Source organism: Chiloscyllium punctatum, chromosome 21 (genome assembly GCF_047496795.1).
Source record: "Chiloscyllium punctatum isolate Juve2018m chromosome 21, sChiPun1.3, whole genome shotgun sequence".
Lineage (NCBI taxonomy): Eukaryota > Metazoa > Chordata > Chondrichthyes > Orectolobiformes > Hemiscylliidae > Chiloscyllium > Chiloscyllium punctatum.
Window position 1 is genome coordinate 1,386,854 of NC_092759.1, and position 144,179 is coordinate 1,531,032.

At 48.9% G+C, this 144,179-nt stretch overlaps 1 protein-coding gene across 1 annotated transcript; it reads right to left on the minus strand.

Moving 5' to 3' along the window:
- Positions 1–570: 570 nt before the first annotated feature.
- On the minus strand, positions 571–83,982 carry LOC140492421 (arrestin red cell-like). Its single transcript, XM_072591314.1, has 12 exons — positions 83,779–83,982; positions 22,529–22,559; positions 16,469–16,529; positions 15,787–15,831; positions 12,268–12,464; positions 8,969–9,028; positions 7,923–7,990; positions 6,691–6,826; positions 4,496–4,580; positions 3,627–3,699; positions 2,051–2,188; positions 571–685 (listed from the first exon to the last, which is right to left on the minus strand). The coding sequence occupies exons 1-12, from the start codon at positions 83,841–83,843 to the stop codon at positions 571–573; spliced, it is 1,074 nt and encodes a 357-aa protein (XP_072447415.1). The 5' UTR covers positions 83,844–83,982.
- Between the last annotated feature and the right edge of the window lie 60,197 nt (positions 83,983–144,179).

Consider the following 144,179-nt stretch of genomic DNA (forward strand, 5'->3'; position numbering starts at 1 on the left):
GGGGGACAGGACGGGGGTGTGGGGGACAGGACGGGGGTGTGGGGGACAGGACGGGGGTGTGGGGGACAGGACGGGGGGTGTGGGGGGACAGGACGGGGGTGTGGGGGGCAGGACGGGGGTGTGGGGGGCAGGACGGGGGTGTGGGGGGCAGGACGGGGGTGTGGGGGGCAGGACGGGGGTGTGGGGGGAAGCGAGAGGGGGACTGGACGGGGAGGGGACGGTAAGGGGATGGAGTGGGGACTGGATGGGTGGGGGGGGTGGCGAGAGGGGACTGGAAGGTCTGGAAATAGACGGTGGGGGGGGGGATGTGGAGACATTATTTCCCTTTGTGAGAGAATCGAAGACTTGATGGCGTCATGTAGAGTAAGGGGTCACCCTTTGAAGACAGAGAGAAGGAAGAATTTCCTCTGTCTGAGGGGAGTGAATTTGTGGGACTCTTTCTGGCAAAGAGCTGGGCCCTTAAGTATATTCAAGACAGATGTTTTGTTATGAGGAAGGGAATCGAGGGGCAATAGAGTGGACTTGCGGATGATCACTGAGTGGCCGGGCAGTCTCGATGGGCTGAATGGCCTACCCCCATTGAAGTGGCTGAGAGACGTACCCTCCACGGGACACCACCAGCTTCACTTTCACTCGATACGACACGAGAATTCCGAGTACCTCCTTGTTAGCGCCTTCCTTTACTCTGCAAGACATAACCAGCCAGCATTTCCCAATGAGCCTCAGGACTACTAAACAACTCCAAACAAACAGCTGTACGGGGGTGGGGGGGCGGTGGGGGGGAAAGAGAGCGAAGCGGGGAGAGCGAGAGCACGAGCGAGAGACTGGGCAAGCGAGAACACCCACTATGAGAGAGTGAGTGAGCACCCACAGTGAGAGAGAGAGAGAGAGAGAGAGAGAGCGCACATGAGTGCAAGTGCGAGAAAGAGAGAAAGAGAATGAGAGAGAGGGCGCAAGAGAGTGAGGGTACGAGAGAGAGTGAGCCTGAGAGTGAAAGCGACAACGTAAGAGATTGTGAGACCACGAGAGTGAAACCGCGAGAGAGAGTGAGAATGCGAGAAAGAGTGTGCTTAAAAGAAAGAGAGTGAGAGCATGAGAGCACACGGGAGTGACAGTGCGTGTAAGAGAGCACAAGTTTAATGGCGTGAGAGCACGAGAGAATGGAAGAGACAGCAACAGTGAGTGAGTGAGAGCGAACACGTGAGTGAGAGCGAACACGTGAGTGAGTGAGTGAGTGAGTGAGTGAGTGAGTGAGTGAGAGAGAGAGAGAGAGAGAGTGTGTGTGTGTGTGTGTGTGTGTGTGTGTGTGTGTATATGTGTGAGAGAGTGAGAGAGTGAGAGAGTGAGAGAGAGTGAGAGAGAGTGAGTGAGAGTGAGTGAGAGAGTGAGAGAGTGTGTGTGAGTGTGTGAGTGTGTGTGTGTGTGTGAGAGTGAGAGAGTGTGAGAGTAAGAGAGTAAGAGAGTAAGAGAGTAAGAGAGTAAGAGAGTAAGAGAGTAAGAGAGTGAGTGTGAGAGTGTGAGAGTGTGAGAGTGAGAGAGTGTGAGAGTGTGAGAGTGTGAGAGTGTGAGAGTGTGAGAGTGTGAGAGTGTGAGAGTGAGAGAGTGAGAGAGTGAGAGAGTGAGAGAGTGAGAGAGTGAGAGAGTGAGAGAGTGAGAGAGTGAGAGAGTGAGAGAGTGTGTGAGTGTGAGAGTGAGAGAGTGAGAGAGTGAGAGAGTGAGAGAGTGAGAGAGTGAGAGAGTGAGAGAGTGTGTGAGTGTGTGAGTGTGTGAGTGTGTGAGTGTGTGAGTGTGTGAGTGTGTGAGTGTGTGAGTGTGTGTGAGTGTGTGTGAGTGTGTGTGAGTGTGTGTGAGTGTGTGTGAGTGTGTGAGTGTGTGAGTGTGTGAGTGTGTGAGTGTGTGAGAGAGAGTGAGAGTGTGAGTGAGAGAGAACACGCACACACAAAACACGGGAAGAGAGGGAGGGAGTGCGTGAAAGCAAGAGGGAGGGGACGGGACAGAGAGGCTACATCGAGCAGGGATAGCTGGGGGGCTGCTGGGAAGGATGACTTACATGGTACTGGAGGCCAGATTGGTGTCTTCGTGTTTGAGTTTCCCATCCAGGGCCAAGCCCCTCTTCTCCCGGTTATGGTCTAGGAGGGGGACCAATGTGTAGACCTTACAGAAGGTCGAACTGGCAGACACCTGGTCACTGGGGAGAGAACAGCAAGAAATGGGCAAACACACAAGGAAGCTCAGGGCAGACCGAGAGAGAGATATCCGCCGAATCAACACAGCAGCTTAGTGATGGACAGCACAGTGCCTCAGTTCATCAGGGACCCAGCTTCGATTCCACCCTCGGGAGACTAGCTGTGTGAAGTTTGTATCCTCTTCTTGTGTCTGTGTGGGTTTCCTCTGGGTGCTATAGTTTCCTCCCACAATCCAAAATCTCCCATAGTGCCCAGGGACGTGCAGGTTAGGGTGGATCAGCCGTGCTAAATTGTCCCATAGAGCCCAGGGATGTGCAGGTTAGGGTGGATTGGCCGTGCTAAATTGTCCCATAGAGCCCAGGGATGTGCAGGTTAGGGTGGATTGGCCGTGCTAAATTGTCCCATAGAGCCCAGGGATATGCAGGTTAGGGTGGATTGGCCGTGCTAAAGTGTCCCATAGTGCCCAGGGATGTGCAGGTTAGGGTGGATTAGCCGTGCTAAATTGGCCCATAGTGCCCAGGGATGTGCAGGTTAGGGTGGATTAGCCATGCTAAATTGTCCCATAGTGCCCAGGGATATGCAGGTTAGGGTGGATTGGCCATGCTAAATTGTCCCATAGTGCCCAGGGATGTGCAGGTTAGGGTAGATTGGCCGTGCTAAACTGGCCCATAGTGCCCAGGGATGTGCAGGTTAGGGTGGATTAGCCATGCTAAATTGTCCCATAGTGCCCAGGGATGTGCAGGTTAGAGTGGATTGGCGGTGGGAAATGCAGGGTTATGGGGATAGGGTGGGGGTGGTGTGTCTGGGTGAGCTGCTCTTCAGAGGCTTAGTGCCCATTTGATGGGCTGAATGGCCCGTTTCCACACCATGGAGATTCTACAGCGTGGTTCTAAGAGCTGAACCTAATGGGGGTCTTCAAATCCATCAATCGCTCATTTGAGAATCCGAACTGGATTATCCAATCAGAGCTCTTGGGCGTTAGCGAAAAAGAAAAGCCATCAACTTTTCATGAAACTAGTCTACTCGTTTGTAACAACTCCGAAAGAATAATGCTCCCTCGTCAGCGGAGAGAGACTCTCAAACCTACCTGGGACACCCTCGTGCCTTTAGCCTGGTGCTCACCTGGTCAGACCCCCACGTAACTCCACACCCCAGAGCCAATGCAGTTGACAGCCTTACATGGCCACTTAGCAGGCCACTGAAGGGGCAACTGGGCAAGGAGGTGACCAATGATGGCCACATGGTGGGGCAATGAGAAAAGGGAATGGTGCCCAACGTGACCCTCTCACACAACTCCTGCTCCAATCTAATGCGGCTGATTCACAGACTCTGTGTGCCCTCGGAACTGTGCTGGGTAGTTCCAGCAGGGTTCAGGTCTACTGACCCTGACTCTCAAACAGCAGCGAGATGGAAAATGGTGGGCAACAGAACAATACTCACTCAGCTTCGACCTGCGCTACGGGGCACTTATACTGGGCTGTGCTGAACAGACAGATGTCCGCGTACTGCCGTACTGTTGGGAGAAACAGGGACAGAGCCGCACGGTTAAAGAAGGTCAAGATGCAGAGAACAACCAGCAATACCAGAATAACAAAACGGTCACATTTCGGCAAGAGGCCTTTCGGCCCATCGGGTCTGCTCCGGCTCACTGAGCTCCTGAACCGTTCCCCCTCCAACCGCAACATCGGATTGCATCAGATCGGGGAAAGAAATCCACCCACTCTGCCCACTTGTCAGCAGTGAGGGAGAGAGAGAGACAGAGAGAGAGAGAGAGAGAGAGAGAGAGAGAGAGAGAGAGAGAGGGGAACACGAGGAAGGGAGGGATAGAGAGTGGGGAAGGAGAGAAAGAGAGTGGGGAAGGAGAGAAAGAGAGTGGGGAAGGAGAGAAAGAGAGTGGGGAAGGAGAGAAAGAGATGTGGGAGGGAGGGGAAAGAGAGAGAGATAGGGAGGGGGAAGAGAGAGAGATAGGGAGGGGGAAGAAAGATAGAGAGACACAGAGAGAGAGAGAGACAGAGAGAGAGACAGAGAGAGAGACAGAGAGAGAGACAGAGAGAGAGACAGAGAGAGAGAGACAGAGAGAGAGACAGAGAGAGAGACAGAGAGAGAGACAGAGAGAGAGACAGAGAGAGAGACAGAGAGAAGAGGGGGAGGGTGTTATTTAAGATGGTGACTCTGCACTCCAGCTTGATCCTGGATTAGTGAACGGACTTGGTGATGGGTAGCAGGGCCAGAATAGTCCCGAGGGCCTGAATGGTGTGGGGTACTCTCATGGGTGGGAGGTGTAGGTTGGCCAAAGCCACAAGGCTCACCTGAAATCTTGATCTTTTTCACGGTTTTTGTGGAGTTGTTGGTCACGTGAACGTTGACGCTGATGGGTTCCGCGTGGTAATAGAGCTGTAAGCACAAGGAACAGGAGTATCAGGGAAACGTTCACCTGCTCGCACTCCACGCAGATAGTCCCAGAGCCACGTTTCAGCTGCAAGTCACCCACCCTGACCCCACATGTTCCCACACAGTGGGACTGCCCTGAGCTGACTGCTGTGATGATGTTTTTGCTTTAAGAAGTTATTTTGTCCTGGTGTTTATGTTTTTTGGAGAGATGCTAGAAGGCGGAGGTGCTGATCTGGCTAGTGAAGACTACTTAAGTAAACAATTTTGTGAGGCCTTGAGGTTTTTTTGAGGTTGGAACAATAGAAGCAGCCTCAACAGGTGTGGCTAACTCTCTCATACATCAGGATTTCTGAATAGCAGCAGAAGCTATTGGGGTCTCCACAGAGTCGACAGCTCCAGTGAATGTCTCCTGGCTGCTACTTTCTCTGAATTTTCTATTGATGCTTTTGCCCTCCTGGATTGGAGAACTGCATGTGAGAAGCTGCGCCTCAATTCTCCTTTCTTTGCCAAGGGATGTGTTTATGAGATGTTACTGTATTGGAACAGTTAATTAGTAATTGGCACTCTATATCTACTATTTGGTTAAATTTTCCAAAAGTTACGTTATTCTAAATTCCTCTCGGTTTTGTTTGTATTTTAAATAAATTGTGCTTTGCTTAATGTTTAGGAGTTTGATCAGTCACATCCCATCTGGAACACACACTTCACATCTACCTTTAAAATAAGAAAACGTTCGGGTCTAGGCTACCTTCTTGAAGTATTTTGAAGAGATCTGGTCTGGTTCATGACAACTGTGGCCCCACTCTCAACAATCAAACATCTACCTAACTTGCTCTCCAATGTATTTAAGAAATTGTCCTCCACTGCTCTCTTTATGGAAAGAATTGCAAACACAAAAGACCCTCTGAGAGAAGCAATCCCTCCCCATCTCCATCATCAACGTGTCACCATACTATGGCTCTAAGAAGTGCATTTTGTCCTGTTTTTCATTTTGAAAAGAGGTGCCGAGTGGGGTCTATTTGAATCCAATAAGCCGCTTGAGGGGCCTTGGGTCTTTTTACCAAAAGGTTGGAACAATAGAAGCAGCCTGGTTGAGTGGGATCAATCTCCCCCAGAACCTGGATTTTCAGGTTTAGTTTCTCAGGAGCAGTTGCTGGGCCCTCGAAGCTGGGTTTGGAAGCTGTTCCTTCTCTCTCGGTTAACAGCTAAAAGCTGGGGATTCCCTGCCTGCTGCTGGAATTCTCCATGAGACAACCTATTTTGTTGAATTTGCCTTTGCCAAGGGTGTGTTTATGGGATTATACTATATGGGAACAGTTACTAAATAATCTATTATTCAGTTAAGTTTTCCAATAGAATTGTTATTCCAATTTCTTATTTCTTCTGTTGCATTTTAACTACAGCCGATGAATAAAATATGTTTTGCTTCAAACCTGGTAGTTTGACCAGTTGAATTGCATCTGGAACATAACACCTTACGCTTGCCTTTAAAGAAGAAAACGTTCAGGCCTGGGCTATCTTCTGGATACATTGAGGTCCATGGCAAACGAAACTCCCTTTAAGTTAAGTAGTACCCCCTTGTTTATCCCACAAGGGGGGAGCTGCCCTCTCAGCCCTAACCCTATGGAACTCCCCCACAACTGTGTTCCAACAACGTCACCTCTGATCTTTGGAAACGCCAATGAGGACACACGCTCAATTGTTGCTCCCAAGTTGAGCGATTCCTCTGAACTGCTGTCAGTGCACTGACATCCTTTCTCAAAGGGAACAATGGCAAAGCTGAAAAACAAGGGGTATCCTCCCCCCAGCCCCAACACCCCATCTCCTTAACCCCCCCGCCACCCCACCCCCCCAGTGATCAGTGACATCCAATAGTAATCAGCCCATCGCTGTTGACTGGACCCTCAGCCAGCTGGGCACTAACCTCGGGGATTCTAGCCTTTGTTGCTCCGCGCCCCACCCAATTCCCCTTCTCACTACCCCTCAACCCTCCTCTCACCTCTCCCTCGCTCTCTTTATTGCTCTACCCCCTTCCCTCACACTCACTCTCTCTCTTGGGCCCTCTACCATCCCCTCACCCTCACCCTTCCCCCTCTCCCACTGTTGTACTGACCTCTTTATCTAGCGAGGCTTCGAGGTGGAGGGATCTGTCTGACATCAAGAAATTCCTCGTGGTCTCCGCCATTGGTTGCGGCCCTGGTTTCTCTGGAGCATACTGTACTTTCCGGATGACCAGGCGGACGGAGTTCCTGAGGGGTGAGACAGCAGGAAATGGAGTGTCCGAGACGGAAGGGCTTCTAGTCAATCGGGGAGTCGAGGGAGCCAAGGGGGATTGGGGAGGGTGGGGGGGGGGGGGGGGGGAGGGGATGTGAAGTCGAGGGTGTGGGATATGCAGCGGGCGGGGGTGGAGTCACGGGCAGGGAGGAATCACAGGTGGGGGGGGGGGGGGTGAAGACGTGGGTGGGAGGAGTCGTGGGCTGGCAGAGTGGTGGGTGGGAGGAGTCCCAGACGGGGGGGGCAGAGTCGAGGGTGGTGACACCAGAAGAGTGCAGTGGAGGACGAATCAGGTCAGCCACGGTCCCATTGAAGGTTAGTGATGGCCAGAATGGCCTCCTTTTGCTCTGATGACGTTGGGAGACCCATACAAACCCCTCCCCTGCTCCAATACCCACGATCCGGTCGATTCAAATCATTTATCGTCCGGGTGGGCAGGCTGACAGTCGCACCCAGAAAATCTGCAGCTGGGTGCAAACAGGAGGGGGAGGGAACGTGTAGCCGTCTTATCGCTGGACTGTTAACCCAGAGACCCAGAAATGCTCTGGGGACTCAGGTTCCAATCCCGTCCCGGGACTTGAATTCACTGAAAAAAAACAAACTCAGGGATTAGGAGTCTAACGATGACCATGACTCCCTCGTCGTTTGTCGGGGGGGAATATCCCATCTGGTTCACCCATGTCCTTGAGGGAAGGATGATTTAGAGGGGTCGATGTTGGACTGGGGTGTACAAAGTTAAAATCCCACCAGGTTATAGTCCAACAGGTTTAATTGGAAGCACTTGCAGCCATGCTTACCCTACAGTCTGGCCTACATGTGATCCAGAACCACAGCAATGTGGTTGACACTTAACTGCCCTCTGGGGCAATTAGGCAAGGGCAATAAATGCTGGGCCCAGCCAGAGACACTGTAATCCCATGAATGAATAAAACAAGAGAGTTCAATTAATGCTCTCTCTCTCCCTGCCTCCCCCAAGGTTTACACTGAGGTGAGACCCACACCCCAGACATCCCAAAAGTGGGGGGTGCCGTGTGTCTTGTGATGTTGATGGACAGGTGGAGCACAGCTCACCTCTTGTGTATCTTCTCTTCCATCGCCTTAGCACAGAACGCACGGATTTCAAAGTCCACACCACAGGCCTGGGGGAGGGAGGGGAGAGAGTGAGGCGGAGAGAGAGAAAAAGAAAGAGAAGAGAGAGAGAGAGAGAGAGAGAGAGAGAGAGAGAGAGAGAGAGAGAGAAAGAAAGAAAGAAAGAAAAGAGAGAGAGAGAGAGAGAGAAAGAAAATGAGAGCGAGAAAGAAAATGAGAGAGAGAGAGAAAGAAAATGAGAGCGAGAAAGAAAATGAGAGAGAGAAAGAAAGAAAATGAGAGAGAGAAAGAAAATGAGAGAGAGAAAGAAAATGAGAGAGAGAAAGAAAATGAGAGAAAGAGAGAGAGAAAGAAAGAAAATGAGAGAAAGAAAAAAAATGAGAGAGAGAAAGAAAATGAGAGAGAGAGAGAAAGAGAGAGAGAGAGAAAGAGAGAGAGAAAGAGAAAGAAAGAGAGAAAGAAAGAGAGAAAGAAAGAAAGAGGGAAAGAAAGAAAGAAAGAGAAAGAGAAAGAAAGAAAGAGAGAAAGAAAGAGAGAAAAAAAGAAAGAGAAAGAGAGAAAGAGAGAAAGAAAGAGAGAAAGAGAGAGAGAAAGAAAGAAAGAAAGAAAGAAAGAAAGAAGGTGGTGGGGTGGCAAGAGAGATGATGGGGGGGCAAGAGAGGCGGGAGGGAGAGAGATGGGGTAGGAGGGATGGGGAGAGAGGGAGACAGAGAAAGAGGAGAGTCAGAAAGAGCAGGAGGGAGAGGGTGGGCATGAGAGAGAGAGCAGGTGGACAAAGAGAGGTCCATGGGGGAAGAGTGATGGTGGGAGAAAGGGGGAGGGAGAGACAAACAGAGAGAGTGGAGAGGGAGGGAAGAAAGAAGGGAAGAGAGGAGGGAGGTGGAGAGTGGGGAGCAAGGGTCGGGGGGGGGGGGGGGGGAAAGAGATGGAGAAGATGGAAAGATGAGAGAAACTTATCATTTCGGACTCAAAAACCAGAGCAAAACTCTCCATTCAAACAGTGAGAAAACTAAACTCTGCTGGCTTACCTTGCCTGTGTCCTCAGGGCCTGGCTGTAGGGTCACTGAACACGGCAGATTCTGGGGGAGCTGTGGAAACAGGAAAGGTTTTGACAGGGAGTTAGATATCATCCTTAGGGCTAAAAGGATCAAAGGGATGGGAGAGAAAGCAGCAAGAGGGGATTGGATTGGATGATCAGCCATGATCATATTGAATGAAGCAGCAGTCTGGAAAGGCCGAATGGCCTGCTGCTGTTTTTCTGAGTTATACAGTTAGACCCCAGCAGGGGTGCAATTAAATGAAACCACAATGTGGTGAATTCTGTACAGTCTTGGTCTCATTACTTAAGAAAGGGTGTAAATGAATTGGAAGCCTTGTAACTAAGGATTATCCGACTGCAATATCTGGAAGTGGCTGGATTGTCTACGGAGGAAAGATGGGAAGGGCTGGGCTTGTATCTAGTGCCGTTTAGGCAAGTTGGCATGGCGTCTCAGTGGTTAGCACTACTACCTCATGGTGCCAGGGTGGGTTAGCCATGGGAAATTATCCTGTAGTGTCCAGGGATGTGCAGGTTTTTAGATTAGATTAGATTCCCTACAGTGTGGAAACAGGCCTTTCAGCCCAACAAGTCCACACCGACCCGCCGAAGTGCAACCCACCCAAAAGTCATTCAGAGGGTCAGGTCATCGCAAGCTGGGCCCGCATTTATTGCCCATCCTTAAATGGCCCAGAGGGCAGTTCAGAGTCAACCACATTGCTGTGGTGCTGGGGTCACATCTCTGAAGGATGCAATTAAACCAGAGAGATACTTCCCCAACAGTGGCAAGATTTCTGTGCAAATCAAGATCCACCACCTGCCATTGCAGGTTTCGAAACCATATCCCCAGCACATTATTGGGGCCTTGGATTAACAATTGAGTGATAATTCCGCTATGCCTTCGACTCCACTGTATTAGGGTGGGTTAGCCATGGGAAATGGTCCCTTGGTGTCCAGGGATGTGCAGTTTAGGGTGGATTAGCATGGGGTGGGTGGGGTCATTGGATTAGTAAACTTGCAGTTGACACAAAGATTGGTCAGTTGGATTAACAGAGAGACTGAGGGTCTTGAGCAACATGACGAGATAAACTGGGATGCTCATTTGGTGGCTGGAACGTAACCATGAGGTCTTTGAGATAGGGTAAATAGGCAAAGTCTTTTCCCTGGGGTGTCCAGAACTAGAGGGCATAGGTTTAGGGTGAGAGGGGAAAGATATAAAAGGGACCTAAGGGGCAACTTTTTCACACAGAGGGTGGTACATGTATGGAATGAGCTGCCAGAGGTAGTGGGGGCTGGTACAATTACATTTAAGAGGCATTTGGATGGGTATATGAATAGGAAGGATTTGGAGGGATATGGGCTGGGTACTGGCAGGTGGGACTAGATGAGGTTGGGATATCTGGTTGGCATGGACGGGTTGGACCAAAGGGTCTGTTTCCATGCTGTACATCTCTATGACTGATGTGACAAAAATACCATGACATTCGGGAGCTCTGTGGACCAATGGGACCTTAGCGCGTCTGTCCACGCATTTGCGTAGGTTTGTTAGTCGGCCTTTATCAATTGAGGTGTAGATTACACAAGCAGGGAAGCCAAGTCGGGAGTTGTACAGGCCTTTGGTGAGACCACAGCTGGAGTAGCGTGCGCAGTTCTGGTCCCCATGTTATAGGAAGGAGGAGACTGCATGGGACGGAAGAACAGAGGTGAAAGGTCAGACAGGCTCGGGTGGAGGGGAGAAGACAGAGGGCCGGTGCGACTGAGGTGGACAAGACTATGAGGGGCTGGACAGAGTGGCTAAGGAGCAGCTGTCCCCCATTGACGATGGGTCAGTCATGAGGGTTCAAGGTGAGGGGGCAGGAGGTTTAGTGAGATGGGGGTGGGGGGGGGAAATGTTTTTACCCAGAGCGCAGCGATAGTTTGGAATGTGCTCTGTGGGAATGTGACAGAGGCAATTTATTGAACATCCTTCTAAATGTACTGGGATGAGGCACATCATAACGTTCAAGGCTCTGGGCCAAAGACTGGTAAACGGGATAAGGTTAAAGGTCGGCAGTTTCTGATGTGTTGGTTCATACTCAATGGGCTGAAGAGCCTCTTCTGCACTCCACAACAGATTCCTGGTCAGTTGGGGAATTCGGGGAGAGCAGAAGTGCAGGATCAGCCTTGACCTAATTGAATAACGGAACAGACTCGGGGGGCCAAATGGCCTGATCCTATTGCCTCACTGTCTCATGACTATTTAGGCAGAAAAAGCGTTTGCAAAAGAAACGGTGGGAGGATGGCATTACGTCTTCCCCGCTCATTCGAAAAGCTAGGATTCACACGATGGGCTGAATGGTCTCCTTTTCTAACGCAACGATTCTCAAGGTTTGCTTAAGGATTTGCAGCTCAGGGGCTGGTTGTCGTAGTTGTGAGTACGTAAGGATTCTGTAACAAGACTGAAGAGCAGGGATGTACAGCTGAGACTGTATCAGGCTGTGGTCACAGGCACAGACTACTTTCTAAAGATTTCAGAAATCTGAATCTCAAAGGGACTTGGGAGCCTTGGATCAGGATTCTCTTCAGGTTACCATGCAGGTTAAGTCGGCAGTCCAAGCAATGTTAGCGTTCATTTCAAGAGGGCTAGAATACAAAAGCAGAGACGTAACGCTGAGGTTCGGGTCAGACCACATTTGGAATATCGTGAGCAGTCTCGGGCCCCATATCTAAGGAAGGATGTGCAGGACTTGGAGGGGGGGTGTCCAGAGGGGGTTCACAAGAATGCTCCCCGGGATGAAGGGCTTGTCATGTAGGGAGCAGTTGAGGATTCTGGGTCTGTATTCGATGGGGTATAGAAGGATGATGGGGATATGATTGAAATGTACAGAATACCGAAAGGCCTGGATAGAGTGGACGTGGAGAAGGGGTTTCCACCGGCTGGAGATCCTCAGGCCCGAGGGCACAGCTGCAGGGTGAAGGGATGGATGTTCACACTTTCATGCACTCACACTGGCGGGCGTGCACACTCGGGCCACGCGTTCACACACTCACACTGGCGGGTGTGCACACTCGGGCCATGCGTTCACACGTACACACTGGCGGGTGTGCACACTCGGGCCACACATTCACACCGGCGGGTGTGCACACTCCGGCCACATGTTCACAAACTCACACTGGTGGGTGTGAACATTCAGGTCACACGCTCATACTGGCGGGTGTGCACAGTCGGGCCACATGTTCACACTGGTGGGTGTGCACACTCAGGCCACATGTTCACACTGGCGGGTGTGCACACTCAGAGGTGACACTCACCATGAAGAAGAAAGGAAAGGCATTTTCTCCGAGTTTCTTAATGAGTCTCTCCTGGAGTCTGGTCAGGGGTTTCTTTTCCTCTGGCAGTGGGGGGAAAGCCTGGAATGTCGCGATGAAGAGGTCCTTCCTGAAGGATAGGCCCAGCACATCGAGGTCTTCGCGTCCATAACGGAATGCACAGGTCAGAGTGACAAACACTGCGGCACACAGAGACACAGATCACAGCCAACTGCACCAGGAGCAGCTCAGACTCCCACAGGAAGACAGTTCAAATCCTACTCTGGACAGTTCGGCACAAAATTCGCCACCAACTCCTGTTCTGTTTTGTTCACGTGTAAGGAATTCCTCGTGAACACCCTTTGTGGGAACACCGTTGAGAAAAGAGGGAACACTTGAGAGGGAGTGTCAGAAAGGTTGCAGGGAGAGTGAGCAGGGATGTTGCACCGGGAATGAGCAGGAGGAGAAATGATCCGGACATGATTACTTGGGTCACACTGACCAGATTCCTGAGATGTCCCCGTTCGGGATCTATCATCATCCATGTCGTTGGAGCAGTAAGACTGCTCGCTGTTCATTCCCCGCCCCCCCGCCCAGGCAAAAGTCATCTCTCCAGTTCAGAAAGGATTGGGAGAAAGGGAATAGCCGTTAGAAGATCAGGAGCAGGCTGTTCAGCCCATTGCGAGCTGCTACCCCGTTCCATAAAATCATCAGATTGAGGCGTCAATCCCATTCTCCTGCATGTAACCCCCCCCCCCTCTGATGAGTCTAGACCCCCTCATCAATCAAACTCTAATCCAGCGCTGAAAGCATTCAATGCTCTGAGAATTTTAAAGACCCATGACACTCAGAGGGAAGAGATTTCTCCTCGTTTCTGCTGAAGTGCAACTCTCTGTCCACGAGTGCTGGTCAACACTAAAAACTCGTCATAAGTTCCCAGTTTTTGTTTAAATTCTCGCCAAAAGCAGTTGGTCTTAATGCATCAGTGAAGTCAAGCTCTGCTGGTTGTTTTTTTCTTGGGATCTGGGTGCCCACTACAAGATAAACCAGACCCCTGTTACACACTGTGATAATGCCGTGGTTTATAGAGGCGTGTTCTGTCCTGCTTGCTCTCAGTGAGGGATTGGGGGATCGATGGCGAGCAGCCTACGAGAAGATAAACAATTTGCGAAATGTTGGGTGCTTTTTTTTTTTAAAAACGGAGTTGGAACAATAGAAGCAGCCTGACTGGGTGGAGTCAGGCTCCCTCAGAACCAGGGACTTTTAGCTTAGGTTTCAGCCATTGTTATTTGGGCCTTCAGCAGGTTTGGAAGGCAGTGAATCTCTCCCAATGGGTACCCTCACTCTCTCTCTCAGAATTATCTTCTGATGTCCTTTCCTCCTGGGCCGGAGGACCACATGCGAGCCAGTCTATTTTACTGAATTTGCCCTCGCTGAGGGTGTGTTTATGGGATGTCATTGTATTGGAACAGTTACTGTTCAGTAGTAAAATAATCTATCATTCTGTTAAGTTTTCCAATCGTGTTAAGTTATTCCAATTTCTTCTTTCTTTTGTTTGTATTTTAACTATAGGGTTTAGACAAATCATGGTTTGCTGAACATCAAATAAATTGACCAATCACATCGCTTCTGGAACACAGCGCTTCACATTCACCTTTTAAAACAAAAAAAAGTTAGGGTCTAGTCTACCTTCTGAAAATATTTTGAGGTGGTCTGGTCTGCTCCGGTCTGGTCCGTAACAAGACCAATTTCTATGTGTTTCCTTAAAACGTATAAAGGATGACATAAAATAGAGTGTAGAAACCTCAAGGGATTACAGAACAGAGGCAGCATGGTGGCTCAGTGGTTAACACTGCTGCCTCACAGCGCCAGGGTCCCAGGTTCGATTCCCACCTCGGGCGACTGTCTGTCTGCACATTCTCCCAGTGACCGTGTGGGTTTCCTCCGGGTGCTCCGGGTTCCTCCCACAGTCCAAAGACGTGCAGGTTAGGGTGGATTGGCCATGCTAAATTGTCCCATAGTGTCCAGGGATGTGCAGGCTAGGTGCATTAGTCAGGGTAAATGTTAGTCAGGGTAAATGTCAGGAATGGGTCTGGGTGGGTTACTCTTGGGAGGGTTGGTGTGGACTTGTTGGACCAAATGACCTGTTTCCACACTGTAGGGATTCTATGAATCTAGAGGGACCTTGGATCTTTGAAAGTGGTAAGACAGTTAATTACATACAGTGTCCTTGGCTTTATTATTATTAATAGGGACATAGTGTACAAAAAGCAAGGAGGTGACATTGGACTTGCACAAGACACTTGTTAGATGTTGCCTGGAATAATGTATACAGTGCGGGGTGTCAATGCTTTGGAGAGAGTGCAGAAACCATTTACTAAAACCGTCTCAAGGATGGGAATCCTTATGATGATACATCGGAGAGTTTGAGATGGTTCTCCTTAGAGATGGAGACTTTCAAATTCATAGATCCACACGACACAGAAACAGACCCGTCAGCCCAACTTGTCCATGCTGACTAACCGAACTCGTCCGATTTGCCTTCATTTGGCCCGTATCCCTCTGAACCTTTCCTATCCAGGGTGACGCTGTTCCCATTCATTTGTAAAAGGATGGAGAACCAGAGGACACAGATTTGAAGAAATTCGCAGAAGTAGTACATGTTACTAAAGGAAAAATATCTTTTTCACTCAGCAAGTAGTTAGAGTCTGGACTGTACTGCCTGGAAATGTGGAGGAAGGAAGGTACAAATGAGGCATCCGAGATGATGAGGTGGACGGAAACAATGAGGAAGGTGTGACAATACTATCCCTGTAAGAGGTTTAATTTGTCCTTGTATTTTTTGAAAAACAATTGTGACAGAGGTGATGAGAAATCTGCTTCAAAGCCAATGAAGTAAACAGCTTGTGAAGCCTTGGGTTTTTTTTTAAACGGTGGGAACAATAGAAGCAACCTGGCTGGGTGGGGTCAAGCTCCCCCGAACCAGGATGTTTAGTTTTAGTTTGCAGTTGCTGGGGTCAGAAGCTGCAGTACAACTCTCCCTGCTACTCTCTCTCATACAGAGTTTTCTCTTGATATTTACTCCCTCCTGGATGAGAGAATTGGATGTGAGACAATCTATTTTACTGAATTTGCCTTTGTCAAGGGTGTGTTTATGAGATGTTACTGTATTGGGACAGTTGTTGTTTATGAGTTAAATAACCTAAGTTTTCCAATAGAGTTAAGTTATTCCAATTTTAACTACAGCGTATGAATAAAGTGTGTTTTGCTTCAAACCTGGTAGTTTGATCAATCCTTGCACAATGCCTTGCACTTGTCTTTAAAATAAGGAAAGGTTAGGGTCTGGGCTATCTCGTAGATGTATTTTGAGAGGGTTTGGTCTAGTCCATAGCCAAGGTCATTGGGGATAAAGCAAGAGACTGGCACTAGGTCATGCTGCTGGCTTGGAGAGCCAGTCCAGTCATGATGGGCTGAATGATCTTGCACCATGACCCACGTGAGATTCAGTAAACATGCACTTACCTCGTCTGTCTTTGAGATACTCAGGATCCACCAACACCACTCCATCTGCAAGGGGAGAGAAGAGAGAGTGGGGGAAGAGAAAAGAGAGCGAGAAGGGAGCGAGAAGGGAGCGAGAGAGAAAAGAGAAGAGAGAGAGGAGAGATAGAAAATAACAGACAAAAGTTAGAACAGGATAAAATACAAACACACCCGATTCACTTGCTTGCACACATGCACGTGCTTGACTGGCACAACAGGAATATCTATTCAGACATCACGGCTAAATTGGGAGAAAGTGAGGATGCTGGCGATCAGAGTCAAAACGTGTGGTGCTGGAAAAGCACAGCAGGTCAGGCAGCATCTGAGGAGTGGGAGGGTCAATGTTTCGAGCATAAGCCCTCCATCAGGAATGTAGCCACAAAAGCAGGGCACAATGAGAATTTGACAGCATATGACCCAAGAGGTAGCGGGTGCTCAGATACTCCAGAGGGACCGTAAGGCCAGAGGGATGGGTGAGAGATTTGAAATTTGCAGCTCCCTCAAGGGGCCAGAAGAGGTGCAAGGGGGCAGAATGGCCACCGCAAAGTATGACAGGTGGGCCCAGCGGCACTTTCTTCGTGGGTAGGTCACATACCTCACCCACCCTAGCCCACCTCTCTCCCTCCCACACACCATCCCAGAAAAGTAAAAGAGAGAGGCTTACCAACAGGATCCACATGGTCAAGGTGGTCAACAAAGTCCCGTTTCCCCAGGTAGACTGTTAACTAGAGGGGTTAACCAGATGGAGGAAGGGTTAGTTAAAGGTTTCCCAGGGCTCGGGCTTAAAGATCCAGCCCGGAACCAAATTTAACCGATTCTCACACAAATGAAAAGTGGGCATTCCCTGTCAAATATGTGGTCACAGGCCTTCACTGGACTTCCTCTGACTTGTAACGAGGGATGGTTTGGTCAGGGGGTAGTGTTTAACTTCCGATATAACAAATGGTGAGGCCGGGAGGGAGGGGGATATCTGTCGCAATGGGGCCCTGATTCAGGATTCACAAAAAATGCAGCTTCCAGACACTTAGGATAAGGAAGGGGAGATCGCAAACCACATCAATATCACACTCACTCCCTTGCGGTGGGGTGGGGGCGGTTGAGGATTGGAAGTGTGGGGTAGGGAGAGTGTGGAGGGAACAGAGAACGTATGGAGGCACAGAGTGTGGGGGGCGCAGATTCGGGGGACGGAGAGTGGGGGCGAGGCGGAGAGCAGGTGGGTAGGCGGAGAGCAGGGGGAGTTAGGCAGTGAGCGAGGGGGGGGTACGCAGACAGTGCGGAGGGGTAGGCAGAGAGTGGAGTGGAGGAGGCAGGGCGGGGTGGGGGGGGAAGAGGACGCAGAACAGGGGGGTTAGGTGGGGAGCGGGAGGGGGTCAGGTAGAGAACGGGGGGTTAGGCAGAGGACGGGGGGGCTATGCAGACAGCAGGGGGTAGGCAGAGTGGGGGGGGAAGGCAGAGTGGGGGGGGGGAAGGCAGAGTGGGGGGGGGGAAGGCAGAGTGGGGGGGGGGAAGGCAGAGTGGGGGGGGGGAGGCAGAGTGGGGGGGGGGGAGGCAGAGTGGGGGGGGGGGAGGCAGAGTGGGGGGGGGGGAGGCAGAGTGGGGGGGGGAGGCAGAGTGGGGGGGGGGAGAAGGCAGAGGTGGGAGGGGGGAGGCAGACTGGAGCAGCACAGTAGGAGTGAAATGAAAGTTTAAGGGTGTGTGTGTGAGGGTTTGAAGGTGTGTGTGAGGGGGAGTGAGGGTTTGAGGGAGTGAGCGAGAGTGAGTGAGGGAGCTAGCGAGGGTGAGTGCGGCTGTGATGGGGAGTGAGGGTTTGAGGGAGTGAGGGAGGCTGTGAGGGGGAGTGAGGTTTTAAGGGAGTGTGCGAGGGTGAGGGTTTGAGGGAATGACCTTTTGAGACTGTGTACACAAAGCAGACAGTTCTTTCTAAGAACCAGCACAGGTGTTGCTGGGCAGAGTGGCCTCAGACTGTACTGCGTTCCTGTGACTGTAGAAATCTCTAACTATCACGGGGAACAAAGTGAGGTAGCTGCTGTGTTCTTCAACCACAATTGGCTGGGCTTACACTTATGAAGAAACTGAAAATGTCACGGGGAGATTACCAGGAAAGGAAATATTCCAAGTGCTTTCCCCGTCACAGCCCAGTGCTGTGCTCAACACAAAGGCAGACCAAAAAAACCACTCTGTGTAAACCCTCACAAATTCAAAACGTCAAGACTGTTAGTGGCTGAACTGACGTGCACAGAAGCTACGCAGATAATTCTCAGTTGGGGGAGACTTTCATCTAGTTGGCAACACTTCCCTTGGACGCACATCAAAGAGAATGCCTACCTCTGCTTCGCCACTTCAGAGTTAGTGGGAGTCTCAGCTGTGAGGAAACAGTTCAAACAAAACAAAAAGTCTGCTGCTCACAGAGTTACAACCCCTGCGTCAACAATCCATCCAGTTGAACAGCTTCACAGTCTGGCGTAGTTGCTTACTAAAAGACAATCAGAAATAGGAACAGCCGCAGGCTGTTCAGCTCCTCAAGCATGCTCCCCCATTCAATAGGACCGTGGCTGATCTGACACTCCTCACATCCACATTCCTACCTTTCCCCGTAACCCTTGATCAAGAATCTACCTACCTCAACCTTCAATATACAGTTACAAACCATACGACACCAGGTTATAGTCCAACCTGGAAGCACTAGCTTTCGGAGTGCCGTTCCTTCTTCCGGTAGCTGTGGAGCAGCTACCTGACAAAGGAGCAGCGCTCCGAAAGCTAGTGCTTCCAGGTTGGACTATAACCTGGTGTTGCGTGGGTTTTAACGTAGTCCACCCCAGTCCAACACCAGCTCCTCAAAATCTTAAACAGACACAAGGACTCTGCCCCCACAGCTCTCTGTGGCAAGAAGCTCCAAATACTCAGAGCAGAAATTCCTCCTCATTGGAGTAATACAGAGGGGCTGAACAGACTGGGGCTGTTTTCCCTGGAGCGTCAGAGGCTGAGGGGTGACCTTATAGAGGTTTATAAAACCATGAAGGGCATGGATAGGATAAAACAGACAAGGTCTTTTCCCTGGGGTTGGGGAGTCCAGAACTAGAGGGCATAGGTTTAGGGTGAGAGGGGAAAGATATAAAAGAGACCTAAGGGGCAACATTTTCACACAGAGGGTGGTGCGGGTATGGAATGATCTGCCAGAGGATGTGGTGGAGGCTGGTACAATTGCAACAGTTAAGAGGTATTTGGATGGGTATATGAATAGGAAGGGTTTGGAGGGATATGGGCCAGGTGCTGGCAGGTGAGACTAGATTGAGTTGGGATATCTGGTCGGCATGGACGAGATGGACCGAAGGGTCTGTTTCTGTGCTGTACGACTCTAACTCAGTCTTGAATTGGCTCCCCTTGATTCTGACAGGGTGCCCTTGGGTCCTAGACTCCCCCACAGGGGAAACGTCCTCTCAGCATTGACTCTTAGGTATGCAAAATGTTTCAGCCTCTCATCCTTCTAAACTCCAGGGAGCACAGGTCCAAGCTGTTTCGCTTTTCCTCATAACATGGGGATCCCGGGAATCCTCCATCCCAGGGATCATCCGGGCGAATCTTCTCTGAACTGCCTCCAACGATCGAATATTTTTCCTATTCTGTGCCCAAGGCAGAAGCAAAAGAGACCAAACCCAAACAAACAGGGAGTGAAGGTTTCAATCGAGTGGAGACGGGGAAGGTGGAACAGTTGACTGCGAGCAAGAGGGCTTCCTGTATCACACAACCAGCAGGAAAACCCACAGGGGTGTGCAGAAGAAATCAGCTCACCCAGAGAGGGTGGGGAATATAGGACTCGCCACCACAGAGCAACACATAGCAGACAAAGGGGAGATATGACAGGAGCAGATGGAGGATTAGAGAAGAGGGTTATGATGATATGGGAAGGAGGAAGAAGGTTGGGAGGAGGGCCGAGAGGAAGGTAAATGCTCGAATGGACTAGACAGGCCAAATGGCCTTTTTCCAAGGCAGGTATTGTGTGTGGTCCTCATCACTTTTTTGACACAAAGGACAAGTCGGACCAGAAAAGTACTGGGGTTGGGGCTGTTCCCAGTCCAAAGATATGCAAGTTAGGGTGGATTGGCCGTGCTAAATTGTCCCATAGTGCCCAGGGATGTGCAGGTTAGGGTGGATTGGCCGTGCTAAATTGTCCCATAGTGCCGAGGGATGTGCAGGTTAGGGTGGATTGACCGTGCTAAATTGTCCCATAGTGCCCAGGGATGTGCAGGTTAGGGTGGATCGGCCGTGCTAAATTGCCCCACAGTGTCCAGGGATGTACAAGTTAGGGTGGATTGGCCGTGCTAAAAATTGACCCAGGTAAGGGTGCACTGGCAATGGGAAATGCAGGGTTGCAGAGATACGGTAAGGGGTTGGTTATGAGTGGGATGCTCTTTGGAGGGTCAGTGTGGACTCAATGGGCCAAATGGACTCCTCTCACACTGTCTAGATTCTATGATTCATTGAGGTGGGAGAGCTGGACTTCCTCTCCTTGAAGCTGGAGAATAAGGAAAGGGGTCACATGATGGAATACTCTACACTGTCCCCATCAAACACTCCCAGGACAGCATGGCGTTAGCTACAGAGTAAAGCTCCCGCTACACTGTCCCCCATCAAACACTACCAGGACAGGGACAGCACAAGATTGTTTTTAGATTAGATTAGATTCCCTACAATGTGGAAACAGGTCCTTCGGCCCAACAAGTCCACACCAACCCTCTGAAGAGTAACCCCTCTGACTAATGCACCTCACACTATGGGCAATTTAGCATGGTCAATTGACCTGACTTGCACATCCTTTAGACTGTGGGAGGAAACCAGAGCACCTAGAGGAAACCCACACAGACACGGGGAGAATGTGCAGACAGACAGTCGCCCAAGGCTGGAATCGAACCTGGGACCCTGGCGCTGTGAAGCAGCAGTGCCAATCCTCTGAGCCACCATGCCAAGGTTAGATACTAAGTAAAGCTCCCTCTACACTGTCCCCCATCAAACACTCCCAGGACAGGGACAGCACAGGGTTGCTCTATTGCCCCAGTCCCAGGAATAAGCTGATAGTCTGCATTATGGGCTCAGTTTTCCCACAAACCTCCATCTCAGAGGCGAATGCGGTTTTCCATTGAGCTGAGCCAAGCTCATTGGCAAAACTACAAGTCCAGGTCTTGTGGCTAAATGTTTGCAGAGGTAGGAGCAGCCAGCTAAGTAATCCTCGTTTCCAAATGGACCCCGAGCAGGAAGTAATAAATTCAAAGTTGTTACAAATGCCATCTCTGATCCTGACTTGTTGCCAAACACGACACTGCCTTCCTGGATGTCAATCAGAGCCAGCCATTCTAAGGACACCACATCTGTGAAACATCGACACAAGGAGTTTTCCAAGAAATGCCAAGTTTATATCGTAGTCTTAGTAACAGAAACTAAACAAAGTTACTGCTGAACAGCAACAATGTTAAACTTCAGCACTGCTCAACTTCATAAGAGTAAATCTCCCTCTACACTGTTCCCCCATCAAACACTCCAAGGACAGGGGCAGCACAGGATTAGATACAAAGTAAAGTTCCTCCTACATTGTCCCTATTAAACACACCCACAACCAGGACAGCACAGGGTTAGAAACTGAGGAAAGCTCCTTCTACACTGTCCCCATCTAGCAGAGGGGTGGATTTGCAGATACACGGCGAAATGCTGGTCCCATTGAACATAGCTCTTGTGTAAAATCCAGCAGTCTGCACTGTGATTAAAGGTAAGGCGATAGGACAGCCCTGAACAGACCAGCTCAAAGTCAGGGAAATCTGTCCCAATGTCAGAGAAAGGGTGTGTCATCCGTAAACATAGAATCGCTAGGGTGGAAGCAGGCCATTCAGCCCATCAAGTCCACACCATGCCTCCAAAGAGCATCCCATCCAGACCCACCCCCCACTCCTAATTCTAGTAACCCAGCATTTCCCATGGCTAATCCACCCTAACCTGCACATCCCTGGGCACTATGGGACAATTTCCCAAGGCCAATCCACCCTGACCTGCACATCCCTTGGGAACTATGGGACAATTTCCCAAGGCCAATCCACCCTAACCTGCACATCCCTGGGCACTATGGGACAATTTTCCAAGGCCAGTCCACCCTAAACTGCACACCCCTGGGCACTATGGGACAATTTAGCACGGTCAATCCACCCTAACCTACACATCCCTGGGCACTATGGGACAATTTAGCATGGTCAATCCACCCTAACCTGCACATCTTTGGACTGTGGGAGGAAACTGGAGCATCCAGAGGCAACCCACACAGCACAGGGGGAATGTGCAATCTCCACACCAACAGTCACCCAAGGCTGGGATCGAACCGGGTCCCTGGCGCCATGAGGCAGCAGCGGTAATCCTCCAATGTGACCTTGAGCCCAGTGCAGAATAAAACCAACACCAGTAGAAACACATGCATTAGAATCATCCCAATTCAGCAAAGCCACCAGGAACATCAGTGCTGTGGACAAACTTCCAGGATGGAATGGGATAGTGGTGGGGGTGGGGGGGAAGACATCTGTCTCTACGACCAGTGCAGATGTACCCAAGCACAATGTGTCTCTAACCCTGGCCTTCGCCATCACACTGACCTCAGCCATTTTCTCCAGGGGCAATTTGGAATGGGCCATAAATGATGGCTCATATATCAGCTTTCTCAACCCCCCAGAATGCAGCAAAGTTCTCTTACCTTGCAATTCGGGCTTGACTTCTTAAACACCCTGAAACAGAGAGAATTGAACACCCATTAGAGTACTTGGAAAGAGCATCAACAAGATAAAACACTGCACAGAAACGTACGGGAGAAATCACTTCTCAATTCTCCTCCCCAAAGCGTGTCTGCCTTCCCACCTGAGAGACAGACTCACATGTCTTACATAGGCCATTTGCTCCATCGATCCTAGCCTGCCATTCAACAGGGCTGCTCTTTATTTCAATGCTGTCCTCCTGCTCTCTCTCCATATCATGTGCACGAGAAGTTCCTCCAACCTTTTGCCCCTGAAATGCCCTCAGCCCCTTTGGCCTCAGCCCGCCTTCAGGGGTAGAGGATTGAGCCGGTTGACCGGGTGAAGAAATGTTTTCTTGTCTCAGTTCAAAACAGTCAACCTCGTAACTTGAGGCAATGACCCCAATGTTCCTCCATCCTGTTCACATCCATTACCAGAACGTAGAGCAGACTCAAAAAAAAACCACAGAACATAAGGCATCGGAGCAGAACTAGGCCATTCGGCCCATCGGCTCCACCATTCAAACATGGCTAATATGGTTCTCAAACTCCATTCTTCCACTTTCTCCCCATAACCCATGACTGCGCCCCTCCCAACTAATAGGGAACTTTTCTCTCTCTCTCTCTCTCTCGGTCTTAAAGATACTCAATGACTTGACCTCTACAGCCCTCTATGAGTTCCATAGAGTGCCCACCCTCTGGCTGAAGAAATCCCTCTTCATCTCAGTCCATCCCTTCACCCCGAGGCTGTGCCCTTGGGCCCGAGGAACTCCAGCCAGTGGAAACCCCTTCTCCACGTCCACTCTATCCAGGCCTCTTGGTATTCTGTATGTTTCCATCAGATCCCACCACCCCCCCATCCTTCTAAACCCCATCCATTGCAGACTCAGAATCCTCCACCACTCTTCATATAACAAGCCCTTCCTTCCTGGGATTTTTTGTGTATATCTCCTGTTTTAAATAAACTAACACGCAAAGTTAATCAATGACCGGTGAACAAGCGAATGTTCGATTACTATCATTAATATGATAAAGTGCACAACTTCCTTCTACTGAGGGGTCACTGTATGGCTTAGGGAGGGGTTGGCACGGTGGTAATGTGTCTGGGTTATTAACCCTGAGCCACAGTTGTGGGGAATTCAAGTTCCACCCTGACATTTGAATAAATAAAAACAAACTGGAATTAAAAAGTTAGTGGAGTGCCAGCTACAGTAAATCATCGCAAAACCCAAATGGTTCACTCGTGCAAGCTGACAGAAGGTTATAAAGTAATAAAGGATATAGATAGGTGTCTTTTCCTGAGGATGGGGCAGTTTCAAGACTAGGAGGGTACATTTTAAAGGTGAGAGGAGAGAAATTTAAAAAAGACACAAGGGGTAAAATTTTCTTTTTGTTTTACACAGAGGATGGTTCGTGTGTGGAATGAACGTCATGAGGAAGTGGTGGCTGAGGGTACTGCGTTTAAAAGACATTTGAATAAGTCCATAAATAGGAAAGATTTGGAGGGATATGGGCCAGGAGCAGGCAAGTGGAATTGGTTTAGTTTGGGATTATGTTCGGCACGAACTGGTTGGACCGAACCTTGTTTCCGTGTTGTGTGACTATGTCCTTCTCTCTAGTCTATGCAGATACCGGAAATACTCATCAGGAAATACTCAGTCATTAGAGTCTATGACTCTAATGCAGTTGCCCCCCACTCGGCAATTAGGGATGGGCAGAAGTGCTGGCCCACTCAGCGACGCCCACATCTGTGAATGAATTTTCCAAGAAAAGCAACTTTATTTCTCACCTGTCTTGGGGGGGGGGGGAATCTAAGGACATCTAATTGACACTGTGGGAACAGCAGTGAGGTAACAGAGAGGTGATCGGGGGAGGGTGGGGTGGGTCAGTAGACAGTTTTGCGAAGTGAGCAAAGTTTATTAGTATCTTCACTGCAGCGAGCTGCTGCTCAGGTTCTTACAAGCACCGAGCATTATGTACGAGCTGTGTCCGGAGTCACTGCCAAGTGCACAGCCTGTGATCTTGCCTGCCAAGACAAACACACTCCACTCCATCATTCAGCAGGTAATACAACCCTGCAGAGAGCGGCTCCGAGAGATCTGCCAAGAAACAAACGACAGGCAAAAGTAGACATTGGGCCACTTCAAACTGATGCAGGGAGCCTAGTGATGGGAGATAAGGAAATAGCAGGAGAACTTAACAAGTACTTTGCGTCAGTTTTCACAGTGGAAGACAGGAGTAATATCCCAAAAATTAAAGGGTGTCACGGGGCTGAGTTGAGTATGGTTGCCATTACGAAAGAGATAGTGCTAGAAAAGTTAAAAAGTCTTAAAATTGATAAATCTCCTGGCCCCGATGGGATATACCCTAGAGTTCTGAGAGAGGTTGCTGAGGAAATAGCAGAGGCATTGGTTGAGATCTTTCAAGAGTCACTGGAGTCAGGAAAGGTCCCGGATGATTGGAAGATGGCTGTAGTAACCCCCTTGTTCAAGAAAGGATCAAGGCAAAAGATGGAAAATTATAGGCCAATCAGCTTAACCTCGGTTGTTGGTAAAATTCTAGAATCCATCATTAAGGATGAGGTTTCTAAATTCTTGGAAGAGCAGAGTCTGATTAGAACAAGTCAACATGGATTTAGTAAAGGGAGGTCATGCCTGACAAACCTGTTGGAATTTTTTGAAGAGGTAACAAGTAGGTTAGACCAGGGGAACCCAGTGGATGTGGTCTATCTGGACTTTCAAAAGGCCTTTGATAAGGTGCCACACGGGAGACTGCTGAGCAAGGTGAGGGCCCATGGTGTTCGAGGTGAGCTGCTGGGATGGATTGAGGATTGGCTATCTAACAGAAGGCAGAGAGTTGGGATAAAAGGTTCTTTTTCAGAATGGCAGCTGGTGACGAGCGGTGTCCCGCAGGGTTCGGTGCTGGGGCCACAGCTGTTCGCATTATATATTAATGATTTGGATGAGGGAACCGGGGGCATTCTAGCGAAGTTTGCCGATGATACAAAGTTAGGTAGACAGGCAGGTAGTACTGAGGAAGTGGGGAGGCTACAGAAGGATCTAGACAGGTTGGGAGAGTGGTCCAGGAAATGGCTGATGGAATTTAACGTGAGCAAGTGCGAGGTCTTGCACTTTGGCAAAAAGAATATAGGAATGGACTACTTTCTAAATGGTGAGAAACTTAATAAAGCCAAAGCACAAAGGGATCTGGGAGTGCTAGTCGAGGATTCTCTAAAGGTAAACATGCAGGTTGAGTCTGTGATTAAGAAAGCGAATGCAATGTTGTCTCTTATCTCAAGAGGGTTGGAATATAAAAGCAGAGATGTACTACTAAGACTTTATGAAGCTCTGGTTAGGCCCCATTTGGAGTACTGTGTCCAGTTTTGGTCCCCACACCTCAGGAAGGACATACTGGCACTGGAACGTGTCCAGCGGAGATTCACACGGATGATCCCTGGAATGACAGGTCTAGCATATGAGGAACGGCTGAGGATACTGGGATTGTATTCGTTGGAGTTTAGAAGATTAAGGGGAGATCTAATAGAGACGTACAAAATAATACATGGCTTTGAAAAGGTGGATGCTAGAAAATTGTTTCTGTTAGGCGAGGAGACTAGGACCCGTGGACACAGCCTTAGAATTAGAGGGGGTCATTTCAGAACGGAAATGCGGAGACATTTCTTCAGCCAGAGAGTGGTGGGCCTGTGGAATTCATTGCCACGGAGTGCAGTGGAAGCCGGGACGCTAAATGTCTTCAAGGCCGAGATTGATAGGTTCTTGTTGTCTAGAGGAATTAAGGGCTACGGGGAGAATGCTGGCAAGTGGAGCTGAAATGCGCATCAGCCATGATTGAATGGCGGAGTGGACTCGATGGGCCGAATGGCCTTACTTCCACTCCTATGTCTTATGGTCTTCCCGCTTCAGCACCCACTGACTGGACCTCCCGCTTGTACACAAAGGCCATTTGGCCCATCCACTCTGCGCCAGTCCTTCAAGCATCCAGCCCCCTTCCCACCGCCTTCACCACTACCCCTCTCCTCCTAGACCTGACGATGAGTGACCTGACTCGAACTGTTTTTCTCTCTCTCTCTCTCTCTCCACAGACCCTGGTGAGTTTCTCCAGCAAGCTCCGACCCTGCTCCAGATCTCCAGCGTCCACAATTCTTCTGGTTTATTTTACTCCTCCTTAAGTCTTTCTTCCTGCTGCGTTTGACCTGTTCAACTCTAACAGGAGCGGACGGGGTAGACGCAGGATGGATGTTCTTGAAGCCCACGACCAGGGGGGTCACAGACTAAGGATACAGGGTAGGCCCTTTAGGACAGGGATGAGGGGATTGTTGTTGACTGGGAAGTCTAGAACCAGCGTCTCGGATGCTAGTCTCCATCCAACTCAATGTACTCCATGCGATAGCCAGAAATGGCTGGAGGCAGACAGCACAGTAAACGCTTGGGGAAGGGGCCCTGACAATATTCCAACAATACAATGCACCTTGTAGGCGGTACACGCTGCTGTGACTCTACATCACTGATGATGTGAGTGAACGTTAGTGGATTGAGTTGGGGAGGGTGGGGAAGGGGTACTTCTTTGATCCTTTTAGCTCCAGAAACTCCACCTGACCCCCTTCATGGAAACAATGCCATGGCCTCAACCACCTTCTGGGGCAGAGAATTTCACAGGCTCCCCCCAACTCCCTGGGTGAAGACATCTCTTCGTGGTTCGGCGTCTGGTATCCTTAGACTGTGAGCCCCTGGTTCTGACTGAATGAATGAGCTTTATTGTCACATATACTCACATGAATACATTGAAACCTTCACAAGTGCCAGCTTAGGAGCAAGGGGACCGAGGTGCAGATTCTGGAGCACAAATTCTTATGAAAAAAAATATAGAAAAACAAAGAAATATAAAGTCCAGCATTGCAGACCTCCAAAAGTACAAAATCACAGTAATAAATGAGAAAAATAAAGAAATAAGAAGTTCAGAATAAATCCCTTCCGTGATAGTATAATTTTTTTTAGAAAAAAAAGAGATTTTAAAACAAAAGAAGAATAAGTCCATTTTGTGACTCTGGACTCAAGGAGATCCCAATCGAATGATACAGGGGAGGCCCTTTTAGGATGGAGACGAGGGGGATTCCTGTTGATTAGGCAGTCAGGAACCAGGGTATCCCACTCTAACGATACAGGTTAGGCCCAAGACGAGGGGGATTCCTGTTGAATTAGGCAGGTGGGATGACTCTTCATCAGAGCCTATGAGCAATGGTGTTTCCAACAATAACAAACTGGAAAGAACACATGGTCCCACTGGAGTTGGGACGGGGGTGTGGGGTGATTGGAGAGAGGACACGGTGACAGACTCCTTTGCCCTGCAGAAGGAAGGAATTATTCCAGTGAGGAAGGAGGCTTGGGGGGGTGCTGCTGCAGTAGAGAATGTGGTGTGGATCTCGCCGCTCCTCATGGCTGCACCCTGGCGTGAGGCATCCTGGCCTCTGACTGGGCTGCTTTGGCGATAGCTTTGAAGCTAAGATTGGTCCAGGCCTGGGATTCCAATGGTGGGCTTGGGACTCCTTTTGGTGATGGCCTGGCTCTCCTTTCGGTAGCTTCGGTGTTAGTCTGTGACTCCATGAAGCTTTCTTTCAGTACTGTGGCGGGTCCAGCTTAGGATTCCAACAGGGGCAGAGGGGAGTCAGGTCTTCGAGTCTAAAGTCACGAAATTGACTTATTCCTCTTCTTGTAAAAAATTTTTTTTTTTAAAAATTGTACTATTGTGGAAAGAATTTATTCTAAACTTTTTATTTTTCTCATTTATTACTGTGATTTTGTACTTTTGCAGGTCTGTAATGCTGGACTTTATATTTCTTTGTTTTTCCATTTCTTTTCATAAGTATTTATGGTCTAGAATCTGCACCTTGGTACACTTGGTGCTAAATTGGCGCTGAAAATGGCGACTTGTAAACTTTTCAGTGAATTCATGGGAGTAGGGGCTCACAGTCTAAGGATACCAGACACAGAGCCAAGAAGAGACGTCTTCACCCAGGGAGCCTGTGGAATTCTCTGCCACAGAAAGTGGCTGAAGCCACTTGTTTTCAGGAAGGGGTCAGATGGAGGTTTTAGGGTTCAGGGGATCAAAGAGTATGGGGGAGAAAGTGGGAACAGGAGACTGAGTTGGATGACCAGCCCATGATCCTGCTGAATGGTGGAGCAGGCTCGAAGGGCCAAATGGCCTCCTCCTGCCCCTACTTCCTATGGTTCTACAACGTTTGATTACCCCTTGCCCACCGCGCCAACTCAACCCACAAACATTCACTCCCTCCACCAGCGATGCAGAGTAGCAGCAGCGTGTACCGCCTATAGGATGCATTGTACTGTCGGATTATCGTCAGGGGCCCCATTTAGCCTTTATTGCACAGTCTGTCTCCAGCCATTTCTGGATACCGCATGGAGCACAGAGTTGGGTGAAGGCTCGCGTCCGAGACACTGGAGGAGACAGAGATGGACCAGATTAGACCGCTCTCCCCCCCACCCCCCTCAAAATATTTTCAGGTCACCTAGACCCTAACCCTTTCTTATTTTAAAGGTAGATGTGATGTGGATGTTTCAGGTGGGACGCAGCCAGTCAAACCACTCAGCTTTAAGCAAAGCAGAATTTATTTAAACACTACAGTTGAAACACAAAAGGAAGGAAAGCGGAAGTTAGAGTAATATTACTATTGGAAAACTTAACAGGCCTGATACAGTAACTATTACTAAGTAACCGTTCCAATACAGTAACGGTCCACAAACACACCCCTTGGCAAAAAGGTCATTTCAAACAGGTTCTTAGAGGCAGCAGGGACCAACACCCAGAGAGAGATTTCAGAGAAATCAGTTACTGAAGCTTGCAGCTCTTCTGCACTCACACACTTTGTGCTACTACAGCTAAAAACAAGCTAGAGAAAAAAAACCTAACCTGGAAGAACCGCCCATTCCCCGTCCATTAGTTTAGTGTTCAACCCTAGACTCTTCGGCACCTCTGCCTTTACAACCCCTCTTCAAAAAAAAAGCCCAAGTACAAAATAACCTTTTTAAAAGCAGCAGCATCAAAACACTACACTTGCGACTGAAGATTACAACAGTACTTTAAGCCTTGCATTGTGTGCTGGGTCTTACCCCCAATGCTGAGGAGGGGTGGGGGGGGGGGGCATTCTGGTAGAACGTCCTCCTCCCTTCACCAGCCCGGCTCAGCTTGGGATCAGTGGGTCCTCACCACCCTGGGGAGTACATGGCACCCCGAAACAGACCCACCTGGCCAGTCCACTTGGGTTCAGCGATTGTCACCATTGGAATGTTAGTGTATCCAATCGGGGCAGAGAGAGGAAATTAAAATGTTCCGACCAGATCCCGGGCAGGAGGCAGGTGGTGGATAGATGTGTCTGCTCCAGCCTGGTTAGAAACGGCAACTGCTTAGAGATGCTCAAAATTCAGCAAACTGAGAGTCGAGGGTGTTTACAGGGATCGAACACGAGGCTTTGAAAGACCACCCCCTCACTCTCTGCGCCGTGTGTGTCAGGAAGCTGAATGTTGGTCATCAGTCGGGGTGGGGGAAAAGAGGTGGGGTGGGACGGGTCTGGAAGGAAAGCCTATACCTCAAAGTTAGAAAAAATACAAAACAACACTATTCAAGGTTTCATCACTCGTTTCTCCTTTAGGTGATTATTTGTCTGTCTCTCTCACAGCCTCAGTCTGCCCATCTCTCTCTCTCTCTCTCTCTCACAGACTCTCTGTATGCCTGTGTCTCAGTCTGTCTCTCTCACACAGTCTCGTCTGCCCATCTCTCTCTCTCTCACACACACACACACACACACATACACATACACAGTGTCCGTCTGTCTGTCTCTCAGTGTCAGTCTGCCCAGCTCTCTCGCTCTCTCACAGACACATACACAGAGTCTCAGTCTGTCCATCTCTCAGTCTCTGTATGTCTGCCTCGGTCTGTCTTTCTCACAGTGTCAGTCTGCCCAGCTCTCTCTCTCACACACCGTCTCAGTCTGCCTCTCTCACACGGTCTCCTTTTGCCTGTCTCACACACACACACACACACACACACACACACACACACACACACACACACACACACACACAGTGTCTCAGCCTGTCCGTCTCTCAGTCTGTGTCTCTCTGCGTCTGTCTCTCTCTCTCACTCTCATGCTGTACAGCCTTAAAACTACCCTCCCCTCCTCACAAGAGGGGTCCATTCTGAAAATCACATCCGTGGCAACTCTGAGCATTTCGACTGGTCTCCAATCGCCTGCCCTCTTCCCTGCTCCCTTGCCCTAATTCCTGTTCCTGTGCACCCCACCTCCCCAAGCTATTTTTATCCAGATATCCCAAGTATCTTGCTTAAACCACATTTCCAGGCAGTTCAAGCGTTCACTCTGTGAAAAACTTCTTTTCTTTTTGAGTACTTGCTGCTTTTGTGAACCACTTTGAAATCTCTGCCCCACTGTTTGCGTCCCTTTTACGAGGGGTAATGGTTTTGCCAGAGCCCTCATGATTTTGGAAACCGTTGTTGGCGCTCCACTCAGCCTCCATGAACAACCCCAATTTACTCAATCTATCCTCATCAGTGACGTTCTCATCCCTGGAACCGTCCATGTCAATCACTTGTGCACACTCTGATGTGTTCCCATCCCCTCCCACATAGCGAGGTGCCCTCAATGCCACACCATACTCGATCTGAGGTCTAACCTGTGTCATAGACCCTTCAGCACGGAAACAGATTCAACCACTCCGTGCTGACCGTCATCCCAAACTAATCTAATCCCACCTGCCAGCACTTGGCCCATATCCCTCCAAACATTTCCTACTCCGGTACTTATCCAAATGTCTTTTAAACGTTGTAACTTTACCCAAATCCACCACTTCCTCTGAAAGTTCATTCCACATACGATCCACCCTCTGTGTAAAGAAAAAATGCCCATCATGTCCTTTTTAAATCTTTCTCCAACCTTAGAAATATGCCCACCCACCTTCAAGTTTTGAAACCCGCCACCCTTGGGAAAAGATACCTGCCAATTACCTTACTTATAGGCCTCATGTGTTTATAAGTCTCTGCAAAGTCACCTCTCAACCTCCTCTGTTCCAGTGAAAATGTTCCAGCCCCTCCTTATAGGTCAAACCCTCCACACTCAGCAACATCCTGGTCAATCTCTTCTGAACCCTCTCCAGTGTAATAATACCCTCCCTGTAACAGGGCAACCAGAACCGGACACAATTACTCCAGAAGAGGCCTCACCAATATCCTGTTCGGACTCAACATTACATCCTATATCAGTTCATCATACCTTCTCTGCTCTTGGACTCAGTGGCCCTCTTAATGAAGTTCAGGATACCACATGCTTCATTAACCTTCTCTCTCTACCTGTACTGCCAGCTTTCATGATGTGTACACCCAGATCTCTCTGCTCCTTCACCCCCTTTAGAGTATGGCCCTTCATTTTATCCCATCTTCCCAGAATCTTCAGAGCAAAGTCCACCAGCACACATTGCTGCACGCTGAACTGCGTCTGTCCCCTCCACCAAATTGGTCAATGCCTTTTTTGATGTTCCACACAGTTCTCCACATGTTGTAGGGTTCTCCCAAGGTTTGCAGACATTACAACTGTCGCCTGCAGCCCAAGGTCTGGAGCACACTTATCAGGATATGGTAGAGGCTCAACACTGACTCCTGGTGGATGTCCTGGGGCAGACCGTCCTCTGGCCCAAACCTAAAATACATTAACCAATACCCGCTGCTTCCTGTTCCTCAGCCAGTTTTGCACCCAGCTGTCCAGTGAATCCCTCTTTCTGACACAAGCTGTAAACCTTGTTCACATGTCTGCTCAGATGGCACGGTATCAAGTGCCTTCTGGAAGTTTGATCGTGTTCACCAGGCTTTTTGATTCATTTTCATATCTCAGCTCTGCAGCTTCCATCGCTATGGTAGTGTTCCCAGCACTAAGTGCGCCACCTCTAGCCTCCTTCCCATCACTCCAGCCCCAGCTTGCTTCACTTGCTGCTGGGCCTCCTGTTGACTGGGTCTCTAAGCTCAGGAATCAGGGTGGGGAGGGGGCTCAGTGAGATCTGGGTACAATGTTCTCCCCTCCCAGTGTCTGAGAGGGTTTCCTCTGGTTGCTCCGGATTCCTCCCACAATCTGAAGATGTGCAGGTTAGGGTGGAATGGCTGTGCTCAATTGTCCCATAGTGCCCAGGGATAGAACATAGAACATAGAAGAATACAGCGCAGTACAGGCCCTTTGGCCCTTGATGTTGCGCCGATCCAAGCCCACCTAACCTACACTGGCCCAATAACCTCCATATGCCTACCCAATGCCCGTTTAAATGCCCATAAAGAGGGAGAGTCCACCACTGATACTGGCAGGGCATTCCATGAACTCTCAACTCGCTGAGTAAAGAATCTACCCCTAACATCTGTCCTATACCTACCACCCCTTAATTTAAAGCTATGCCCCCTCGTAATAGCTGACTCCATACGTGGAAAAAGGTTCTCATGGTCAACCCTATCTAAACCCCTAATCATCTTGTACACCTCTATCAAGTCACCCTTAAACCTTCTTTTCTCCAATGAAAACAGCCCCAAGTGCCTCAGCCTTTCCTCATACGATCTTCCTACCATACCAGGCAACATCCTGGTAAACCTCCCCTGCACCCGTTCCAGTGCCTCCACATCCTTCCTATAGTATGGCGACCAAAGCTGCACACAATACTCCAGATAAGGCCGCACCAGAGTCTTATACAACTGCAACATGACCTCAGGACTCCGGAACTCAATTCCTCTACCAATAAAAGCCAGTACGCCATATGCCTTCTTCACCGCACTATTTAGCTGGGTGGCAACTTTCAGAGATCTGTGTACATGGACACCAAGATCCCTCTGCTCATCCACTTGTGCAGGTTAGGGTGGATTGGCTGTGCTAAATTGTCCCATTGGGCCCAGGGATTTGCAGGTTAGGGTGGATTGACCGTGCTCAATTGTCCCATAGTGCCCAGGAATGTGTGGGTTAGCCGTGGGGAAATGTAGGGTAACAGGGATAGTGCGGGATGCCCTTCGGAGGGTCAGCATGGACTCGAAGGGCTGAATGGCCTGCTCCCACGCAGCAGGGGATTCTATCATATAATTGGACAGTGACGCAGATTCAAGGGCCAATGCAGTTCGTCGTTTGTAAAAACGCACATCAGCACCGGAAGTGCCAAGCCTCTCGAGAGCCCTGTACAACGGAGACAAAACCTCCTTGTTCTTGCACTCCAAGCCCACCATCGAGCTAACGGAGAGAGGAATTTCGATTTCAAAATAACAGCCATTTTCGCTGGGTGCACGGCCCTGAGAAAACCTTCCTGAGCAAGCGACCAATTTTCTTTTTAAAAACAGGCAGGAATTACAACGTGGATATATTTTTAACCACAAGTGAAATGGGAAGGACAGAAATAACTCGCAACAGTTGCCGTCACGACCAAACCTGCTTTTCCAGCCTCAAACTTCCACACAGGAAACAAACATCGGGAGGAGGGAATCGATGTCAAATGCGGGCAACGTTACCCACTCTCCCGCCAACAGCATTGCCATCATTGCTGTTCATGTCAACCTATTGAGAGCACGTGTCTTCTTCCACGCTCAGTGCTGCTGCTTCCCATACAGCCACCCCATGACGACAGCTCAGCAGCCCTTTTCCCGGTCAAATGTAAGAGCCCTTTCTGTGAGCTCAACTCGTCTTGGCCCTGACATGATGCTTTCACCGATCTGGCAATGCTCACACGATCAAACGTGTCGTCAGAAACCACGCGTGGATACTGAAGAATCTGACGGAGATTATGCACAAACATCGCATCCTTCAGGCCACGTCAGTCTGGGCCACCATGCAAAGGATTAACTTACAACAGAGCCACCGGTCGAGAGTCATGCTTCAAGAGAACCAAGCTAAGATGGAAGTCTGAGAACTTCATGACCTCAGCACGCCTCGCGATCATGAAGACATCATGTCTCTTAAAGGCGGACTCATTGCAACACGGTGGGGGGGTTAATTTCCCAACCACAAAGGCTTTTTGCTACTCCAAACACAAGTGCTGCAGTACAGAGGGATCCTTGTACACAAACTCCATAGCAAATGAGATGATGGCGTTTACAGCAAGGCTGTTGGGGGGGTGGGTTTGGAACGTGAAAGTGGGGAAGGCTTGTTGGAACTGTACAGGGAGCTGGTGAGACGGTAGCTGGAATATGGTGTCGAGATCCTGTTGCCTCACTTCAGGAGGCCATGGGAAGCCATTCACGAAAGTTCGACGAAGTGGTCAACTCCTGGGAGTAAGGGAGTTGTCTCCCAAAGAAAGGACGAGAACGGGGAGCCTGCGGAACTCCCCACCACCAGAATGGGATGAGGGGTAGCGGCCAAAACAATGAATGTTTCCAAGAAGGCGTTAGATAAAGTTCTTGAGAAAGGAAGTACTGGCACTGGAGGGGGCGCAGAGGCGGCTCACTGGGTCGATTCCGGAGTTGAGGGGCTTGGCTTATGAGGAGAGATTGACCAGACTGGGATTATACTCACTGGAATCCAGAAGAATGAGGGGTGAAACATATCTATTCCCTTCATAATTCCATAAGACAGAAGCAGGGAGGTCGTTTCTACTGCTGGGTGAAACTGGAACGTGAGGGCATAGCCTCAGAATGAGGGGGAGCAGATTTGGGACGGAGTTGAGGGGGAACTTGTTCACCCAAAGGGTTGTGAAACTGTGGAATTCCCTGCCCATGGAAGCTGCTGAAGCTACCTCGTTGAATGTTGATAGATAATTCCTTTACTGTTCCAAAATCTAAGGGTTAGGGCAAGTGAGCGGGTGAATGAAGCGGAGTCCACAAGAGAAGATCAGCCATGGTTTTATTGAATGGTGGAGCAGGCTGGAGAGACAAGATGGCCTCCTCCTGCTCCTAGTTCTTGCATTGTGTTCTTAGGGTTAAAGGGATCAAAGGGTATGCGGGGAGAGAGCAGGAAAAGGAGACTGAGTTGATAATCAGCCATGATCCTATTGAATGGTAGAGCTGGCTTGAAGGGCTGAATGGCCTACTGCTGCTTCTATATTTCTAATCATTGCTGGGGTCAACCCCCCGGAGAGAAAAAAAACCTGAGACTATTTTCTGTCAGTGTCAATTGTCTTGGTTTTTCCTGCCTTGAGGGACAGGGGGCTATATATTGTGACAATATTATTTCTTTAAGAGGTGAATTTTGTCTAGTTTTTTTTGAAGAGAGGTTTTAAGACAGAAGGACTGAATTGTCTATTTGAATCTGATAAGGTAAACAGCTTTTGAGGCCTTAGGGTTTTAATTTAAAGTTTGAACAATAGAAGCATCCTGACTGGGTGGGCTCAAGCTCCCACAGAACCAGGATGTTTAGTTTTAGTTCTTTGGTAGCAGTTGCTGGGATCTTGAAGCTGGCGTTTGGAAGCTGCAACTCATTGCTCCCTGCTACTCACTCTCTCACACACTGAGTTCTCTCGATTTTTTTTCCCCCTCCTGGGCTGGAGAGAGTTGCCTGTGAGATAATCTATTTTACTGAATTTGCCTTTGCCAAGGGTACGTTTATGGGATGTTACTATTATTGGAACAGTTGTTGTTTAGTAGCTAAATAATCTACTATTCTGTGACGTTTTCCAGTCGAGTTAAGATAATCTAAATTCATCTTCTATTTAACTATAGTGTTTTAATAAATTGCTCGGCTGAAGGGCCTGTCTCCACACTGTAGGGGAATCTAATCTAAATCTAATCAATGAGTAGTTTGACTAATTCAATTGCATTTGGAATGCAATTAGGATTTAGTCAATCTTCTGAATGTATTTTTAGGGGGTTTGGTTTGGTCCATAACTTTACACTTTTTTAAAAAAAAATCAGCTGTTCGACTGGGTGGGGCAGTCAGCAGGAGGTTGACATCCAGCGATAACCATCAAGCAAAGCCAGCAAGCCTCTTTCACCTCTAGAATCGAGGGCATGTCACTTTCAGAAGTACGTTCACAACCCACAAAGTAGAACCTGCATTTACATAGCACCCTGAACGAGCTCAGCTTTGCCTTAAGGCATTTTACAGTCAACAAAGGCACCTCGATAGCATGTTGCTGTGGTCACGCAGGAAACTAGGCGGCCCACTTGCCTACACATCCATTGCTGGTGGGACTCGGTCAACAATAAATGGGAGTGATCCCTGTATTATCCCACCTACACTGGTGGCGAGGGTAGTTTATTCCCAGCTGGCGAGGAGCAAGCCTCCCAGCTTGAAATGTCACGATTTTGCCTTATACATCAGAAGGAAGAGAGCAGTGGATAAAGGGATCTCCAGAAAAGCAGAAGAACTCTCAATCCAGTTCAGTCCACAGTGTACTTCCAAAAACCGAACCTGGCAACGTCCAATCGTTTTATAAGAGAACACCCTCTTTGGGAGTCGGCCAAGCAAGAGCGAGAAACGGAGTGGTGGTGAACAGAGAGACATGACACTGAAGTTTGTGGGCCCTGCTCTCATCAGGACAATCGCAAGAATGCCAGACTTAGAGCATCCACAACAATTTAGTTGACTGGTCAACCGACGGCGATGTTTGTTGCCTGCAGTGTAAACCATTGCGGAATTAGGCACTCTTGCACGTGTCCTGACGAGAGCCACACAAAAAGACAGATGTTTGACTACAATGGTGGTCAAGGTGAGGAGACTGAAGGGGCAACCTCCATCGGGGCTTTTAGAGAGCCAACAAATGACGGCTCGGGGGTGCGGGTGACATCAAGGAACAGGGACTTAAACCCAAGCAGAGTGATAGGACGAGGACAAGGACGAGGACGAGGACTTGAGGAACATTCCCTGTCGCACATCCTCCCCCCCCTTCCCCAAAACAAAACTAGCGACACTGGGACTGACGACCGTGTAGAGACGTTAACTCTGAAAGGTCAGTCCAGAGGAAGGGTCACTCAACCCGAAATGTGAACTCTGATATACACTTCCTCTGCAGTTCTCCCAATCTAGTCTATTGCATTCGCTGCTCACAATACAGTCTCCTCTACACTGGGGAAACGCAGCAGAGACTGGGTGACTGCTTTGCCGAACCCCCTCGTTCCTGCCTGCAAAAAAACTAACCCTGAACTTCCAGTTGCCTGCCACTTGAACACGTATCCCAGTGTTCCCTTGGCCAACATCTCTGTCTCAGGCTTGCTTCAGTGCTCTAAGCAAAGCTCAGTGCAAGCTGGAAGAACAGTATCTCATTTTCCGCTCAGGGCATCCTGCAGCCTTCGGGACTCAATATGGAGTTCAATAACTTTAGGACTTGAGCTCTCCTATGTCCTTACCCCAAATGCCAATATACCAGGCCTCATTATCACAGTCTGCTATTACACACAACACATTGTTAACCACTAATGGTCCCCAGTAATAGCTATTCACCCTCCTAGCCAGATTGTTATTCACTCCTTTATCTGACCTACAGTTGTTCTCTCTCTTTGGGTTCTATCTCCACATACAATTTACTCCTTACCACCTCCTCACACCACACACCCCCCACCCCCACCCCCGCCCTCCCCCACCTTCTATATATATAAACCAACATTTTCCTAGCTACCATCAGTTCTGAAGAAAGGTCACTGGACCCAAAATGTTAAGAGACCTACTGAGCTTTTCCAGCAATTTCTGTTTGCGTTTCTGATTTACAGTATCCGCAATTCTTTTGGTTTTCAGTCTGTGGGTAAACAGGGTGTGATACCAATGTTTGGAAGGGGTGAGGGGTCAATCCTGCTGTGTGGTGAGGGTCCCGAACACTATAGTGCCTCACAGTGTGACAGTCGTGGTGAGTTTTAACCCTCAACAGAGCTAGGAAAGTGGTCAAATTCAGCTCTGCTGCACCACGGACTGGGGTGAGCAGCAGACAAAACATCTTGTGACCAACTTGAAGCGCACCACACAGTGAAAGATAAAAGGATTTTTCAAAAAAAAAAATTGCACAGACCAGGCAACGTCAAATGAACGCACACTCCTCTCCCGACTCATTCCCCAGGGCTGTCACACAACTTGCTCGGCCTAAATGCCAACATTCTCCACTGCAGCCTCACGGCGCCAGGGACCAGGGTTCGATTCCACCCGTCAGGCAATTGCCTGTGTGGAGTTTGTACATTCTTGGGTTTCCTCCCACAGTCCAAAGATGTGTAGGTCAGGGTGAATTGGCTATGCTAAGTTGCCTCAGTGTTCAGGGATGTGCAGGTTAGGTGTATTAGTCAGGGGTAAACTTAGAGTAATAGGGTAGAGGAATGGATTTGGGTGGGTTTCGCCTCAGAAGGACGGTGTGGACTTGTTGGGCCAAAGGGCCTGTTTCCACACTGTAGGGATTCTATCACTCTAAAGTTAAAAATCGCACAACACCAGGTTATAGTCCAACAGGTTTATTTGGAAGCACTAGCTTTCAGAGCACTGCTGCTTCATCAGGTGGTTGTGGAGCTCGGTACCCATGGAGATGGCCTCAACTGGGACCTTGGGTTCATGTCACACTACAGGTGACCCCACTGCACTACACACAAACACAGACAGAGCAAGACACAGACTCATGCAGACCCTCCCTCATATGCTCACACATATACTCTCCCACACTCTCATGGACTTCTACCCCTTTACACCCACACCCAGTTTGTAGGGTGAATTTGTGCTTGCAGAATTATTTTATTTTGCTCAAAAACTGCATGAATCCATGTAAGATTCTGTAAATCCCTTTTTTAGATGATAATCAGTCTGAACATTGGGGCACAGACAGCCTCACACAGGGCACCTCACACCTTCAATGCATTATCTGGGCCAACATACTGTTAAAGTTCACTTGAGAATGCAACTTGAAGAAAGTTCCGGAATTTACATATGAAAGAACTGAAACTAACATGCCCATTCAAAAAGATGAGAGACTTAAACAATCCAGGAATTTTTCAATACATAATTTCAGTTACATCACACTGCAAACTTTTGCTATAAATTCCGTGCCTTACGATCTTATTCTCCACAACCACCTGATGAAGGAGCAGCGCTCTGAAAGCTAGTGCTTCCAAATAAACCTGTTGGACTATAACCTGGTGTTGTGTGATTTTTAAACTTTGTCCACCCCAGTCCAAAACCAGCGCCTGTAAATTATGATTCAAAAAGAAATCCACTCTTGCCGAGAAAGAGTGATGTCGCACCCCTCAGGAACTCAGCTTTTCTGAAACACTTGCAGTCCATGCAGCTTGGAGTCACAGAGTCTTTCAGCACAGAGACAGGCCCTTTTGCCCAAACTGCCCCATGCCAATCAAAATGTCCATCCACACTAACCCCATTTCCCTGCACTTGTCTTTCTAAACCCTTCCTGTTCATCTATTTGTCCCAATGCTCTTTATAGTTTAATGCTATAAAAGCAGCAGGAACCTCCCTCACCCACACACACACACGATATCGCGCTCAGGGCTGGAGGGATGGAATATTTCTTCACCCAGAGAGGGGTGAGGGTATGCCTGTGGAATTCTCTGCCATAGAAAGCAGTGAACGTTTCCAAACGAGGCATTAGAGGTAGGAGTTGGGGCCAAAGGAGAGAAAGCGGGGAACGAGGGATTGAGTTGGATAATCAGCTATGATCCAAAAGAACGGCATGAAGGGCTGAATGGCTTACTCCGACTGACATTTTCAAAGCTCGCGCGTGGAACCCTGTGCAGAGGGAGCCCGAGGCAATTCCCTCCGGCCAGTGATACCCCCAACGATGAGGAAGCACACTCCTGTTCGGATGGCGGGTTCTGTCGGCAGGGCAGCTAACCCTCAGTAGGTAAAGCACCGAGAGACTCGGTCTGGTTTGCACCCCTGCCCCACCCCCCCATTCCCCCCAACAAGAGACAGGATCTGGAGACAGAACACAAAACAGTACAGGCTCTTCAGCCCATGGTGTTCTACCGAGCATTTATTTTAATCCAAGATCAACCTAACCTACACACTCCTCAATTTACTGCCATCCATGTGCTTGTCCAGCAGTCACTTAAACGGCCCTAATTTAGGGCAGCATGGTGGCTCTGTGGTTAGCACTGCAGTCTCACAGTGCCAGGGACCCAGGTTCGATTCCAACCTCAGGCGACTGTCTGTGTGGAGTTTGCACGTTCTCCCGGTGTCTGCGCGGGTTTCTTCCGGGTGCTCTGGTTTCCTCCCACAGTGTAAGGATGTGCAGGCCCAGTGAATTGGCCGTGCGAAATTGCCCATAGTCTTAGGTGTGTTAGTCAGAGGGAAATGGGACTGGGTGCGTTACTCTTCAGAGGGTCGACGTGGACTTGTTGAGCCGAAGGGCCTGTTTCCACATTGCAGGGTACCTAAAAAAACTGTCTCTGACTCTACTACCACTGCTGGCAACACATTCCATGCACCTCCCACTGTCTGCATGAAGAACCTGCCTCTGACATCGCCTCTAAACTTTCCTCCAATCACCTTAAAGTTATGCCCCCTTGTGACCACCTTGTCTGGGAACCGTCTTTGGCTATCTACTCTCTCTTCGCCTCTCACTACCTTGTACACCTTTATCAAGTCACCTCTCTTCCTCCTCCTCTTCAGTGTGGAATACCCAACAACTCTTCATAAAACAAGCCCTCCAATCCAGGCAGCATCCTGGTAAATCTCCTCTGCACCTTCTTTAAAGCATCTACATCCTTCCTAGAACGAGTGGACCAGAACTGGACACAATATTCCAAGTGTGATCTAATCAGGGCTTCATTGAGCTGCAGCAAAACCTCGCAGCTCTTAAACTCAATCCCCTTGTTAGGGGACAGGACTGAGAGACACCAGGTTGCAAAAGGAGGCAGGAACGGCTGAGCTGGGGATGATTCAGCCAAGCAGGGCGGTGTCTGCTCTGCAGTGGAACACACTGCTCTCAGACCCACATCTTAACACAGGATGCAACCAAAATAGAACTGGCCACGAGTGCTGCCAGAGATAAGGCGTGGAGGAGGCGAGCTCAGTCACAGACAGCTCCAGAAGACCAGGAGGCTTTTAGAGTCATAGAGATGTACAGCTCAGAAACAGACCCTTTGGTCCAACCCGTCCATGCCAACCAGATATCCCAACCCAAGCTAGTCCCACCTGCCAGCACCCGGCCCATATCCCTCCAAACCCTTCCTATTCATGTACCCATCCAGATGCCTCTTAAATGTTGCAACTGTACCAGCCTCCACCACTTCCTCTAGCAGCTCATTCCATACATGCACCACCCTCTTTGTGAAAAAAAGTTGCCCCTTAGGTCTCTTTGATATCTTTCCCCTCTCACCCTAAACCCATCCCCTCTAGTTCTGGACTCCCTGACCCCAGGAAAAAGACTTTGTCTATTTACCCTATCCATGCCCCTCATGATTTTATAAACCTCTCTAAGGTCACCCCTCAGCCTCCAACGCTCCAGGGAAAACAGTCCCAGTCTGTTCGGCCTCTCCCTATAGCTCAAACCCTCCAACCCTGGCAACATCCTTGTAAATCTTTTTCTGAACCCCTCTAAGTTTCACAACATCATTTTGATAGGAATGAGACCAGAATTGCATGCAATATTCCAAAAGTGGCCTCACTAATGTCCCGTACAGCCACAACATTACCTCCCAACTCCTGTACTCAATACTCTGACCAATAAAGGAAAGCATACTAAATGCCTTCTTCACTATCCTATCTACCTGCGACTCCACTTTCGAGGAGCTATGAACCTGCACTCCAAGGTCTCTTTGTTCAGCAACACTCCCCAGGACCTTACCATTAAGTGTCTGGATTAGTGGTGCTGGAAGAGCACAGCAGTTCAAGCAGCATCCATGGAGCTTCGAAATTGACGTTTCAGGCAAGTGCACAAGTCCTGCTAAGATTTGCTTTCCCAAAATGCAGCACTTCACATTTATCTAAATTAAACTCCATTTGCCACTTCTCAGCCCGTTGACCCATCTGGTCCAGATCCTGTTGTAATCGGAGGTAACCCTCTGCGCTGCCCATTTTTCCTCCAATTTTGGTGTCATCTGCAAACTTACTAACTGTACCTCTTATGCTCACATCCAAATCATTTATGTAAATGACAAAAAGTAGTGGACCCAGCACTGATCCTTGTGGCACTCTACTGGTCACAGGCCCCCAGTCTGAAAAACAACTCTCCACCACCACCCTCTGTCTTCTACCTTTGAGCCAGTTCTGTATTCAAATGGCTGGTTCTCCCTGTATTCCGTGAGATCTGACCGTGCTAACCAGTCTCCCATGGGGAACCCTGTTGAATGCCTTACTGAAGTCCATATAGATCACATCTACTGCTCTGCCCTCATCAATCCTCTTTGTTGCTTGTTCAAAACACTCAGTCAAGTTTGTGTGACATGATTTCCCACGCACAAAGCCATGTTGACATCCCTAATCAGTCCTTGCCTTTCCAAATACAGGTACATCCTGTCCCTCAGGATTCCTTCCAACAACTTGCCCACCACCGACGTCAGGCTCACTGGGCTATAGTTCCCTGGCTTGTCCTTACTGCCCTTCTTAAACAGTGGCACCACGTTAACCAACCTCCAGTCTTCCAGCACCTCACTTGTGACTATCGATGATAAAAAAAATCTCAGCAAGAGGCCCAGCATTCCCTAGCTTCCCACAGAGTTCTCGGGTACACCTGATTAGGTCCTGGGGATTTATCCATTTTTATGCATTTCAAGACATTCAGCACTTCCTCTTCTGTAATATGGACATTTTTCAAGATGTCACCATATATTTCCCTATATTCTGTATCTTTCATGTCCTTTTAACAGTAAACACTGATGCAAAATACTCGTTTCGTATCTCTCCCATCTCCTGCGGCTCTACAGAAAGGCAGCCTTGCTGATCTTTGAGGGGCCCTATTCTCTCCCTAGATACCCTTTTGTCCTTAATGTATTTGTAAAATCCTTTTGGATTCTTCTTAATTCTATTTGCCAAAGCTATCTCATGTCCCATTTTTGCCCTCCTGATTTATCTCTTAAGTATACTCCTACTTCCTTTATATTCTAAGGATTCACCCGATCTCTCCTGTCTATACCTGACATATGCTTCCTTCTTTTTCTTAACCAAACCCTCAATTTCTTTAGTCATCCAGCATTCCCTATACCTACCAGCCTTCCCTTTCACCTTGACAGGAATATACTTTCTCTGGATTCTTATGATCTCATTTCTGAAGGCTTCCCATTTTTCAGTCATCCCTTTACCTGCGAACATCCGCCCCCAATCAGCTTTCGAAAGTTCTTGCCTAATACTGTCAAAATTGGCCATTCTCCAATTTAGAACTTCAACTTTTAGATCTGGTCTATCCTTTTCCATCGCTATTTTAAAACGAATAGAATTATGGTCGCTGGCCCCAAAGTGTTCCCCCACTGACACCTCAGTCACCTGCCCTGCCTTATTTCCCAAGAGTAGGTCAAGTTTTGCACCTTCTCTAGTAGGTACATCCACACACTGAATCAGAAAATTGTCTTGTACACACTTAAATTCCTCTCCATCTAAACATTTAACACTATTACAATCCCAGTCTATCTTTGGAAAGTTAAAATCCCCTACTATAACCACCCTATTAGTCTTACAGATAACGGAGATCTCCTTACAAGTTTGTTTCTCAATTTCCCTCTGACTATTAGAGAGTCTATAATACAATCCCAATAAGGTGGTCAACCCTTTCTTATTTCTTAGTTCCACCCAAATAACTTCCCTTGATGTATTTCTGGGAATATCCTCCTTAAGTACAGCTGTAATGCTCTCCCTTATCAAAAATGCCACTCCCCCTCCTCTTTTGCCTCCCTTTCTGTCCTTCCTGTAGCATTTGTATCCTGGAACATTAAGCTGTCAGTCCTGCCCATCCCTGAGCCATGTTTCTGTAATTGCTATGATATCCCAGTCCCATGTTCCTAACCATGCCCCGAGTTCTTCTGCCTTCCCTGTTAGGCCTCCTGCAGTGAAATAAATGCAGTTTAATTCATCAGTCCTACCTTGTCCCTGCCTGCCCTGACTGTTTGACTCGCCTTTGCTCTCAACTATACGAGTCTCAGATTGATCTCTTGCCTCACTACCTCCCGCACCCCCCCCTCCCCCACCCAACCTTACTAAGTTTAAATCCTCCTGAGCTGCTGTGGCAAATCTCCCTGCCAGTATATTAGTCCCCTTACAATTCAGGTGCAATCTGCCTTTCTGGTACAGGTCACCTCTCAATTAGTTGATGCATCGCTACTGGCTGACCCATCACAGTCGCCCTTGGACTGAGCAGCTTGCTTGGACCTCTTCAATAATGGACCTGCCACACCAGGCGGTACAGTGGCTCGGTGGTGAGCACTGCTTCCCTACAGCGCCAGGGTCCCAGGTTCGATTCCAGCCTCTGGCGACCGCCTGTGTGGAGTTTGCACATTCTCCCCGTGTCTGTGTGAGTTTCCTGCGAGTGCTCTGGTTTCCTCCCACAGTAACAAAGATTGGATTGGCCATGTTAAATTACCCAGAGAGTGTTCAGAGATGTGTAAGTTAGGTGCATTAGTCATGGTAGGGGAATGGATGTGGTGGGTTACTCTTCAGAGAGTCAGTGTGGACTTGCTGGGCTGAAGGGCCCGTTTCCACTCTGTCGGGATACTAGGACTGCTGTCGGCCTGCAGTCAGATATAGGCCTGACCAGGCGCTAACTGCAGTGTGAGGTGATGCACTTTGGTGGGAAGAATAGAGGCACAGGCTGTATTCCCAACAAGGAAAGGCTTCGGAACTCTGAAGCACAAAAGGGACTTGGGAGTCTCTCAGGGTTAACGCGCAGGTTCAGTTGGCAGTGAGGAAGACAAATGTAACGTTAGGATTCATTTGAGAAGGCCAGAATACAAGAGCAGATATGTACTGCTGGGGCTGCATAAGGTTCTGGTCAACGAGGAGAAAGTGAGGACTGTAGATGCTGGAGTTGAAAAATGTGGTGCTGGAAAAACACAGCAGGCCAGGCAGCATCCGAGGAGCAGGAGAATCAACGTTTCGGGCATAAGTCCCTCTTAAGAAGGGCTTATGCCTGAAACGTCAATTCTCCTGCTCCTCGGATGCTGCCTGGCCTGCTGTGTTTTTCCAGCACCACATTTTTCAACTAAGGTTCTGGTCAGACCACATTTGGAATACCATGAGCAGTTTTGGGCCCCGTATCTAAGGAAGGATGTGCAGGCCTTGGTGGGGTGGTGGGGGGCAGAGGAGGTTTGCAAGAATGATCCCGGGGATGAAGGGCTTGCCACATGGGGAACGATTGAGGACTCTGTGCCTGTACTCGATGGAGTTTAGAAGGATGGGGGTGGGTGGGATCTGATTGAAACTTACCGAATACCGAGAGGCCTGGATAAAGTGGACGTGGAGAAGATGTTTCCACTAGTATTGAGTAGCGGAGTTGGGAGGTCATGTTGTTGCTGTACAGGACATTGGATAGGCCACTTTTGGAATATTTTGTGCAATCCTGGTCTCCCTCCTATAGGAAGGATGTTGTGAAACTTGAAAGGGTTCAGAAAAGATTTACAGGGATGTTGCCAGGGTCGGAGGATTTGAGCTGTAGGGAGAGGCTGAACAGGCTGGGGCTGTTTTTCTTGAAGCGTCAGAGGCTGAGGGGTGACCTTCTAGAGGTTTATAAAATCATGAGGGGCATGAATAGGATAAATAGACAAGGAGGGGGGAGTCCAGAATTGGAGGGCATAGGTATAGTGTGAGAGCGGGGAAAGGCATAAAAGGGACCAGAGGGGCAACTTTTTCACACAGAGGTGGTGCGTGTCTGGAACGAGCTGCCAGAGGAAGTGGAGGAGACTGGTACAATTACAACTTTTTAAAGGCATCTGGATGGGTATATGAATAGGAACGGTTTGGAGCTCCTCAGGAGGTGAGTTCTGCTGCAGTGGTCTTATTTCTTTCCTATAAAAAGGAAGGGCCTGAGGGCATTAGACATTTCTCCAACTATCGCGAACAGCTTCATAGCCGTCATTACTCGGTAATTGGCAATTAACTCCTACTTCTCCCAGGTGTCAGACCAGGCATTCCAATCACTAATCTAGTGACATGACCAATGTAAATAAAGTGACAAAGGTGTTCGGTGCCTCATTTTCCCCTTGGGGGACCCTGTAGCCATCAGGACTCAATATGCAGTTCAGTAATTTTAGGGCCTGAAAACGTCCTTCTGTGTCCTTTACCCAGCCCCACAGACCGGGCCCTGTTACCACCTCAGCTGCTCTCTTCACAGCCGATGGGTTCTCACCCACTCATGGTCCCCATTAGCAGCTGTTTTAGATTAGATTCGATTCCCTACAGTGTGGAAACAGGCCCTTCGGCCCAACAAGTCCACACCGACCGTCTGAAGAGCAACCCACCCAGACTCATTCCCTTACATTTACCCCTGACTACTGCGCCTAACACTACGGGCAATTTAGCATGGCCAATTCATATTTGGACTGTGGGAGGAAACCGAAGCACCCAGAGGAAACCCACGCAGACACGGGAAGAATGTGCAAGCTCCACATAATTCCCTGAGGCGGGAATTGAACCTGGGTCCCTGGTGCTGTGAGGCAGCAGTGCTAACCACTGAGCCACTGTGCTGCCCAGTTGGTTGTCCCTGGCTCACTATTATACATCCCTTTGTCTGGTGGACTGCTGCTCTCTCTCTCTCTCTGGGCTATCGGAAGGATGTTGTGAAACTTGAAACTGTGCAGAAAAGATTTACAAGGATGTTGCCGGGGTTGGAGGGTTTGAGTTAGAGAGAGAGGCTGCATAGGCTGGGGCTGTTTTCCCTGGAGCGTCAGAGGCTGAGGGGTGACCTTATAGGCATTTATAAAATTGCAAGAGGCATGGATTGGGTGAATACTCAAGGTCTTTTTCCCCCAGTGTAGGGGGGTTCTAAAACTGGAGAGGCGTAAGTTTAAGGAGAGAGGGGACAGATAAAAAAAGGGACCTAAGGGGCAACTTTTTCAGACAGGGGGTGGTACGTGAATGGAATGCCAGAGGAAGTGGTGGAGGCTGGTACAATGACAACATTTAAAAGGCATCTGGATGGGTATATGAATAGGAAGGGTTTAGAGGGATATGGGCCAAGTGCTGGCAAATGGGACTAGATTAATTGAGGATATTTGGTTGGCATGGAGTGGTTGGACCCAAGGGTCTGTTTCCGTGCTGCATGGTTCGGTGACTCTAATGTTTACCCCTCCTCCCCAACATAAACACCAACTTTTTCCGAGCTACAAATCAGTTCTGATGGGTCACTGAACCCAAAATGTTAACTCAGCTTCCTCTCTCTCTCTCTCTCTCTGTCTCCATCTCTCCACACAATTTTCCGTTTGTGACAAAGATTTTATCGGTTCAGCTGTGGATTTCCCTAAAAATTTGCATCCTTCCCTCAGAGCTGGCCATGCAAAACTAAATGCGGTTTTTAATGAAATGATTACCAACACTTCTGCAGCTTGCACACTGCTTCATTCAGAGATCACGGAAGCGTGTTAATGACCTTGCTCGACAGAACGCTGGCTCATCAGTGTCAACTTCAAAAGGATTGGGCCCCCAACAGTTAACCTGCATTTTTCTTTTAAGAAAAATAACCACACACAACAAAAACCCATGCAGGTTTTCCAAACCCTGGCCTCAAGTGTCAGAGTATGACACAATGGGTAGTCTCCTTGCCTCAGAGAGGGAAGGACGTGCTTTCAGGAGGGGTCTGTGCCAGGGCATGGCCTTTTTGATAAAATGTTAAATCAGACAAACAGTCTCCCCCCTCCTCAGGGCTGCCCACTGTCAGAAACGGGAACAGGTTTGAGCCATTTGATCGCTTGACCACTCAAACAGGAGCTGAGCTGCACATCCACTGTCCCTGAGCAACCCCCCCCCTTGATTCCCTGACAGAATCATAGAATCCCGACAGTGTGGAAACAGGCCCTTCAGCCTAGCAAATCCACACTGGCCCCCTGAGGAGTATCTGCCATTCCCTGACCCTGTTACTCTACGTTTACCCCTGACTAATACCCCTAACCCACACATCACTGGACACGATGGGCAATTTAGCATGAGGAAACCAGAGGAAACCCACGGGGAGAATGCGCAAACTCCACACAGACAGTTACCAGAGGCTGGAATCGAACCCAGGTCCCTGGCCTGTGAGGCAGCAGTGCTAACCACTGAGCCACCATGCCTGCGTGGGTTTCCTCCAGGTGCTCTGGTTTCCTCCCAGAGTCTGAAGACATTCAGGGCAATCCACCCTAACCTGCATGTCCAGGGATGTGCAGGCTGGGTGGATTAGACATGGGAAATACCGGGTTTAGGGTAGGTGGGTGGGATGCTGTTCGAGGGTCGGTGTACACCCAGTGGGCCGAATGGTCTGTTCCCACATTGCAGGGATTCTACAATCTGGAATAGTTGATCAAATTGGGCATATTCCTGGCCCCACAGGTGTTGGATAATATAAACCCTAGTGGAATATGGAAGATGAGGGGCAGGGAAATATTTTTTAGGAACATGCCAGCCGTTAAGACTTGACATTAAAAAGACAAATCTAAAAAGCAACAAACAAAAATTGCTGGAGAAACTCAGCAGGTCTGGCAGCGAAGAGGGGGAGGAAGGGGGTGGGCAGAGAGAGAGAGAGAGGGGGTGGGCAGAGAGAGGGGGGGGGAAAGAAGAGGCAGACAGCGGGGGGGGGGGAAGAGAAGAGGCAGACGGGGAGGGGGGGGGCGGGGGAAAAGAGGCAGACGGGGAGGGGGGGGGCGGGGGAAAAGAGGCAGACGGGGAGGGGGGGGGCGGGGGAAAAGAGGCAGACGGGGAGGGGGGGGGGCGGGGGAAAAGAGGCAGACGGGGAGGGGGGGGGCAGACATAGAGACAGAACACCATCCTAACGCTTGGCTATATTTTCATGTTTCCCTTCTGAAGTATCACTCATGTCTAATTGAGAAGTTGGAAACCACAGCGAGAAATCTGTGGAATGCCCCAGCAACCAGATCCTCTTCCTGAACAGATCCCAGGACCAACTCATTTATCGGAAAGCTGGTGGGAGGGGAAGTTTCAGAGGGAGAGATTCTGGGATGTTGGACACATCCAACGTTCCCGCAATGGCCCAGATCATCTGTTTATAGTGATGCTGGCTGAGGGATAGAATCCTCAAGGGCCCTTATGGCAACAGTGGTAGCGTCCCTACCTTGGAGCCAGGAGGCCCGGTTTCAGATCCCACCTGCTCCAGAGAGTGTGGTATAACATCTCTGACCAGGTTAAAAGCTTTCTCTTGGAACTCAAAACAGTAACTGACATCCACTGCTCATTTGCCAATACGGACCACATTTAATCTGAAAGATCGGGTGTTCTGATAGTGGTATCAGTGAAAGGACAATGGTACACAGTCAGAGGGCTGTTATTATTTCAGCACATATTAAAGAAACACTGACCAACACTGGGTGATGGATAAGGGTCAGGGACTAGAAACCTGCCCGTTGTTAGCACATTGTACAGTCACTGAGGTAGCTATGGTGGTGACCCTATTTTCACAGATCACTCCTGGGATGTAGGCAGCACTTGCTGGGCACAGCATTTACTGCCCCATTCCTAAGTGCCCCTCGACAAGGTGGGAGTGAGCTGCCTTCCTGAACAGGGACACCCACACAGTGGCCTTTTGTACCTAAGAGTTTGACCCAGCCACTCTGAAGGAATGGTCGACACATTTCCTAATTTGGGCAGTTCAGCCAATCTCTCTGAAACCCCAAATTAACCCACATTCCCCACATACCAATCCCCTTGCGATAAAAGGGCAGCGTACCATTTGACCTTGCTGATCGCTCACTTGGAAGTTCCATTACAGGACTGCAGGACATCAGCTCAAGCACAGTGCTACTGTTGTGAATATCCCCCATGCCACATCCCTCAGAGGCCAGTCTCAGACAGCATCTTAACAAACCTGAGAGACAAGTGGACGGTATGGGGAGGGTATGCCAGCGCTCTGGAACCCAGGGTTTCTGAAAGCACAGATCTGCCTTCCCGCAAATCAAAATAAATCTGTTCCTCGCTGCAATAAGGGGAGAGGAGAAAGATTTAGGAAAGACAGGGGAGGGGGGTGGTTTTAAAATACACAGTGCTGTTGTTGTGAGGAATGAACTTCCAGAGGAAGTAATAGGTATGGGTACAGTTAGTGTTAAAAGACATTTGGAGAAGTACATGAATAGGAAAGGTTTGGAGGGTTTGTGGGCCAGGAGCAGGCAAGTGGGACTGGTTAGTTTGGGATTATGGGCAGCAGGGGCTGATTGGGCCAAGGGGTCTCTTGCTGTGCTGTATGAATCTAGTGATCATACAATAAGCACCCTCTAATTGCAGGGAGCAATCCAGCTGTACCACCTTCAATGCAAACATATCCTTCTCGACCAGTTAGCTCAGTTGGTTGGATGGCTGGTTTGCGATGAAGAGTGATACCAAAGGCATGGGTTTGATTCCTGCACCAACCGAGGTTACCATGAAGCACTCTCCTTCTCAACCTCTCCCCTCGCCTGAGGCACGGTGGTCCTCACCAGCTGTTTCTCTCCCTGAGAGCGCAAACATGTGGTCATGGAGTCACAGATGTACAGCAGGGAAACAGACCCTTCAGTACAACTCGTCCATGCCGACCAGATATCCCAAATTAATCTAGACCCATTTGCCAGCACTTGGCCCATATCCCTCTAAACCTTTCCTATTCATATGCCCTGTCCAGATGACTTTTAAATTTTGTCATTGTACCAGCCTCCACCACTTCCTCTGGCAGCTCATTCCATACACACATCACCATTTGCATGTAAAGGTTGCCCCTTAGATCCTTTTTAAATCTTTCACCTCTCACCTTAAACCAACGCCCTCCAGTTTTAGACTCCTCTACCCTAGGAAAAAGACCTTGGCTGTTCACCTATCCATGCTCCTCAACTTTATAAGTTTCCATAAGGTCTCCCAGATCTGAATGTTTTGTCGCTAGACTTGTTCATTTCATGTTTCCTCCCACAATCTGATGATGTGCAGGTTAGGGTGGATTGGCCGTGCTAAATTGTCCCATAGTGCCCAGGGATGTGCAGGTTAGGGTGGATTGGCCATGCTAAATTGTCCCATAGTGCCCAGGGATGTGCAGGTTAGGGTGGATTGGCCGTGCTAAATTGTCCCATAGTGCCCAGGGATGTGCAGGTTAGGGTGGATTGGCCGTGTTAAATTGTCCCATGGTGTCCAGGGATGTGCAGGTTAGGGTGGATTGGCCATGCTAAATTGTCCCATAGTGCCCAGGGATGTGCAGGTTAGGGTGGATTGGCCGTGCTAAATTGTCCCATGGTGTCCAGGGACGTGTAGGTTAGGGTGGACTGGCCATGCTAAATTGTCCCATGGTGTCCAGGGATGTGCAGGTTAGGGTGGATTGGCCGTGCTAAATTGTCCCATAGTGCCGAGGGATGTGTAGGTTAGGGTGGACTGGCCATGCTAAATTGTCCCATGGTGTCCAGGGACGTGTAGGTTAGGGTGGACTGGCCGTGGGAAATGCAGGGTTATAGGGAGAGCTGAGGAGAGTGAGAGTGAGTCAGGGTGGGATGCTCCTCAGAGGGTCGGTGCGGACTCGTTGGGTCTAATGGCCGGCCCCCACGCTGTAGGGATTCTATGATTCCGCCATCTACAGGAAGCTCAGTACTCAGGAAATTCATGAAAGCCTCCCGGATCACAAGGGGTGCTATGCAAATGCACAGCTGCTCTCCTCTAACTGGCCTCTTGGAGAGTAAAGCTGAAGAGCAGCAAAGAAAGATGAGTCGTAAATAAAACAGCTCCAAAGGTTAAAAAAAGACCAGCACATTTTCTGCAACACCAGCTCAACCAACAAGTGTGAGGCTCCTGTGGTTGAAGTGACAATAAACGGCAAGGGGGCTATGCACAGCTCAGCAGATACCAGTCACACCTACCTGTTTAAAAAAAAATCACACTGTACCCACCCCTCCAACAGGTGCAACAAGATCCGACTGCCACTATCGATTGGAGAGCAGGGTTAATCTTTACCGATTAGTCACAAGTCACACACACACACTCCAAACTCTACCTTATCAACTCCAACGCTGCACACAGCTGCTGATTGCTCGGAGCTGCCTGCTTGATGTGAAAGGTGCTACGGCCTTACACACCATAAGAATATCCTTAAGAATTTGCATTGACCATCCTGTACCCAGGCACCTCCAATGGTGTCAAAAGTGGCGACGTGTAAACCTTTCCCTGTGCTCACATGACTACATGTGACGAATCCTTTCTGATGTAATGACATGTGAGTTCTATTTGCCGGGAGCATTCTGCAGCAACCTTGCACTTTCCCTCACTCCCTGATCCCCCTTCTCATGAGTGAATGCATGAGGGAGAACATGGAAGAGAGGGAGAGGTAGACAGAGTTTGACCACATGAGTGTGTATATTCAGGTGTTCGCATGTGAGAGAGAGTGGCGGAATACACGAGAGTGTGAGGGTCAGAGAAAGTGAATGTACAGATGGGAGAGAGCAAGTGTGTCAGTGAGAGAGAATCAGCAAATGTGTGTGTACAGAGGTATGATGTACATGTGTCTGTGTAGGGGTACGCGTGTGTACAGAGGTGTGGTGTACACGTGTGTGTAGGGGTACATGTGTATACAGAGGTTATGTACGTGTGTATACTGAGGTGTGATGTGCATATGTGTGTGTAGGGGTATGCATGAGTAAAAAGTGGTGTGATGTGTGTGCATGTGTATATAGAGGTGTGTGTGTGAGAGAGAGAGAGAGACAGTACACAATGGTGCGATGTGTGCATGGGTGCATACATACGTGCGATGTACGTGTGTGTGTACACAGAGGTGTGATGTGTGCAAGAGTGTGTGGGTATACAGAGGGGTGTGTGCACACACGTGCACAAGAGTCTGAGCATATGTGTGCGCGTATGTGCGTGTGTGTAGGAGTGTGCATGAGTTAGTGAGTGAGTGAGGGGGTTACTGGGAATGCGTGACTGAGCAAGTGGGGAATCTTAGAATAAGTAAAGGTCATTGAGTGAAGGTGGATGTGCAGTCCCTGCTAAATGCCAGTAGCTGACAGTTAGCACTGGGTGAGGCAGTTGCCATTCAGGTTGGGAGGCAGCCAGGACTGCACTTGGAGATTGCTCATTTTACACCTGAGCTCGCTGGTTGGGTTGGTAACTGGAGCTCACCCCATCACCATCATTCGTTCAGCTGGGACACCACCTCGGCTGTCCTGATCAATACGGATCCCTCAACAGCACACGGGATGGGTGCTCTGGGTGTTATCACTCACCCTTTGTCCAAGGGTCATAGAGTCGTACAGTACAGAAGCAGACCCTTCGGTCCAACTCATCCATGCCAACCAGACCTAGTTAATCCAGTCCCTTTGTCTGTACTTGGCCCATATCCCTCTAAACGCTTCATATTCATAAACCCATCCATATGCCTTTTAAATGTTGTTATTGTACCAGCCTCACCACATCCACATCTGCGTGAAAAAGTCACCCCTTAGGTCCCTTTTAAAGCTTTCCCCTCTCACCTTAAACCTATACCCCCTCTAGTTCTGCGCTCCCCCCACCCCACCTTGTCTATTTATCCTACCCATGCCCCTCATGATTTTATAAACCCCTCAGCCTCCGATGCTCCAGGGAAAAAAGTCCCAGCCTATTTAACCTCTCCCTACAGCTCAAACCCTCCATTCCCAGTAGCATTCTGGTAAATCTCTTCCGAACCCCCTCCAAGCTTAATAATATACTTCTTATAACAGGGCGCTCAAAACTGGACAGAGTACTCCAGAAGAGGCCTCACTAATGTCCTGTACAACCTCAACATAACGTCCCAACTCGTACACAGTTAGATTAAAAGTTTGTTCAAAGTTGAAGATTGATTCAGAATTTTAAACCCCCACCAGCAGCTGTGGGTGGGACTTGAACCTGTCAAAGTAATTTCTTGTCTGCGGAGTGCTCCTCGTCTGGGGTCTCTAGACGACTGCTACACCACACTGACAGTAATTACACTTCAGAAAGCACTTCACTGGCTACAAAATGCTCAGTAAAGCTCACTGGTTGTGAAAGGCACTACATAAATGCAAGTCTTTCGCTAAGCCTTCCCCCCCCCCCCCCCCCCCCCCCCACCCCCCAGGAGTTTGCGATGAATGGGGAGCGAGGGATGTGCTGTGATTGTTGTCGAGTGCTGGAATGGGATCAGCTGTTTCTTGTCAGTCTACGCCATTTCTGTGTCACTATGAAGTGATGGGACTACATACTCATGGTGAAAACAACACCAGCCCGTGCGTCATTGCAAGTATTTTAAGGGCTTAATTTTCTTTTCCAAAACATGTGTGTTTCGTCAAGCTTGTTTAGAGTCTGAGGTATAGCTATGTTCATCCAGGATCAATATACACACGCACAGACAGAGACAGACATGCTGAGAGTGACACAGACAGAGCAACTCTGACACACACAGACAGAAACCAGAGGGAGACACACACACACAGAAAGACAGAGACACAGAGACACACAGAGAGAGAGAGAGAGAGAGAGAGAGAGAGGGAGAGAGAGAGAGACAGACACACACACACACACACACACAGAGAGAGACACACACACACACACACACACAGAGAGGGAGAGAGAAAGAGAGAGGGGGGGGGAGGAGAGAGAGAGAGAGAGAGAGAGAGAGAGAGAGAGAGAGAGAGAGAGAGAGAGAGAGAGAGAGAGAGAGAGAGAGAGAGAGAGACAGACAGACAGACTTACTCCCATAGCCACAAACACAATATTAATCCCTGAAGCCACCTTGCTTTGTCAGAGAAAAAAAAAGAGAAAATGTAATCTGGTGGTGATCGCCTTGCTGTTTGTGGGATCTTGCTGTGTGAGATGAGGCCATTGCGTTTTTGACATTACAGCAGCGACTTGTGAACATCTGCGTGTTTGCTGAAGGTGCTATATCATGGCAGGTTATTTCTGTCTCTGCTGCACTGCCCCCCACTCCATTTTCTCCTCCTCCAACACCACCATAATAAAACAACTGGTAACGACCGAGTCTGTCCACCGAGATCTGACCGAGAGAGCAGGAGCGGATGATATGGTGAAGCCGTGCATAAAGGGACCCATCAGCCCATTGCCTCTGTGCTGGTTGTTTGAGAAAACAGGGAGAAAGCGCGCAGGAGGGGCAGAGGAAGACCCACACAGATAGAGACAGCGGGGTAGCATTACCAGGGAGGGAGTCGTCTTTCATGGTGTTTGCAATCTTTCTGCAGGAACATGTAGTATGAACGGCGGGCTCCCGGATGGTCTGGGCTGTGCACACAACCTTCTGTAGTTTCTCACGGCCTGGGCAGAGCAGTTACTGTACCAGGCCATTATGCACTGGGACAGTATGCTTTCTATGGTGCGTCTGTACAAATTGGTGAGGGTCCTTATGGACATGCCGAACTTTGATGAGATGCCAGAGGAAAAGATGGCGTTGATGTGCCTTCTTGATCGTTGCAGCTCCATGGGGAAGTCCAGGACAAATTGTTGGCTATTGTCATTCTGAGGAACCTGACATTTCCAAAACCTCACCACCTCAGCTCGAAAGTGTGAACTCTCCCACGAGGGGAAACAACCTCTCTTTCCACCCCCCCACCCCCCAACCCCCAGTCCAGCCCCCTTGTACATTTCAATAAGGTCACCTCTCATTCTTCAAAACTCCAATAGGTGCCTACTCAACCTCTCCTCATGAGACGGTATCTCCATCCCTGGATCAGCCGAGTGAATCCTCTCTGGACTGCCTCCTACGGCAATCTATCTTTCCTAGATACGGGGCCCCAAAAATGGTTCACAGCTTTCCAGCTGTGGTCTGACCAGTGGGTTTGTAGCTTTAGCAAGTCTGCTGAAAGAACAAGCCCAGTTTCCTGTAGTCTCTATCCCCTCCAGCCTTATCCATAACATCTACAGACACATTCTGATATCCTTCCAAAGATAAAAAGCAACGCGTGGTTCAGAACTGGAGGTGCTGCTCCCACACAGACAAAAACCAACAATTCACTTAAACATCACATCCTTACTTTTGCCTTTTCTGCCCGTACAGCTAACCTTTTAATAACTACGAGAACAGGAGCGCGTCATAAACGTTCAAACGTTCTGGATAAGCTAGAGTCAGAGAGAGAGGTACTGCACGGAAACAGACCCTTCGGCCCAACGCATCAATGCTGACCAGATATCCCAACCCAATCTAGTCCCACTTGCCAGCACCCAGCCCGTATCCCTCTCAATCTTTCCTGTTCACGGTGGCTCTGTGGTTAGCACTGCTGCCTTTCAGCGCCAGGGACCTGGGTTCAATCCACACCTCGGGCGACTGTCTGTGTGAAGTTTGCACGTTCTCCCCATGTCTGCGTGGGTTTCCTCCCACAATCCAAAGATGTGCAGACCAGGTGAATTGGCCATGCTAAATTACCCATAACGTTAGGTGCATTAGTCAGACAGAAATGGGTCTGGATGGGTTATTCTTCAGGAGGGTTGGTGTGGACTTGTTGGGCCAAAGGGCACATTTCCAGAATCCAATCTAATCATTTATCCATCCAGATGCCTTTTAAATGGGGTCATTGTACCAGCCTCCACCACTTCCTCTGGCAGCTCATTCCACACATGCACCATACGGTGTGAAAAAGTTGCCCCTTAGGTCCCTTTTAAATTTCTCCTCTTACACCCTAAACCCCTCTAGTTCTGGACTCCACGACCCCAGGGAAATGACATTGCCTATTTACCCTATCCATGCCCCTCAATTTTATAAACCTCTATAAGGTCACCCCTCAGCCTCTGACGCTCCAGGGAAAACAGCCCCAGCCTATTCAGCCTCCCTGTAGCTCAAACCCTCCAACCCTGGCAACACCCTTGTAAATCATTTCTGCACCCTTTCAAGTTTCACAACATCCTTCCGATAGGAGGGAGACCACAATTGAACACAATATGCCAAAAGTGGCTGAAATAATATCCTGTACAGCCGTAACATGACCTCCCAACCCCTGCACTCAATGCTCTGACCAATGACGACAAGTGTACCAAATGCCTCCTTTACTACCCTGTCGACCTGGGACTCCACTTCAATGAAAACATAAAAACATACCCCAAGAAATAGAAATACAATGCAGGGGGAACACACATCACAGTTATACTTTTATCACAGCCGAAGTCACTTAAATAATAATACACTCTTGCCTTAAATAAAACTTACTGGCAGAGAGCCTTCTCACTCACACCCTCACCAGACTTCTGAGATTGCAGTATTTGAGGAGAAAGTGACTCGGAATTGAATCAGGTGTTAATATTTCATATGGCCATTCCAACCCCATTGATATCGAGATCAATAAAACAAAACTAACAATCGGTCAGAATAGTCCAGTAAACTTTGCAGTGCTTGAGGTATGTAATTCTTGCCGGTTTAATCAAGAGTGCCAGCTCGTAAAGTGCCAGTTAAAGTAAAGTTTGCTGTGTCTACTTATAAAACCACAGATACCTTACAAGTTTGCACACGTGCACACAGAAGAAAAACTGCTCTAAACATGTTCTGAGGATCACATCCTACAGAAAACTGGCCATCATAATCAAGGATCAGACTGCTCCAACATCCCGACTCATTCTACTGAGCGCTGCAACAGAACAGAGTCTGTAAAAACTCAGATAACATGCGAAAACATCATTCCTGCATTCATTCCCCATTGCCCTTTCTCAATAGAGAGCTTGGTTCATGAAACAACTGCACCTTTATTCCAGAGCATCAGATGCTGCATTCACACACACACACACACACACACACACACACACTCTCCAGAGGGCTGGGTTGCTGAGACCTTAAGAAGCAAAATCAAATGCACACTGCGATCAGATGCCCCCGGACAGGATGCTCAATGCATATTGAAAATATGGTGAACTACAGTTTTTTTTATTTGAAGGGCCTGCCTTGTATATTCACTGCTGTATCATTTGTGCGTGGAACATGCTGTATGACTCTCCGACTCGAGGCCTCTCAGTACCTTTAGGAGATAAGCTGGTGATATAATCACTATTACAGCATGTGACCTCAAGGATGCAGGCAGTCCCTGGGGTGAGAACGAGTTCCATTCGGGAACCTCGTACCTTTTTACAAGCTGAGGGGCCATGTCTACTGGATCATTGCAGGCTGAGGGATGAGAGCATGGAGAGGGTAAAGAGACAAGGATTGCTCCCCACCCCACCCTGTAGCCAAGTCTAAAGCTAGAGGACATAGGTTTAAAGGTGAGATGGGAAAAGGGCCCGAGGGGCAACTTTTTCCCCCCAGAGGGTGGTGCTTGTGTGGAACAAGCTGCCAGAGGAAGTGGTGGAGGCAGGTACAATTACAACATTTAAAAGGCATCTGGATTGGTACATGAATAGGAAGGGTTTAGAGGGATATGGGCCAAATGCTGACTAGGTTAATTTAGGATATCTGGTCAGCATGGACACGTTGGACCGAAGGGTCTGTTTCCATGCTGCTTCCAAACCCCTGACCTCTTGTATCTTGAAGGAAGAAGGGCAACAGATACATGGGAACACCACCCCCTACAAGTTCCCCTCCGAGCCACTCACCATCCTGACTTGGAAACATACGGCCATCCCTTCACTGTCGCTGGGTCAAAATCCTGCAATTCCCTCCCTAATGACAATGGAGGTGGACTGCAGCGGTTCAAGGCAGCAGCTCACCCCCATCTTCTCAAGGGGCAACTAGGGACGAGCAATGAGTGCTGGTCCCAGTCAGTGACACCCGTGTCCTACTAAAAAATAATACAAGACCTAACCCTCAACAGCGCTCTGCAGTAAAGAATGCCACAGATTGTGATTTTGGAGAAGATTTGCAGCTCAGCTTGAGGTTCAGCTTGTACGTTTGCTCTCTGAGCTGGTAGGTCTGTTCTCAGATGTTTCGTCATCATGCTAAGTTCCATCCACAGATTCACTCCCCTCTTCAGAGAAAGGTAATTCTTCCTCATCTCGGTCTTAAATAGGTGACCCTTTCCTTTTGTCTGACATTCATTCAGTGGATGTGGGTATCTCAGGCAGGGACAGCACTCATTGCCTGTCCCTAGTTGCCCTTGAGGTGGTGGCGGTGGTGAGCTGCCTTCTTGAATCACTGTCACCCATACGGTGAGACTTGGTGGGGTGACACCTTGGAGTGGGGTGGGGGTGGTGGAGAATTCAGAGGAGTTGACACCTTCACACCTCCCCCGCGTGGGGTGCAGAGGGTCGGTTGAGTTGATGGTGATAGTTTTGAGCTCTGCAGTAGCCTTGCCCAGCAGGTTATTACCCACAAACACTGACACTCATGCTTTAACCAAGTAGCACGGTGGCTCAATGGTTAGCACTGCTGTCTCACAGCATCAGGGACCAGAGTTCGATTCCGGTCTTGGACGACTGCCTTTGCAAATTCACCCAGTGTCAGTGCGAGCACCCTGCGGTAATCAGATTTCCTCCCACAGTCCAAAGACGTGTAGGTTAGGGTGGATTAGCCATGCTAAATTGCACAGTGATCAGGGATGTGTAGGTCAGAGTAAATGGAGGGGATTGGGTTAGTGTGGATTTGTTGGGCTGAAGGGCCTTTACCCACAATGTGGGGATTCTAGGAACAACAGACGTTCTAACAAAGTTGCAACACAATTTCCAAGTCGCATTTAATTTGTGCTGATTCACGAGACCAGAGCGTCGCTGGTGGGCCCAGCATTTATTGCCCGTCCCTAGTTGCCCTCTTGAGGGGGTGGGGTGAACTGCCTCCTTGAGCCGCTGCAGTCAGTGTGGTGTAGGGACACCCACACAGCGCCGTTAGGGAGAGAGAGCCAGGAATCTGACCCAGTGACGCTGAAGGAACAGCCAATATATTTCCAAGTCGGGATGGTGAAGGGGTCGGAGGGGGGGGGGGCGGAGTTCCTATGTATCGGCTGCCCTTGTCCTCCTTGATAGAAGTGGTCGTGAGTTTGGAAGGTAATCTAATGCAAGCCCACAAGACCTGAATGCCTTTTACCTGATGGCAATCTAATTCTGGGCTGCACAGTGGCTCAGAGGTTAGCAGGGCTGTCTCAGTGTCAGGGACACATTAGCAGCTACTGATTCTCCCAGGCTGACCCTGACCCCACTCTTGCAGCAGTCCACCTGCTGCTCTCTCTCTCTCTCTCTCTCTCTCCAGGGTCCACCTCCCTCTCTCGCACATACACCAGCCATTTCCCAGCTGCAATCAGCTCTGAAGAAGGATCAGAACATTAACACTCTTTTCCCTCACTCCACAGATGCTGCCAAACCCTGTTGAGTTTCTCCAGCAATTTCCGATTTTATTCATGCAGGTACTCTGCCTCGCTCCCCACCGCTGGCAGGTCTTTGGCGGGTACAGGGATGTGCAGGTTAGGGTGGATTGGCCGTGCTAAATTGCCCCATAGTGCCCAGGGATGTGCAGGTTAGGGTGGATTGGCCAATGGGGGATGCAGGGTTACAGGGATAAGAGGGTGGGTCTGGATGGGATGCTTTTCGGAGCATCGGTGCAGTCTCCACGGGCTGAATGGCTCTTCCTTCAGCAATGCTCCCTTGGTCCTGTACTGGAATAGGCAACCTAATTTACCTGCTGAAGAGTCTACTGCAGCATTACCCATTACTGTTGACTCTCTGTGCTGATCAGGTTTACACTGGACTAGGGACTCAAAACAACTAAACAAAAATGAAACGCAGAAAGAGCTGGAAGCCAGACATGTTGAAGCATGGAGCAGACATTTTAAAGCAGCAACCAGTCATGTACACAGAGACTGGAATCACTGTAAGACATGCAGCGCTCTGAGATGGCAATGCTGAACAGCATTCCATAAAATGGAAAACCCCAAAAGCATCCCAAAGACCTACAGCCACAACCACAGCCAAGATAAAAGCCACAGGACCCAACATCTCCCAGGGTAAAGGCCACAGCCACAGTTGTGGAAATGTTGAGAACAGGAATAGGGAGGTGGCCATTCAGCCCTTGGAACTTGCGCAGCCAATCAATGGGATCACAGCTGATTCCCCCAACTCAGTCCCCTGCTCCTGCTTTCTCCCCCTATCCTTTGCTGCCATTAGCCCCAAGTGCTAGATCTAAACTCAATGTTCAATGCTTTGCTCTCCATCACCTTCCCTGACAGACAGCTGAACAATCTCCTCACTCTCTCTGGGTGAGAACATTTCTCCTTGGTCTCAGTCCAAAATAGCCCATCCCATATCCTGAGACTGAAACAAGAACAGATCAATAGAATGAGAACCACTTACCCCATTCTCACATGCAACCACACTGTTTGACAGGTCCTGGCAGAATGATACGAGAATGATGTGCTAGTGTTTATATGGGTGGAGACACACAAGAGCGAGAGAGATTGATCCACACAGTGGCAGTGAGAGAAAAAAACATACGGACACACAGCAAGACACAGAGCGCGCGAGAGAGAGAGAGAGAGAGAGAGAGAGAGAGAGAGAGAGAGAGAGAGAGAGAGAGAGAGAGAGAACGCAAACATGAGAAAAAGGGAGGGACAATTTATATATTTTTTCTTCAACTGTCTCTTGTGTCAGTTTGGAGACAGTTGGATCAACTAGTGGTAAGACTCAGAGTACACACCCACCCACCGCACATCTTCCACACGATAAAGGAAGTGCGCTGTGACAAAGCGATACACACGTGAGCTCAACCAAGTTCATAACCATTTGTCTCATCCCACTTTGTGGTTGCTTGCTATATCCTGTGACTCTTCACACATGGTCTTCAACCCTCTGCTGTGCTCCAAATGTAACCAGGCAATGAGCTGCCACCCCAGGCATCCACTGAGCTCCAGTTCCCAGGCTGATAGGGCCATTCTGCCCCTGGTGGAAGAGGTGCCAGTCAAGAGCTCGGGCCTTGGGAGGAAGTTGGGGGGGCGGGACCTTGCATGGGACACAGTCCAGAGACAAAGCCCAGAAGGTGAGCATCGGCCAATTCCTGGGATGAAGGGGCTCATCAAATGAAGAATGGCCAAGCAGATTAGGCCCAGTATCCACTGGAGCTTATCGGAACGAGGAGTGACCTTGTCAAAACCCATAAAAGCTGTGAAAGGACCTGATGGAGTGGGCGGGCGGAGGTTAAGACAGAGGATGTTCACCCCCTATCCAAACCAGCTGACAAGACCATAGAATAGAGAGCTACCCGGTTCTGAAACATAAAACTGAAATTGCGGGAGAAACTCAGCAGGACTGACAGCTGCACAGAAAAGTCACTGGACCCGAAATCTTAACTCAGTTTCTCTCTCTCCTCCCACAGATGCTGCCAGATCTGCTGAGTTTCTCCAGCATTCTCAGAGTCTTGTTTCAGATTTCCAGCATCGCCCCTGTGTTTTGCTTTCATTCAAGCACGGTGGCTCAGTGGTTAACACTGCTGCCTCCCAGCACCAGCGATCCGGGTTCGATTCCAGCCTCACGCAACTGTCTGTGTAGAGTTGGCACGTTCTCCCAGTGTCTGCGTGGGCCTCCCCCCAGTGCTCTGGTTTTCTTCCAGTGCAGGGTACATGCAGGTTAGGGTGGATTGGCTGTGCTAAATTGTCCCATAGTGCCCAGGGATGTGTAGGTTAGGGTAGATTGGCCTTGGGAAATTGCCCCATAGTGCCTAGGGATGTGCGGGTTAGGATGGATTGGCCAGGCTAAATTGCCCCATAGTGCCCAGGGATGTGCAGGTTAGGGTGGATTGGCCGTGGGAAATTCAGTTACAGGGACAGGGTAAGGGGCTGGGTCTGGATAGGGTGCTGTTCAGAGAATTGCTGCGTGAGCTAGTTCAAACATTATCACCTCAGCGAGTGTAAGGGCAGCTTCGAAAAAATAAAACTGACAACCCAGAAACAGCCGTTTCTCAGTTTGCACAGGAACTGAGCATTTCCTCAGGCCTATATGGACAAGAGCAAGTTCTCAGTTAGACTGAGGAAGAAGAGTCATACCAGACTCGAAAGGTTAACTGTCTCTCGGTTTCTCCCCACAGATGCTGCCCAACTGTGCTAAGTTTCTCCAGCGCTGTTTTTATTTAATGCAATCACCTTGCTCTTGTTTTCTATAGACATCACACTAATAATACTCAAGCTTCTGAGTAAAGTTCCGCCTTCTGAAACCGCTGCAGTCCTGTGTGGTGTAGGGACACCCACACATCGCCGTTAGGGAGGGAGTCCCAGATTCTGACCCAGCGACACTGAAGGAACAACCGATATATTTCCAAGTCGGGATGGTGAAGGGCTCGGAGGGGAATTTGCAGGGACTGGTGTTCCCATGTATCTGCTGCCCTCTTCCTTTGAGATGGAAGTGGTTGTGGGTTTGGAAGGTGCTGTCTGAGGATATTTGGTGAGTTGCTGATGGTACACACTGCTGCTGAGCGTCAGCGATGGAGGGAGTGGATACGGCACCAATTAAGCTGGGGCTGCTTTGTCCCTGGATATTTGAGCTTTTTGACTGTTATTGGAACTGCCCCCATCCAGGGTCGGGAGCGGGGCGGGAGCGGGAGCGGGGCAGGGGCAGGGAGCAGTGGGGAGGTCGGGAAAGAGTATCCCACACACTCCTGACTTGGGCCTTGTGGATGGTGAACAGGCTTTGGGGAGTCAGGTGGTGTCAGGTGGGGAGTTCCTCTCTGCCGATTTCAGGCCTCTGACCTGTTCTTGTAGCCATTGTGCTTGCATGAAGAGTCTGGTTCAGTTTCTGGTCAATAGTATTCCCCAGAACTCTGGTGGGGAATTCAGTGACAATAATGTAATTTTAATGAAAACTATCCCCACCAGTACTGTACCCCAGTGTTATCCCTGTATAACAGGGACCTGTCCCCACCAGTACTGTCCCCCAGTGTTATACAGTGACAGACCTGTCCCCACCAGTACTGTCCCCCAGTGTTATACAGTGACAGACCTGTCCCCACCAGTCCAGAATAAAACAGGTCTATGCACTGACTCTGAGTTAACATGAACCAAGTACTGGAGATGGAATTCAAACAGGATCAGCAAGAGTTTGTGGTCAAGCTGGTTGATAAACACTGCCAGTTTGCAAGATAGAACTCTCAGTCAAAGCTTTGTGTCATGTTCGCATTGAGGGATGTCTCATTAATCAGAAACCATAGAATTATAGAATTTCAGATTGGTACAAAGGAGAAATGGCTCATTTGACCCCTTTAAACCAAACCCCAGCTTTACAACAAGAGCAGTCTGGTTAGCCCCACTAACCCCCAACTTTCCTGATCTCAGGACAACATAAGGAACAGGAGCAGGAGTGGGCCATTCGGCCCCTCAAACCTGCTCCGCCTTTCAACAGGATCACAGCTGATCCTTTCGTGAACTCAGCTCCACTTGCCGTCCTGCTCAGCCTGACCCTTAATTCCTTTACTGCTCAAAAAAAAATCTATTCTCTCCTAAAAGTATTTGTGCAATTGGAAGTCGCCACCATCATCCAAACTCCAACCTCCAAAAAGCACCATGTTTCATGTAGTGCTTGCCCCTCAATGCCAACGTAATATCCCAAAAATAAAAATAAGGTGAAGTAATCCCTTCCCAGAGGCTGAAAATGGAACACCAGAGTTTCTGATTGGGAAACTACCCCTGCGCCAACTAGACACAGTCTTCTTAATGGATCACGGGACATGGTCCTGACACCTGTTAAGAGATAACAGCTCTCAGCTCTTCGAGAAAGCACCATCTATTTACCATGGCACCGTGACACACCATCTAAATTCCTGACAGATGCACCTACAGAGAAAAGGCCTTCCTGACCGAAGGATCAGTGGAGAAGACACAAAGTTCAGGAAGACGTAACCTGGCTGTACTTTCGAGAGACTAAATGCTAGTGTTTTGTTATATAGGTGGGACTTGTATTTACTGGAGCAGCGTACAATTAAGAATCTCGCACTCTTTGGGAATCGTTAGCAGTTAAAGGCGAAAGTGCACCGTCACAATATCCAAAAATAAAAACAAAACTTAAATCCATCCCTTTCCCGAGATAAGAAATCGAACACTAGAGCTTCTGGATGTAGGGTTGCTCGCTGAGCTGGAAGGTTCATTTTCAGACGTTTCGCCATCATACTATGTATCATCATCCAGAGGCTCACAGAAGATGCTCTCTAGCCATGGATGAAACGCCTGAAAATGTGCCTTCCAGCTCAGTGAGCAACCTTACATCCAGCACCTCAACCCGAGCTACAAACTTTCTCAAACCTCGTTAACCAGAGCTTCTGGCAAAGAGGTACAGAAACTAGCACCGGGCCAACCAGCCGCTCTGTGACCTTACTGGGTCACAGGATGTGGACGTTGATGGCAAGACTAGAATGGTTTCTCTTCATTTCAGACCTGGAGCCTGACTAGGCTAACTTGCTGCTGAATCAAACTCCCTCAAAAGGGAGGGTATGTTCTCCCCGCTCTCCTCACAGCTGTGGGGCCCAGAAACACGCCCTCTGCACAACTGTAGGGTGGCCCCTCAGAAATATTTTAAATCCAGCTTATGAGATGCCTCTGGTGAACGGGAGGTCGAATAGGGATCTCCCAGGACTCTGACACATGGCAGTAGAAGATCCATTAGTGACTTTCCAAAGAGAATTGCCTCGGGGGGAGGGTCTTGAATGAAGATCTCCCAGCCCAGAGGGAGGGACACTACCAGCATGCCTCAAGACCCCTTAATGTCCCAGAACTAATTCAAGCCACACTGTCCCCATCGTTCACAGCACCGAGTGGAGTGTTTTGGACGGGTCAGGTTTGTGCATCAGCATGGGGCTGCGTGTGCTGAGTAATTATTCACTTCGACAGAAACGATGGAAACAATTAAAAGCAATTTAATTGGCCTTTATCAACACGCTGGCTCATACTCCGTAATTGGAAAGAGCGTCTCAGCCCAGACAGTGATAGATCGCACCGGGATAAGGGGACCCACAACAATCGAGAAAGATCTTTGTTGGCACGGTGGCAACGCGTCTCAGGTTGGACTCAGAACAGGAAAAGGGATGGAGAGTAACCCATCCAGGCCGAGCTGACTGAACACGGTCAGAACAACAACTCAGCTCTGCCTTCTCGGTTTTCCAAAGTCCCCACGAGCAGAATTTTGAATAGTGACAGGGAGTGAACTTCACCAATCGCCTCAGGCAGAGAATTCCAAAAAGGTCCACCACACTCCCACGTGGAAACAATTTCCCCTCATCTCCACCTGGAACGTTGTGTTGCCAAACACCCGGCTTTCAGATTGCCAGTTGAAGGGGCAGAGGGCGAAGAGCAAAGAGGTACCTTGCCAGTATCCAGCCCACCCACCACCTCCTGCACCAAGAACCTTACACACTTTAGTTAGATCACTCCTCCAACTCCTCTACCCTAGTCATAAGGTAGGGGGTGGAGTGAGGGAGGGGTGGGGTAACGGAAGCGAGGAAGAGGGGAGGGGAGGTTTAGAGGGAGGCAGTGAGGGCGAGAGGAGGAGTGGGGGAAGGGAGGGATGGGGAATGTAGGGAGTGAGCAAGGGCGAGAGGAGGGGTGGGGGAATAGGGGGTCAAAGTGAGGGAGAGGGGAGTGGGGACTGGAGGGAGGCAGCGAGGACGAGGGGGGGTGGTGGAAGGGAGGGTGGAAGCGAGGGAGTGGGGGGGTGGGTGAGGCAGGAGAGGGCGAGAGGAATGTGGGGGGGTGGTGAGATGAGTTGGGGGCGTGGCGAGAGGGAGTCAGGGTGGGAGGGGGCAAGTGAGCAAGGACAAGGGAAGTGTGGGGGTAAGGGTGTGAGGGAGAGAGGAGGAATTGGGGGGGGGGGGGGGGGGGGGGGGTGGAGGAGTGTGGGTGAGAAGACCAGGTGGGGTGAGGAGCAAGAGCCAGAGGGAGCATGGGGTTGCGTGAGAGGGAACGAGGGCGGGGGAGGTAGAGAGAAATGAGGTCAAGAGAAATGAGGCTAAGAGGATGGTGGAGGAAAATTCCCCAAGAAGAGAAGGGGAATTACAGAGCTCCCTTTCCCAGGTGATAGGACATTGTCACGTTTCCAGTGACTGGTTACGTTCACTAACATCCCTTTCCCCTCCCACCCTAACAACTAAATCACTGTGATGTGGCAGAGTTATCATCTGATTTACTCTCTGTCCCTCCCACAGCAGGAATCCATCACCAACCCCTACGAGGGAGGGGAGACAGGAAGGAAGGGGTGTGGAGGAACAGCTCTCAAACCCATCTATTTCTCAGCATGGTCTGACTGGCTGAGTTGGTAAGGTTGGGGGGTGGGGTCAGTATCTCTGCAGAGCTTCTGCACTGGGCTCAGGGGTTGGGCCTGGCATTAACCACCACATCACATCCCAGTGCGAAGATTGAGCAGACACCGATTATTGTAGGTTAGTGATGACAGAAACCACAAGGTCAGATGGCAAAGCCTCCCATACGTCCGGGAAGAGCTGGGCAGTGATCGCCTTACAGGCCAGCCAAATCACCAACTCCCCACCCTCACCACCCCAAATACTTGGCCAACATTGCAGGGCCAAATGGGAACAAACTACTTGACGCTGACAACGCATGGGCATAAGAAGCAAACTTAAGAACCATAGAATCCCTATGGTGCAGAAGAGGCGCCATTTGGCTCATGGAGTCAGTACTGACCCTCCAAACAGCTATCCCTGTATTAACCATGGCTCTCCCACACATCCCTGGATACAACGGGACAATTTAGCATGACCAATCCATCCTAACCTGCACATCCCTGGACACTATAGACAAGGTAGCACGGCCAATCTACCCTAACCTGCACATCCCTGGAACCCAAACCCCTGCCCAGCTCAGTGTTTCTTCCCTTGGTATCTGGTAACTCGAAGTAAACAAGATGTTGTCTATGCTCCCGGTAAACAAAATCACAGGTGATGAAACAGATTACGCTTATTTTGTGTGTGTTTTTTTTAAAAAATATAAACGATATTCTTTCAAAGGATGTGGGCATCACTGACAAGGGCCCAGCAATGTCTTCCCATTGCTGACTGCCCCTGAGAAGGTGGGGGAGGCCATTAGGGAGGGAGTTCTAGGATTCTGACCCAGCAACATTGAAGGAACGGCCAATATATTTCCAAGTGGCGATGGGGAGGGGCTTGGAGGGGGACCTGCAGGGGGGGTGGCATTCCTATGTATCTGCCACCCTTGTCCGGAGGGTTTGCAAACTCTTACATCACAAAATTGGACTCACAATGGGAAACGGTTTGGGAAGTACTGTCCGTGGCAGGGAGACGGTGTAGGAAGGGGCTACATTCGCTGGGATTTGCAGGAACACAAGGTGGTGACAGCTCCTGTTGGTGGGGAATATCCAGGGTAAAGGGGTCGGGGGGAGTGGGGAAGAAAAAGAGAGAGAGCGAAAGAGAGAGGGGCAAAACATCGAACTCCACAAGCATGGCCCCATGTTCATCTTTTTTAAAAAAAAAAGGTGGAGAGCAAGAGAGGTGATTTGGAAACTTGGGTGCTAAACCTTAATAAAGGAACCTATGAAGATGTGGGGCATGAGCTGGCGTCGATAGATTGGGGAGAGTTCCTTAAAGATGACGACAGTGGACAGGTAATGGCAAACATTCAATGAACGCATCGGCTTATGGTCTATAATTCCCTGGTTTCTCGTTAGCTCCCTTTTGGATTATTGCAATGACATTAGCTACCCTCCCATGTGCAGGGACTCTTCCACCAGAGTCCATAGAATCCTGGACTACTGCTTATTCCTGTCTGGCACGATAGCAAAATGGGTAAGGGGACCAACCCACGACTTCGAGGAAATTAGAAACAGCAGTCGATCCAAGGAAGAAACAGAGATTGGCCAAGAAATGCAATAGGTCTGAGGATTGGGTGCAGAGAAGGACCAAGGGATTAATTGAGAAGGGGAAAATACCCTAGTGTGAAAGCAAGGTTGCAGGGGTACATAAAGACTGACATTAAAAGTTTCTATAGGTACGTGGAGAGAGAAAGAGATTAGTGAAGACAAATGGAGGTTAGACAGAAATGGGGGAAATGTATAATAGGGGGCAAAGAGACAGCTGAGCAACTAAACACATATTTTGCCTTTGTCTTCACAAAAGGGGAACACAAATCAGATACCAGGAATGAAGAAGGCCGCAAGATTTAGTGAGAGGGAGGAACTGAGGGGGATCAATATTAGTAGAGAAATGGTGCTGGGAAAATTGAGGGGCTTGAAGGCAGATAAATCCCCAGGGCCTGATAATCTACATCTCAGGACATGGCTCTAGACATAGTGGATGTATTGGTGATCACCTTCCAAGATTCTATAGCCTCTGGTGGAAGAGCCCCTGCAGACGGGAGGCTAGCTAATGTCACTCCAATATTACAAAAGTGAGGTGGAGGGAAACCAGGGAATTATAGGCCAGTGAGCCTAACACTGGTTGTGGGGAAAATTCCCAAATCTGTTATCAAGGACTTTATGGCAGAGCATTTAGAAAGCAGGATCAGATAGAATCAGCACGGATTTATGAAGGGGAATTGTGCTTGACAAGTCTATTGGAATTCTATGAAGACCTTATCGAGGTTTATAAAGCCATGAGGGGCATGGGTAGGATAAATAGACAAAGTCTTTGCCTTGGAGTGGGGGGAGTCCAGAACTAGAGGGCATAGGTTTAGGGTGAGAGGGGAAAGATATCAAAGAGACCTAAGGGGCAACTTTTTCACACAGGGGGTGGTACGTGTATGTAATGAGCTGCCAGAGGAAGTGGTGGAGGCTGGTACAATTGCAACAGTTAAGAGGTATCTGGATGGGTATATGAATAGAAAGGGTTTGGAGGGATATGGGCCAGGTGTTGGCAGGTGCCCAGGTTGGGTTGGGATATCTGGTCAGCATGGACAAGTTGGACCGAAGGGTCTGTTTCCATGCTGTACATCTCTATGACCCTATGTAACTAGTAGAGGTGACAAGTGGGAGGCAGTTGATGTGGTATATTTGGACTTTGTAAAACTCTTTCTGAAAGTCCCGCATAAGAGGTTATTGTGCAAGATTAAAGTGCATGGGTTTGGGGTGAGGGTATTGAGATGGCTAGGAAACTGGTTGGCAGAGGGGAAACAGTAGGAATTAATGGGTCCTTTTCAAATCAGCAGGCAATAACTATTAGGATGCAACAGGGATCAGTGCTTGGACCCCAACTATTCACAATATATATTAATGATTTAGATGAGGGAACAAAATGTTAACATCTCAAAGTTTGCAGCTGATACCAAGTTGGGTGGGAGGGTAAACCAGGACAAGGATCGAGAGGTCCTCCAATACGATCTGGACCGTTTGAGTGAGTCGCAAACCAATAGCAGATGCAGTATAATTTGGATAAGTGTAAGACTATTCACTTTGGAAGCAAAAACAAGGAGGTGGATTACTACCTGAACTGGTGTATATTGAGAGAGGGGAGTGTGCAGTGGGACCTGGGTGCCTTTGTGCACCAGTCGCGGAAGGGGGAGCATGCAGGAGCAGCAGGTGGTAAAGAAGGCAAATGGGATGTAGGCCTTCACTGAGAGACGTTGAGTACAGTGTTGCAGTTATACGGAGCATTGGTGAGGACACACTTAGAATATAGAGAGCAGTTTTGGTCTCCTTTTCTGGGGAAGGATGCTCTTGCTCCCGGGATAGTGCAGTGAGGGTTTCCCAGGCTGATTCCAGGGGATGGTGGAACTGACGTATGAGGAAAGATTGACGAGGTTAGGATCATTTTCAATGGAGTTTAAACGAGCGAGGGGGAATCTCAGACTTATAAAATTCTAACAAGACTAGACAGGGCAGATTCACAAAATATGGTGCTGGAAAAGCACAGCGGTCAGGCAGCATCCGAAGAGCAGAAGAGTCGACATTTCAAGCAAAAGCTCTTCATCAAAAGATGAAGAACTCCTCCTCCTTGGAAACTGCCTGACCAGCTGTGCTTTTCCAGCATCACACTTTTTAACTCTGATCTCTAGCATCTGCAGCCCTCACTTTCTCCCGAGTCAGGGCAGACACAGGGAGGAAGGTTCCCGATGGTGGGTGTGTCCAGAACCTGGAGTCACAGCCTGAGGATTCAGGGTGAACCATTTAGGACAGAGGGGAGATGACATTGCCTCACCCACAGAGCAGGGAGCCTGTGGAATTCACTACCACAGGAAGGAGTTGATGCCAAAACATTGAATGTATTTGAGAGGTGGCTGGATATAGCACTTGGGGCAACTGGGACCAAAGGTTACGGGGAGAAAGCAGAATTAGGCTCAAGTTGGATGATCAGTCATGATTGTGATGAATGGCGGAGCAGGCTCGAAGGGCTGAATGGCCTCCCCTGCTCCTATCTTCTGTGCTTCTATGCTTAAACACCTGAAGCAGCAGCAATTGACATCACCAGGAAAAAGGGCTAGCATTTTCACAGATGGTTCAGGCAAGCAATGGTAGGAATTGGAGAAGACCAGGACTACTTCAACTGGTGTCGATCATTCATTCAGTGACGGGAATAAATACGAGGGGATTTGGGGGGGAAAGAGAGAGAAAGAAGAGGAGGAAATGATGTGGGTTGGTGTTATAATGATGTGGGTTGGTGTTATACACGAGCACAGAAATGCCCGAGCAAGAGGTAGCAAATCTATAGAAGGTCCCACTGTATTAATACAGCGCTGAAGGAGCCCATTCAGCATGTTCTCTTTTCTCTAATACCAACTCACGATAACGTTCCGGGGACGTGGGTTCGATTCCTGTCATGGCAGACAGTGGAATTTGAATTCAATACAGAATCTGGAATTAAGAATCTAATGATGATCCAATAATCCATTGTACGATTGTCAGAAAAACCCACCCTAATGCCCCTCAGGGAAGGAAACTGCCACCCTTACCTGGCCTGGCCCATATGTGACTCTGGACCCACGGCAATGTGGGTACCTCTGGGCAATTATCGTGAATTTTTTTTTAAAAAAAAGAGAGACCTAGGTAATGTTCTGATGACCTAGGTCGGAATCCCTCCATGGCAGATGGTGGAATTTGCATTAAAATAAAAATCTTGAATTCAAAGTCTAATGATGACCATCAAACCATTGTCCACCGTCAGAAAACTCCATCTGGTTCACAAATGTCCTTTAGGGAAGGAAATCTACCATCCTTACCTGATCTGGTCCACATGACTCCAAACCCCACAGCAATGTGGTTGACTCAACTGCTCCCTGGGCAATTAGGGATGGTCAATAAATGCTGGCTTAGCATTTATCACATGAATGGATTTTTAAAAATCTCCTGCATTTTCAAAATATTTCTGAACACCATTTCTATCCAAATAACCAATAAATTGCTCCTCAGCTGCCCCCACCATATTTTAAAGGCAGTGCATCCCAGATCTGAACGATAAAAGGTGAAAAGGTGGTAGGGTCCATCCATCTGAGTTACCTTACCCTCAGAGGATGGAAATCGCAGGGATGTGCAGGCTGGATGGGTTAGCCATGGGGAATGTAGGGTCAGGGCTAAGGGAGGGGTGGTAGGTCTGGGTGGGATGCAGTCAGGAGAGTTGGTGTGCACTCGATGGGCCGAACGGCCTGCTTCCACATTGCAGGGGATTCTATAATTCTACGACCACTCTCTCTGGTGACACAGGACTGGTGGTGGCTTAACCAGAGGAAGGTAGAAGTGGGAGAAGCCTTTTTGGCACAAAAGATACAGGTTTCACAAACCCAAGGTGCCTCAGAAGGAGGGCTTCCCTTGCTTGCCTTTTTGAAACAGTAACCTCCAGCCTGGAGAGCAGTCAGTGCCTTGGATAATCACCTGCCAAACAACGTTTCCTGTGACAGTGTAGCACCCTCCCAGTGCAGCAACCAGAGGAATCAGCCTAGAACCTTGGGGTTCAGCTCTCTGGGAGTGGGGCTGGAATTTGCAAACCTCTGATCTAGAAAACCAGGAAGAGACAGAGGGCTTCCGGTTTGATGTTTCAATTGCTTTTGGCGTTTTCAAAAAAAAAACACACCAACCTGCATTTTGAAACTGAACAATAATCTGATCTAGTGCTCCTCTGTTCAGTTTCCTGTCTAGCATCATCTCAGTGTCAGGGTGAATATGTTGCTCAGGTCACTGAGCTGCTGGGGGAACGGAGTAAAGAAAAAGGGAGAGTGGGGCAAATTGCCTCACAGTCAGCTCACGCAGAGTCAGAAAAGTTCTGGTATCTCCTCAGGCAGAGCTCCATCAGCAACGGCTTTTCCTGCACAGTTCAGTCAAGATAACACGCGAGTCGATGTCCCTCAGACACTGCTGTGCATCCGAGATGGATGGCATGTTTCAAATTCGGGTCCAGAGTTTGCACATTGCCAAGCAGCGTAGCATCAATAAAAAAAAGACAGTACACGCGAGGCGGCCACTCGGCCCAGCTGTGCTATTCTGGTGCTTCTGACCTCTGCATCAATCTCCACACAGTCCTCCCCTTTCATCTCAGCCTGCACGCCTCCCATTCTACCGCGCCTACTTGTCCCATCTGGCCCTGAAATGCATCTTTAGAATGCTGTGGACAGTAGTTCAACGATATCTCAATATCATCAAATAGAACCACCAGAGTGTGGGAGCAGGCCACTCGGCCCATCAAGTCCACACCAACCCTCTGAACAGTATCTCACCCAAACCCCCTATTCCCCATAGCTCTGCTAATATGCAAAGCTAATCCCACCCTGACCTGTACATCCCTGGGCACTCCGGGGAAATTTAACATGGCCAATGCACCCTAACCTGCACATCTTTAGACTGTGGAGAGGAAACCCACACAGACACAGGGAGAATATGCAGACTCCATACAGAGAGTTGCCGGAGGCTGGAATCATACCTGGGTACCTGGCACCGTGAGGCAGCAGTGCTAACCACAGAGTCACACCTCCTTTCCCCCCCCCCCCCCCCACCCCACAAGGATGCAGAGGTTATCCTGCAGTGATAAAAAACCTTTATTAGACCCCCACTTGCAGCAGAGAGCAGATTTGGGCAGCACACCTTAGGAAGGATATATTTGGCCTTGGAAGGCAGGGGAGTGGGGGGTGGGGGGGGCGTAGGTGGACAATGTAGGTTTAAAAAGAATAATACTGGGACTTCAGGGGTTAGTTTGCGAGGAGACTTTACAAATTAGAATGGTTTTAGACCACACAACATTTCTCAAATTTATGAGTGAAGGGGTGATCTGAATGAAGTCTTTACCAGGAAAAGACGGGGTAGATGAAAAGGAACAGTTTCCGCTGGTTGCAGATTCCAGAGCCAAGAGGCAGAGTCAGAGAATTAGGGCTAGGCTGTTCAGGAGAGACGCTAGGAAGCACTTTAACACAAAGGGTGGGAACTCTTTCCCACAAACTGCACTGTATGCTGGATCAAATGCTAATTTTAATTCTGAGCTAGGTAGGTTTTTGCGCAACTGAGGTATTAAGAGTAAGGCCACAGGTCAGCCACGATCTCATCGAGGGGCTGAATGGTCTCCTCCTTTGCTCCAGTCTTTCTATCAATACTACCCACTTCAACTACTCCAGGCGGGAGTGAGTTCCACATCATCACTCTTTGTTCTAACCAACAGGCTGAGCAGCAGGAATCACATTTCAGCAGCCAGCCACTTTGGGTCATGCTTTTACACATCATCTGCATCTGAAAGAGTTAAATACTACTGGAACTTGAAGATTGTTAGAAGGGTTGTGTTCTATCTCCAGAATACCATTCGAGTCTAAGTAACATTCACGCTGCACAAATGCCAGGCAATGACAATCTAACTGCTGCCTCATAATGTATTAGTGAATCACTGAATTCCTCACTTTCAATATCCTGGGGATTACCAGTGATGAGAAACTGAACCAGAACTCGCTACATAAACACTAAATGGCTACAAAAGCTGGGAATATTGCGGCGAGTAATTCACCTCCCGACTCCCCAAAGCCTGTCCACCATCAACAAGGCACAACTCAGGAGTGTAAGGGAATACTCCCCATTTGCCCTGGATGGGGGCGGCTCCAACACCACCACAAGAAACTCGACACCATCCAGGACAAAAGCAGTCCACGTAATTACCACCAATGCTCAAACGTGTACCATCTACAAGGTGCACTGCGGAAATTCACCAAACAACCTCAGACAGCATCTTCCAAACCTTCCATCTGGAAGGATAAGGGCAGCAGATACGTGGGAACACAACACAAAAATATAAATCATGGTTTCATCAGTGTTGCTGGGTCAGAAGCCTGGAATCCTCTCTGTTATAGTGCTGTGTGGGTGTCCCCATACCACACAGAGTGCAGTGGCTCAAGGTGGTAGCTCACCACGACTCCTCTGGGAAATCAGCAACACGTTATGGACCAGACCAAACCCCCTCTCAAAGCACATTAAGACAACAGCATTCACCTTAGCTGTTTCTTATTTTAAAGGCTAGTGCCAAGCATTGTGTTCTGAATGCAATTTCAATTGGGCCAACTTCCAGGCTTGAAGCAAAACACATTTTATTCAAACACTAGTTAAAAGACAAACAAAATAACAAACTTGGAATAACAACTCTATTGGAAAACTGACTGAAATTATACATTATTTAAATATTAAACATCAACTGCTCCAACATAATAACATCCCATAAACACACCCTTGGCAAAGGCAAATGCAGTAAAATAAATTGTCTCACACCCAATTCTCCAGTCCAGGAAGGAAAAAAAAAACATCAAGAGAAAACAGAGTAGAGAGGAGAGATGTGCCGCAGCTTCCAAATCAAAAACCCCAGCATTTGCTACTGAAAAAGGTTCAACCAAAAAATCCTGGTTCTGTGGGAGTGCGACCCCACCCAGTCAGGCCATTTCTATTGTTTCAACCCTTTTAAAAAAAAACCAAGGCCTCACAAGCTGTTGACTCTAATGGATTCAAGTAGGTAGCTCAGTGTGTCTGACTTAAAACCTCTCTTCAGAGCAAACAGGACAGAATACACCTTACAAAGCAAGAGTATTGTCACACAGACAATAAATACTGGCCCAGCCAGTATCTCATGAAACATTTGGGAGATAGGAGTCCTCAACACAATCACAGCTGATCCATGAACACCTTTGTATCTCTCTGTGCCCTCCATATCCAACATTCTATAACTGAACAACCAAAGCGCTCTGGGGTAGGGAATTCCCATGTGTCAGGTTTTTCATCTCAATGTGAAATGACCGACCCCTCCACCCTAGGTATTCTTCACCAACAGGAGCGGGCACCACCTCACGTTCCTCCAAATCCCAGAGCCCCGTTCCACTCTGTCTGCCCGGGACAGTACTTCCCAAAGTATTCCCCACTGTCAATTCAACTTTGCGATCTGCAAGTTGTTACAGACCCTCCTGTGCTAGCAGAGTAGGGAGGGTTTGGGGAGGTGACAGCAGGGTAAATAGGTGCAGGGACTGACAGTGGCCTCAGAGATCAGGACCTCATGTCCCACTTCCGATCCCACTCGGGAATTTGATGGAGGGAATGGCAATGGATTTTCCAATCAGTGATTGCAACCTTCCTTGGCCAAAGTACATCCTCTCTCAGTTAAAAGGAGCCCAAAACTCTGCCCGATATCCAGATCTGGGCAGCTCAGCTGTCCACACTGGCGCCTTACAGCACCGGGGAATTGGGTTCGATTCCACCCTCGGACGACTGTTTACGTGGAGGGATCTTGTAGTTCGGGTTCACGGTTCTCAAAGTGGGGTCACAGGTAGACAGGACAGTGAAGGCAGCTTTTGGCACACTGGCCTTCATCAGTCAGGGAGTTAAGTTGGGGAGCTATGTTGCAGTTATACAGGATGTTGTTGAGGCCGGACTTGGGAGCATTAGGTTTAGTTTTGGTCACCTTGCTATAGAATGGATGTGATTAAACTGGAAAGAATACAGAAGAAATTTACAAGCTTGTTGCCAGGTCTCAATGGTCCGAGTTATAGGGGGAGCCTGGACAAGCTGAGACTTTTTTTTTAAAAAGAGCGTAGGAGACTGAAATGGAATCTTATAGAGGTGTTTAAGATTATGACAGGCATGGTAGGGTGAATATACTCAATCTTTTTCCCAACGGTTGGAGAATCAAGGAACAGAGGGCAGCAGATTAAGGTTAGAGGGGAAAGAATAAAAGGGAACCCGAGGGGAAACTTTTTATACAGAGGGTGGTACGCATATGGAATGGGCTGGCTGAGGAGTGATTGAGGCGGGTACATTAACAACATTTAAAGGACATTTGGACAAATATATGGATAGGAAAGGATTAGAAGGATATGGGCCAAGTGCAGGGAAATAGGATTAGCATGAATGGTCATTTTGGTCAGCATGGGCCAGTTTCGGCTGAAGGGCCTGTCTCCACGCTGTAGGACTTCCCAGTGCCTGTGTGGGTTTCCTCTGGGTGCTCCAGTTTCCTCCCACACTCCAAAGAGGTGTAGCTTAGGGTGGATTAGCCATGCTAAATTGCTCCAAGTGTCCAGGGATGTGCAGGCTAGGTGGATCAGCTGTGGGAAATGCAGGGTTACAGGGGAAGGGCTGGGTTAGGGTGGGACACTCTTTGGAGGGTCAGTGCAGACTCAGCGAGGCATGTGGCCTCTACCTGCACTGTAAGGATTTCACGACCCTACCAATTCCCAACTGCAAGACTAAGCCTCATATCTCCTACTAGGAAACGCTCATACCCGCACCAACGAAGAATTGTACGGAAACGGAGGAACAGGAAGAATGAGGATGCACGGGGACGTGGCGAACACTCAGCTCATGTGTTGTCGAGGTGTGGACCCAGAGAGGAAAGATTGTGCCTCTGGACTGAGGCACAGTCACAGCACACTGCCAAAACAATAAAAATACAGAGAGGGAGTGCAGCCAGACAGGATGAGAAACTGCCTTGGTTAGGATTACATCCGTTGGGAGTCCAGAAGAACGGGGTGGGCAGGGAGATGTCATAGACACCTACAAAGTTCTCAACAGGACGAGATGGGGGTAAACACAGGAAGGATATTCCCCGATGACGGGAACCAGGAACCGGGGTGGTGGGGGGGGGGGGGGGGGAAGAAAGAGGGTCACGGTCTAAGGAGAGACGTGATAGGATAGAGAGGATGAGAAATGTCTTCACCCAGAGAGTGGGGAGCCTGGGGAATTCTCGGCCACAGAACGTGGTTGAGGCCAGTCCTTTGTCTGTCCAACTGTTCTTCTCCTCCTTTGGCCTCTATTCCCATCTATCGTTTACTCCCTCCCCCCCCCACTACTCAACCTTCAATAAACAGATATTTTCCTGGCCACTGTCAGCTCTGAGGAGGAGTCACTTGATGCGAAATGTTAACACTGATAAGAGACCTGCTTAGCCTTTCCAGCAACATCTGTTTTTTGTGAGCATGTATGCTGAGGCCAGAATATTGACTGTTTTTGAGAATTAATGAGACATGGATCTTGGAACTAAAAGGGGTGAAAGCAGGAATGGGGGGGACAGAGTTGGATGATCTGTGTGGAGTTTGCACATTCTCCCCGTGTCTGCGTGGGTTTCCTCCGGGTGCTCCAATTTCCTCCCACAGTCCAAAGATGTGCAGGTTAGGGTGAATTGGCCATGCTAAATTGTCCATATAGTGTTAGGTGAAGGGGTAAATATAGGGGAATGGGTCTGGGTAGGTTGCTCTTCGGAGAGTCGGTGTGGACTTGTTGGGCCGAACAGCCCATTTACACCGTGTGAGTAATCTAAAACCACAATCATATTGATCGCTGGCTCAGACATAAAGAACCAAATGGCCTCTCCCTGCTCCTATTTTCTAGGTTTCTACAAAAACACTGGGACATCACGTGCAGGCACAGTATCAGATAAGCGAAGACTTTTGTTTCAAATCAACAGGAGATGGCCACGTCTCATTTTCCAAGCCAGAGATAAGCCCTGGAAGCCTTGGGTGTTTTTTTGTTGTGGCAAATATCATCTCAGCAGGGACTCCATGGTTCAATCAGTAGAAGTAAACCACAAAAATTAGCTGTGCTTCACGAATCCGGCTTCACTTACAAGACTGTGCTACAACCCAAGTTATCCAGCTCCTTGAAACACAGAGGGGAACAGCCCACACAGTTCAAGGGAGAAGCAACTGGGTAAGATGAACATCTAAACTCAAACCAAAAAGAGGAAACTGGGGGGAAAAAAAATGGTGCAGAAACAGATAATGCTGGAAAAACTCAACAGGCTCTGATAGCATCTGTGGAGAGAACGCAAACCTAACATTTCTGGGACCACTGACCCTCCCTCTGAACATTGGACCCGAAACTTTAACGGATTTCTCTCTATGGACGTTGCCGGACTGTCAGAGTTTCTCCAGCAATTTCTCTGGTGTCCAATATCCAGCATTTGCAGTTCTTTCGGTTTTGAAAAGAGTTTGGGGCGAGGGCAAGGGGGGTGAGCTTAAAAACAGGAGGAGAGGAGGATTTGGGCTGGGAAGGAAGGGTTTGGGGAGGGGGGGACATCTGGCCATTGAGATATTGGACGAAGGAGAGACATTGGAGGTGAAGGGAGGTGGGTTTTCTTGGGGGGGGGGGGGGGGGGGGGAGAAAGAGAGGGAGGGGGAAAGGAGTTGGAGATAATTCCCCAGCAGTCTTGTGATGTTATCCTACAAGCGTAAGCAAGATGATAGCCCAGTAGGGGTCCTCCAAAACCTGCGAGTCCAGATCAGTTATTTCAGATTAAGGCAGGCACCAAACACACTACAAAATGGGACTAGCATTAGCAAGTTGCCCACACAGCTCAGAACTTGGATAGGGGGACTCGGTATAACAGCAGGGACTGACAGCTGGGAATAGCTTTGGATGAAAACAGAGGGAGCATCTATTGCATGGAAGTGGAGGAGGGGGACAAGCCAACAGCCGAGATTCAAGAACTCCATACATTCTCTGTCTCGATTTCCCGCTGCCTCAGGAAGGCAGCCAGTATAATCAAAGACCCCTCCCACCCGGGTTATACGTTCTTCACTCTGTTCCATCGGGCAGAAAGGTACAGAAGTTTGAGAAGACGTACCAACTGATTCAAGAGCAGCTTCTTCCCCGCTGTGACCAGACTCATATTAGAGTTGATCTTCCACCTTCTCTTGCAACTGTAAGACTATATTCTGCCTTCTGTTCCATTGCCCTGAAGTATTTATGCAAGGCATAATCTGTCTGGTTTAGCGCGCAAAACAATACATTTCACTGCATCTCGGTCCATGTGACAGTCATAATTCAAATTCGGTGTACCTCCCGAGAGATTGGGACTTTATCTTGGACCTTCTGGCCCAGGGATAGGGACACTACCACTGGACCACACTAATACAACAGATAATGTACACAGATCTAAGCACGTTAACAAACTTCCGAGTACAGTTGCTTCCATTTGGAAAAACATCCAGAGTCTCGCCTTGTGTAAAGGGCAATTTGGACATGTGCATGCAAAACCAACGAGGTGGTCTGAAGAGGGTACATACAGGGGGGTGTCAGTGCTACCCTTCACAAGAGAAGGGTGAGCCAGGGGTCATTGTTTTAAGGTCAAGGGTTACCAATTTTAAAAAAAAAGAGGCCAGTTTCTCTATCACTGGGAGAGAAAAGGCCATCCACAAGGCACAATTCAGGAGTGTGAGGGAATTACCACCCCCCCCCCGCTTTCCCCGGATGGGGGTAGCTCCAATAACATTCAAGAAGCTCGATACCATCCACAAAGCAGTCCCTGCTTGATTGGCACCACATCCACTCCCTCTCCCACTGACGCTCAGCAGCAGCAACAGCACAGACTGTCTACAAGACGCGCAGCAGAAATTCACCAAAGATCCTCAGGCAGCACCTTCCAAAAGCACAACCACTTCCATCTAGAAGGACCACAGCAGCAGATACATGGGAACACCAGCCCCTGCAAGTTCCCCTCAGAGTCCCTCGCCACCCTGACTTGGAAATACATTTGCTGTTCCTTCAGTGTTGCTTAATCAGAATCCTGGAATTCCCTCTCAGGTCACTGCGTAATGTCAACCTACAGTAGGTGGACTGCAGCAGTTCAAGTCGGCAGCTCACTCCTAACCTTCTCAAGGGGCGATAAATGCTGGCCCAGCCAGCGACGCCCACATCCCACAAAATGAATTTTGTAAAATCTGGAACTCTGAAATGGCAATGGAAGCAGACTCTTTGAATTACCGTGGTTTTTTAAAAAAAAGCAGGTAGATGGAATCCTGTTAAACGAGGCGGCAAACGTTATTGGAGTAGGCCGGTGTGAGAGTGTTTAAGGTCGCAAAGTGATCAGCCATGATCATTCTGAATGGCAGGAGCAGGCTCAAGGGGCCAAATGGCCTTTTCATGCTCCTTATTTATACACGAGGTACACTTAATGTAGCAGAAACAATACCAAGTCACTTCATAGAGTTTTATCAAACACGAGTCGCTATGGTGTTAGGGCTCATGGGCGGGATGGTGACTCAGAGGTTAGCGCTGCTGCCTCTCAGTGCCAGGGACTGGGGTTCGATTCCACCCTCGGGTGACTGTCTGTGTGGAGTTTGCCCGTCCTCCCAGTGTCTGTGTGGGTTTCCTCCCATAGTCCGAAGACGTGGGCCATGCTAAATGGACTAGAGTGTTCAGGGATGTGTAGGTTAGGGTGAACTGGCCATGCTAAATTGCCCAGAGTGCTCAGGGATGTGCAATAGTCAGGAGTGAATACAGGGTAGGGAAATGGGTCTAAGTGGGTTACCCTTCAGAGGGTCAGTGTGGACTGGTTGGGCCGAAGATCCTGTTTCCACACTGTAGGGATTCTAATTCAGGCAAGCTTTTTCCAAGGAGGCTATAACATATTCGGCCCAACACATCTACTCTCCCATTCTCCACTTTAATCCCCTCAATAATCAAAAAAACCTCTCCCTGTCTCAAAGATGCTCATCATCTTGGCCTCCGCAGTCCTCTGTGGCAATGAGTTTCACAGATTCACCAGCTTCCGGCTGAAGGAAGTCCTCCCCGAGGGAATTCCAGAACTTGGGGCATGCCAGAAGACAGGGATGTCAAGGATGGAAGCTAGGGGTGCCCCGGGAGGCTGGAATTGGAGGGACGTGGAGATCAAGACAGCAACCGTTGTGACAAAGGGTCGAATGGAGAAAGAGCAAGCATCTCTTTCAGACCCTTGTTTGCGCATCTCCAGCTCACCTGAACTTTAAAAAAAAAACAAGTCAGGCCAGATAATAGAAACATTGTCCGTGGCACAGTGGTTCAGTGGCTAGCACTGCTGCCTCACAGCGCCAGGGACCCGGGTTCGATTCCTGCCTCGGGCAACTGTCTAAAGTTGGATTTTGCACCTTCTCCCAGTGTCTGCGTGGGTTTCCTCCGGTTTCCTCCCACAGTCCAAAGATGTGCAGATTAGGTGAATTGGCCATAGTGTACAGGGATGAGAAGGTTAGGTGCATTAGTCATGGGTAAATGTAGTGTGATAGGGTAGGGGAATGGGTCAGAGTGGGTTACTCTTCAGAGGGTCAGCGTGAACTTGTTGGGCCGAAGGGTCTGTTTCCACACTGAAGGGATTCGAAGAAACAGCAACACTGCCTCCGTTACTTCAGGGGTGAGGCAGCTTAAGGGAGCGTGCAGAAAAACATTCCCTGGTAATAAGGACATGAAGAAGCTGGGTTCAAGAAAAGATGCAATGGAGACTTTCAGCATAACTACCCGGCCCCTGAGTAAAGCAGGAGAGAACTGTCCCAGTTGGTGGAAGGAAATAAAAAAGATGGGGGATATTATTTGCAAGGGAAATGCTACAAAATAAAAAAAAACAAAAATGAGGAAAAATTGTTGGTAATCTTTAAAAAAAAAAGGAAGAATAAAAACACTGAAACGGGATCCAGAACAAGCTGCCCAAGGAGTGGAGACAGATACGCTTGTGGTTTTGAGAGGGGTGGGAGGTGGAGGGAGGAAGAAGAAAAGCAAAAAGGGGAACTAGAGAATTATCTACAGAAGAGGAAATTTGTAGAGCTGCAGGAAAAGAAAGAAAGAAAGAAAGAAAGAGAGAGAGGCAGAGACAGAGACAGACTGGGAATGGGAGTGGGGCAAATTGGGTCGCTCCTACAGAAGGCTAGCAGCAGCACATTGGGCTGAATGCCCCCCTCCTGTGCCGTTAGCATGCAAAGGATCTGCCTAAGGTAAATGAAGTGTGTTAGCTCGGTATTATAGAGCATGAAAAGAGAGAGAGAGAGAGAGAGAGAGAGAGAGAGAGAGAGAGGGGAGAGAGAGAGAGAGAGAGAGAGAAAAACACAGACAATCTTATAAGGGAGCAGGTTAACCAACAAGCTTATGAGAATTCGGCGCTCAAATGATCCTGAACACAGCAATAAAACAAAAAGTAAAAACAACTTACTTCCTGTGTCGCGTTTGCGTGGCCCCTTTGGTTTGTGCAGGGTTGCTGCCCAATGTTCCTGCCATGTTCCCCTCTGTCCTCTGCTACACTGCCAGCGTCGGGTGTTAAACCATCCAGCTAACAGGGTGGACCACCCTCTCACTCTACCCCTCTCCAAAACACACCCTGTTCTCTGCTCAGAGCAGCAAGCGGGAGGTGAACGGGTCTGCCCGGGTGACAGGAAAACGCGCAAGATCTCAGTCGCAGATACAAGCGACATCCTCCTGGCCAATGCCGCGCCTGGTACGTTACCTCACCCCTGTGCTCCCCGCAGTGGCCCTCTGCGGTTGGCAGCTACAATGTGCATTTGCATAGCACCGTCCAAGGCCCCCACAGAGCCAGTGATCAGTCAAAAGAGGTAAAATGCAGGCAGTCCCCAGCTTATGAATGCCCAGCATCCCACCCAAGGGCACGTCCACGTTAAATTTAAAACACGTGAATGCTTACCGACGAAAGACTACTTTACGCCGTACTGTGTTCCAATGTGTCAGCTTACATACAGACTCGAGAATGGGACATTCGTAACCTAGAGACTGCAGATGCTGGAAATCTGAAAACAGAACAGTGGAGAAACTCAGCAGAAACAGTTGCCAGTGTGGTGCAACTGAGTTCTCCAAGTGCTCTCCGCATCTGACGAGTGAGCTTGGTTTTATAAGGAGCTTCCTGAAAAAGGTGGAGTGGGCTTCTTACCACCAGCACGAGGACTGCAGTGAATTCAAGAAGGGATAAGCAGGAAATGGAGCCTAGAACCTGGTGTTATTCACTGTCAAACAGTGTTGGGTTTATTTGAAACCACAAGCGTTCAGAGAGCTGCTCTGTCATCAAGTGAAGTCTTCACCTGAAGGAGCAGCGTTCCAAGAGCTTGTGATTTCAAATCAGTCCGTTGGATTACAACACTGGTGTCATGCAATTTTGCCCACTCCAATGCAACATCGACAGCTCCACATCAATCTGCGTTAATTAGTACAACACTTCTTATTGGAAGGATGTTGTGAAACTTGAAAGGGTTCAGAAAAGATTTATAAGGATGCTGCCAGGATTTGAGCTACAAGGAGGCTGAACAGGCTGGGGCTGTTTTACCTGGTGCTCCAAGGGGTGACCTTACAGAGGTTTACAAAATTATGAGGAGCATAGGGTAAATAGGCAAAGTTCTCTGGGGTCAGGGAGTCCAGAACTAGAGGGCATACGTTTAGGGTGAGAGGGGAAAGATATAAGAGAGACCTACTGGGCAACGTTTTCACACAGAGGGTGGCACGTGTATGGAATGAGCTGCCAGAGGAAGTGGTGGAGGCTGGTACAATTGCAACATTTAAGAGGCATTTGGATGGGTATATGAATAGGTAGGGTTTGGAGGGATATGGGCCGGGTACCGGCAGGTGGGACTAGATTGGGTTGGGATATCTGGTCAACTTGGACGGGTTGGACCGAAGGGTCTGACATAAGAGGAGGGTGTAAAGGTGTCAGACTCCATCATACCTCAGATTACTTGAAGCATGACACTCTGCCAGTCAGATGCTGTTCTGCTGCAATCCAACAGCTTAGTGTTAGCCTAGACACTGACATGCCTGAGGAATGTAATGTCTGTACATCATACTTAGTTGCAATAAAACTCTGGATTCTTCAATGCCCCAATATCCACCTGCAGTTTCTTATGTTAAGATGAACGTCGGATAAATCAGTCTCCTCATGGAAAATACACACCACATTCGGTGTTTCCCACTTTCCCAAATGTATCTATTTATTTTTAAAACTCACAGACTGTCAGTGAAGGTGTTGAAAGTCCACTGTATAAAGCACGGGGACAGATTCCTGCTTGCTAGCCAATGATCCCTGTCGAAATTGGGGTGAACACTCACTCTGACGCGGGTTGTGAAACCTCTGCAGTTGAAATAGTCCACAAGTTCCATTGCGGTTGCTGAGAAACAACAGTCAATTCAGCCCACAGCACATCGTAGTCTAACACACCTGAAGACAATAGCCTAGGCGACAAGTCTTGCAATGCAGAAGGCAAGACAGCTGGTACAAAACAGAAAAATAGGAATGGGAGTAGGCCGTTCAGTCCTTTGAGCCTAGCCCTGCTATTCCAATATGATCATAGTTGTTCATCCAACTCAGGGCACCGTCGCTACTTTTGCCCCGTACCCTTTGATCACCCTTAGCCCAGAGAGCTACACTCAACGCTGGAAAATATTCAACATCTTTGCCCTCGACTGTGTGCTGTGGCAGAGTAGTCCACAGACTCTCTCGTCTCCAGGCGATGGAATCTCTCCTCCTCTCAAGCTAGACAGCAGAGTTCAAACCCCACCAGGGCGTTGGAGATCAGGAGGGCGACAAGCTGAGCCCAGAGGAACGAAGAGGATGAGAGGGAGGGGAGATGAAGACAAAGAGGAGAACTTTCAAAAAGTAGTAGTAGTAGTAGTAATGAACACATGACCCCATCAAGTCACAGATTAATTAGTTCAAATTGCAGGCAAGAGGTGGCAATGGACTAGGGGTATCATCCCTCAACTATTAATCTAGAAACTTGATTAAGGTTCTGGGGACCCGGGTCTGAATCCTGCCATGGCAGATGGTGGAATTTGAATTCGACAAAACATACCTGGAATTATGGTCTAATGGTGACCATGAATCCACTACCTCTGGCAGACTCTGACCAGCCTCTGCATGAAAACAATTGCCCCTCTGGACCTTTTAGTATCTCTCCCCTCAAACCCATGCCCTGTAGTTTTCCACTCCCCTAAGTGGGGGTGGGAGGGGGGGGGGGGGGGGGGAAGATGCTGGCTATCTAACCTTTTCTACGTCACTCATGATTTTATCGACTTCTGTAAAGGTCACCCCTCAGTCTCCTAAGCTCCAGGAGAAAAAGAGTCCCAGCATATCCAACCTCTCCATTTAACATGGATCTTCCAGTCCAGGTACCAAATTTCCTGCACCCTTTCTAGTTTAATAATATCCTTTCTATTGTAGGGCACCCAGAAAGGCGCACAGTATTCCAAATGTGACCTCAGCCACATCTTGCACAGCTGCAACAAGGCATCCCAAACAGTGCTCTGACCAATAAAAGCAAGTGTGCCAAGTGTTACCTTCATCTTTCGGACAAGTGGAACAGATAAACCGCGATGGGTTCAATACTAAACACCAGCATGTGTTGACCATCTGGACATCTCCTGTGCTGTGCAGGGATCCCTGCCTCAGTCCAGCATCAACTAAGGCTTCAGAGAACACACTTGGCTCCTGCTTCGATGTTCTGGCTTATGGAGAACAGAATTTTTTTTTTTTAAAAACACACATTGGTGTCGAGCCACAGCCAGAGACGTCACTGGTTACTAAGAGTCAATGCAACAAGTAAGCTTTGTTATTCTATTATTCTTTTAATAACCTCCCCCACCCATAAATAAAAATCAACATCTCTCTCCCCCTCTCTCTTCTCAGCACTGACAACACAACCATTACAGTATGGTCTAACTTAGCCTGCACACAACATAGCTGTTGTGGGTTTGGGGCCCACGGGACAACACATTGGCACAGTTCATAGACTTGTACAACATGGAAACAGACCTTGGAGTCCAACTCATTCGGGATATATGAATGGGAAGGGTTTTAGAGGGATGTGGACCAAATGCTGGCAAATGGGACATTTGCTGACTCGCAGGAGGGAACAGAGTACATGGAGAGGAAGGGTTTTGAGGAATGTGGACCAAGTGCTGGTGAGTGGGACTCGACGAGGTTGGGATACCGGGTTGGCATGGATGAGTTGGATTGAAGGTTCGGTTTCCACACGGTACAGCTCCATGACTCTATATCTTAAATTAATCGAGTGCCATTTGCCAGCAGTTGCCCATATCTGGCTAAACCCTTCCACTCCATGTACCCAGTTCCCTCCTGCAAGTCAGCATTACTCAACAGGGTTGGAATCTCAGAACCTATTTGGTCTAACGTGAGACTTGAGCCACACAACGGTGCAGGACAGCAGGATATCACTGTGGGCCTTGTAGGTTTTGTGATGGTACAGTCAGACCCTATGCCTCTCATGCGCACAGCTCCCAAACGCACCCTACTGCTCCTCGAAGACCTGCCTTCACCTATGTTTAGATTACCTACAGTGTGGAAACAGGCCCTACGGCTCAACAAGTCCACACCGACCCACCGAAGCGCACCCACCCAGAGCCATTCCCCTACACCTAACACTACAGGCAATTTAGCATGGCCAATTCACCTAACCTGCACATTTTTGGACTGTGGGAGGAAACCTGAGTACCTGGAGGAAACCCACGCAGACAAGGGGAGAATGCGCAAACTCCACACAGGTCAATTGCTGAGGTGGGAACTGAACCCGGGTCTCTGGTGCTGTGAGGCAGCAGTGCTAACCACTGTGCCACCATGCGTCCAGTCCCCACTCGGAAAGTCAAGTGCTGACTCTACCACCACCCTTTAAGTAAATGTGATCTTAACAGCTCTCGCACTGAACGCTCTGAGAAAAAAAAATACCCCTCTGGACCTTTTCATATCATTCCCCTAACAATGTGAGACAGGAGAGATAAAGTGAGATTTCCATGCCACCTCACCTGTTTTGCCCCATCGATCAGCACAAATCACACGCTGGTAAAAACAATGACTGCAGATGCTGAAAACCAAATACTGGATTAGTGGTGCTGGAAGAGCACAGCAGTTCAGGCAGCATCCAATGAGCAGCGAAATCGACGTTTCGGGCCAAAGCCCTTCATCAGGAATAAAGGCAGTGAGCCTGAAGCGTGGAGAGATAAGCTAGAGGAGGGTGGGGGTGGGGAGAGAGTAGCATAGAGTACAATGGGTGAGTGGGGGAGGAGATGAAGGTGATAGGTCAAGGAGGAGAGGGTGGAGTGGATAGGTGGAAAAGAAGATAGGCAGGTCGGACAAGTTTTGGGGACAGTAACTGAGCTGGAAGTTTGAAACTAGGATGAGGTGGGGGGATGGGAAATGAGGAAACTGTTGAAGTCCACATTGATGCCCTGGGGTTGAAGTGTTCCGAGGCGGAAGATGAGGCGTTCTTCCTCCAGGCGTCTGGTGGTGAGGGAGCGGCGGTGAAGGAGGCCAAGGACCTCCACGTCCTCGGCAGAGTGGGAGGGGGAGTTGAAATGTTGGGCCACGGGGCGGTTTGGTTGATTGGTGCGGGTGTCTCGGAGATGTTCCCTAAAGCGCTCTGCTAGGAGGCGCAAATCACACGCTGTCTCTCTGAATGCTCCAACAGTGTTAACGGTTTTCCCTTATTTACCCCATCTAGCTCACACTTACTCTTCTGTGGAAATTTACTCCCAATTGCTCTAGGCAGACAGGCAATAATTAGCCAGAAGCCTCTGACTCTCTTTTGATCAGAAATAATTGAAGGGAGCTCACAGTGCAGTGATCATACCCTCAAAGGGACCTTATAACAAAATGAGTGTCTCTACCTTTGAAACAGGAGGCTTCACGTAACTATAAGTGGGTCCAAGTATTAACTCATCAAGGTAAATGCTGACAATTCTTCACCCATGGTTGGAGTTTACTTACTTGCAATAGAAGTTGCCCTGGTTAATTTGGACAGAAACCTATTCTGTACTTAATCAGCCTGGGGGTGGTTTATGTAGGAAGAGGGAAGGGGAAAAGAGGTGGGGGAAGGGGAAAAGAGGTGGGGGAAGGGGAAAAGAGGTGGGGGAAGGGGAAAAGAGGTGGGGGAAGGGGGGGGGGGCGGGTGCTGAGAGCTGAGAAAGAGAAGGAAGAGGGCAAGAATGAATCACAGAATCTCTACAGTGTGGAACAGGCCATTTGTCCACACCGACCCTCCGAAGAGCATCCCACACAGACCCAACCAATCCTTATAACCCTGCATTTCCCATAGCTATCCCACCCTAACCTGCTCATCCCTGGGCACTCTGGGACAATTCAGCATGGCCAATCCACCCTAACCTGCACATCTTTGGACTGTGGGAGGAAACCCACACAGACATGGGGAGAACTTGCCATCTCCACACAGACAGCTGCCCAAGGCTGGAATTGAACCCCAGTCCCTGACACTGCGAGGCAGCAGTGCTAACCACTGAGACACTGTGCCTCCCCAAAATACAAGGAGCTGAGCTGCTGTCAAACACCGTGAGCCAGACGGGATATAAACTGAATCTTCTGAACGAGAGTCAGTCAAGAGGCAGAGGAGAAAGGTGTGCGCTTGGGGTGGGGGAGCAGGAGGGGAGAGCGACAAAGAGAAGGAGAGCGAGAGAGTGGGGGATAGGAGGAGAAAGAGAAGGGAGAGGGATGAGAGTGTAGGGGGTGGGAGGTGAGAAAGAGAAGGGAGGGGAGACAGAGAGAAAGGAGGGAGTGGGAGTAGGGGGAATGAAGGAAGGGAGAGTGTAAGGGGTGGGAAGAGGGAGAAGAAAGAGACAAGGGAGGAGGTGAGATTGAGAGGGGTAGGAGGTGAAAGAGAAGGTTGGGGGGGGGGGGGGGGTGTGGAGAAGGAATGGAGCGCTGCACAATTAGCAGATTGGGATTCAAGATGAACAGCCCTGAAAACAAGAGCAGTGGCACCAGCCACTTTGGCATCGTCTCTTTCCAATTCCACATACACTGCAAATTTATTGTGACATCGCAGATTGTGACATATTCCAGTGCAGTTCCACTTTCCACAGTGACCAACACGGGAGGTTTCAGAATGTACTTTCACAACATGTTACTAATCAAGAATATTACAGCATCAAAAGACACTTCATTTGGTGTAGTGGGGGGGGGGGGGGGGGGGGAGGATGGTGGGGAGAGGTTTGGGGAAGCGGTGATTAGGCACATGCTAGTATTTGGTCGGATACATGCAGAGATTTGCTGGGGCTCTGGAAACGGCCAAAAAAGGGGAAGTGGTGAAATTGCCGATAGCTTTGGGGTGGAGATGGGGGGGGGGGGGCACACAAATTTGACACAGAGAGACAGTCATCGGAAGATAGAATCGAACCCGGTTTCCTGGCGCTTTGAAGCAGCAGTGCTAAACACAGCCACTATGCCACCTTTGGTGGAGGTTTAGTGAGCATCCAGCCCAGAGTCGAACCCAGCAGCACAGCCACTCCCCTATAAACAGCCACATTGGGTACTCCACAGTGGGGTGTGCATCAGATGGGTTTGCAATGCAAATGAGCCCTTCCTTTCATCCGGGAAAGTGCGAAGAACCTCATACCACCAGGGGAACTGGCTGTTTGGCCTTCTGCTCTGTGCTGGTGTTTTATGGCCTAACACAAAAGTATCCCTGTGAGGTTGAGTCACGAAGAGAGATTACACAACAGAGGCCAGAGTCAGGAAGGAGCGTCCTAACTCAAAGTCTTCAAGATAGGAACAGGTACAGACAGGGTCAATAAAGGTAAACTATTTTTTAGCACTGCTGCTTCACAGCATCAGGGTTCAATTCCAGCCACAGGTGACTGTCTGTGTGGAGTTTGTACATTTTTATTAAATTTACTTTTGTTAATAAATGTAAGAAAGCTGCTCTCTGTACAGTACCTCCCTCAGAAAGCTCCTGTGTCGAGAGCTGGCATTGGTGCAGTACGACCTGGAGATTTCAGCACGTGCACAGAATGGAGTGGGTGAACAGATACCTGCCGGAATCACGTTCTTCCCAACGTAGGCAAGCGCTCCCCAGAGTACAGTTCCCTCATTCTTCAACGACGTTAAAGTCAAATCGCTCTGCCCAGAAAAGCGTGCAATCCCCGAACCACCCATACAAGGCAACAGAAGATCACAGTCACATGGCAATGTTAATGATTCTATAACACCTTGACAAGGTAGCAGACAATGACACATCCCACCCAGATCGTCCCAACGCCTTCCATGCTCGCTTTGAGCAGAATTTTGGCGGAGAGGTAACACCTCTTCTAAGAACTCCTGACGAACCTAACCCATCGGTCATTGCATCAGAGGTCAGATCAGTTTTCCTTCATGTGAATCCAAGGAAAGCGATGGGACCAGACGGAGTACCAGGCCATGCACTCAGAGCATGCGCAGGTCAACTGGCAGAGGTCTTCTCGGACATCTTCAACCTCTCCCTGCAGCAGGCCACTGTCCCTGCCTGTTTCAGGAGAGCCAACATCATCCCTGTGCCTAAGAAGGCTCATGCAGCATGTCTCAATGCCTACCGTCCAGCAGCCCTCACCTCGGTGGTCATGAAGTGCTTGGAAAGGCTGGTCATGGCAAGGGCTTTTGCCCGAAACATCGATTTCGCTGCTCGTTGGATGCTGCCTGAACTGCTGTGCTCTTCCAGCACCACTAATCCAGTATTTGGTTTTCAGCATCTGCAGTCATTGTTTTTACCTTGGTCATGGCATTAATCAACTTCAGCCTCCCGACTACTCTTGACCCACTCCAGTCTGCCTATCGGACCAACAGACCCACATCAGATGCCCTATCACTTGCCCTTCACTCCTCCCTAGAACATCTTGACACCAAAAACAGCTACGTAAGAATCCTACTCATTGATTACAGTTCAGCCGTCAACACTATTATCCCCCTGAGACTGATGACTAAACTTAGTGATCTTGGACTAAGCCCCACTCTCTGCAACTGGATCCTCAGTTTCCTGACCCGCAGGCCACAATCAGTGAAGACTGGGGACAATATTTCATCCTCACTAACACTCAACACTGGAGCCCCCCAGGGGTGCATACTCAGCCCCCTACTGTGCTCATTGTATACCCATGACTGCATCGCCAAATACCAGACTAATGCCATTTACAAGTTCACTGATGACACCACCAGAGTCGGTCGAATCACAGATGGCGACGAAACAGACTTCAGACGGGAGGTGGAAGACTTGGAAAAATGGTGCACTGAGAACAAACGAGCTCTCAATGCTGGCAAAACCAAGGAACTTGTTACTGACTTTTGACAGGATGTTACTCATGCCCTCCCCACTACACATTAACAGCACAGAGGTGGAACGAGTGGAGAGCGTCAAGCTCCTGGGAGTGGTTAACCACAACAAGCTTTCTTGGACTCTTCATGTGAATGCACTGGTTACAAAGGCTCAACAACGTCTCTTCTTCCTCAGGCAGCTGAGGAAATTTGACATGATGGCGAATACCCTTGCCAACTTTTATAGGTGCGCCATCGAGAGCATTCTACCTGGTATGGCAATTGTAATATTCAAGATCAGAGACTGTTACAGAGAGCGGTGAACTCAGCCTGGACAATCAATCACAAAGCCAACCTCCCATCTACCAGGGAGGGAAGAATCCACCTACCAGGCCCACTGTCGAGGAAAGGCCACCAGCATTCTCGAAGATCCATCCCACCCTGGCAATGTTTTTCCTACAACTTCTACCATCGGGGAGAAGATACAGAAGCCTGAACACACGCACCAGCCAGTGTCTACCGCACTGTTGTTAGAATACTGAATGGACTCGAGCGAGACACAGAGAGAGAGAGCAGAGACAGAAAGACACACACGCGCGCACACGCACACACACACGCACAGAGAGAGGAACAACAAAAAAAAGTCAGCAGCTAGTTCTTTATGGTCAACACAGTGGAGTTTTCAGATCTGGAAGGTCAGAGAATAATTTGCTCACCCATGACAGTTGGGTCAAAGAGAGGAAGGAAGTCAGGTGCTCACAACAATCTAAATGTCAAGCCAAATACAAGGTCAAGAGAGTTATATCCACTTCCCTTTTGAAAGCTACAATCAAATCTACTTTCGCCACTCTGAAGATCACCTAACTTGCTGAGCAAGTGAAAAAGCAGCCTCCTTGCCCCCCCCCCCCAATCCTTCTCTAGCTGCTGCTGACCAGAGTTCTCCTCAAGCAACGTCATCCTGTTGTGCCTGTCCTCTCAGCTTCCCCCACTAAAGCTCAAACTCCCACTGCTGCTGCTTGATGGGGTGTACCAAATCCCACACTTTAGCCGGGCGAGAACGGAGATGAGGGGAGTATTTCTTCCGCCAGAGGGTGGGGACTCTGTGGAACTCAATGCCACAGAGGGCTGTGGAGGACAAGTCATCGAGTGTCTCCGAGACAGAGATAGATGGGGGGCTTTTGATCAGTTAGGGGGAAATTGAGGGTTCTAGGGAAAGCAGGGGTTGAGAAACTTATTAGCCATGAGCTAATGACTGAGTTCTAGCAGCATGGTGGCTCATAGCACCAGGAACCGGGGTTCAATTCCAGCCTCGGGCAACTATCTGTGTGGAGTTTGCACAGTCTCCCTGTGTCGGTGTGGGTTTCCTCCGGATGCTCCAGTTTCCTTCCACAATCCAAAGTTGTGCAGGTTCGGGTGGATTGGTCATGCTAAATTGCCCCATAGTGTTCAGGGATGTATAGGACAGATGCATCAGTCAGAGGTAAATGTAGAGTGATAGTGTAAAGGAGTGGGTCTGGGTGGGTTACTCTTCGGAGGGTCGGTGTGGGATTGTTGGTCCAAAGGGCCTGCTTCCATACTGTAGGGATTCTATGAAATTCTGCTCCTACATGTCAATAGGTGCAGGAGTGAGGAGACTGCAGTTAAAGACAGTCGTCTGGGGGACAGGATAACTTCAATGATCTGACCAGAATGGGGCTATTCATCATGGAGATGGAAGACGGGACAGAGATGAAATTCGAAAGAGGGACAGAGTTGGTATGATCAGGGCAGTGGGGTGGGTGAGGACAGGAGGGATACATTTGACCCATGCGATTAGAGGGCACCAATTTAACATCACTGGCAATAGAAGATTTAACAGCATGGCCTGAGGAGATCCTTGTCCACACAGCCAGTCGCTAGATTCACAGAACACAGAAAAGGCCCTTCGGCCCATCAAGACTACACTCTCAGGACCACTCCATCCCAATTTCCTGCACTTGTCCCATACCCTTGAATGTTATATTTGAAGTGCCCATCCAAATATATTTTTTGAAATGTTTCTAGCCTCCACCACCTTCCCAGGCAGTGCATACCAGATTCCCAACACCCACAGTGAAAACATTTGTTCCCCATTTGTTCCCAAAACCCCTGCTCTTTATCCTTAAAATTATACCCCTCGTCACTGATCGCTTGACCAAGTGGAACAGCTGCTCTCTATCTACCCTGTTCCCATCCCCCCTCATAACCTTACACACCTCCAATCATAGAATTCCTACAGTGTGGAAACTGACCCTTCGGCCCAACAAGTCCACCCAGACTCATTCCCGTACCCTACATTTACCCCTGACTAATGTACATTAACCTACGCATCCCTGGGACAATTTAGCATGGCCAATTCACCTTAACTTGCCCATTTTTGGACTGTGGGAGGAAACCGGAGCACCCGGAGGAAACCCACGCAGACACAGGGAGAATTTGCAAACTCCACATAGACAGTCGCCAGAGGCTGGGATTGAACCAGTGCCCAGCTGCTGTGAAGCCGCAACACTAACCACTGAGCCACCGTGCCACCCCAATGCTCCCCCCCGCTCCGTTTTTTACTATCCTAAAAACAAAACAACCCAAGTCTATCTAGTCTCTCCTTGTAGCTTAATGTCTCCAACCCAGGCAACATCCTGGTTAACCTCCTCTGCACCACTTCCTGCAGACCAGAACCTCCCATCTGAAGGGGTGTTGGGATCCTCAGGTTAAGTGTACCACCAATCATTGTTTCTGTTTCTGGTGAAGAGCAACCCCCATCGCCCCCTGGGCCAATGGTGACTTGACCTTTTCTACAGTGAAAAACCATCCCAGACTCATACAAGTCAAACCCTCCATCCCTGGTAAATCTCTTCTGAACCTCCTCTAGTTTAATAATATCCTTCCTATAACAGTGCGACCAGAATTGGACATAGTGCTGCAGAAGAGGCCTCACCACCATCCTGTATAACCTCAACATGACATCCCAACTCTTGTACTCAAAAGATCTGAGCAATGAAGGCAAACTGGTGGAATTTAATAGCCTAACGGGCAACCATTGTTGTTAAAACCTCATCTGGTTCTCAAATGCCTTTGGGGAAGGAAAATCTTCCTCACCTGGCCTGGCCTATACGTGACTCCAGACTCTCAGCCAATGGGGTTCACTTTGACCTGCCCACTCAGTTCAGTTCAAAGGGGCAATTACAAACGAGCAACAAAAGCTGCGCTTGCCAACAATGCCCCATCCGCTAATTTTTTTATTTGAAAAAGACACAGGGAAAACACTCATTATACAAAGACCAGTTCAGGGCAGTATTGCCTCTCCTGAACTAGTTTGACTTGTTTTGTATCTGCTTGTGTGTATTGAGTGTAAACAATGTTGTAAAAGAGAAAGCATCTTCAGATTTCACTCAGTTACATCAGAAGCGGCAGCTCAGGTGTACATCACGACAAACTACTTGAGATTCAATACACTTGACAAGACTTGACAAGTTATTAATATCAAGTGCTGGCAAATGGGACTAGATTAATTTCGGGGTAGCATGGATGAGTTGGACTGAAGGGTCCATTTCCGTGCCGTACATCTGACTCGAAATGATCAAGTGGACCAGCAACGTTACCAATTCCTAAATGCCCCCTGAAGATGGTGGTTAGCTGCCTTCTTGAACCGCTGCAGTATACGTGCTGAAGGGAGACCCGCACTGTGCCACTGGGGATGGAGTTCCAGGATTCTGACCCCAGTGACACTCAGGAAGCAGCCGATATATTTCCAAATTGGGATGGTGAAGGAGTCGGAAGGGAACTTGTGGGAGGTGATGTTCCCCTGCATCTGCTGCCCTTCTCCTTCCAACTGGTTTGGAAGGTGTTGCCTTGTAGATGGCACACACTGCTGCAACTTAGCATCAGTGGTGAAGGGAGTGGACATTTGCGGATGTGGGGCCAATCAAGCGGGGGCTGCTTTTTCCTGATGTCGAGCTTTTTGAGTGTTGTTGGAGCTGTCCTCACCCAGGTAGGTGGGGAGCATTCCCTCACACTCCGGACTTGTGCCTGGTCAATGCTGGACAGGCTTTGGGAGAGTCAGTTGGTGAGTTAAAAGCTCATTTTTCACCATCCTCAATTGGCAATATATCGCCATTCTCCACTGAGTCAGAATCCTGGAACACACTCTCTAACAATGCTGTGTGGGTGTCCCTACACCACGAGGGACTCCAGTGGTTCAATAAGGCAGTTCACCATCTCCTCCAGGAGCAATTAAGGATGGGACATCAATGCTGTCGCAGCTGATGTCCCGTGGGTGAAGAAACAAACAGGAAATTAGATGGACACTTGATAGAAGTAAACTCAGGTTTAAGGCTTGAATAGTAATGGTGCTGGGGGAGGGTCTGGAACAGACCCTACACAAAACCACCTCTCCCAAGCACCCCCAGATCCCTAATCAAGGTGACTATCAGACTTCTCCTTTTGTGATCACGGGAATTTGTGAGGCAGCTGTACTAGGGGACCATGTGGCGGGCATTGCGATTGCTGGAAGATGAGGGAACTGGTGTGTGTGACTCTGTTTCCCGACTGGGGACAGGGGCAGAGTTGGAGGGAAGACAGCAGACAGATTTGAGCCTGCTTACTTTGGTCTCCCGCCCAATGTGAGGGCAGATGGAGGCAGCACGTTACAGCTCACACGGTGGTTCCCAGTTGCTTCGGACAACACACATTATCAAGGTGGTACAGTTTCCGATCACCTTGTCATCACTTGTCTGCCCAGCAACAGCCTCTCACTGGAAAGGCTGGGGAGGTCAAACCTCTTTAATTCATGGTATAGTTTGGGAGGGAGAGGGGTGGGTTGGGGGGCTAGTGGAGAGAACTATCAATGTCTTGCCAGCACCCTCCACCCACTGGGCCCCCTTCCACCTTAATGCATTGGTGCTGCTCCACTCCACATTTTGAATTGTTAGTGTGCTCACTCTCTCTCCATGGATGCTGCCTGGTCTGCTGTGATCTCCAACAGTTGTTGTTTTCAGTACAGATTCCAGCATCTGCAATAATTAGCTCCTACCCGTTTAATTCACGTCACAGACACATCTCACCCACACCACTACCCCCTCCTCCCCTAACCCATCAAATCCTGGAAGGGCTCCCATAGCCGAAGCTTCCAGATCAGGGCAGGAGACCCTCCGAACTGTGCCGTGGAAGAGACAGATCGTCAAGGATGGCTCAGTGGTTAGCACTGCTGCCTCCCAGTGCCAGGGACCTGGGTACGATCCCACCTTTGGGCGACTGTCTGTGTGGAGTTTGCGAGTTCTCCCCACGTCTGCGTGGGTTTCCTTCGGGTGCTCCGGTTTCCTCCCACAATCCCAAAGATTGCAGGTTCATGTGGATTGGCCAAGATAAATTGAGCCACAGTGTCCAGGGATGCGCAGGTTAGGGTGGTTTAGCCAGGGGAAACGCAGGGTTAGGGTGGGATGCTCGTCAGAGGGTTGGTGCAGACTCAACAGGTCAAATGGCCTCGAAATCTACACTGTGGAGATTCTAAACTCTAAGTCAGAGTGCAGTGTTTTAACCTGGGGAAAAAAAGCTCCCATATCTCAAACAGAAAATCATTCCAACTTCCAAGCTCATTCAAAAAGAAACAAGAATGATAGTTTCACTATTTTTAAATTTTCTTTGTCTAACAGAACACTCAGTCCAAGTAATAGGTTTATCACGCACACGGCTGCCCTCTTCAATTAGTCCCACAACCCCTCACTCTGCAGGTTCACCTCCTCCAACTCTATTCCCCTTGTAAACTTCCAACTGAATCTGCTCAAACTGCCCCATCAGGCAGCGTTTTCCATATCACAGTAAGTCACTTCTTAAAATAAAAAGAGATATTCTCATCTTTCACCAGCACTTTTGTGAACTACGTCAAGGCAGCTCCTTACCCCAGAGACTCTGACACATACTTTGGGGACAGGGGTCCAAATCCCAAACTCAGCTGGCAAAATTTCAAATCGAGGGAATTAATTTGGAATAAGCCTTTTTGTGTCCTAGCAACTGATTAATTGAACCAATTTTCTTGAGTAGTTCACATCAGGCAGCGTACACGCAGTCAGCCTGTGCTGGCAAAACCTCCCCCCCACACCCAAGAACATCTTCCATTCGCTGTGTTTCTGTAAATATTCAGCATCTGCTGTATAATCCAGTGTGCGTTAGCCGTTCCACCAAACCACACCGTCCCGATGAGAGGTTCCCACCTCCTCCTCTGACGCTGCCGACCCTGCTGTGTTTTTCCAGCTCCACACTTTATCCAGGTAAAAACAATGACTGCAGATGCTGGAAACCAGGTTCTGGATTAGTGGTGCTGGAAGAGCACAGCAGTTCAGGCAGCATCCAAGTAGCTTCGAAATCGACGTTTCAGGCAAAAGCCCTTTATTCCTGATGAATTCCTGATTAATTTAAGATATCTGGTCAGCATGGACAGGTTGGACTGAAGGGTCTGTTTCCATGCTGTACTTCTCTATGATTCTAAGTTGATGTTTCGGGCGCAACCCTTCTTCGGGACATCAACTTCCCCACCTGCTGATGCTGCCTGGCTTGCTGTGTTCTCCCAGACTCCCGCCTGTCAATCATGGTTTCAAATGTGGCATTCTTGCATTGATCCTGATGAGCACGAGATGAAAACAAATCAGCAATGGGCCCAACTTTCAGGTCATAACTGAGTACAAGTCTGCAGTTAGTCAGGTTGGATTGAGGCAAGGACCCATCATGTTGGTGTAGGCCTGGAGTCACGTATCTATCTATTTATAGATTCAGTGTAGAAAAGGCCCTTTGGTCCGTTGAGTCAGCACTGACTAACCACCACTGAAAGTGCTTTAATCCCAATTCCCTGCACTTGTCCCATACCCTTTAATGTTATGATAGTTGAAGTGCTCTTCCAAAATTTACTTTTTAAACAAAGGTTCCCAGCCTCCACCACCTTTCCAGGGGGTTCATTCCAGACTCCCACTGAGTGACAACGTTTTTTTTTCCACAAATTCCCTTCTGTCCCTCATCCTGAAACTATGCTTCCCCCTCATGAAGGGCCCTTCAACAGCTGCTTTCTATCCACCCTGGTCACACCCCTCATCGTCATGGATATGACTTTAACAAATAAATCTACATAGCTCCATGGTGTGGGGGTAAAGCAGTTTTGCTTAAACAACAGCACTTTTTAAAAAATATAACAAAATGGAATTGAAATTCTCAGATGTCCTGCGTAAGATTTAAAACACGATTAATGTTGTAATAGTTCAAATCACCATATTGCTGATCCAGTGACATAAACACCAGCCTTCCAATAACCTCTCCATCTCTTTCCAAGATTCAGACACTCTCAGTACCTCTTTGTAAACAACGTTTGATTCAGTATCCAAACCTTTATTTGGTGTCAATTCTTTCTTTGACAAAGCTCCCACGAAGCAACTTCAAATGACTTAAGAACTACTTACATTTGACCACGGGACATTTCAAAGCATTTTCAGCCACCAAAGTGCTGTCGCTACTAAAATGCAGGAAATGTCACCACTAATTACATGTGGCTGCTAACTGTTTTTTTGTATCAACAAGTTAACTCAGTGAGGCAGCTACCAGATGACCTGTTATCATGAGGCAGGGTGAGGGGTTAATATTTAACCAGGATACCATGGAAGAGCTCCCTCATGCCCATCTCCTATATTGTAGAATCCCTATGGTGTGGAAGCAGACCAATCAGCCCATCAAATTCACACTGACCCTTCCATACCCTATCTTTGTAAACCTGCATTTCCCATGGCTAAGCCACTGCACATCCTTGGACATTGCAAGGACAATCCACCCTAACCTGCACATCTTTGGACTGTGTGAGGTAACTGGAGCACCCAAAGGAAACCCATGTAGACACGGGGAGAATGTGCAAACTCCACACTGACGGTCGCTCGAGGGCGGAATCGAACCTGGGTCCCTGGCACTGTGAGGCAGCAGTGCTAACTTTATTGCTAATTATTACACACAGGAACTTATGTTCAGAAGAGGGAGGAAATGGGGCTCTCACCTGTCTCATCTGACAGATGGCACCTTTGTCTTGGGTGTGCTCCCTCAGGCACGGTGAAGCAGCAATTTACGTGACAAGGTTCTGAACTTGTAGAGACAGTGGCACAGACACACATGCACCCCCATTCTCTGCCTCTGAATTACACACCCCTCCCACACCAAAACACACTCTCCCTCAAGAGGTACTCAAACCCAGCACTCCCTTCCATTGAGAGAGAGAGAGACACACACAGACACACACACAGACACACACACACAGACACACACACACAGACACACACACACACACACACACACACACACACACACACACACACACACACACACACACACACACACACACACACACACACACACACACACAGACACACACACACACACACACACACACACACACACACACACACACAGACACACACACACACAGACACACACACACACAGACACACACACACACAGACACACACACACACAGACACACACACACACAGACACACACACACACAGACACACACACACACAGACACACACACACACAGACACACACACACACAGACACACACACACACACACAGACACACAGACACACAGACACACAGACACACAGACACACAGACACACAGACACACAGACACACAGACACACAGACACACAGACACACAGACACACAGACACACAGACACACAGGATTTGGGGCATTGTGGCTCAGTGGTTAGCACTGCTGCCTCACACGCCCAAGACTTGGGGTGATTCCACCAGCGGGTGACCGTCCGTGAGGAGTTTGCACATTCTCGCCCAGGTCTGGGTGGGTTTCTCCCGGGTGCTCTAGTTTCCCCACTTAGTCCAATGACGTGCAGGTTGGGGTGGATTGAACATGCTAAATTGCTCATAGTATTCAGGGACGTGCAGGCTAGGTGAATTAGCCAGGGGTAATGCAGGGATGGGAGTTAATCTGTGTGGGATGCTCTTCAGGGTGTCAGTTTAAAAAGGATGGGCTGAATGGCCTGCTTCCACACTGCAGAGATTCTATGATTCTTTTTTTATGAGAGACAAACTCTCCTGCCAGACACAGACACACACCAAAGTTAAAGGGCAATGTACAGCCCAGGAAATATGTCCATGAACCCCTCGAGCAACAGAACCCACTCGAATTGCATAGACCATCATTTCTTGGTGTGGACACTCGAACAGACGGTTAGAAATGTGTTAGGATCCTACCACAAGGCATCTTCGCTGCAGTAACCTACTACACACTGTCCTTGTCACTACACACAATGGAACATGACAGATCAGCCTGAAGGGATTCAGCATTGTACTCAGCTTTACAGTCAATGTTCAGATACACGTCAAAATGGAAGCAGGGCTGACTGGACCTCCCCTAGGCACATCTGGTACCTGCAAACATGTCCTGGGGATGGACAACTGCTCCGCCAGCACAGGGCTGATCAGAAACAAAAACAGTACAAGCTCAAAAGCATCAGGAGACCATTAACAATGACCATCAAATAAGCATTCATCGAGCAACTTCAATGTAACAACATGCCCCAATGCGTTTCCACAAGGACCTCCTCCAACAATATTTAACGTGGGTGCTCACTGGATATTAGCAGAAATATTATTGAAATGTACAACTGAGAGCAGTGATGCTTGTGGCAGTGTCCCTACCTCTGGGCTATGACCATGCCCCAGCTGCTCTAAAGGAGCGTCTGAACAGAAAAATATCCTTCAGATTCTTAGGGGACTGGATGGGGAAATGTGGAGAGGTTGATTCCCCTTGCGGGACAGCCTGGGACCAGAGGGCACCATCTCAGAAAGATGGGTCACCAATCGAAGACAGCGGGGAGGAGGAATTTCTTCTTTGAAAGGGGAAGAGAATCTGTGCAATTCTTTATCATGGAGGGCTGTTGAGGCTGGGTCATTAAGTATATTTGAGGCTGAGATCGATTTTAAATCAGGATGTTGAATCGAATGAAGAGAGTGGAGTACAGGATGATCAGATCAGCCACAATCTCATTGATTGGGTTAGATTCCCAACAGTAGGGAAACAGGCCCTGCATCCCAACAAGCCTGCACTGACCCTCCAAAGAGTAACCCACCCAGATCCATTCCCCTATGTTTATCCCTGACTTTTGCACCTAATACTATGGGCAATTTAGCATAGCCAATTCACCCTGACCTGCACATCTTTGGATTGTGGGAGGAAACCAGAGCACCCGGAGGAGACCCACGCAGACACGGGGAGTGTGTGCAAACTCCACACAGACAGGCAGTTGCCTGAGGGTGGAATCTAATCCGGATCCCTGGTGCCTCGAGGCAGCAGTGCTAACCACTGAGCCACCATGCTGCCCGTAGCCACTGTATCACCCGTGAATGACAGAGCAAACTCGATGGGCTGAATGGCCTACGTCTTACAGACACATCAGGAGTTCTGAGACCATTGACCCGATACTGGGTCAGAGGTCAAAGCAGAAAAAGGAAGGTAGAAAGGTGGAGAGGTTTAGGGAGACAACTGCAGAGTCCTAGGCCCGAGTCAACCACCAAATGCAGGGCACTTAAGATCATGGGTGATTGGGGAGTGAGAATTGTGTGGCAGAGAGAGATCCCAGCAAAGGGTAGGGCTGGTGGAGATTGAGTCGTCGCTTAGGGAACTAGCCCTGGAATTTTTTTGTTTGGAAACAAGGCTGAGATGAGGTTTGAAAACCAAATCGGTTCACCGGCAAACAATGCAAATCAGTCAGCACAAGAGTGATAAAGTTGCAAATTAGAACACTTCCTCCAAACTGGGGTGGGGGGTGGGGGAAAGAGGGAGGCCAGTGGATTGCCAAAGTCCAACAGCAACAATTAGCCAAAAGAGAACGATGCAGACGATATATTTCACACACATATGGATGCTCTTAAAACCAGCAGCATTCAATAGACAGAACATCCTTATCAAAACAGCCTCATTCCACAAAGAGCCACGTGGAAGGAGGTCAAACTATCAAGTGCAGGTACACCTTAGGGAGACACAAATGCAAAGGAGCCCAAAGTTCTGTTCACAGAAGCTGAATGTCACATGTTCAACCCCACACCTTGGATTTGTCAGCCAGACTCCAGGAGCTCTGGAGAAAGGAAGGCAATGGGTAAAACAAGCCACCCGCCCATCAGGCATCATTGGGAGAACTGGACCACCAACAGCATTTATATATAAATGAAATGAGGGGGGAGCAGGCATATCCAACACCACCAAAGCGCAGAACAAGGGAAGCGGTGAGGGGGAACAGATGTCATACAGGCAGACTGGTGGTGCAATAGTAAATAAAAAAAAGCAGATCAGTATACACCAAGGGCACATAATTGAGCACCTCTAAATCCTGCTTGAGAGATGGATTAATATAATAATAAAAAAGAACGAGGATACTTGTTGCTTAGGTCTGATGATATATGCAGCAAAAGGAAAACTCACAGCCCAAAAATAAGGCCTTTTTTTTGGGGGGGGGGGTTAGGGGGTGCAACCTCCCTTTAAATATGGGCTGGCCCCCACGCGTGAGGTAAAGGAGATGCACTTCTACAGCAAAGGTAGGAGAAGACACACACACACACACACACACACACACAATTTTAACAAGAGGTGAAAGTGCACCTACCTTGTGCCAGACTTGTCCCCCATGCTATCAGCCTCGGTCGAGGGGAGTTTCCCCAAGTGTGCAGAGTCCTGAGGTGGAGAGGGAGATGGGTTAGAAGGGAGGGAGGGAGAGGAGAGATGGGATAGGAGGGAGGGAAGGAGGGGAAAAGGTCGCAGGTTAGGGTTGTCTTAATGTTTTGGAGTGGGGGCCGAACGGACATCGAGGTGGGGGGGGGGGGGGCTGCTGCTGATATGACCCAGGAGGAGGAGGAGGAGCGGAAAACCCCCCTCCTCGCTCCTAGGCGCTACTACAATGTAACCCCCGGAGCGACCACAATGTATCGGCCTCGCCGCTACAGTGTATCCGGACAGAAGATACAATGTATCCTCCGAGCGCTACAGTGTATCCCAACAGAAGACCCAATGTATCGAATACTGTCGCCGGAAAACACCCTTCGCCCGCCCATTCTCCCCCGTCCCCACCGCGAGCTGTGATTGGCAGCTGCCTCCGCCCCGCCCCCCTTTCCCCTCGAGCCCTTCCCGCCAGCCCGCCTCCCGCCGGTGATTGACAGGCGCCCTCCCCAACCCCAGGCTCCCGCATGCCTGGGGGACAGCCAATGGGAGAGAAGGGGCGGGAGTCCCGTCTTAGCCCCGCCTCCTCCTCCACTTCCACCCGCCCCACGAAGAAACAGAGAAGTCGCGGCTCTAACCTCCCACCCCCAACATGAGAGTCAACCTGGAAGGGGGAGGGGAACAATATGGAAGGAGTAGGGGTTAATGGAGAGGAGTGATTGGGATAATGGGGTAGGGGTGTGGGATATACTAGGGCACGGAGTGTGGCATAATGGTGATGGGGTGAGTGGGATAATTGGGAAGGGGTGGGGATAATTTGAGAAGGGATGAGAAATAATGGGGAAGGGGTAGTTGGAATGACAGAAACGGGTTGGTGTGGTATATGGGGAAGGGGTGAGTGGGTTCATTAGGAAGGGGGTGGGGGATAATGGGGGGGAGGGAGAAAGATAATAGGGTGGAGGTGAGTGGGTAAATGGGAAAGGGGTCGAGTGGGATAATGGGGAGTGAGTGGGTAAATGGGAAAGGGGTTGAATGGGATAATGGGGGGAGTGAGATAATAGGGTGGAGGTGAGTGGGTAAATGGGAACGGGGTTGAGTGGGATAATGGGGGGAGTGGGATAATAGGGTGGAGGTGAGTGGGTAAATGGGAAAGCGGTTGAGTGGGATAATGGGGGGAGTGGGATAATAGGGTGGAGGTGAGTGGGTAAATGGGAACGGGGTTGAGTGGGATCATGGGGAAGGGGATGAGAGGGAAGGGGTGTATAATGGATAAAGAGGTGTGGTGGTGCAATAAGTGGGTGAGGGGAATAGCGAGTGACAGTAGGTAATGGGGTGGGATGTCATAACTTGTAGAGAAGCTACAAAACTTGACCTACTCTTGGGAAATAAGCAGGGCAGGTGACTGAGGTTTCAGTGGGAGAGCACTTTGGAGCCAACGGTCTTAATTCTATTGGTTCTAAAATAGTGACGGAAAAGCATAGACCAGAGCTAAAAGTTGAAGTTCTAAATTGGAAGAAGGCCAATTTTGATGGTATTGGCAAGAACTTTTAAAAATTGATTGGGGGCAGATGTTTGCAGATAAAAGGATGGCTGGAAAATGGGAAGCCTTCAAAAATGAGATCATGAGTCCAGAGACACTATATTCCTGTTAGGGTGAAAGGCAAGGCTGGTAAGGTGTAGGGAATGCTGGATGACTAGAGAAATTCAAGTTTTGGTTAAGAGAAAGAAGGAACCATATGTCAGGTATAAACAGCAGAGATTGAGTACATCCTAAGAAGAGTATAAAGGCAATAGGAGTATACTTAAGAGGGAAATCAGGAGGGAAAAAAGGGGACGTGAGATAGCTTTGGCAAATAGGGTTAAGGAGAATCCAAAGGGTTTTTACAAATACATTAAGGACAAAAGAGTAACAATGGCAGCCTTTATGTAGAGCCGCAGGAGATGGGGAGATACTAAATGAGTATTTTGCAACAGTATTTACTGTGGAGAAGGACATGGAAGATATATAGAATGTGGGGAAATAGATAGTGACATCTTGAAAATGTCCAGATTACAGAGGAGGAACTGCTGGATGTCTTGAAACGCATAAACGTGGATAAATCCCCACGACCTAATCAGGTGTTCCCTAGAACTCTGTGGGAAGCTAGGGAAGTGATTGCTGGGCCTCTTGCTGAGATTTTTTTTAGATTAGATTACTCACAGTGTGGAAACAGGCCCTTCGGCCCAACAAGTCCACACCGCCCCGCCGAAGCGTAACCCACCCATACCCCTACATCTACCCCTTACCTAACACTACGGGCAATTTAGCATGGCCAATTCACCTGACCTGCACATCTTTGGACTGTGGGAGGAAACCGGAGCACCCGGAGGAAACCCACGCAGACACGGGGAGAACATGCAAACTCCACACAGTCAGTCGCCTGAGGCGGGAATTGAACCCAGGTCTCCGGCGCTGTGAGGCAGCAGTGCTAACCACCGTGCCACCCACTATCACTATTTGTATCATCGATAGTCACAGGTGAGGTGCCAGAAGACTGGAGGTTGGCAAACGTGGTGCCACTGTTTAAGAAAGTGGTAAGGACAAGCCAGAGAACTATAGACCAGTGAGTCTGACATCGATGGTGGACAAGTTGTTGTAAATCCTGTCCCTCAGGATTCCATGTATTTGGAAAGACAAGGAGCGTGATGGCAGAGTATTGGACGTGATCTATATGGACTTCAGTAAGGTTTGTCATGGTAGACTGATTAGCAAGGTTAGATTTCCCATGGGATACGGGGAGAATTAGCCATTTGAATACAGAACTGGCTCAAAGGTAGAAGACAGAGGGTGGTGGTGGAGGGTTGTTTTCCAGACTGGAGGCCTGTGACTAGTGGAGTGCCACAAGGATTGGTGCTTGGTTCACTGCTTTTCATCATTAATATAAATGATTTGGATGTGAACATAGGAGGTATAGTTAGTAAGTTTGCAGACGACAACAAAATCGGAGGTATTGTGGACAGCGAAGAAGGTTACCTCAGAGTTTAATGGGATCTTGATCAGATGGGCCAATGAACTGAGGAGTGGCAGATAGAGTTTAATTTAGATAGATGGTAGGTGCTGCAATTTGAGGTTGCTGAACAAAGAGACCTTGGAGTGCAGGTTCATAGCTCCTTGAAAGGTGGAGTTGTAGGTATATAGGATAGTGAAGGTGGTGTTTGCTATGCTTTCCTTTATTGGTCAGATTATTGAGTATTGGAGTTGGGAGGTCATGTTGTGGCTGTACAGGATGTTGGTTAGGCCACTTTTGGAATATTGTGTACAATTCTGGTCTCCTTCCTATCAGAAAGATGTTGTGAATCTTGAAAGAGTTCAGAAAAGATTTACAAGCATGTTGCCAGGGTTGGAGGATTTGAGCTACAGGGAGAGGCTGAATAGGCTGGGGCTGTTTTCCCTGGAGTGTCGGATGCTGAGGGGCGACTTTACAGAGGTTTATAAAATCATGAGGGGCATGGATAGGGTGAATAGCCACGGACTTTTCCCTGGGATAGCGGAGTCTAAAACTAGAGGGCATAGGTTTAGGGCAAGAGGGGAAAAATTTTAAATGAACCTAAGGGGCAACCTTTTCGGATAGAAGGTGGTGCATGAATGGAATGAGCTGCCAGAGGAAGTGGTAGAGGCTGGGAAAATTACAACATTTAAAAGGCATCCGAACGAGTTAATGAACAGGAAGAGTTGAGAGGTATATGGCCAGGTGCTGTCAAACGGGACTGGATTAATTTAGGATATCTGTTCGGCATGGACAAATTGGACGAAGGGTCTGTTTCCGTGCTGTACATCTCTGTAACTCTATGTCACTGGGGCAATACTCGGGTATGAGAGAGAATGAGGTGAGGGTGTCTGGGTGGTGAGTGGTGGGTGGGTGAGGGTGGGAATAATGCACCAGGAAGTCACGGCAGTAATAATGGGACTTAGAAGAGATTGGAGAATCATGGGTTACTGGGGATGGGGGGTATCTAAGGTAGGGGGGATATGGGATTGGGGGATATTGGGGTAGGGGGGATATGGGAATGGGGATATTGGGGTAGGGGGGATATGGCTATGAGAATATTGGGGAAATGGGGGATACTGGGGTTACAGTGACATGAGAATGGGGGTATTGGGGTAAGGGTGAGGATGGGGGATATTGGGGTGAGGGTATGGGAATGGGGGATATTGAGGTGGGGTATGGGAATGGGGGATATTGGGGTGAGGATATGGGAATGGGGGATATTGGGGTGAGGATATGGAAATGGGGGATATTGGGGGAAGGTGGATATCAGAATGGGGGATATTGAGGTAAGGGGTATATGCAAAGTGGGGGATATTGGGGTAAGTGGGATATGGGAAGTGGGAGATATTGGGGTAAAGGGGATATGGGAAGTGGGGGATATTCGAGTAAGTGGTATATGAGAATGGGGTGAGGTGATATTGGAGTTGGGATACTGGGTAGAGGAATTTACTCACAGATTATTGGGATAGGGGAATGGATATTGGCGGGATATTCAGGTGGAATAGTGGGGTAGGTGAGATAGGCAGGAGCGTAGAATGGGAAGAAAATGGGCTGGAGCTTGTGGGGATGTATGGGGTGGAGGGATAATGGGTGACCATTGATCAGGGAGGATAATGGTGGGTGGAGTGATACGGTGGTGGCAGTATTGAGATGGGGAATACTGGGATGCCATAGGGAGGGATTGGTTACTGGTGCCATGCGGATTGTCACCATCAGTGGCTGGTAGAGATTATCAGGTGTTGGGTTTGGACTGAACCTTCACCGACCTCTTCACTCCACTTGCCACCCTTTAACATTTTTTCAAACACCGACCCCAGCCCTCATCCCCACCCCCACTCTGCAGTCAAACATCACATTATGAAACGTCTGATGGGTTAGGAGAAAGTGAGGACTGCAGATGCTGAAGATCAGAGTCGAGAGTGTGGTGCTGGAAAAGCACAGCAGGTCAGGCAGCATCCGAGGAGCAGGAAAATTGACATTTCGGGCAAAAGCCCTTCATCAGGATGCCATCAAAAGCCATTCCTGATGAAGGGCTTATGCCCGAAGCATCGATTTTCCTGCTCCTTGGATGCTGCCTGACCTGCTGTGCTTTTCCAGCACCACTCTGATATTGACGCTGATTTTTAACTTTATCCACCCCAGTCCAGCACCAGCACCTCCAAATCTCAGCATACAGGTACCATAGACATTTTAACCAAACAGAAATTACACACCAACACACATAACGATGATACTGAATTGTTTTGGCAGCAATTGGGTTCGTTGGTTCTCATTCTCTCTTGTTCTCCCTCTGTGTGTGTGTCTCTCTCTCTCTCTCTCTTTCACACACACACACGCACTTTCTCTGTCTCTGTCTCTGTCTCTCTCTCTGTCTGTCTGTCTCTCCACTCCCATCCAATTCTACCCTCATTACCCTGCAAGTTCGTCCCTCACACAGATACCCATTCGATTTCCTTTTTCGATCATTCACTGGGACAGGCGATGGCCCGGTGATAATGAGCTAGTAGTCCAGAATCCAAGCTGATTCTCCAGGGACTCTCACCCTCAGGTTCGAATCCCAACCACACCCCCGTGAGGAAATTTGACTCCAATATGAATTTGGGAGTGAAAATCTAGTCCAGTGGTGAACACGTTGTAAAAACCCACCTGCCCTCGGGATGGAGATCTGCAGTCCTCCACGTGACTCCAGGCTGCACAGCCAATGTGGTTGTCTCTCAGCTGTCCACCGGGCAACTGGAGTTGCATGATAAATGTGAACATTCCCATTAAGGAATATTTTTTAAGAAGCATATGTACCAATGTCAAAGCCCACATGGAGCACTAGAGAGAAAGCTGGTCGAGAGCAAAAGTGAGAATGTGTGGGTTTATTAAAGAATTCTGACAACAACAAAAAATAAATCTCCACAAAGTCCAGTATCATTAATTTAAACCTTGGACAGAACTTGGCTCCAAACACATGAGAGAACCTGTATGCTTTTAAAAAAAAACTAATTTACAGGATGAGGGCATCATTGGCTAGGCCAGTATTTATTGCAATAAGTCAAACTACATTGCTGTGTGTCTGCAGTCACATGTCGGTCTGACCAGGTAAGAATGGTATGAGCAAATCAGATGGGCTTTCCCCTGACAATTTGGCAGTGGTTTCACAGCCATCATTTGACTATTAATTCCAGATCTGAATTCCACCATATGCCTTAAACCTATGCCCTCTAGCTTTGGACTCCTTGTTGTGGTTCTGTTCGCCGAGCTGGGAATTTGTCTTGCAAACGTTTCGTCCCCTGTCTAGGTGACATCTTCAGTGCTTGGGAGCCTCCTGTGAAGCGCTTCTGTGATGTTTCCTCCGGCATTTATAGTGGCCTGTCTCTGCCGCTTCCGGTTGTCAGTTCCAGCTGTCCGCTGCAGTGGCTGGTATATCGGGTCCAGGTCGATGTGTTTGTTGATAGAATCTGTGGATGAATGCCATGCCTCTAGGAATTCCCTGGCTATTCTCTGTACACTCACACAGAGAGAACAGCCAGGGAATTCCTAGAGGCATGGCATTCATCCACAGATTCTATCAACAAACACATTGACCTGGACCCAATATACCGGTCACTGCAACGGACAGCTGGAACTGACAACCGGAAGCGGCAGATTCAAACCACTATAAATGCCGGAGGAAACATCACAGAAGCGCTTCACAGGAGGCTGCCAAGCACTGAGGATGTCACCTAGACAGGGGACGAAACGTCTGCAACACAACTTCCCAGCTCGGCGAACAGAACCACAACAACGAGCACCCGAGCTACAAATCTTCTCCCAAACTTTGAGCTTTGGACTCCCCTACTCTAGGAAAAAAACCTTGTCTATTTATCCTATCCATGCCCCTCATGAGTTTATAAACCTCTATAAGGTCACCCCTCAGCCTCCGACACTCCAGGGAAAACAGCCCCAGTCTATTCAACCTCCAATCCAATTCAAACCCTCCAATCCTGGCAACATCCCTGTAAATCTTTTCTGAACCCTTTCAAGTTTCACATCCTTCCGATAGGAAGGAGACCAGAATTGAATGCAATATTCCAAAAGTGACCTAACCAATATCCTGTACAACTGCACATGACCTCTCAGCTCCTATACTCAATGCACTGACCCATAAAGGCAAGTATACCAAATGGCTTCTTCACTATCCCATCTACGTCCGACTCCACTTTCAAGGAACTATGAACCTGCACTTCAAGATCTCTTTTTTCAGCAACACTCCCCAGGCCACTGCCATGAAGTGTAAGAAGGATCTGGAGGGATGTGGGCCAAGTGCGGGCAAATGGGACTAGATTAGTCATAGAGTCATTCGGTCCAACCCATCCACGCTGACCAGACATCCCAACGCAATCTAGTCCCATCTGCCAGCACCCGCCCCAAATCCTTCCAAACTAGGGGTGGGGAGCCTGCAGCCTACCAGGCCATTGTGTGTGGCCTTTTGAATGAATCCAAATTTTGCAGAACAAATCTTTTATTTTTTAATAATATGTTTTTTTTCATCCTTTATTATTTTTACTTTAACCTTAAAATGAATGTATTTAAAATACCAGAGAGTAAAAGAAAATTCAACGAAATAATCCTCACAGACTGACCACCACAATTTATAAGAATGGGAATTTTGAAGAATATATAATTGAAGTTTCTTGGATGCGGCCTTATTAGATTACAACTAACATAATGCGGCCTTCCAACATGAAAAGGTTCCCCACCTCTGCTCCAAACCCTTCCTATTCATATACCCATCCAGATGCCTCTTAAATGTTGCAATTGTACCAGCCTCCACCACTTCCTCTGGCAGCTCATTCCATACACGTACCACCCTCTGTGTGAAATAGTTGCTCTGTAGGTCTCTTTGATATCTTTCCCCTCTCACCCTAAACCTATGCCCTTTAGTTCTGGACTTTCCCACCCCAGGGAAAAGACTTTGCCTATTTACCCTATCCATGCCCCTCATATTAGTTTGGGATATCTGGTCAGCATGGACGAGTTGGACTGAAGGGTCTGTTCCATGCTGTACATCTCTATAATTGAAACAAACACTATGGTAAGGCCAGAAACAACAAAACGAGAACTTGCAATTAATCGTGCTGTTATCATCATAAAATGTCCCAAACAGCTTCTGAGGATCATTACCAGGGGACGATGATGACTATCAGTATTAAGAGATGCTAGGGACAAGCAACACAAAGCCTGATCACAGAGGACAGTGTTAAACAGCATCTTCAAACAGCCAGAGAGCTTTGGGGAGGGAAACTTAGAGCATAGGGTCCAGGCAATTCAAGACAATAGAAATTGGGAGATGTACACGAACCTGGAATTAGGGAAGCATGGAGATTTCTGGAAATTACACACCTGAAGGAAGTTGCAAATATCAGGATCGGGAGAACGGGGAATCCATGGAGGCAAAGAATTTTAAAATCAAGATTAATACAGATCAAAATAACTCAAAATTTAAACAAGACTTATACAATTAATCTTTCTTCAGAATTGAGAAAGGAGCACTCGACTCAAAATGTTAACTCTGATTTCGCTTCACAGATGTGGCTTTTCCAGCAATTTATGGTTTTATTTTGGATTTACAGCATCCGCAGTTCTTTCAGATTCTTATACAATTCATGGTAGGGCCCTGGGTAGCGTTGTAGAACAAGGAGACCTCGGGGTTCAGGGACATAATTCTTTGAAATTTGCGTGATAGGTAGACAGGGAGTTAAGAAGGGGTTTAGCACGCTTGCCTTCATTGCTCAGACCTTTGAGTGTAGGAGTTGGGACGTCATGTTGAGTTTGTACAGGACGTTGGTGAGGCTTCTTCTGGAGTAACTGTGTCCAGTTCCGGTCGCCCTGTTACAGGAAGGATATTATTAAGCTGGACAGATTTACCAGGACGTTGCTGGGAATGGACGGTTTGAGTTACAGGGAGAGGCTGGATAGGCTGGGAATATTTTCATTGGAGCGTAGGAGGTTGAGGGGTGACCTTAGAGAGGTTTATAAAATCAAGCAAGGCATGGATAGGGTGAACGATGAGGATCATTTCCCGAGGGTAATAGATTTCAAAACTAGGGGGAATATTTTTAAGGTGGGAGGAGAAAGATTTGAGAAGAACATGAGGGGCAACATTTTTACATAGTGTGGAATGGTGAAGTGGTGGATGTGGGTACAGTAACAACGTTTAAAAGACATTTGGATAAGTCCATGAATAGGAAAGAATTGGACGGATATGGGCTAAGTGCAGGCAGATGGGACTAGTTTGGTTTGGGATTAGGATCGATGTGGACTAGTTGGGCCGAAGGGCCTGCATCTGGGCTGTATGACTCTATGAACAAGTGAACGAACTGAGAGCCAGTGGGCACTGGGCTAAGACGATTGGCAAAAGGAATGGCAAGATGATTGAGGAGAAACGTGTTTTCTCAGTGTATCCTTAGACTTCAGAAGTTACTGCCTGAGACTGCGGTGGAGGCTTGCGAAAGGGGGATTGGATTTGGAGGGCTCCGGGCATGACACAGTGGTGCCTCACAGGTGCCAGAGACCCAGGTTTGGTTCCACCCTCAGGCGACTGTCTGTGTGGAGTTTGTATGTTCTCCCTGTGTCTGCGTGGGTTTCCTCCGGGTGCTCCGGTTTCCTCCCACGGTCCAAAGATGTGCAGGTTAGGTGGATTGGCCGTGCTAAATTGTCTCATAGTGCCCAGGGATGTGCAGGTTAGGGTGGATTGGCCATGCTGTATTGTCCCATTGTGCACAGGGATGTGCAGGTTAGGGTGGATTGGCCGTGCTAAATTGTCCCATAGTGCCCAGGGATGTGCATGTTAGAGTGGATTGGCCGTGCTAAATTGTCCCATAGTGCCCAGGGATGTGCAGGTTAGGGTGGATTGGCCATGCTAAATTGTCCCATAGTGCCCAGGGATGTGCAGGTTAGAGTGGATTGGCCATGTTAAATTGTCCCATAGTGCCCAGGGACGTGCAGGTTAGGGTGGATTGGCCATGCTGTATTGTCCCATAGTGCCCAGGGATGTGCAGGTTAGGGTGGGATTGGCCATGCTGTATTGTCCCATAGTGCACAGGGATGTGCAGGTTAGAGTGGATTGGCCATGCTGTATTGTCCCATAGTGCCCAGGGATGTGTAGGTTAGGGTGGGATTGGCCATGCTGTATTGTCCCATAGTGCACAGGGATGTGCAGGTTAGAGTGGATTGGCCATGCTGTATTGTCCCATAGTGCCCAGGGATGTGTAGGTTAGGGTGGGATTGGCCATGCTGTATTGTCCCATAGTGCACAGGGATGTGCAGGCTCAGTGGGTTAGCCATGTGTTACAGGGAATGTGGTGGGATCTCTTCGGAGGGGTGATATGGACTCAATGGGCCTTGCTTCCACACAGTACGGATTCTATGAGTGGGACTGGCGGAGTTGCTTGTGGACAGAGCCAGTATGGACAGAAATGGGCTGAATGGCCTCATCCTGAGCAGTGACTATGCCATGAAACCAGAGCTGATTACCATAAGAGTTAGCATGTCGCACACAGGGCTCCAGCTGCCCATCCATCAGGGAACATCTCCAGAACTCTGGAAGCATTTGATGTTCCTTCCAGCAAAAAGAGCTCTGTGTTACGTTTGATCCAACCTTTCTGTCCACTGTCAGCATTTCAGGTGTTTCAATCTCTCATTCTTCTCTATACAGGCCCAGTTGACATAATCTCTCCTCAATGCAGTCCCCTGGTAGCAAGTCTATCATGGGTAAGGAGACCAAAACCAGACACACATTGGCGACATGCACACTTTCCACTCGACTCATTGAGTATACATGACAATGAGGGCTATTCTATTCTGTACAAATCCAAATAGATAGTAATGCAGAGGACTAGGTTAATTCAATGGGAGATGGCTGTGGGCCTAGTGTGGGAAAGTGGGGCTAGTGGAGATCTTTGGTGGCATAGCCTGTGTGTGTACATGAGAGAGAAAGAGAGAGCGCATGTGTGTGTGAGAGAGAGAGATAGTATGTGTGTGTGTGTGTGTGTGTGAGTGTGTGACGGAGAATGAGTGTGTGAGCGTGAGAAATAGTGTGCTTGAGTTTGTGAGAGATGGAGAGTGTGTGAGAGAGAATGAGTGAGTGTGTGTATATGACAGAGAGAATAAGTGTGTGTGTGTGAGAGAGACAGTGTGTGTGCGTGTGTGTGTTTGTGAGATAGAGTGTGAATGTGTACGTGGGCGTGTGAGATAGAGTGTGTGTGTGTGTGTGTGAGAAAGAGATAGAGTGTGAGTGTATGTGTAAGACCATGTGTGAGTGTGTGCATGGGTGTGTGAGATAGAGTGTGAGTGTGTGAGTGTACATGAGAGAAATACAGTGCATGTGAGAGAGAGAGATAGATAAAGTGCGTGAGTGTGTGTGAAAGAGTGTGTGTGAAAGTGAGGGTGAATGAGTGTGTGTGTGAGCAAGAGAGATAGTGTATGTGAGTTTGAGAGAGAGTGTGAGAGAGAGAGAATGTGTGTGTGTTTGTGTGTGTGAGATAGAGGCAGTGTGTGTATGAGAGAGATAGAGTGTGATTGTATTTGTGAGAGAGACAGAGGAGTGTGTGTCCGTGTATGAGAGAGATGTATATAGTGTGTGTGTGTGTGTGAAAGATAGAGTGCGAGCATGTGCGTGTGTGAGAGAGATAGAATGTAAATGTGTGTGTGTTTGAGATAGAATGAAGGAGAGTGTGTGTGAAAGAGAATGAGTGAGAGATATGGTGTCCGTGAGTTTGTGTGTAAGAGATAGAGAATTAATGTGTGTATGTGAGAGACAGATAGTGTGTGCATGTGTGTGTGAGAGAGAGAGGTTAGAAACATAGTGTGTGTGTGTGTGTGTGAAAGAGACAGTGTGAGGGTGTGTGTGTGGCTGAGAGAGAGAGAGAGAGAGAGAGAGAGTGTGTATGTGTGAGACACAAAGAGTGTATAGTGTGTGTGAGAGAGAAAAAGAGCGTGTGTGAGAGAGAGAAAGAGTGTGTGAGTGTTGTGTGTGAGAGACAGATAGTGTGTATGTGTGTTGAGACAGAGAGAGAGTATGTAGAGTTTGTGTGTGAGAGAGAGAGATAGAGCATGTAGAGTTTGTGTGTGAGAGAGAGAGATAGAGCGTGTATGTGTGAGAGAGAAAGAGTGTATCAGTGCATGTGAGCGAGAAAGAGCGTGTGTATTTGTGTTTGAGAGAGAAAGAGAGTGTGTGTGTGAGAGAAAAATAATATGTGTGAGAGAGAAAGAGTGTGTGTGTGTGAAAGACAGAGATAGTATATGTGTGTGAAGGAGAAATGAGTGTGTGAGTGTGTGTGAGAGAGATAATGTGCGAGAGTGTGTGTGTGAGAGAAAACGAGTGTGTGTATGTGTGAGAGAGATTGTGTGTACGAGGGAGAATGAGTGTGTGAGTGTGAGAGAGATAGTATGTGTGTGCAAGAGATAGAGTGTGTGTGAGTGCACGTGAGAGATAGAGTGTGAGTGTGTGAGAGAGATAGAGTGTGAGTGTGTGTGGATGTATGTGAGTGTGTGTGTGTGTGTGTGTGAGATAGAGTGTGAGAGGTAGTATGTGTGAGTTTGTGAGAGAGTGTGTTGAAAGAGAATGAGTGAGTGAGTGTGAGAGATATAATATCCATGAGTTTGTAAGAGAGAGAGCAAATTAGTGTGTGTGTGTGTGTGAGAGAGAGAGAGAGAGAGAGAGAGATAATATGAGTTTATGTGTGTGTGAGAAAACGTGTGAGGGTGTGTGTGAGAGAGAGAGAGACAGTGTGAGGGTGTGTGTGAGAGAGAGAGATAGAGTGTGTATGTGTGTGAAAGGAAGAGTGTGTGTGTGAGAGAGAGAAAAGGAGTGTGTGAGTGTGTACGTGAGAGAGAGATAGTATATGTGTGAGAGAGAATGAGTGTGAGTGTGTGTGTGAGAAAGATAATGTGCATGAGTTTGTGAGAGAGAGAGTGAGGGAGTGTGTGTATGAGAGATAGTGTGTGTGTGTGAGAGAGAGAGTGAGCGATGAAGTGTGAGAGTTTGTGTGACAGAGTCAGAGTGTGAGTGTGTGAGTGTGCATGAGAGAGATAGTGTGTGTGTGAGAGAGGGAGAAAGTGTGTGTGTGTAAGAGAGAGATAGACCATAAGTGTGAGAGAGAGAGAGAGTGTGTGTGTGAGATAGAGTGTGAGCGTGTGTATGTGTGAGAGCGTACGTGTGTGAGATAGAGTGTGACTGTGTGTGTGACAGAGATAGCGTGTGAGTGTGTGTGACAGAGATAGAATGTGAGTGTGTGTGAGAGAGAGTGTGTGTGAGTGAGAGAGTGTGTGTGAGAGAGAGAGAATGAGTGTGTGTGTGTGTGAGAGAGAGAGATAGTGTGTGTGTGTGTGTGTGAGTGAGAGATAGAGTGTGTGTGTGTGAGTGAGAGATAGAGTGTGAGTGTGTGTGTGAGTGAGAGATAGAGTGTGTGTGTGAGTGAGAGATAGAGTGTGAGTGTGTTTGAATGAGAGATAGCGTGTGTGTATGTGTGTGTGTGAGACAGTGTCAGTGTGTGTGAATGAGAGATAGTGTGAGTGTGTGTGTATGAGAGAGAACGAGTGTGTGAGTGAGTTTGTGTGTGTGTGACAGAGAATGAGTGAGTGTGTGAGAAAGAGGTGGTATCTTTGAGTTTGTGTGTGAGAGAGAGAATTTGTGTGTGTGTGTAAGAGAGAGAGAAAGATAGTGTGTGCCTGTGTAAGAAATAATGTGTGTGTGTGTGAGAGAGAGAGATAGAGTGTGAGGGTGTGTGTGTGAGAGAGAGATAGAGGGTATATGTGTGAGAGAGAAAGAGTGTGAGTGAGAGAGAAAGAGTGTGTGAGTGTTGTGTGTGAGAGAAAACGTGTGTGTGTGTGAAAGAGAGATAGTATGTGTGTGAGGGAGAATGAGTGTGTGAGAGAGATCATGTGTGTGAGTTTGTGAGAGATGGAGAGTGAGAGAGAGAGAATAAGTGAGTGTGTGTGTGAGAGAGAGATAGTGTGTGTGAGATAGAGTGTGAGTTTGTGCATATGCGTGAGACAGTGTGAATGTGAGTGTGTGTGTGAGAGAGATGGAGTGTGAGAGTGTGTGTGACAGAGATAGAGTGTGAGTGTGCGTGAGAGAGAGATTGTGTGCATGAGAGAGAGTGTGTGTGTCTGTGAGTGTATATGAGAGAGATAATGTGTGTGAGTTTGTGAGAAATATAGAGTATGTGAGAGATAGAGTGCGAGTATGTGTGAGAGAGAGATGGAGTGTGAGAGAGAGATGGAGTGTGTGTGTGAGAGAGAGACAGAGTGAGTGTGTGTGAGATATTGTGTGTGTGTGCGCGCATGAGAGAGAGAGAAATATAGCGTGAGAGTTTGTGTGACAGAGACAGAGTGTGAGTGTGCGTGAGAGAGATAGTGTGTGTGAGAGAGAGTGTGAGTGTGTGTGAGATATTGTGTGTGTGTCTGTGTGTGCGCATGAGAGAGAGAGAAATGGAGTGTGAGAGTTTATGTGACAGAGACAGAGTGCGAGGGTGCGTGAGAGAGATAGTGTGTGTGTGTGAGAGAGTGTGTGTGTGTAAGAGAGTGTCTGTGTGTGTGAGTGTGTGTGAGAGAGTGCGACTGTGTGTGACAGACACAGTGTATGTGTGTGTGAGAGAAAGTGTGTGTGTGTGAGAGAGTGTGTGTGTGTGTGTGAGTGTGACTGTGTGTGAGAGAGATAGAGTGTGTGTGCGTGAGAGAGATAGAGTGTGTGTGTGGGAGAGTGTCTGTGTGTGTGAGAGAGTGTGTGTGAGAGAGTGTGACTCTGTGTGCATGAGAGATAGAGTGTGTGTGTGAGAGAGTGTGTGTGTGAGAAAGAGTGTGTGTGAGAGAGATAGTGTGTGTGAGAGAGAGTGTGACTGTGTGTGAGAGAGATAGAGTGTGTGTGTGTCTGTGTGTGTGAGAGAGTGTGTGTCTGTGTGTGTGAGAGAGTGTGTGTGTGAGAGTGTGTCTGTGTGTGTGAGAGAGTGTGTGTGTGTAAGAGAGTGTCTGTGTGTGTGAGAGAGTGTGACTGTGTGTGACAGAGACAGAGTGTGTGTGTGAGAGAGAAAGTGTGTGTGAGAGAGTGTGTGTGTGAGTGTGACTGTGTGTGAGAGAGATAGAGTGTGTGTGCATGAGAGAGATAGAGTGTGTGTGTGTCTGTGTGTGTGAGAGAGTGTGTGTCTGTGTGTGTGAGAGAGTGTGTGTGTGTAAGAGAGTGTCTGTGTGTGTGAGTGTGTGTGAGAGAGTGTGACTGTGTGTGACAGAGACAGAGTGTGTGTGTGTGAGAGAGTGTGTGTGTGAGTGTGACTGTGTGTGAGAGAGATAGAGTGTGTGTGCATGAGAGAGATAGAGTGTGTGTGTGAGAGAGTGTGTGTGAGAGAGTGTGACTCTGTGTGCATGAGAGATAGAGTGTGTGTGTGAGAGAGTGTGTGTGTGAGAGAGTGTGACTGTGTGAGAGAGATAGTGTGTGTGTGAGAGAGTGTGTGTGTGAGTGTGTGTGTGAGAGAGTGTGACTGTGTGTGAGAGATAGAGTGTGTGTGTGTCTGTGTGTGTGAGAGAGTGTGTGTTTGAGAGTGTGTCTGTGTGTGTGAGAGAGTGTGTGTGTGTGAGAGAGATAGAGTGAGTGTGTGTGTGTGTCTGTGTGTGTGAGATGAAGTGTGACAGTGTGTGTGACAGGTGTGTGAGGATGTGTGTGACAGAGATAGAGTGTGTGTGCATGAGAGAAATAGTGTGTGTGAGAGAGTGTGTCTGTGAGAGAGAGTGAGTGTGTGTGTGTCTGAGAGATATAATGTGCGTAAGTTTGAGAGAGATGGAGAGTGTGAGAGAGAGAATGAGTGAGTATGTGTGTGGGAGATAGATTGTGAGTGTGTGTGAGATAGAGTGTGAGTATGAGTGTGTGTGAGAGAGATAAAGTGTGAGTGTCAGTGTGTGTGAGGTAGAGTGTGAGTATGCATGTGTGTGTGGGATAGTGTGATTGTGTGTGTGTGGGTGTGTGAGATAGCATCAAAGTATATGCATTTGTGTGAGAGAGAGATAGAGTGTGTTCATTTGTGTGTGAGATAGAGCATGAGTGTGTGTGTGAGAGATAGTGTGAGTGTGTGCATGTGTGAGATTGTGTATGTGTGCGTGTGAGAGAGAGATAGAGTGTGTGCATTTGTGTGTGAGATAGAGCATGAGTGTGTGTGTGTGCATGTGTGTGTGTAAGATAGAGTGTGACTGATGTTTGTGTGTGCGAAAGAGATAGTGTTACTGTGTGTGAGATAGTGTGTGTGTGTGAGGACTGAGTGTATGAGAGAGTGAGTGTGTCAGAAAGATAGTGTGTGAATGTGTATGTGTGTGAGATAGTGTGTGTGTGTGTGATATTGTGTGATAGACCGTGAACATGTGCGCGTGAGATAGTGTGTGTGTGTGTGTGAGATTGTGTATGTGTGTGTGAGAGAGATAGAGTGTGTGCGTGTGTGTGCGTGTGTGAGAGAGATAGTGTGTGTTTGAGATTGTGTCTGTGTGTGTGAGATTATGTATGTGTGTGAGAGAGAGATAGAGTGTGTGTGAGAGATTGTGTCTGTATGTGTGTGAGATTGTGTATATGTGCGTGAGAGAGTGAGCGTGAGAGAGTGTGTGTATATGAGAGAGAGAAAGTGTGTACGTGTGTGTGTGTGCGCGACGGAATGAGAGTGGGAGAGAGAGATTAAGCGTGTGTGTTTCAGTTCCAGGGGCTAATTCCTCAGGAACCCATATCCTCCTGGGGTGCCCGCCTGGAGATACAATGGATGTGGGGAGGGGAGGGGAGAGGTACAAAAACTGATAAATGGTCATCCCCAGATACACTCTATACACACGCACCTATATCGATGATGAGGCAGAATAGACGCAGACCTTATCTTTTTCCTTCCTAGCCGTCAGTGCATGCCTCCCCTAATCAGATGGACAATTAAGGCCTTGCCTCATTTTGTCGGCTATTTTCACATCTCAGCTGGAAGCACGTAGCTGAAGACACTGAGAGAGAGAGAGAGAGACCCTGCATACGGGTGTAAAGATTATACCTATGTGTCGCACGGTGAGCCGGGGTGGGGTGGGGGTAATTTGTTACCTGTTCCCTGGGGGGAATTGTCACATTCAAGCGTTGTTCTGACGGTCCCAGATCACTGCTAATTCCGTCTGTTTTTCACCAGTGATCTTTCACTGAGGTCCATGGAGGTGTAGGCAGCTGATGGTGTCTGTGTGAGAGAGGCGGAGGGAGGCGACAGAGATTGAGTTGAACAGGGGAAGGCGTTTTTTTCTCGCCCTTAATCTCGCTTCGTGACTAGTGCTGTTTTAAAGGGACAATCCCACACACACACACACACGCTCACCCTCTCTCACACACTGTCTCACACACACATGTTCACCCTCTCTCTCACACTGTCTCACACACACATGCTCACACTGTCTTACACAAACATGCTCACCCTCTCTCACACACTGTCTCACACACACATGCTCACACTGTCTTACACACTGTCTCACACACACATGCTCACACTGTCTTACACACACATGTTCACCCTCTCTCACCCTCTCTCTCACACACATGCTCACCCTCTCACACACACTGTCTCACACACACATGCTCACAGTGTCTTACACACACATGCTCAACCTGTCTCACACACTGTCTCACACACACATGCTCACACTGTCTTACACACTGTCTTACACACACATGCTCACACTGTCTTACACACTGTCTTACACACACATGCTCAACCTGTCTCACACACTGTCTCACACACACATGCTCACACTGTCTCACACACTGTCTCACACACACATGCTCACACTGTCTTACACACTGTCTTACACACACATGCTCACCCTCTCTCACACACTGTCTCACACACACACACACACTCACCCTCTCTCACACACACATGCTCACCCTCTCTCACACACTGTCTCACACACACATGCTCACACTGTCTTACACACACATGCTCACCCTCTCTCTCACACTGTCTTACACACACATGCTCACCCTCTCTCTCAAACTGTCTCACACACACATGCTCACACTGTCTTACACACACATGCTCACCGTCTCTCACACACTGTCTCACACACACATGCTCACCCTCTCTCTCACACTGTCTTACACACACATGCTCACACTGTCTTACACACACATGCTCACCCTCTCTCACACACTGTCTCACACACACATGCTCACACTGTCTTACACACACATGCTCACCCTCTCTCACACACTGTCTCACACACACATGCTCACCCTCTCTCTCACACTGTCTTACACACACATGCTCACACTGTCTTACACACACATGCTCAACCTGTCTCACACGCTGTCTCACACACACATGCTCACACTGTCTTACACACTGTCTTACACACACATGCTCACCCTCTCTCACACACTGTCTTACACACACATGCTCCCCCTCTCTCACACACTGTCTCACACACACACATGCTCACCCTCTCTCACACACACATGCTCACACTGTCTCACACACACATGCTCACACTGTCTTACACACACATGCTCACCCTCTCTCTCACACTGTCTTACACACACATGCTCACCCTCTCTCTCAAACTGTCTCACACACACATGCTCACACTGTCTTACACACACATGCTCACCGTCTCTCACACACTGTCTCACACACACATGCTCACCCTCTCTCTCACACTGTCTTACACACACATGCTCACACTGTCTTACACACACATGCTCACCCTCTCTCACACACTGTCTCACACACACATGCTCACACTGTCTTACACACACATGCTCACCCTCTCTCACACACTGTCTCACACACACATGCTCACCCTCTCTCTCACACTGTCTTACACACACATGCTCACACTGTCTTACACACACATGCTCACCCTCTCTCTCACACTGTCTCACACACACATGCTCACACTGTCTTACACACACATGCTCACCCTCTCTCACACACTGTCTTACACACACATGCTCACCCTCTCCCACACACTGTCTTACACACACATGCTCACCCTCTCTCACACTCTGTCTCACACACACATGCTCACCCTCTCTCTCACACTGTCTCACACACACATGCTCACACTGTCTCACACACTGTCTTACACACACATGCTCCCCCTCTCTCACACACTGTCTCACACACACACATGCTCACCCTCTCTCACACACACATGCTCACACTGTCTTACACACACATGCTCACACTGTCTTACACAAACATGCTCACCCTCTCTCACACTGTCTTACACACACATGCTCACCCTCTCTCACACACTGTCTCACACACACATGCTCACCCTCTCTCTCACACTGTCTTACACACACATGCTCACCCTCTCTCTCAAACTGTCTCACACACACATGCTCACACTGTCTTACACACACATGCTCACCGTCTCTCACACACTGTCTCACACACACATGCTCACCCTCTCTCTCACACTGTCTTACACACACATGCTCACACTGTCTTACACACACATGCTCACCCTCTCTCACACACTGTCTCACACACACATGCTCACACTGTCTTACACACACATGCTCACCCTCTCTCACACACTGTCTCACACACACATGCTCACCCTCTCTCTCACACTGTCTTACACACACATGCTCACACTGTCTTACACACACATGCTCAACCTGTCTCACACACTGTCTCACACACACATGCTCACACTGTCTTACACACTGTCTTACACACACATGCTCACCCTCTCTTACACACTGTCTCACACACACACACACACTCACCCTCTCTCACACACACATGCTCACCCTCTCTCACACACTGTCTCACACACACATGCTCACACTGTCTTACACACACATGCTCACCCTCTCTCTCACACTGTCTTACACACACATGCTCACCCTCTCTCTCAAACTGTCTCACACACACATGCTCACACTGTCTTACACACACATGCTCACCGTCTCTCACACACTGTCTCACACACACATGCTCACCCTCTCTCTCACACTGTCTTACACACACATGCTCACACTGTCTTACACACACATGCTCACCCTCTCTCACACACTGTCTCACACACACATGCTCACACTGTCTTACACACACATGCTCACCCTCTCTCACACACTGTCTCACACACACATGCTCACCCTCTCTCTCACACTGTCTTACACACACATGCTCACACTGTCTTACACACACATGCTCAACCTGTCTCACACACTGTCTCACACACACATGCTCACACTGTCTTACACACACATGCTCACCCTCTCTCACACACTGTCTTACACACACATGCTCACCCTCTCCCACACACTGTCTTACACACACATGCTCACCCTCTCTCACACTCTGTCTCACACACACATGCTCACCCTCTCTCTCACACTGTCTCACACACACATGCTCACACTGTCTCACACACTGTCTTACACACACATGCTCCCCCTCTCTCACACACTGTCTCACACACACACATGCTCACCCTCTCTCACACACACATGCTCACACTGTCTTACACACACATGCTCACACTGTCTTACACAAACATGCTCACCCTCTCTCACACTGTCTTACACACACATGCTCACCCTCTCTCACACACTGTCTCACACAGACATGCTCACACTGTCTTACACACACATGTTCACCCTCTCTGACACACCGTCTCACACACACATGCTCACACTGTCTTACACACACATGCTCAACCTGTCTCACACACTGTCTCACACACACATGCTCACACTGTCTTACACACTGTCTTACACACACATGCTCACCCTCTCTCTCACACTGTCTCACACACACATGCTCACACTGTCTTACACAGACATGCTCACCCTCTCTCACACACTGTCTCACACACACATGCTCACACTGTCTTACACACACATGCTCACCCTCTCTCACACACTGTCTCACACACACATGCTCACCCTCTCTCTCACACTGTCTTACACACACATGCTCACACTGTCTTACACACACATGCTCACCCTCTCTCTCACACTGTCTCACACACACATGCTCACACTGTCTTACACACACATGCTCACCCTCTCTCACACACTGTCTTACACACACATGCTCACCCTCTCCCACACACTGTCTTACACACACATGCTCACCCTCTCTCACACTCTGTCTCACACACACATGCTCACCCTCTCTCTCACACTGTCTCACACACACATGCTCACACTGTCTCACACACTGTCTTACACACACATGCTCACCCTCTCTCACACACTGTCTCACACACACACATGCTCACCCTCTCTCACACACACATGCTCACACTGTCTTACACACACATGCTCACACTGTCTTACACAAACATGCTCACCCTCTCTCACACTGTCTTACACACACATGCTCACCCTCTCTCACACACTGTCTCACACAGACATGCTCACACTGTCTTACACACACATGTTCACCCTCTCTGACACACCGTCTTACACACACATGCTCACACTGTCTTACACACACATGCTCACCCTCTCTCACACACTGTCTCACACACACATGCTCACCCTCTCTCTCACACACATGGTCACCCTCCCTCACAAACTGTCCCACACACACATGCTCACCCTCTCTCACACACTGTCTCACACAGACATGCTCACACTGTCTTACACACACATGTTCACCCTCTCTGACACACCATGTTACACACACATGCTCACACTGTCTTACACACACATGCTCACCCTCTCTCACACACTGTCTCACACACACATGCTCACCCTCTCACACACTGTCTTACACACGTGTGCTCACCCTCTCTCACATACTGTCTCATACACACATGCCTGCGCTCTCTCACACTCTGTCTCACACACACACTCACACTCTCTCACACACACGCATGCTCATCCTCTCTCACACCCTCTTTCACACACACATGCTCACCCTCTCTCTCACACACATGGTCACCCTCCCTCACAAACTGTCCCACACACACATGCTCACCCTCTCTCACACACTGTCTCACACACACACACACTCACACTCTCTCACACATGCTCACACTCTCTCACAAACTGTCCCACACACACACACTCACACTCTCTCACACATGCTCACCCTCTCTCACACACTGTCTCACACACACATGCTCACCCTCTTTCACACACACATGCTCACCCTCTCTCTCACACTCATGTTCACCCACTCTCACACACTGTCTCACACACACATGCTCATCCTCTCTCACACCCTCTTTCACACACACATGCTCACCCTCTCTCTCACACTCATGTTCACCCACTCTCACACACTGTCTCACACACACATGCTCAGCCTCTCTCACACACTGTCTCACACACACATGCTCACACTGTCTTACACACTGTCTCACACACACATGCTCACCCTCTCTCACACACTGTCTCACACACACATGCTCACCCTTTCTCACACACACACGCTTACCCTCTCTCACACACTGTATTACACACACATGCTCCCCCTCTCTCACACACTGTCTTACACACACATGCTCACCCTCTCTCACACACTGTCTCACACAGACATGCTCACACAGTCTTACACACACATGTTCACCCTCTCTGACACACCGTCTTACACACACATGCTCACCCTCTCACGCACTGTCTCACACACGTGTGCTCACCCTCTCTCACATACTGTCTCATACACACATGCCTGCGCTCTCTCACACTCTGTCTCACACACACACTCACACTCTCTCACACACACGCATGCTCATCCTCTCTCACACCCTCTTTCACACACACATGCTCACCCTCTCTCTCACACACATGGTCACCCTCCCTCACAAACTGTCCCACACACACACACTCACACTCTCTCACACACTGTCTCACACACACACACACTCACACTCTCTCACACATGCTCACACTCTCTCACACACACACGCTTACCCTCTCTCACACACTGTCTCACACACACATGCTCACAATGTCTTACATACACATCTCACCCTCTCTCACACACTGTCTCACACACACATGCTCACCCTCTCTCACACACTGTCTCACACACACATGCTCACCCTTTCGCACACACACACACACGCTTACCCTCTCTCACACACTGTATTACACACACATGGTCCCCCTCTCTCACACACTGTCTTACACACACATGCTCACCCTCTCTCACACACTGTCTCACATACACACACACACACACGCTCACCCTCTCTCACACACTGTCTCACATACACACACAGACACACACACATGCTCAACCTCTCTCACACACTGTCTCACATACACACACAGACAGACACCCACTCACCCTCTCTCATATACACTGTCTCACACACACATAGACGCTCACATGCTCACCCTCTCTCACACACTGTCTCACATACACACACAGAAACACACACATGTTCACCCTCTCTCACACACTGTCTCTCATACACACAGACACACACACGTGCTCACCCTCTCTCACACACTTTCTCACATACACACAGAGACACGCACGATCACCCTCTCTCACACACTGTCTCACATACACACACAGAAACACACACATGTTCACCCTCTCTCACACACTGTCTCACATACACACAGAAACACACATGATCACCCTCTCTCACATGCTGTCTCACATACACACAGACACACATATATGCTCACACATTGTCTCCCATACACACAGACACACACATGCTCACCCTCTCTCACACACTGTCTTACATACACACAGACACACACACACTCAGCCTCTCTCACTTACTGTCTCACATACACAGACACACAGACATGCTCACACTCTCTCAAACACTGTCACACAAACACACAGACAAATACACATGCTTCCCCTCTCTCACACACTGTCTCACATACAAACAAACACACATACACGCTCACCTTCTCTCACACACTATTTCACATACACGCAGACACATGCTCCACCTCTCTCACACACTGTCTCACGTACACACACAGACATACACACGATCACCCTCTCTCACACACTGTCTCACATACACACACAGAAACACACAAATGCTCACACTCTCTCACACACTGTCTCACATACACACAGACACACACTCACGCTCACCCTCTCTCACACACTGTCTCACATACACACAGACACACACACCCGCTCACCCTCTCTCACACACTGTCTACATACACACACATGCTTACCCTCTCTCACACACTGTCTCAGATACACACGCTCACCCTCTCTCCCACACACACACATGCTTGCCCTCTGTCACACACTGTCTTACATACTCACATACACACACTCGCTCACCTTCTCTCACTCACTATCTCACATACACACAGAGAGACACACATGCACCACCTCTCTAACACACTGTCTCACATACACACACAGACACACACACGATCACCCTCTCTCACACACTGTCTCACATACACACACAGACACACACACGATCACCCTCTCTCACACACTGTCTCACATACAAACACAGACACGCTCACCTTCTCTAACAGAGTGTCTCACATACACACAGACAGACACACATGCTCCCCACTCTCACACAGTCTCACATACACACACAGACACACACACGCTCACCCTCTCGCACATACTGTCACACATATACACAGAGACACACACGATCACACTCTCTCACACACTATCACACACACGCACACGCACTCATCCCCTCTCACACACTGTCTCACATACACACACACGCTCACCCTCTCTCTCACACTGTCTCACATACACAGACACACACATTCACCCTCATTCACACACTGTCACACATACACACAGACACACACATGATCACCCTCTCTCACACACTGACACACATACACACAGACACACACACACACGCTCAGCCTCTCTCACACACTGTCTCACATACACACAGGTACATACACATGCTCCCCCTCTCTCACACACTGTCTCACATACACACAGGCACATACACATGCTCCCCCTCTCTCACACACTGTCTCACATACCCACAGACACACACACGAACACACTCTCCCACACACTGTCACACATACACACAGACACAGACACGAACACACTCTCCCACACACTGTCACACATACACACAGACACACACACAATCACCCTCTCTCACACAATGTCTCACATTCACGCAGACACACACATGATCACACTCTCTCACACACTGTCTCACATACAAACACACGCACACGCTCACCTTCTCTCACACACTGTCTCACATACACACAGACAGACACACATGCTCACCCTCTCTCACACACTGTCTCACCATCACAGACACACTCACCCTCTCACACACACACATTCACCCTCTCTCCCACACAGACACACATGCTCACCCTGTCTCACACACACTGTCTCACATGCACACACACACACATGCTGACCCTCTCTCACACACTGTCTCACATGCACACACACACACATGCTGACCCTCTCTCACACACTGTCTCACATACACACAGAGACACACATGATCACACTCTCTCACACACTGTCTCACACAGACACACGCACTCTTCCCCTCTCACACACTGTCTCACATACACACACACATGATCACCCTCTCTCACACACTGTCTCACATACACACAGACACACACACGTGCTCACCCTCTATCACACACTGTCTCACATACACACACAGAAACACACACATGCTCACCCTCTCTCACACACTGTCTCACATACACACAGACACACAACCATGCTCTCCCTGTCTAACACACTGTCTCATATACACACAGACACACACACACGATCACCCTCTCTCACATACAGACAGACACACACACGTGCTCTCCCTCTCTCACACACTGTCACTCATACACACAGACACGCACAAGACCACCCTCTCTTACACACTGTCTCACACACACATGCTCACCCTTTCTCACACACACACGCTTACCCTCTCTCACACACTGTATTACACACACATGCTCCCCCTCTCTCACACACTGTCTTACACACACATGCTCACCCTCTCTCACACACTGTCTCACACAGACATGCTCACACAGTCTTACACACACATGTTCACCCTCTCTGACACACCGTCTTACACACACATGCTCACCCTCTCACGCACTGTCTCACACACGTGTGCTCACCCTCTCTCACATACTGTCTCATACACACATGCCTGCGCTCTCTCACACTCTGTCTCACACACACACTCACACTCTCTCACACACACGCATGCTCATCCTCTCTCACACCCTCTTTCACACACACATGCTCACCCTCTCTCTCACACACATGGTCACCCTCCCTCACAAACTGTCCCACACACACACACTCACACTCTCTCACACACTGTCTCACACACACACACACTCACACTCTCTCACACATGCTCACACTCTCTCACACACACACGCTTACCCTCTCTCACACACTGTCTCACACACACATGCTCACAATGTCTTACATACACATCTCACCCTCTCTCACACACTGTCTCACACACACATGCTCACCCTCTCTCACACACTGTCTCACACACACATGCTCACCCTTTCGCACACACACACACACGCTTACCCTCTCTCACACACTGTATTACACACACATGGTCCCCCTCTCTCACACACTGTCTTACACACACATGCTCACCCTCTCTCACACACTGTCTCACATACACACACACACACACGCTCACCCTCTCTCACACACTGTCTCACATACACACACAGACACACACACATGCTCAACCTCTCTCACACACTGTCTCACATACACACACAGACAGACACCCACTCACCCTCTCTCATATACACTGTCTCACACACACATAGACGCTCACATGCTCACCCTCTCTCACACACTGTCTCACATACACACACAGAAACACACACATGTTCACCCTCTCTCACACACTGTCTCTCATACACACAGACACACACACGTGCTCACCCTCTCTCACACACTTTCTCACATACACACAGAGACACGCACGATCACCCTCTCTCACACACTGTCTCACATACACACACAGAAACACACACATGTTCACCCTCTCTCACACACTGTCTCACATACACACAGAAACACACATGATCACCCTCTCTCACATGCTGTCTCACATACACACAGACACACATATATGCTCACACATTGTCTCCCATACACACAGACACACACATGCTCACCCTCTCTCACACACTGTCTTACATACACACAGACACACACACACTCAGCCTCTCTCACTTACTGTCTCACATACACAGACACACAGACATGCTCACACTCTCTCAAACACTGTCACACAAACACACAGACAAATACACATGCTTCCCCTCTCTCACACACTGTCTCACATACAAACAAACACACATACACGCTCACCTTCTCTCACACACTATTTCACATACACGCAGACACATGCTCCACCTCTCTCACACACTGTCTCACGTACACACACAGACATACACACGATCACCCTCTCTCACACACTGTCTCACATACACACACAGAAACACACAAATGCTCACACTCTCTCACACACTGTCTCACATACACACAGACACACACTCACGCTCACCCTCTCTCACACACTGTCTCACATACACACAGACACACACACCCGCTCACCCTCTCTCACACACTGTCTACATACACACACATGCTTACCCTCTCTCACACACTGTCTCAGATACACACGCTCACCCTCTCTCCCACACACACACATGCTTGCCCTCTGTCACACACTGTCTTACATACTCACATACACACACTCGCTCACCTTCTCTCACTCACTATCTCACATACACACAGAGAGACACACATGCACCACCTCTCTAACACACTGTCTCACATACACACACAGACACACACACGATCACCCTCTCTCACACACTGTCTCACATACACACACAGACACACACACGATCACCCTCTCTCACACACTGTCTCACATACAAACACAGACACGCTCACCTTCTCTAACAGAGTGTCTCACATACACACAGACAGACACACATGCTCCCCACTCTCACACAGTCTCACATACACACACAGACACACACACGCTCACCCTCTCGCACATACTGTCACACATATACACAGAGACACACACGATCACACTCTCTCACACACTATCACACACACGCACACGCACTCATCCCCTCTCACACACTGTCTCACATACACACACACGCTCACCCTCTCTCTCACACTGTCTCACATACACAGACACACACATTCACCCTCATTCACACACTGTCACACATACACACAGACACACACATGATCACCCTCTCTCACACACTGACACACATACACACAGACACACACACACACGCTCAGCCTCTCTCACACACTGTCTCACATACACACAGGTACATACACATGCTCCCCCTCTCTCACACACTGTCTCACATACACACAGGCACATACACATGCTCCCCCTCTCTCACACACTGTCTCACATACCCACAGACACACACACGAACACACTCTCCCACACACTGTCACACATACACACAGACACAGACACGAACACACTCTCCCACACACTGTCACACATACACACAGACACACACACAATCACCCTCTCTCACACAATGTCTCACATTCACGCAGACACACACATGATCACACTCTCTCACACACTGTCTCACATACAAACACACGCACACGCTCACCTTCTCTCACACACTGTCTCACATACACACAGACAGACACACATGCTCACCCTCTCTCACACACTGTCTCACCATCACAGACACACTCACCCTCTCACACACACACATTCACCCTCTCTCCCACACAGACACACATGCTCACCCTGTCTCACACACACTGTCTCACATGCACACACACACACATGCTGACCCTCTCTCACACACTGTCTCACATGCACACACACACACATGCTGACCCTCTCTCACACACTGTCTCACATACACACAGAGACACACATGATCACACTCTCTCACACACTGTCTCACACAGACACACGCACTCTTCCCCTCTCACACACTGTCTCACATACACACACACATGATCACCCTCTCTCACACACTGTCTCACATACACACAGACACACACACGTGCTCACCCTCTATCACACACTGTCTCACATACACACACAGAAACACACACATGCTCACCCTCTCTCACACACTGTCTCACATACACACAGACACACAACCATGCTCTCCCTGTCTAACACACTGTCTCATATACACACAGACACACACACACGATCACCCTCTCTCACATACAGACAGACACACACACGTGCTCTCCCTCTCTCACACACTGTCACTCATACACACAGACACGCACAAGACCACCCTCTCTTACACACTGTCTCACACACACGCACGCTCACTCTCTCTCACAAACTGTCTCACACACACACACACAGACACATCCACACTCACCCTCTCTCACATTCACACATGCACACCCTCTCTTACACACTGTCTCACACACACACATGCTCACTCTGTCTCACACACTGCCTCAAACACACATGCTCACCCTCTCTCACACACACACACACACACGATCACCCTCTCTCACACACTGTCTCATATACACAGACACACACACGATCACCCTCTCTCACACACTGTCGCACATACACACAGACACACACACAATCACCCTCTCGCACACACTATCTCACATACACACAGACACCCACACGATCTCCCTCTCTCACACACTGTCTCACACACACACACACACACTGTCTCACATACACACAGACACACACATGATCACCCTCTCCCACACACTGTCTCACATTCACACAGACACACACACGATCACCCTCTCTCACACACTGTCTCACACACACGCACATGCTCACACTCTCTCACACACTGTCTCAAACTCACAGACACGATCACCCTCTCACACACACTATCTCACACACACGTGCTCACCCTCTCTCACACACTGTCTCACATACACACACACACACAGATACGGTCACCCTCTCTCAAACACTGTCTCACATACACACAGACACACACACAATCACCCTCTCTCACACACTGTCTCAGATACACACGCTCACCCTCTCTCCCACACACACACATGTTTGCACTCTGTCACACAGTCTCACATACACACAGACGCACACATACTCACTCTCTCTCACACACTATCTCACATACACACACAGACACATCCACACTCACCCTCTCTCACATTCACACATGCACACCCTCTCTTACACACTGTCTCACACACACACACACGCTCACTCTCTCTCACACACTGTCTCACATACACACAGACACACACACGATCACCCTCTCTCACACACTGTCTCACATTCACGCAGACACACACACGATCACCCTCTCTCACACACTGTCTCACATTCACGCAGACACACACATGATCACCCTCTCCCACACACTGTCTCACATTCACGCAGACACACACACGATCACCCTCTCTCATACACTGTCTCACACACACGCACATGCTCACACTCTCTCACACACTGTCTCAAACTCACAGACACACTCAGCCTCTCACACACACTATCTCACACACACACACACACTCACCCTCTGTCACACACTGTCTCACATACACACAGACGCACACATGCTCACTCTCTCACACACTGTCTCACATACACACAGACACATCCACACTCACCCTCTCTCACATTCACACATGCTCACCCTTTCTCACACACTGTCTCAGATACACACGCTCACCCTCTCTCACACACACACATACATTCTCACCCTCTCTCACACACTGTCTCACATACACACACAGACACACACATACATTCTCACCCTCTCTCACACACTGTCTCACATACACACACAGACACACACATTCTCACCCTCTCTCCCACACTGTCTCACACACACATGCTCACACTGTCTTACACACACATGCTCACCCTCTCTCTCACACTGTCTCACACACACATGCTCACACTGTCTTACACACACATGCTCACACTGTCTTACACACACATGCTCACCCTCTCTCTCACACTGTCTTACACACACATGCTCACCCTCTCTCTCACACTGTCTCACACACACATGCTCACACTGTCTTACACACACATGCTCACCCTCTCTCACACACTGTCTCACACACACATGCTCACCCTCTCTCTCACACTGTCTTACACACACATGCTCACACTGTCTTACACACACATGCTCACCCTCTCTCACACACTGTCTCACACACACATGCTCACCCTCTCTCACACACTGTCTCACACACACATGCTCACACTGTCTTACACACACATGCTCACCCTCTCTCACACACTGTCTTACACACACATGCTCACCCTCTCTCACACACTGTCTCACACACACATGCTCACCCTCTCTCTCACACTGTCTCACACACACATGCTCACACTGTCTCACACACTGTCTTACACACACATGCTCCCCCTCTCTCACACACTGTCTCACACAGACATGCTCACACTGTCTCACACACACATGCTCACACTGTCTTACACACACATGCTCACACTGTCTTACACAAACATGCTCACCCTCTCTCACACTGTCTTACACACACATGCTCACCCTATCTCACACACTGTCTCACACAGACATGCTCACACTGTCTTACACACACATGTTCACCCTCTCTGACACACCGTCTTACACACACATGCTCACACTGTCTTACACACACATGCTCACCCTCTCTCACACACTGTCTTACACACACATGCTCACCCTCTCTCACACACTGTCTTACACACACATGCTCACCCTCTCTCTCACACTGTCTCACACACACATGCTCACACTGTCTTACACACACATGCTCACACTGTCTTACACACACATGCTCACCCTCTCTCTCACACTGTCTTACACACACATGCTCACCCTCTCTCTCACACTGTCTCACACACACATGCTCACACTGTCTTACACACACATGCTCACCCTCTCTCACACACTGTCTCACACACACATGCTCACCCTCTCTCTCACACTGTCTTACACACACATGCTCACACTGTCTTACACACACATGCTCACCCTCTCTCACACACTGTCTCACACACACATGCTCACCCTCTCTCACACACTGTCTCACACACACATGCTCACACTGTCTTACACACACATGCTCACCCTCTCTCACACACTGTCTTACACACACATGCTCACCCTCTCTCACACACTGTCTCACACACACATGCTCACCCTCTCTCTCACACTGTCTCACACACACATGCTCACACTGTCTCACACACTGTCTTACACACACATGCTCCCCCTCTCTCACACACTGTCTCACACAGACATGCTCACACTGTCTCACACACACATGCTCACACTGTCTTACACACACATGCTCACACTGTCTTACACAAACATGCTCACCCTCTCTCACACTGTCTTACACACACATGCTCACCCTACCTCACACACTGTCTCACACAGACATGCTCACACTGTCTTACACACACATGTTCACCCTCTCTGACACACCGTCTTACACACACATGCTCACACTGTCTTACACACACATGCTCACCCTCTCTCACACACTGTCTTACACACACATGCTCACCCTCTCACACACTGTCTTACACATGTGTGCTCACCCTCTCTCACATACTGTCTCATACACACATGCCTGCGCTCTCTCACACACACACTCACACTCTCACACACACGCATGCTCATCCTCTCTCACACCCTCTTTCACACACACATGCTCACCCTTTCTCACACACACACGCTTACCCTCTCTCACACACTGTATTACACACACATGCTCCCCCTCTCTCACACACTGTCTTACACACACATGCTCACCCTCTCTCACACACTGTCTCACACAGACATGCTCACACTGTCTTACACACACATGTTCACCCTCTCTGACACACCGTCTTACACACACATGCTCACACTGTCTCACACACACATGCTCACCCTCTCACACACTTTCTCACACACGTGTGCTCACCCTCTCTCACATACTGTCTCATACACACATGCCTGCGCTCTCTCACACTCTGTCTCACACACACACTCACACTCTCTCACACACACGCATGCTCATCCTCTCTCACACCCTCTTTCACACACACATGCTCACCCTCTCTCTCACACACATGGTCACCCTCCCTCACAAACTGTCCCACACACACATGCTCACCCTCTCTCTCACACTGTCTCACACACACACACTCACACTCTCTCACACATGCTCACCCTCTCTCACACACTGTCTCACACACACATGCTCACCCTCTCTCACCCTCTCTCTCACACACATGCTCACCCTCTCTCACACACTGTCTCACACACACATGCTCACCCTTTCTCACACACACACGCTTACCCTCTCTCACACACTGTATTACACACACATGCTCCCCCTCTCTCACACACTGTCTTACACACACATGCTCACCCTCTCTCACACACTGTCTCACATACACACACACACACATGCTCACCCTCTCTCACACACTGTCTCACATGCACACACACACACACGCTCACCCTCTCTCACACACTGTCTCACATACACACACAGACACACACACATGCTCAACCTCTCTCACACACTGTCTCACATACACACACACACACACGCTCACCCTCTCTCACACACTGTCTCACATACACACACAGACACACACACATGCTCAACCTCTCTCACACACTGTCTCACATACACACACAGACAGACACACACTCACCCTCTCTCATATACACTGTCTCACACACACATAGACGCTCACATGCTCACCCTGTCTCACACACTGTCTCACATACACACACAGAAACACACACGTTCACCCTCTCTCACACACTGTCTCTCATACACACAGACACACACACGTGCTCACCCTCTCTCACACACTTTCTCAGATACACACAGAGACACGCACGATCACCCTCTCTCACACACTGTCTCACATACACACACAGAAACACACACATGTTCACCCTCTCTCACACACTGTCTCACATACACACAGAAACACACATGATCACCCTCTCTCACATGCTGTCTCACATACACACAGACACACATATATGCTCACACATTGTCTCCCATACACACAGACACACACATGCTCACCCTCTCTCACACACTGTCTTACATACACACAGACACACACACACTCAGCCTCTCTCACTTACTGTCTCACATACACAGACACACAGACATGCTCACACTCTCTCAAACACTGTCACACAAACACACAGACAAATACACATGCTTCCCCTCTCTCACACACTGTCTCACATACAAACAAACACACATACACGCTCACCTTCTCTCACACACTATTTCACATACACGCAGACACATGCTCCACCTCTCTCACACACTGTCTCACGTACACACACAGACATACACACGATCACCCTCTCTCACACACTGTCTCACATACACACACAGAAACACACAAATGCTCACACTCTCTCACACACTGTCTCACATACACACAGACACACACTCACGCTCACCCTCTCTCACACACTGTCTCACATACACACAGACACACACACCCGCTCACCCTCTCTCACACACTGTCTCACATACACACACAGAAACACACAAATGCTCACACTCTCTCACACACTGTCTCACATACACACAGACACACACTCACGCTCACCCTCTCTCACACACTGTCTCACATACACACAGACACACACACCCGCTCACCCTCTCTCACACACTGTCTCAGATACACCCGCTCACCCTCTCTCACACACTGTCTCAGATACACACGCTCACCCTCTCTCCCACACACACACATGCTTGCCCTCTGTCACACACTGTCTTACATACTCACATACACACACTCGCTCACCTTCTCTCACTCACTATCTCACATACACACAGAGAGACACACATGCACCACCTCTCTAACACACTGTCTCACATACACACACAGACACACACACGATCACCCTCTCTCACACACTGTCTCACATACACGCAGACACACACACGAACACCCTCTCCCACACACTGTCTCACATACACACACAGACACACACACATGCTCACCCTCTCTCACACACTGTCTCACATACAAACACACACATGCTCACCCTCTCCCACACACTGTCTCACATACACACACAGACACACACACGAACACCCTCTCTCACACACTGTCTCACATACAAACACAGACACACACACATGCTCACCCTCTCTCACACACTGTCTCACATACACACAGACACACACACGAACACCCTCTCCCACACACTGTCTCACATACAAACACAGACACACACACATGCTCACCCTCTCTCACACACTGTCTCACATACACACAGACACACACACGAACACCCTCTCCCACACACTGTCTCACATACAAACACACACATGCTCACCCTCTCTCACACACTGTCTCACATACAAACACAGACACGCTCGCCTTCTCTAACAGAGTGTCTCACATACACACAGACAGACACACATGCTCCCCACTCTCACACTGTCTCACATACACACAGACACACACACCCGCTCACCCTCTCTCACACACTGTCTCAGATACACACGCTCACCCTCTCTCCCACACTGTCTCACACACACATGCTCACACTGTCTTACACACACATGCTCACCCTCTCTCTCACACTGTCTCACACACACATGCTCACACTGTCTTACACACACATGCTCACACTGTCTTACACACACATGCTCACCCTCTCTCTCACACTGTCTTACACACACATGCTCACCCTCTCTCTCACACTGTCTCACACACACATGCTCACACTGTCTTACACACACATGCTCACCCTCTCTCACACACTGTCTCACACACACATGCTCACCCTCTCTCTCACACTGTCTTACACACACATGCTCACACTGTCTTACACACACATGCTCACCCTCTCTCACACACTGTCTCACACACACATGCTCACCCTCTCTCACACACTGTCTCACACACACATGCTCACACTGTCTTACACACACATGCTCACCCTCTCTCACACACTGTCTTACACACACATGCTCACCCTCTCTCACACACTGTCTCACACACACATGCTCACCCTCTCTCTCACACTGTCTCACACACACATGCTCACACTGTCTCACACACTGTCTTACACACACATGCTCCCCCTCTCTCACACACTGTCTCACACAGACATGCTCACACTGTCTCACACACACATGCTCACACTGTCTTACACACACATGCTCACACTGTCTTACACAAACATGCTCACCCTCTCTCACACTGTCTTACACACACATGCTCACCCTATCTCACACACTGTCTCACACAGACATGCTCACACTGTCTTACACACACATGTTCACCCTCTCTGACACACCGTCTTACACACACATGCTCACACTGTCTTACACACACATGCTCACCCTCTCTCACACACTGTCTTACACACACATGCTCACCCTCTCTCACACACTGTCTTACACACACATGCTCACCCTCTCTCTCACACTGTCTCACACACACATGCTCACACTGTCTTACACACACATGCTCACACTGTCTTACACACACATGCTCACCCTCTCTCTCACACTGTCTTACACACACATGCTCACCCTCTCTCTCACACTGTCTCACACACACATGCTCACACTGTCTTACACACACATGCTCACCCTCTCTCACACACTGTCTCACACACACATGCTCACCCTCTCTCTCACACTGTCTTACACACACATGCTCACACTGTCTTACACACACATGCTCACCCTCTCTCACACACTGTCTCACACACACATGCTCACCCTCTCTCACACACTGTCTCACACACACATGCTCACACTGTCTTACACACACATGCTCACCCTCTCTCACACACTGTCTTACACACACATGCTCACCCTCTCTCACACACTGTCTCACACACACATGCTCACCCTCTCTCTCACACTGTCTCACACACACATGCTCACACTGTCTCACACACTGTCTTACACACACATGCTCCCCCTCTCTCACACACTGTCTCACACAGACATGCTCACACTGTCTCACACACACATGCTCACACTGTCTTACACACACATGCTCACACTGTCTTACACAAACATGCTCACCCTCTCTCACACTGTCTTACACACACATGCTCACCCTATCTCACACACTGTCTCACACAGACATGCTCACACTGTCTTACACACACATGTTCACCCTCTCTGACACACCGTCTTACACACACATGCTCACACTGTCTTACACACACATGCTCACCCTCTCTCACACACTGTCTTACACACACATGCTCACCCTCTCACACACTGTCTTACACATGTGTGCTCACCCTCTCTCACATACTGTCTCATACACACATGCCTGCGCTCTCTCACACACACACTCACACTCTCACACACACGCATGCTCATCCTCTCTCACACCCTCTTTCACACACACATGCTCACCCTTTCTCACACACACACGCTTACCCTCTCTCACACACTGTATTACACACACATGCTCCCCCTCTCTCACACACTGTCTTACACACACATGCTCACCCTCTCTCACACACTGTCTCACACAGACATGCTCACACTGTCTTACACACACATGTTCACCCTCTCTGACACACCGTCTTACACACACATGCTCACACTGTCTCACACACACATGCTCACCCTCTCACACACTTTCTCACACACGTGTGCTCACCCTCTCTCACATACTGTCTCATACACACATGCCTGCGCTCTCTCACACTCTGTCTCACACACACACTCACACTCTCTCACACACACGCATGCTCATCCTCTCTCACACCCTCTTTCACACACACATGCTCACCCTCTCTCTCACACACATGGTCACCCTCCCTCACAAACTGTCCCACACACACATGCTCACCCTCTCTCTCACACTGTCTCACACACACACACTCACACTCTCTCACACATGCTCACCCTCTCTCACACACTGTCTCACACACACATGCTCACCCTCTCTCACCCTCTCTCTCACACACATGCTCACCCTCTCTCACACACTGTCTCACACACACATGCTCACCCTTTCTCACACACACACGCTTACCCTCTCTCACACACTGTATTACACACACATGCTCCCCCTCTCTCACACACTGTCTTACACACACATGCTCACCCTCTCTCACACACTGTCTCACATACACACACACACACATGCTCACCCTCTCTCACACACTGTCTCACATGCACACACACACACACGCTCACCCTCTCTCACACACTGTCTCACATACACACACAGACACACACACATGCTCAACCTCTCTCACACACTGTCTCACATACACACACACACACACGCTCACCCTCTCTCACACACTGTCTCACATACACACACAGACACACACACATGCTCAACCTCTCTCACACACTGTCTCACATACACACACAGACAGACACACACTCACCCTCTCTCATATACACTGTCTCACACACACATAGACGCTCACATGCTCACCCTGTCTCACACACTGTCTCACATACACACACAGAAACACACACGTTCACCCTCTCTCACACACTGTCTCTCATACACACAGACACACACACGTGCTCACCCTCTCTCACACACTTTCTCAGATACACACAGAGACACGCACGATCACCCTCTCTCACACACTGTCTCACATACACACACAGAAACACACACATGTTCACCCTCTCTCACACACTGTCTCACATACACACAGAAACACACATGATCACCCTCTCTCACATGCTGTCTCACATACACACAGACACACATATATGCTCACACATTGTCTCCCATACACACAGACACACACATGCTCACCCTCTCTCACACACTGTCTTACATACACACAGACACACACACACTCAGCCTCTCTCACTTACTGTCTCACATACACAGACACACAGACATGCTCACACTCTCTCAAACACTGTCACACAAACACACAGACAAATACACATGCTTCCCCTCTCTCACACACTGTCTCACATACAAACAAACACACATACACGCTCACCTTCTCTCACACACTATTTCACATACACGCAGACACATGCTCCACCTCTCTCACACACTGTCTCACGTACACACACAGACATACACACGATCACCCTCTCTCACACACTGTCTCACATACACACACAGAAACACACAAATGCTCACACTCTCTCACACACTGTCTCACATACACACAGACACACACTCACGCTCACCCTCTCTCACACACTGTCTCACATACACACAGACACACACACCCGCTCACCCTCTCTCACACACTGTCTCACATACACACACAGAAACACACAAATGCTCACACTCTCTCACACACTGTCTCACATACACACAGACACACACTCACGCTCACCCTCTCTCACACACTGTCTCACATACACACAGACACACACACCCGCTCACCCTCTCTCACACACTGTCTCAGATACACACGCTCACCCTCTCTCACACACTGTCTCAGATACACACGCTCACCCTCTCTCCCACACACACACATGCTTGCCCTCTGTCACACACTGTCTTACATACTCACATACACACACTCGCTCACCTTCTCTCACTCACTATCTCACATACACACAGAGAGACACACATGCACCACCTCTCTAACACACTGTCTCACATACACACACAGACACACACACGATCACCCTCTCTCACACACTGTCTCACATACACGCAGACACACACACGAACACCCTCTCCCACACACTGTCTCACATACACACACAGACACACACACATGCTCACCCTCTCTCACACACTGTCTCACATACAAACACACACATGCTCACCCTCTCCCACACACTGTCTCACATACACACACAGAC

What these genes read in the sequence shown, in the direction of transcription:
- LOC140492421 (XM_072591314.1), bottom strand. Translation starts at nt 83,843, where the DNA reads ATGGCAGGAACATTGGGCAGCAACCCTGCACAAACCAAAGGGGCCACG. An exon ending in AGTCAAGCCCGAATTGCAAG is followed by an intron (nt 16,530 to 22,528) that starts GTAAGAGAACTT and finishes TAACCCCTCTAG; the next exon opens with TTAACAGTCTACCTGGGGAA. An exon ending in GAAGAGAAGATACACAAGAG is followed by an intron (nt 6,827 to 7,922) that starts GTGAGCTGTGCT and finishes CTCACCCCTCAG; the next exon opens with GAACTCCGTCCGCCTGGTCA.